This window comes from Tasmannia lanceolata, unplaced genomic scaffold, assembly GCF_043159265.1.
Source record: "Tasmannia lanceolata isolate RefF3 unplaced genomic scaffold, GAP_Taslan_0.1 ptg000005l, whole genome shotgun sequence".
NCBI classification, from domain to species: domain Eukaryota; kingdom Viridiplantae; phylum Streptophyta; class Magnoliopsida; order Canellales; family Winteraceae; genus Tasmannia; species Tasmannia lanceolata.
This window is the reverse complement of record NW_027518682.1, coordinates 11958765-12102943: the sequence shown is the minus strand read 5'-3', so window position 1 is coordinate 12102943 and position 144179 is coordinate 11958765. Positions and strand designations below refer to the sequence as shown.

Below are 144179 nucleotides of genomic sequence, written 5' to 3'. Positions count from 1 at the left end.
AAGAAACTTTGAAAAAGATTTTCCTTTACAAAGAAAATCACATGTAAACAGCTGATTTTTGTACCCAATTTTCTAACCCATGGCAATGTTCCTTCACACACAATGATCCCTCAAACTAAAAATTGCCTTTCACCATAACAATGACTTTTCAACGTAGTCATTCTCAAAATGCCAAGACTTTTCTGCTTTCACGTGGAGAGAGGGGTGAGATTTTAATTTCTTTGTGGCTTTATTAGTTTCCACATCTTCATTTCCCTCCATGCGCGTGGAATTTTCTATGCAACTTCATGACCACATCACCTCGGTCCTTCATTACCTATAAATTGAAGCCCAACAGAAAGGAGAAAGCCCACAAATTCCAACAAGCAAAAGAATCAAAGAAGAAGAGGAGGAGGAAATCATGAGCCATTTGCTACCAGGTTTTCGTTTCTATCCAACAGAACAAGAACTGGTGGAATTCTATCTGCGCAACAAGCTGGATAGAACGAGAGAGGACTTGGATCGTGTTATTCCTGAAGTAGACATTTATAATAACCTCGACCCTTGGCAACTCCCAAGTTAGAATCTCTTCCTCCTTTCTCTTCATTTTTCTTTATTGGGTTTCTAAAATGTTATGGGCTGAAAACGTTTTAAGGTTCGATTTGAAGTCTCAAACACTTCAACACTAGTTTTCACACCTTCTTTTTTCTATTTCCTTCTTATCATTGAGATTTTGGGGTCTTCTATCCTTCTTCTTCCTCCTAAAATTTCTTGTTTTAGCTCCAAAGAAAAAAGGCTAGAAAGAAAAAATAAAGAAGGTTATATATGAATGTTATGGTCCTTCGTGGAGGCCTGCCTTAGTATGGGACTAGGCGGGACCCAGCTTGGTATGGGACGGGTTTAAAGGGCCTACCCTCGACCCATGGCAGTACCCATTTTAGAATCTCTTCCTCCTTTCTCTTCATTTTTCTTGAATAGGTTTATTAAAATGTTACAAAAGGAAAACATTACCAGGTTTCATTTTAAGGGCACGCTTACCACGAAATTTTTTTCATGATAAACTGGCAACCCCCAAGTGGTGAGAGAGGGGTTGGGCGGGTGCAGTGGCTAATAGTAAGGAAACAAAATATAGGAAACTAGTGTCTCGTGATGACGAGTGGCAAAAAATCAAAACAAAAAAATTCTACTCAAAATCCGATCGACTGTTCCTCTTCTCCACTTGGAGACCCCCAGTTATCGTTAAAAGAAATTCATGGTAGCCAAACGTGCCCGAAGTCTCAAACACTTCAACATCAGTTTTTCACCTTCTTCTTTATTTTGGTAGGTACGTTGGGGTTAGGCCATACCCCTACTGGTGTATTAAGACCAAAGAAAAAGATATTACAATAGAAAAGAACAAAGCACCAGCCCTATCCCTTGGTACTATATCTAAAAGATAGGGAGAGTACAAGGATCTCATATACTTCAAATTCTTCTAACTCTCCCTATAAACAATAATAACACGATGGGGAAAACATCGAATTCCAAATAATCCATAGTCTCCAAATCTTGGCCTCGATGAATTCAACCTTGATGTGGAACATTTTGTTGTTTCCTTCTTATATATCATAGAGATTTTGGGGTTTTTGCCTTCTATCCTTCCTCCTTTCCTCACCTACTAGCTCTAAAATTTCTTACTTTTGCTCCAAAAAAAGGCGAAAAAGAAAAAAAAAAGGATATATATGAATTACAAGAAATAAAATGAAACATACCCTCTTGGGAAAATGGATAATTTATTATTCGACTGGAATTAAGTTGTGATTTCTTATCTGTTGCAGGCATTGCAGGGGAGCTGTGTGTTGAAGACTCTGAGCAATGGATTTTCTTCAGTCCAAGGCAAGAAAGAGAAGCTCATGGAGGAAGACCAAATCGAATCACACCTTCTGGGTACTGGAAAGCTACAGGCTCTCCTAGTTTCGTTTACTCGTTGAAGGATAACCGAGTGATCGGCGTGAAGAAAACCATGGTTTTCTACGAAGGAAAAGCTCCCACTGGAAAGAAAACCAAATGGAAGGTGAACGAGTATAAAGCCTGTGAAGAAGCAGCATCCACATCAAATGCAACTCCAAAGGTATAGTGCAATTGCTTGATAAAGGTTTTAATTCAAGGTTATTTTTCAATATGCGTGGTATTTAAATAAATTTTCTATTTGGGAGATGATATTTCCTCACCCCCTCGCCCTTTCCACCATTTTGGCCCCCTTTTATAGGTCCTTTCCTGAAAATGACAATTCTCAAGAAAATTAAAACAAAAGGAAGTGAAAATGAAATGTGTTTGGGATTTTAATAAGCGCATCTTTTTTTTTTCTTTTTGTGGGTGAATGGGGAGGGGGCATGGCATCACGTAAGATGGCTTCGAACTTGATTTAACTAATAGGGTGTTGCTTTGCTAGCTTGTCACCCATGCATCAATCCATATCTCCTCACAAAATGCCCTTTGGGTGAGGCAACACAGCACATGAGTAGTTCCCTTCAAGAACGTACTTATCTTTGAAAGACCCAAAAAAAAAAAAAAAATCTCAGTGATTGATGCTTATGACTTTAGTTAAGGAAAGCCCTTATTGTAAGTCACTAGGGTTCGATCTTAATGATCAACATTAGGTTCTACATGGGATGTGTGGGTACTATATGGCTGCTTAATTATGTACGTAGGTGTGCCTCTAATATATATAGGCAAATAAGATTAATTGGATATTTAACAAAGTGATTACTTAAGGTTCTCCTTGGGATACCATCAAATTTGGTTCTTATTATCAAATAAATTTTTTTTTAACTTAATTTCACTTGTAAATGGGACATTAAGGCTACATTAGAAGCCATAAACCAAGATATAAAACTATTATATATAACCATTATTTGTATAAAAGATTACATGTGGTATCAAAAGAGGCTCAAAATCTCTTAAGCATACCATTCATGCATTGCTACTTAATGACATTTGTTTTTTGTTCTTATTTCTTTTGTAGTTACGACATGAATTCAGCTTGTGTAGAGTATATGTGAACTCGGGTGGCCTGAGATCGTATGACCGGCGTCCATTAGCGGCGGCATCCACAAGTGGAACAATCAACGCGGAGAACAGTACTCAACCAATATCTGATTCTATGAATCCGGGTAGTAGCAGTTTAGATGTGTCTTCTCATGAAAATTCTTTAATGGTAGAGAGAACCAGCTCGCCGGATTCTTTGGCTGAAGGAACTGCCGACGACTGGAATATGATCGACAATATGGACCCTCTGTGGGATTCATTGAATTGGGATTATGGTAACTAAGGAGAAATGTTTAATTTTGTTTTAATTGTATGAATTTTTATTGCAATGTAGCAAAAAAATGTGGAAATAAAAAAAGATATGGAAAATCCTGTTGTTAGAATATGTGGGATCCAACGGTTAGATTGGGTTAAGATCTCACCGTTGGATCATCTTGGAGGTAGATTAGGTAAGTTGGGTAAACGAGGCAACTAGATAAATTAGGCAAGTGGATTAGAATAGGCAAGCAATAGAGATTAGGAAAGTAGATTTGATTAGGATTATTCCATTCCATGTTTATCATGTAAGTGCTCTATATAAGCACACATTGATCCTCTTGTAAATGCATCCAAGTTTAGTGAAATCTCTAGAATTTATCACCTGTCTTTTATTTTATTTTATTTTAATTTGTATGATTTTTTATTGTATTGTGGCAAAAAAAAGATGTTCTAATAAAAGAAACAAGATAAGGAAAATCCTGTCTTTTATTGTGGAATTTCTTTTCCTGAAAGTGACAAAATTGATGGCGGAATATTTTTTTTTCCGGGCTTTTTCTCGCATTTTTGTCTTCTTTTACATTTGTAATTTCCAAAATCTGTCATGGAAAATACAGCACAAGAACAGCTGGTGGTGCATGTCCTGGAAAGAGATGGACTCATCATTTCATGAAGGGTCACTTCTCATCTATTAATCAGACAATTAAGAACACTTAGGCGCTGATCGTTTAAGATTATGACAATCGATTGTGAGTGCTTAACCAATTATTTGACTTGAGTCAAATAATTGGTTAAGCACTCACAATCGATTGTCCTAATCTTAAACGAAAAGGGCCTTATTGTGAGGGCTTTATTCATAGGAGAATCCAAACTATTCATTTGTTGGGCTACAACGTAAATAGTCTATTCCACGAAAATCATTTCAAGAGGATGATCCTAACTCTCCGATCTGTAGAGGGACTGCACATTATAGAAACCTCTATAGATTGGAGGGTTATGATCTATGGGATACAACTTATTAACTCTGTGGCCCAACAAATGAATTGTTTGGATCGTCTTATGAAGTGGGCCTCACAGTGGTCATGTCCACGTGGGCATATGAACTGCGGAAATCGGTTGATGAGTCGATATGTCCCGGTATACAAAACGCCCAATTGGAGCAACTGTCCAATATATATGGATCGATATACAAGAAGAAAATCAGTCATGTAAAATATAGTAGGAACCCTTACTTTTGATATTTACACCATCCTCTTAATTTTATATCCTACACCGTACTCTGAATTTAGGTAGCATTTAGACTCTTGAAGTCTTCCGGGTGCTATAGACACAAACCTCAACTTTACGCGGTTCAAAAAACACCGAGTTTTGCTAACTATGGACTCCACCCATGGCAGCCTAAAATCAATTTCAATAGAAATTGAATTCTCTCTCATGCCTACCGCTCATCTCTATCTTCAAATATAATCCTTATATAGTACTATATATTATTATTTTATACTATATATAAAGCGTGAATCAAGGGTTACATTCTTCCTCACTTATTCTTTATTTCCTTTCATGTCTCACAGCCTAGCACGATACCTTTTTCATTGGCATTTCTGATTTTCCTTAGGGGTATTATCGGCATTCATGTTGGGCAATAAATACCCAATCATAAAGTCAAGTCAGGACGAGGCTTCCATTTTCTATGTCATATTTTGTTAATTTTTCTCCGTATATTTTGTCGTAATTTGTCTACTTTGCTTCCATTTTTTAGTAAATTTTTCAATTAAAACTTAGTTACCACATGATTATTATTTATTGCTATTATATATTGCTACCCACCTTTGCACAAATCCTACTTCTGCTAATCGTTGCAGTTTGCACCACATCACCAATAAGACAAATGTCTCAAAAAGTCAACAAACATAAATGGGCTAACATCACATGATCGCATGCAATTGCAAAGGATGGCTTGGCGAATGGGGCTAGCAAATCCCTATACAAACAAAAAAAATCTTAAAAAAATATGTCAAGCTATTATTTATTGCTACCCACCTTTGCACAAATGGTACTTTTGCCAATCTTTACAGTTTGCACCACGTCCAGGATAAGACAAATGTCTCAAAAAGTCCACAAACATAAATAGGCTAACATCACATAATCGCATGCAATTGCAAAGGATGGGTTGGCGAAGGTGGCTAGCAAATCCCTATACAAACAAAAAAATAGCTGAAAAAATATGTCAAAAATCCGGCTAACCCCGGGTCGACCAGGCCCATACAGACCGGGTGCGGGTCCAAGCTTAGTGACCCGTATAATTTCCCGGGTCAAAACCTGTTTGCCCTGGACCCGTATGGGCCGGGTCAATCCCGGCCCGGCCCGGCCTGCCCGTTTACCAGGTCTATTCCCTACTATCCAAAAGCATCTGCCCATCAGAACCATCCATTTCCGTTGACAGGCCTACAAGTAAATCTGATCCGAAATTTCTAAGTTATATTGAAATGACATTAGAACCACAATATTTTAATAATTGCACTAGGGTTATTGCACTTCCCAAAAGGTTCTGATAGGCTAATGACAAAATAAAAGACACGCTAAACTTCTGCAGCTATAAATCGGAATTACATTACAAAATTAGTTTTCTTGGTCTAACTGGGAGAAAAAAGATGGAATAATTTATTCAAGATTAGATGGGGTTCTGATCAATGAGTTTTTGTCTTAAGATTAGATAGTTCTAATCAATGTTTTTTGTCTTCAATAATATTCTCGATGATTTGTTGAGTACCTTAATCCAAGCATCACTGATCTTAAGCCTTTTAAATTATTAATGCTTTGTTGATGGGAGCCCAGCCTTTTAAATTATTATTGCTTTATTAATATACTCGATTACTAATGCTTTGTTAATATTCTCTAATGAATTTTTATTATTAATGCTTTGATGATGGGACCCAATCCTTTTAAATTGGTTTTCAGATCCTTCCGTGGTTGAAGTGATTATAACATCAGTTTTTTACTCACCAATCTATTTGATGAGATAAAAGATGGGAAATGATATTCTACCCCCTCCCCCAAAACGGTTTTTGTGAGAATGGTTCACTGCTTGAGGATAAATTCACCACTTTAACGTTTTTCTCTGCCTTTAAAACTTAACGAATAACGTTAAAGCGGGGGATTTTATCCGTCAGGAGGGGGGGTTGAATATCATTTCCCTAAAAGATATATGTCTGTTTGTTGATTATTCTTTTTCTCTCAATCCTAAAAGTTCCAACGATTTTTCAAATCGCCTAATTCGGGATCTTCTAGAGCTTACTGCTATGTGGGGCACCCTCTCTCCTCTGAAGTGTATCTCTAATCTTCTCTTATTTAATTAATGCTGACATTTCAAAAAAAAAAAAGTGATTAAATCATCTTGGAGCATCCTAGTTTTCAATGTTTCCGGTAGTTCCAAAATTCAAAAAAATCAACAGAAATACTAAGGTTTGGATCTTATCTTAGCTTAGATTCGAAGAGATTAAAATTACATGCAAATTTCTTATAGAAGAAGAAATATTGATGAAAATCATTTTTTCTAAGCAACTGCTGTAGATGAAAGTAATGGGAGTGTTTGCGAAAATGATGAAGATTGTGACTGGTAATATCATTAGCCCTATCATATCATCTTTTATAAAGAGGAAGATTGTACGTATTGGGTTCTGATGACCTTATTTACAATTTCCACTGAAACGATTTGAAGGCAACAATATGCATCAAAGTTGCCATTAACAAGACTTTTGATAGTGGTAGCCGAAGATGTCTTCCTGCTTTTATGAAGCTCTTAGGTTCTGAAGATCTTTGGCTGAATTAGATCTTCTAACCTATTGGCACTCCTCACTTTTATATTCTTCTTAATGGGATCTTACGGTCTTGTGTGGCCCTTCTATGCATGAGATTGGGCGGGACCCAACTTGGTACGGACAAGTTTAAAGGGCCTACTCTAACGTGTTCCATCTGCCCTGGAGCTTTTGGCGTATTGATTATGTACCTAATATTTGGTATCAGAGCAACTACCAAGTTACGTGTTTGAGTCACGGAATGGTGACCTATAAAAAAAAGAGGTTACCGGGAAAAAGGGCCAGAGTGAAAGCCGTCACAGAATGGACCGCTAAGGACCGCAGATGTAGAAGCATGGTGGAATCTTATGGTCCTGCTTAGGGCCTACTAGGTATGAGACTATGTAGGACCCAACTTGGTACGGGACATGTTTAAAGGGCTTAGCCTAACATGTTCCATCATCAGATAGTTACCTAATATGGAAGTCCTGGTGTACACTTGAAAAGATTGAAAGGTGTCAGACAAGGAGACCCCTTATTATAATTGAATTCATGTACATACATGAATGAATGACAGTCTGTCAGTCTCCATCAAGCTATAGCGATTTACGACCTTTACTTTGAAATATACTGGACAGCTTTCCCAAAAGAGTTCATGGTCTCTGCTTATATCCATATTTTTCCTTTATTATAACCAATTACACCACTAATTTTTGCATTTACTGCAATTAATAGAGGCATGGGACCTGCTGGCAATTATGAATAGACTGTAATCAGAAGAATCTATTAGAGATCATAGACAAAATTTCTTCAAGATTCTACATTACATATTCCTGGACTTTCCTCTGGTTATTCGAAAATTTGTACAGTAAAGATGCTGAAGTGCAAGACCACCTTTACTTATAAAATTATGTATTGCTGCATGAAATTTAGAACTTAAATAGTCTCTAGCCCGAAAATCATTTCAAGAGGATGATCCTAACCCTCCGATCTGTAGAGGGACTGCACAACATAGAAACCTCTATAGAGTGGAGGGTTAGGATCATCCTATGGAGATCATTTGGGGGATAAAGTTTAATTACGTTGTGGCCCAACAAGTGAATGGTTTGGATCGTCCTATGAAATGGGCCCAACAAAGGTCATAGGACCAACTAACGAATGTCATCCATCCCATGCACGGAGGCATATGAACTGTGGAGATCGGTCGTTGAATGGATTTGTCCTAACATACAAAACGCCCAATTGGAGCACCTGTCCAATATTGATCAATATACACCTAGAAAGTCAGCTATGCAAAATAAGGACAGTCTTATTTAACTCACTCTCTATTTTAGTTGGTTTTCTATCGAAAATTTACAATGGGTAAATATGCTCTGATTTCCTTTTGCCCCTGCTCCCTGCAGTTTTAGGATTGCACCTTTGACTGGCTCTATTGGCCCCAAGCCCACCAGCCTGAAACTATTGACTACATCAAATCACTGGACGCCGAGCAGGATATTGCCCTCTTAAAGTTTCACGGATAGGAGTTACCACTGCTACAATGTTGAGCAGGATATTGCCCTCTTAAAGTTTCACGGATAGGAGTTACCACTGCTAGAATGTTCTAGCACTCTGCGCATCTCCACCATGATTCTAAAGAAGGGTGCAGAAAGAGGGCTCACCCCATTTGCCATTGGAAGCATCATGTGCAGGGAAACTCTCAAAAAGGAATCCGTGATTGAAGAAATTGTACACGAAGCCGAGGGAATCGTGCTACCAGGCACAAGCGAAACTTCATTCCTTGAATCCATTTCTCTGATCATGGATTGTCCGCTCGACGAACTTTTCATATAAAGGTGAGGGATTTTCTATACATATGTATATATGGGTGTACTGGTGGATGGACTGAAACCTAAGGTGATGTATGTATGTTGATGACTGCTGAACTGTCCCACTCTCTATTTGTTCATGCATGGAGACTTTGGGCAACAAACAAACACACACACCCCCTCACGCCCACGCACAAGAGGGTTACATGTTTTTGGACTTGGGGCTGAAGCTCTTGCTTTGATGTTCTTTCAATTGTTTTGCAAATGTCTTGAGAAGGTTGAAGAGAAGGCGCTCAAGACCCTTGCTTTATATTTTTGGATTTAAGCCTAATATGATAGCTTCTATAATAATGTGTATAATCTTCTTTGTTTGGGAGAGGCTACTTCTTTTATATCATTGGCTTGGTTTTTTGTTGAGTTGCAGCGAGCTTTGCTAACTTCAGTTTCTTGATGAAACCCATGGCAAATTCCATTATTTACCTGTGGTTTTCCTCTTAGGTATGCATGCACTGAAATTATGCGCATTTTACAGTCTCTCTCTCTCTCTCTCTCTCTCTGGTATTTGCGACACTATTTGCTCTTTCCAAATGTGCGGGAATTTCTGGTGAAAAAAATGTCCATTATCTTAATATCAACCACTGTACCTTCTAAGGGAGAGAGAATTTTTCATTAATGATATTATGGCTAATAAAGGATCAGATTTTATCTGAAAACAGTTTCATCCCTCTCGCTCCTCATTATACCTCATATAAGCCCAATCCCATCCTTCAATGAAGCATCTTTATTTTGCTTAAAAGTATTACTTGCAGTTTGGTATATAGTAGAACTTTAAAATGGTATAAAGCCAACATAAAGCTGTAAATTTTGCTTCTTACTCAACATTGAGAATGCAATTTAAAGTGGTAAAAAGCCAATTTATAGCGATAAACAATTTAGGGAGCTAGAAAGCAGGTATAGAAGGGAAGTAGTTTGTCTTTTTTTTTTTTTTTTTTCCCATTCTTATTCTATTTTTTTCACACAATTTTGTTTAAAATTCTCTATTTTGTTTCACTTCTTTTTCTTGGTCTGTCATATTTGTAGGAATTAGTTCTTACTATTTTCTTCCATTTTTACCTTTTTAACAGTGTCCTTGGGAAAAAGAGAGAGATGACCCTCTCTAGTGTCAAAAAAGTCCTGTACAAAAAAACTCAATAGTCAAACATTTGTAAACTGAATTTGACATTTAATTTCACATCTTCTAAAAATTTTGTAGTAAAAAATTCTATGCACGACGATTGAAATTTGAGTCGCCCAGCAACTTAGCTTGAATAAGGACGGTTAAAGATGCTTTGTCATAAAACTTTTCTCTCTCTCTTTTCACTTTAATTTCATTTAATTTCACATTTAATTTCACATCTTTTCACTATTGAGAAAGCTATATGCTCTGTTTTGTTGCTTGTTTTGGGGGGATTGTAGGAGTTTCAAATGCATGAGATCTCCTAGAGATCTCCCCAAAGCATGTTTGGTTCTCATTTACACCTTTGACCACTAGACAACTTCTAGACATCATTATTGGTTTTTATCCTAGGTAGCGCCTACGTGGTGGAGATGATCCACCCCCATAATCTTCTCCCCTTTTTTCACCAAAATGGATAAATTTGTTGGGGGAATTAGGAGAAATTCTTGTCTTATTTTTTTTATCTCTTTCTCTCTCTTACTTTTCTCTCTCTTCCACCTATATTTTGATAATGACACCCTACATCTTCAGCTAAATTTTGTAACGACCCGGATTTTTAGAACTACATAACTCGGGGCATAGGAGAATATTAAATACTAAATTACATCATTCCTCTCAAAGACTTTCATTATTCTCAAGATCTCAAATACAACAACCATGTTTAGAGGGTTTATAGAAATTAGGTCTAACTTATTACATCTTAATTCAAGACATAGTTAAGACATATTTAAAACATATTTGTCCTTTGGAACAGTTCTGGATTCAACTCTAGCGTTCCTCATCTTTCATCTTTACTTCACCTGGGGGTTGGAACAATAAAACAAGAAAAAGGGTGAGCTCAAATAGCCCAGTAGGGTATAAACAGCAAGTGATGTAGAATTATCAAGCTCATAAGAAAATGATATTTTATAGATAAAACATCTCACATTATAAACATGGAAAGAAAGAATAACCACAACATACTTTCCGAACTTATAGAGAAAACTTACAGAACATGATATCAAGAAATATATATATACGGACTTCAATAAGAAAAAATGCTTTCATTCATAGCTATATCTCAGCTCATTCATAGCCATACCTCGGCTCATAATCCTCTAGATTTACACTCTCTAGAGTCGTCATTACCTACGTGCACATGGAGGACTATATCGCGTCCCCCCGTCATCATATCATAACTCAGTCCATATTCAGAATTAGGGCATCACAAGATAAACCATAAACATATCTCAAGGAAATAAGTTTTGAGGATACCAATAGAATTATAGCTTTATCAGTAAAATTATTTATCTGAAAGGAATGGAGTCTGAAAGAAAAGATCCTCCTTGGATTCTCATCAGTTGTGGATCTCAAACCGATAGAAACTCTTATCGCAATTGCGTATAAAGAGAATCAAAGAATAGAAAATACTTTCATCCAGTATAGCAAAAGAGAATCAAATGAAGAAAACCCTTACATCAAGTTTAGCAAAAAGAGAATCAAAAGATAGGGAACCCTTACATAAAAAGGGAATCAGAAGATAGGGAACCCTTACATCAAGTATAGCAAAAATGAATCAAAGGTAAGGAAACCCCTACCTGAAAATTTTTCGATCACAGGTTTTTCGAGCTTACACCTTGGAGTGGATTGAACTGCAAATATCCTGTAAAAATTTAATATATTCAAAACAGTGTCCTTATTGTCCAGATAGTGTCTTTTCTATCCAGGTAATGTCCATCTATGCCCAAAATAATGTTCCATGTGTTCAGTGTTCTTTCTGTTAAATTTTAAGATCATGGGGCCCAGCATGCACTATTCATATGGACCCCACATGTTACTATTCATGTGGACCCCACAGGTTACTATGCTCAGCAGTTCACCATTATTTGATTTAGTTTATTTCTTGGCTACTATGCTTAGTAGTTCGCCTTTATTTGATTGAAGTTTATTTTATGGCTACTATGTTAGCATTTCACCGTTCAAATATTTTGAAAACAAAATCTAACATAGGTGGTAGAACCGACCCATATTTGAGAACAAAATCTAATATAGGTGGTAGAACCGACGCATGATAAATAACTTTAAAAGGATGCATATTAAAGACTTACTTTTAACAGGAAAAAATGATTTTCCTAAGTCTTTTTCTTTCTCCTTTCTCCTTCTCTACCTCTTTCTCTTTTCCTCGCTCTCTCTACTTTTCCTTAACACTCTTTCTTTTTCTTTCTTTTCTCTTTTCTCTCTCTTTCTTTCTGTTTTTATTCTTCTTCTCTTCCTCTATTTATAGGGAAAGCTGGAGTGAATAGCGACGTGAATAGTATTTGAATAGTGACATTTGAATAGTGAATGGATAGTGACACTGAATAGGGAACAACAACTTTCGTAACTTTTGTAACTTTCGTCAACTTTTTCAACTACTGTCTTAAATGCATTTACGAAAATATATAAATAGTAAATGTATAAATAAATGAATAGTAAAGGTTGCTTGAATAGTAACCGAATGATTAATATTATTTAATTATTATTTTTGTCGGTAAAGTGCAACTACTCATTAATGATAGTGGTTGTAGAGTTCACCCGCTTAGTCAATGAGTTAATGAAAGTGGTTACGGTGTGTCCCTCTGGTAGTGGTTCCCACTAGTGATGGGTCCCGCTATTTGTGGGTCTCGCTTGTGGTGAGTCCCACTGTGAATAGTAAATATGAATAGTGATGTAAATAGTGTCAATGCATAGTAATTTAGGATAGTGACTATTGTGAATATTCAATATATGTAAGTATATCTACTCATTTCTAATTGACATCTGGGGCGGTGGCTTAGTGGTAGGAAGCCGTTCAATCCACGCTCAGCGTCGGGTTCGAATCGCGTAAGCCCCATTATGCCAGATGTCCTCATGCCCGATTAACTCGGGGAAAAATGAGTAATGGCCGATGATTACCCACCTATGAGGCCATTTTTATTATATATATATATATATATATATATATACCGGTTATTACAAATTTCCTCGCGCAACCAAACACTACTCGCAAATCTCCCTCCTAATATTCTCCCCATCTTCTATTCTCTTCCATTCTTGTCTAATTCTCTTTGACTTATTTTTCTCCTATTCTCCCAGCCATCTACAAGCAACCAAACAGAGCAATAATAGTTGTGTTCATTTGTTTTCCCGAGAAACTAAAAGGATTAGGTGGAAATTTTCAAAAATGACATGGAAAATCCCACAAATGATGTTAAAAAGAGTCTTTTCTCATGTGTGCACACTTCCTAAAGAAGCATGAACTGTTCTCCCACTTGTTTTTCACATCTACCATCAATCAAACTTCTTTTTAATGCGAAGAGGAATATGACAAATCATTCTTTTTGTCAAGGAGGTTCAAATTTGTTACCTGCAGCTTCCATGGCAGCAACAAGAGACTTCTTTTTTGGTATTCTTGGGATATCAATCTTGATATCTGTCAGTGAATTCCTCTTGAAGTTCATTTGACATCTCACCATGTCAGGGGCATCAATGAGAGCCTGTCAAATCCACATAATCATCGAATATGATATGGCAGGCACCTTTCTCCTTTATATTTAAGGTTAGCAACGGTTTGGAAATTAAAGTGGTTATATAGACACACAATGCCAGACTGGTTCAATATCATAGCCATGAATTCCAATGTTCCCGGCACCAAGGAACCAAATCAGCAGCCCATGAGTAGAATATATTGTGAGTATCAGAGTATGAAACTAATTGGCTAAATGTATGAAAGAGAAAGAGAGAGAAAGTGGATCAAAGAGAAAATGTTTTTTATTTTGTTCCTTTTTATGAAATCTTTAAAGAAAATGCCAATATATTACAAAGAAGGGTACCCACATTGGTTTCTGACTAATTTCAAGCAACTCAGAGCACTACATTCCTACATTTCTAGCACAATGGTAACTAAGGAATCCTATTGGTAAACATGAAAAGAAGGTGCTAAGAATCTGGAGCTTATTTGCTAAGCATGCCTAAGTAAAAGAGAAACCCAACAGAAATTGTTATTTCTTTTATGCAATCTAACAAGAAATGTTGAAACGTTATGGAGGATCAATCTGTTAAGGACGCCATATCATATTAACTATTAGAAAAAAAAAAAAAAACAATCATCAACAAGTCTTGGAGAAAAACTATGTTCATCAAAGGTTAACGAGGAATGCTAAACTCAGGTGCACCGAAACATACTCTTTCCCAATGCCATCTCCAGGAGACCATCTCCACAGCGACGCCATGTACTGCCATTGAAAAAAATAATATATATATATATGAGGAAAATGATTGTGAGCTTGAAGCTCATATAGCTTATATGAGCTTGAGGGACCAAACACATGTGGGCCCAAATTGTTAGGATGATCCAAAGCATTCATTTGAAAGGCCCTTACATAGATAGGGTGTGTACAAAGAATCAGCTCCATAGGATCATCCTAACCCATCCAAAAGTGGAGGGAAAAATGGACAGACACCGTTTGCCACAAATCTGCCCATTTTTGTCCTCAGGTTTTGGAGGGGTTAGGATGATCCAATGGAGCTGATTTTTGGTACACACCCTATCTATGATGGGGCCTTGCAAATGAGTGGTTTGGATCACCACAAAAAATGTGGGACCCATGTGTTTGGGCCCTCAAGCTCATATAAGCTATATGAGCTTCAAGCTCACAATCATTTTCCTCTATATATATTTATATATATGAGAAAACTCTCTCTCTCTCTCTCTCTCTCTCTCTCTCTCTCTCTCTCTCTCTCTCTCTCTCTATATATATATATATATATATATATATATATATATATATATATATATATATATATATATAAGGAAAATTTTGAAAATCCAGTCATAGAAACTAAAGCTAAGTGAAAAAGGAACTAAAGCTAAGTGAAAAAAAATGCTATGATGGAGAAAGTCAACTCTCAAAGCTCCACATCTCTCAAAGCTCCATATATCTGCAGAAAAATCATTGCCATTGTTCATCCGACTTTAGCTCTCCCCCTAATTGTTGGCGCCAACCCGCAAAGATAATTTTGGGCCTCTTGCCCTTGGCTGAGAGTCCCCTTGGCTGAGAGTCCGGTTATTCTCTCCACATTCCACCTCTCAATGAGAGACGAACTCAAATATGTCTGCATCGTCCTTGGGTGTGTAGACTCCCAACCGCTGAGCAGCGGATGAGAAGTGCTCAAATAGATGTTCATCGTGGGAAGGCATCTCTATCCTCTTTCTCATCATGTTGTAAAACGCAAGCATAGTGTCATCGGGATCAATCTCGAAAAGCTTCTCCTCGATCTTTGTGAATACAGTCTCATGAAGCTTCTCATCTGAGGCAATTGTCTCACAGATCTGTGCTAGTGTAAACTCCCCATGTTCCTCGGCATACCTAGCAAAGTTTTGGTAGGAGATAAAAGCCGCCCTCAAGGACGATGTTCTAAAAGGTGGCCTGGGCAGCCGCCTAGGCGCTGGGCGAAGAAAAAACGCACCCCCAGGCCCTCGGCGTTTAAAAAAGCGGTCTCACCGCCTGGGCGTTAAATGAGCAGATGATGCTTTAGAACCTCGGAGGAGTAGAAGAGTTGGTGGTAGTTCTTCTTCTTCCTCTCGTACCATTCCCAGGAATGTAAGAGAACTTGATGAAGATAATTTTCAATTGGACAGATTTTTAAAACTTGAATTTCTCACTTAAAATCCAAGAATCGCTCTCAGGACAGCATACAACAGCTTGATCATAAACCCTCTTTTACACTGTTTTCAAATTAAAAACCTGGATTCTAAAATCCGCGTATCCAAACGGCCCCTTCGAGATTGGATTGATTCCAATCTCTTACAAAGACGTCACTGGTTCGGATTTGAACTGAGCTCTGTTGTTGAGAAAATCCGCCGGTCGAATCCCATTCTATCGTGCACCAATAAACATGTATTAAGCTCCCACAAATGAAGCTCATCATGGATGAGATAAGTTTGGATCGAATGAAGCAGCAGGGCGAGACACCCTGCTTGGATGCATAAATGGTAAGGGGTTCAAGGTCCATCTTGAGCACGTTCTACCATTTCATGATATGCTGTTGTGGTATTAGATGGAATAGGTGGGTCAGGTCGATGGCAGGTGGATCACGAGTGGTATATGTGTGGGGCTGAGCAATATGGGTGTCAATGGACCCACTTCAGATCAGATCCACCTGTGCCTTTGTCACGGTTCATAGGGGTGGACATGGTTCGGGTCCAACCCGAGGAACTAAACCGAACTGGTCACTTTGGTTTGGTTTGGTTCGGTTCCAATTTTAAATGGTTCGGTTCCGGTTCAGATTTTTGGGGACCGATTATATATGGGTCGATTCTGGGTTTGGGCTCCTAGAACCGAGAACCGAGCGTGATGCGCCCCCTAATTATCAAGGGTTTCGGTTCCCATGAACCCTTGATAATTTGCACCCTTCAAATGTCCCAAAACATCATATGGATTCGAACTTCTCCCACGGCCAACCATGATAAATCCTGCTAAAATCATAGATTGTAGAGGCTCTTATGCCAATTTGATATTGACGCAATGGTGAATATTTGATAGAAAACCAATATAACTGTTTGTAGTTTATGGAGCAGAAAACCACACGAAAATTTTCTTTATTGAGAAGATTAGGAAAAATATAAGATTAGGCAAAATATCTCCATTTGGTCAAAGGTTGGGTAAACCGCGAACCGAACCGATCAAGTTCGATTCTGGTTCGGTTCGTTTCCAGAGATAAATGATTTGGTTCTGGTTCCAATTTATGGGAACCGATTATATATGGAAACCCAGAACCAAACCGAACCGAACCATGTCCACCCCTAACGATCCATATTCAAATCCCTTGTCATTCCGATCGAATTCAGTGTTCTTCGGATCCTACTTCACATCTCATTCATGAGCCATTTCAAATTGTAAAGTCTATCCGAGTGTCCTAGTAGGTTCAATTTACATTGTACACTAAAAATTCTCAGAAGAGGGGGAGGGAGAGCCCATTGGCGATGGTGGCGCAGTGGGTTAGGGACATAGGGTCAATGGGTATAGAAAAAGTATTGGGGTTCCACACAAAAGCAAATAGTCCTACATTGGTAAAGTGATGGGGATGGGTTGTAAAGGAATGGGCACCCTCGCTCTAACAACTAGCTTTTAGGGGTGAGTTCTACCCGGTTAAATTGCCAACAAATGGTATCAGAGCTCACAGGGTGTGGTAACCCCGGTTTGCCTCCGAGGGCGAGAATGTCCATCGGGGAAGATCTCAGAAATCCCGATGTAGTATCTCATGGTCCCATGTTCCCGCCGCGTGGAGGGGCGAGATTGTCCACGTTGCTTCCGCATGGTGGGGGAGATTGTTGGGGTTCCACGCAAAAGCAAATAGTCCCACATCGGTAAAGTGATGGGGATGAGGATGGGTTATAAGGTAATGGGCACCCTCCCTCTAACGGATAGGTTTTAGGGACGAGTTGTACCCGGTTAAATTCCCAAGAGAACGAAGAGGCTTGGAGAGATGAATGAAAAAAATACAAAATTATGAATAGTTTGAAAAAAAATGCGTGTGCCCTACTTTTACTAAAATACCCCTAAAATGATGCTTAAAGTTATAAAAAGGGTTGGGTATTTTCATAAAATAATAAAATAAATTTGAATCTAGGACTGTCCCACGAACTCTTGTTAATTAGTTGTCGGGATCGGTTCAAAAGTAATTTTGGATCCCATGATATGGATCCAAAATCTCTCCATGGATCCTGGTAATGTGTCTAGATCCTATCCATGTAAGGATGGCCCATGGGGACCGTCTGGGTCCATTGACACCCTACTCAAAGGGTAAAGAGCTATAGGCAATTGGTAAAGGTGGTGGTGATAAGAGTTACATGGTTGGGGGCGGCATAGATGAAGGGAGTAAATGAGATTTCACTATTGGATTGGGTTGAGATCTCACTGTTGAATTGCTTGGGGTGATAGATTAGATAGTTGGTTAGATTGGGCATCTTGGTTCGATTACGATTATCTCCCTAAATCTTATCTCTTTCCTTCCTTATCCCTTAAGTGCTCAATATAAGCACTGTTAGGACTGATTATAATTGATTGATTCCTTTTCCTTACAGCATGGAGTAAAGATTGGCGGTGTGGTTGATGTGAGTGTGGTGGGTTGTGATAGTACCAAAAGAATACTTGCTCCAGCTTCATGCAATCAAAGTAGGGTTGAGCTTTTGGTAAAAAATGAATTGGAATCAACCACAACCTGACCCGATTTAAGGTAAAATCTCAACCCGAATTCCCAAAAATCGACCTGTGTAGCACCCCTGCAACGAAGGTATTACTTAAGCCGGTAGAAAGTAGAAACAACATTTATGTGACCGTCCAAATGAACCAGATTCCCAGATTTTTTTTTAGGGTGAGGCCTATTGTATTGTGCAAATCAGGCTCTTCATGCAAGGCCTCCTCACATGATATGGGAAAAATTGTCAGGTGCACCAAAAAGCGCCACTAGCGCCCTACAACCCACACCGTGCGTGCGCGGACGGCACCGTCCCGCGGGTCCACCATTTGCCAAAACCCACTTGTGCTACACAAGCAAGAGAGAATAGTGGAAGGGATTATATTACCTTTTCTAGTTTCCAATGTGGAAGGGTTTCTCTCTTTGCTTTCGGTGCCTTGGGGAGCCTGTTCCCCCTTGGTTGGCCTTTAAGCCCCCTTGAATTATGTAATCCTCTTCTTTTTTATTATATATCTGGTAGGGGTCCTGCCTACCCCAGCTTACCTACTCAAAAAAAAAAATGTTGGACTTAAGTTTGGTTCCCAGTTCCCACAACACTTTCACTCCAAAACACCTTTTTCAAAATAAAAGTTTTTTTTAATTTCCAAATACATTTTAGAAGACTATTATCCAAAACGTTTTATTTTGAAAATCTCTCACCCTTAAAACTGGCTGATAAGGGGAGGGTGCCCAATTCCTTATGAGGCCATTCATATCAGTTGGTTTTTTTTTTTTTCAGACATGGGATATTTGTTTTCGCGTGCAACCTCAACAAACTCTCTCTTCACGCAGAAGCAACATGCGATTCCCATTCTCAAGGGTAGCCCCGACTCTTTACCAAGTAGCGTCTCTGATACCATTAACTCACCCTCAAAAGCTAGCCGTTAAAGGGAGGGTGCCGAAGTCCATATAATCCCATCCACATCAGCTTCTTTTTTACCTTTCATTTCGCGTGGAACCCCAACATAACTTACGACCTTAAGGTTGAACTGCCGGACCAACATGAACCCTTGTTTAGGCCCTGTTTGGATTGCAAGGAACAACATTTCTCATGGAAATTTTTTTCGTAGGAATTTTTTTTTTATTTCCACAATTTAAAGGCAAATGAAATGGTTATGGCTTATTTAAAGGGATTACATTTTAAACTAAAGGTCTCTCTCGATAAAACTTGAATAATTGTGCTTCAGGTTACTTTTTTCACGTGTAATAAAATAATGGAAAAGCAAGAAATTTTGAAAAAGAGTTTCCTTTACAAAGAAAATCACATGTAAACAGCTCATTTTTGTTCCCCATTTTCTAACCCACGGCAATGTTCCTTCACAAAGAGACACGGTCTCAATTTCACATACAATGCACCCCTCAAACTAAAAAATGCCTTTCACCATAACAATGACTTTTCAACGTAGTCATTCTCAAAATCCCAAGACCTTTCGCTTTCACGTGGAGAGAGGGGTAAGATTTTAAATTCTTTGTGGCTTTATTAGTTTCCACATCTTCATTTCCCTCCATCCGCGTGGAATTTTCTATGCAACTTCATGACCACATCACCTCGGTCCTTCATTACCATAAATTGAAGCCCAATAGAAGGGAGAAAACCCACAAAATCCAACAAGCAAAAGAATCAAAGAAGAATAGGAGGAGGAAATCATGAGCCATTTACTACCAGGTTTTCGTTTCTATCCAACAGAACAAGAACTGGTGGAATTCTATCTGCGCAACAAGCTGGATAGAACGAGAGAGGACTTGGATCGTGTTATTCCTGAAGTAGACATTTATAATAACCTCGACCCTTGGCAACTCCCAAGTTAGAATCTCTTCTCCTTTCTCTTCATTTTTATTCACTGGGTTTCTAAAACTGTTATGAGTTGAAAACTTTATAAGGTTCGATTTGAAGTCTCAAACACTTCAACATCAGCTTTCTCACATTCTTCTTCTGTTTCCTTCTTATCATAGAGATTTTCGGGTTTTCGTCATCTATCCTTCTTCTTCCTCCTTTCTGGATCTACTTTTGGTCGGTCCTAAAATTTCTTGTTTTATCTCCGAAGAAAGAAGGCTAGAAAGAAAAAATAAAGAAGGCTATATATTAATGTTACGGTCCTTAGTGGGGGCCTGCCTAAGAACGGGACTAGGCATGACCCACTTGGTGTGAGACAGGTTTAAAGGGCCTACCCTCGACCCATGGTAGCACCCATTTTAGAATCTCTTCCTCCTTTCTCTTCATTTTTCTTGAATAGGTTTATGAAAATGTTACAAACGGAAAACATTACCAGGTTTCATTTTAAGGGCACGTTTGGCTACCATGAATTTTTTTCATGATAAACTTGCACCTCCAAGTGGTGAGAGGGGTTGGGCGGGAGAATTGGCTAAAAATCAGGAAACAAATACAGGTGACTGGGTCTCCAGTGATGAGGAGTGGCAAAAAATCAAGAAACGTACAGAAATACTCTACCCAAAATCCGATCGAGCAGTGTTCCTCATCTCCACTTGGAGACCCCCAGTTATCATGAAAAGAAATTCATGGTAGCCAAACGTGCCCGAAGTCTCAAACACTTCAACATCAGTTTTTCACTTTCTTCTTTATTTTGGGAGGTAAGTTGGGGTTAGGCCATACCCCTACTGGTGTATTAAGACAAAAAAAAGATATTACAATAGAAAGGAACAAAGCACCAGCCCTATCCGTAGGTTCTATATCTAAAAGATAGGGTGAGTACAAGGATCTCATATACTTCAAATTCTTCTACTCTCCCTAGCTATAAACAATAACAACACGATGGGGAAAACATCGAATTCCAAATGATCCATATTCTCCAAATCTTGGCCTCGATGAATTCAACCTTGATGTGGAACATTTTGTTGTTTCCTTCTTATATATCATAGAGATTTTGGGGTTTTTGCCTTCTCTCCTTCCTCCTCTCCTCACCTACTAGCTCTAAAATTTCTTACTTTTGCTACAAAAAAAGGTGAAAAAGAAAAAAAAAAAGGATATATATGAATTACAAGAAATAAAATGAAACATACCCTCTTGGGAAAATGGATCATTTATTATCCGACTGGAATTAAGTTGTGATTTCTTATTTGTTGCAGGCATTGCAGGGGAGCTGTGTGTTGAAGACTCTGAGCAATGGATTTTCTTCAGTCCAAGGCAAGAAAGAGAAGCTCATGGAGGAAGACCAAATCGAATCACACCTTCTGGGTACTGGAAAGCTACGGGTTCTCCTAGTTTCGTTTACTCATTGAAGGATAACCGAGTGATCGGTGTGAAGAAAACCATGGTTTTCTACCAAGGAAAAGCTCCCACTGGAAAGAAAACCAAATGGAAGGTGAACGAGTATAAAGCCTGTGAAGAAGCAGCCTCCACATCAAATGCAACTCCAAAGGTATAGTGCAATTGCTTGATAAAGGTTTTAATTCAAGGTTTATTTTTCAATATGCGTGGTATTTAAATAAATTTTCTATTTGGGAGATGATATTTCCATACCCCCTCGCCCTTTCCACCATTTTCGCCCCCTCTTATAGGTTAATTTCCTGAAAATGACAATTCTCAAGAAAATTAAAACAAAAGGAAGTGAAAATGAAATGTGTTTGGGATTTTAATAAGCGCTTCTTCTTTTTTTCTTTTTGTGGGTGAATGGGGAGGGGGCATGGCATCACGTAAGATGGCTTCGAACTTGATTTAACTAATAGGGTGTTGCTTTGCTACCTTGTCACCCATCAATCCATATCTCCTCACAAAATGCCCTTTGGGTGAGGCAACACAGCACATGAGTAGTTCCCTCCAATTAATCTTTGAAAGACCCAAAAAAAAAAAAAAAAAAAATCTCAGTGATTGATGCTTATGACTTTAGTTAAGGAAAGCCCTTATTGTAAGTCACTAGGGTTCGATCTTAATGATCAACATTGGGTTCTACATGGGATGTGTGCGTACTATATGTCTGCTTAATTATGTACATAGGTGTGCCTCTAATATATATAGGCAAATAAGATTAATTGGATATTTAACAAAGTGATTACTTAAGGTTCTCCTTGGGATACCATCAAAATTGGTTCTTATTATCAAATAAAATTATTTTTAATTTAATTTCACTTGTAAACGGGACATTAAGGCTACATTAGAAGCCATAAAGTCATAAACCAAGATATAAAACTATTATATATAACCATTATTTGTATAAAAGATTACATGTGGTATCAAAAGAGGCTCAAAATCTCTTAAGCATACCATTCATGCGTTGCTACTTAATGACATTTGTTTTTTGTTCTTATTTCTTTTGTAGTTACGACATGAATTCAGCTTGTGTAGAGTATATGTGAACTCAGGTGGCCTGAGATCGTATGACCGGCGTCCATTAGCGGCGGCGTCCACAAGTGGAACAATCAATGCGGAGAACAGTACTCAACCAATATCCGATTCTATGAATCCGGGTAGTAGCAGTTTAGGTGTGTCTTCTCATGAAAATTCTTTAATGGTAGAGAGAACCAGCTCGCCGGATTCTTTGGCTGAAGGAACTGCCGACGACTGGAATATGATCGACAATATGGACCCTCTGTGGGATTCATTGAATTGGGATTATGGTAACTAAGGAGAAATGTTTAATTTTGTTTTAATTCGTATGATTTTTTATTGTAATGTAGCAAAAAAATGTGGAAATAAAAAAAGATATGGAAAATCTTGTTGTTAGAATATGTGGGATCCAACGGTTAGATTGGGTTAAGATCTCACCGTTGGATCATCTTGGAGGTAGATTAGGTAAGTTGGGTAAACGAGGCAACTAGATAAATTAGGCAAGTGGATTAGAATAGGCAAGCAATAGAGATTAGGAAAGTAGATTTGATTAGATAGATTTGATTAGGATTATTTCCTTTTAGAATTATCTTGATTCCATTCCATGTTTATCATGTAAGTGCTCTATATAAGCACACATTGATCCTCTTGTAAATGCATCCAAGTTTAGTGAAGTCTCTAGAATTTATCACCTGTCTTTTATTTTAGAATTTATTTTATTTTATTTTAATTTGTATGATTTTTTATTGTATTGTGGCAAAAAAAAATATGTTCTAATAAAGGAGACAAGATAAGGAAAATCCTGTCTTTTATTGTGGAATTTCTCTTCCTGAAAGTCACTAAAATTGATGGCTGGCAAATAGTGTTTCCGGGACTTTCCCTCGCATTTTTCGTCTTCTTTTACGTTTGTAATTTCCAAACTCTGCAAGTCATGGAAAATACAGCACAAGAACAGCTGGTGGTGCATGTCCATATATGAAAAAAATGGACTCATCATTTCAAGAAGGGTCACATCTCATCTATTAATCAGACAATTAAGTACACTTAGGCCCTGATCTAAATTTGAGCCCAATAATTGGTTTAGCACTCACAATCGGTTGTCATAATCTTAAACGATCAGGGCCTTTTATACATTGAGATTTTATATGATGTGTGCACTTGAAGTACAGTATTTTTTTTTAAAGTATTGTGGGCCCCACTTCATAGGACAATCCAAACTGTTCATTTGTTGGGCTACAACGTAAATAGTCTGTGCCACGAAAATCATTTCAAGAGGATGATCCTAACTCTCCGATCTGTAGAGGTACTGCACATTATGGAAACCTCTATAGATTGGAGGGTTTGATCCTGTGGAGATAATCTATGGGACACAACTTATTAACGTTGTGGCCCGACAAATGAATGGTTTGGATCGTGTTATGAAGTGGGCCCACAGTAGTCATGTGACATGTCCACGTGGGCATATGAACTGTGGAAATCGGTTGATGAGTCGATTTGTCCCGGCATACAAAACGCCCAATTGGAGCACCTGTCCAATATATATGGATCGATATACAAGAAGAAAATCAGTCATGTAAAATATAGTAGGATCCCTTACTTTTGATATATACACCATCCCCTTAATTTTATATCCTACACCGTACTCTGAATTGATTATGCCACTTTTGTGGATATTAACTGTTTGGGAAATTAGTTTTCTTAATCCAAGCATCACAGATCTTAAGCCTTTTAAATTATTAATGCTTTGTTGATGTGTCCCAAGCCTTTTAAATTATTAATCCTTTATTAGTATTCTCGATTACTAATGCTTTGTTAATATTCTCTAATGATTTTTTATTATTAAGACTTTGTTGATGGGACCCGAGCCTTTTAAATTTGTTGACAATTGGTTTTCAGATCCTTCCGTGGTTGAAGTGATTATAACATCATCTTTTACTCACCAATCTATTGGATGAGATAAAAGATGGAAAATGACAACACCCCACCCCCCGCGCGAATGGTTTTTGTGAGAATGGTCCACTGCTTGAGGACAAATTCACCCCCTTTAACGTTTTTCTCTGCCTTTAAAACTTAACAAATAACGTTATAGCGGGGGGGGGGGGGGGGGGGGGTAAAGATTTTATCCGTCATAGGGGGGAATATCATTTCCCTAAAAGATATATGTTTGTTTGTTGATTATTCTTTTTCCCTCAATCCTAAAAGTTCCAACGATTTTTCAAATCGCCTTGTGAATTCAGGAGCTTCTAGAGCGTGGGTGGGTCACCCTCTCTCCTCCGAAGGATATATGTTATAGCGGGGGATAAAGATTTTATCCGTCAGAGGGGGGAATATCATTTCCCTAAAAGATATATGTTTGTTTGTTGATTATTCTTTTTCCCTCAATCCTAAAAGTTCCAACGATTTTTCAAATCGCCTTGTGAATTCAGGAGCATCTAGAGCGTGGGTGGGTCACCCTCTGCCTTTAAAACTTAACGAATAACGTTATAGCGGGGGATAAAGATTTTATCCGTCAGAGGGGGGAATATCATTTCCCTAAAAGATATATGTTTGTTTGTTGATTATTCTTTTTCCCTCAATCCTAAAAGTTCCAACGATTTTTCAAATCGCCTTGTGAATTCAAGAGCTTCTAGAGCGTGGGTGGGTCACCCTCTGCCTTTAAAACTTAACGAACAACGTTATAGCGGGGGATAAAGATTTTATCCGTCAGAGGGGGGAATATCATTTCCCTAAAAGATATATGTTTGTTTGTTGATTATTCTTTTTCCCTCAATCCTAAAAGTTCCAACGATTTTTCAAATCGCCTTGTGAATTCAGGAGCTTCTAGAGCGTGGGTGGGTCACCCTCTCTCCTCCGAAGGATATATGTTATAGCGGGGGATAAAGATTTTATCCGTCAGAGGGGGGAATATCATTTCCCTAAAAGATATATGTTTGTTTGTTGATTATTCTTTTTCCCTCAATCCTAAAAGTTCCAACGATTTTTCAAATCGCCTTGTGAATTCAGGAGCATCTAGAGCGTGGGTGGGTCACCCTCTGCCTTTAAAACTTAACGAATAACGTTATAGCGGGGGATAAAGATTTTATCCGTCAGAGGGGGGAATATCATTTCCCTAAAAGATATATGTTTGTTTGTTGATTATTCTTTTTCCCTCAATCCTAAAAGTTCCAACGATTTTTCAAATCGCCTTGTGAATTCAAGAGCTTCTAGAGCGTGGGTGGGTCACCCTCTGCCTTTAAAACTTAACGAATAACGTTATAGCGGGGGATAAAGATTTTATCCGTCAGAGGGGGGAATATCATTTCCCTAAAAGATATATGTTTGTTTGTTGATTATTCTTTTTCCCTCAATCCTAAAAGTTCCAACGATTTTTCAAATCGCCTTGTGAATTCAGGAGCTTCTAGAGCGTGGGTGGGTCACCCTCTCTCCTCCGAAGGATATATGTTATAGCGGGGGATAAAGATTTTATCCGTCAGAGGGGGGAATATCATTTCCCTAAAAGATATATGTTTGTTTGTTGATTATTCTTTTTCCCTCAATCCTAAAAGTTCCAACGATTTTTCAAATCGCCTTGTGAATTCAGGAGCTTCTAGAGCGTGGGTGGGTCACCCTCTGCCTTTAAAACTTAACGAATAACGTTATAGCGGGGGATAAAGATTTTATCCGTCAGAGGGGGGAATATCATTTCCCTAAAAGATATATGTTTGTTTGTTGATTATTCTTTTTCCCTCAATCCTAAAAGTTCCAACGATTTTTCAAATCGCCTTGTGAATTCAGGAGCTTCTAGAGCGTGGGTGGGTCACCCTCTCTCCTCCGAAGTGTATCTGTAATCTTCTCTTATTTAATTAATGGTAACATTTCGAAAAAAAAAAGAAAAAAAGAAGTGAATAAATCATCTTGGAGCATCCTAGTTTCCAATGTTTCCGGTAGTTCCAAAGTTCAAAGAAATCAACAGAAATACTAAGGTTTAAAATGCTGAAATCTTTGGTCCAATATTGATCTTATCTTAGCTTAGATTCGAAGAGATTTGATTACATGCAAATTTCTTATAGAAGAAGAAATATTGATGAAAAACATTTTTTCCAAGCTACTGCTGTAGATGAAAGTAATGGGAGATAGAGACATATGGCTTTATTAGTTTCCACATCTTCATTTCCCTCCATCCGCGTGGAATTTTCTACGCGACCTAAAAAAAGGCTACGGGAAAAAGGGCCAGAGTGAAACCCGTCACATAATGGGCCACCAAGGACCGCAGATGTAGAAGGATGGTGGAATGTTTTGGTCCTGAGTGGGGCCTACCTAGGTATGGGACTATGTGGGACCCAACCTAGTTTGTATTATGACGGAGTTGTTATGGGTGCCGCCTTATGTGGGATTTCTTTGGGCTCATATTTCCAAAGAAGCCGACACTAAAGAGGGCCAAAATACAAGTATAATTGAATTCATGCATTCCTCCAATATGAGTAATACATGAGTGAACGACAGTCTCTATCAAGATATAGAGACCTATGACCTTGACTTTGAAATATACTGGACAGCTTTCCCAAAAGGATTCATGGTCTCTGCTTATATCCATATTTTTCCTTTATTATAACCAACTAGTTGCAGACCCGTGTCTGACTTCTTGTATTGTTATTACATCCATTTTGCTTCAATTCAATTTATATATTTATTGTTCATATATTAAATTAAAAAGGGTTTTGTTTTAGTTCGATCCATTACCAATACCTTCCTTTGTTCCGTACTTGTTTTATATTCGAGTCAATCGGTGAAATTGTTGTTCATATTGAAATGAATCGAGATTGATGAGGAGTTGGTCAATGATGCTCGAGCATGTACTTATTTTGAGTGCCTATTTATTTTCTATTGGTATTTATGGATTGATTACAAGTCGAAATATGGTTAGAGCACTTATGTGTCTTGAGCTATACTGAATGCGGTTAATATGAATCTCGTAACGTTTTCTGATTTATTTGATAGTCGGCAATTAAAAGGAGACATTCTCTCGATCTTTGTTATAGCTATTGCAGCCGCTGAAGCATCTATTGGGCCAGCTATTGTTTCGTCGATCCATCGTAACAGAAAATCAACTTGTATCAATCAATCGAACTTGTTGAATAAATAGTCATAATGATTTAAAAAAAGATAGATATATATAATATTATATTCACCAATTAAAATTAGCATATATGACTCGTATGACCATGTTTGCTGAAACGTAAGAAATCAAAGTATCTTGGTCCTCTTTCCTAAACAGATCCAGAGGTAAATTGATTCTAAAAAAAAATCAATTCTGGTAAACTACTGATTCATCTGGTGTCTACAATATATGATTCATTTACTACCGATTTTACCAGATCGAAAATTGATAACGTTCAAAAAATTGATAGACACGTGTACGAGCTTGCCCCACAAATGTATTGGAAATGATACCTTGGGACAGATGTAAAGCTAGGCAAATTGCTCCTGCTCCAAGAACAGAAGACTGTGTAGGTTGTAAGAGATGTGAATCCGCTTGTCCAACAGATTTATTGAGTGTCCGGGTTTATTTATGGCATGAGACAACTCGCAGCATGGGTCTAACTTATTGATATGTTCAGTAAAACTCTACTTGAATCCATTTGATTCTTCTTTACCGACAAAAACCCGTACTCGAGAAAATATATTATTTCGAGTGCGGGTTTTTATGGTCAAAGTCTATCTTGTCTTTACCACGAGTTATTTTCCTTAGTTAACAATAATTGTTGTTTTTCCAATATCCGCGGGTTCATCAATTTTCTTTCTCCCTCATAGAGGAAATAAGGTCGTGAGATGGTATACTATATGCATCTGCTTGTTAGAACTCCTTCCAACGACCTATGCATTCTGTTATCATTTCCAATTGGACAATCCATTAATCCAATTGGAGGAGGATTATAAATAGATAAATATTTTGGATTTTCACTGGAGACTAGGGATCGATGGACTTTCCATCGGACCCATTTTACTGACGGGATTCATCACTACTTTAGCTACTTTAGCGGCTTGGCCAGTTACTAGAGATTCGCGATTGTTCCATTTCCTGATGTTAGCAATGTACAACGGTCAAATAGGATCATTTTCCTCTCTAGACCTTTTACTTTTTTTCATCACGTGGGAGTTAGAATTAATTCCTGTTTACCTACTTTTATCCATGTGAGGAGGTCACGGGTCTGCAACTAGTTGGTTATAATAAAGGAAAAATATGGATATAAGCAGAGACCATGAATGGGCGGACCAAAAATGAAAGTTACGAAAAGAAAACCAAACATTCATAAAGTAGCATATAGAGAAAATTTCAACAAAAGGGCCATAAGAAATCCATCCAAAGGACATATATCTTGAACAAAAAATAATGAATTGCCCAAAAACAAAGGAATTCATTACATTTCTCGTAACAAATCATGAATCCGAAACAAAATTAGAAATAAATAAGTTGCAAGGAGGACATGCTCAGTGGCTGCACAAAGATTTTGTAGGTTGCTGTTAAAGAATCATAGAGCCAAGGAAATTTTAAAACATATCAAAATGGAGGACAATTGATAAAAGATTTATCATACCTTGAAATAAATGGACATTAGGAACATGCTCATTTGTTGCACAAAGATTTCGGAGTTTTCTGTTACATAATTATAAAGGCAATGGAATTAGGAAACATAGCAAAAATGCCAAATACCAAGCCCAAAGTTCCCGGAACTCAAAATAAGAGATGGTTATTTGTACCTCCGATAACCAATCTGCACTTTCTTCTCAATAAATCATATGCAGCTGCAAGCCATGTTTATCTGAACACTTTCTCAGACACTCCTGCAAACAGTGCACAACAACATTAATAACTGAACTTCAAATAAAAGCAAGATCCAACATGGAACGGTAGCCAAAATAATCAAATTTCAGCAAAGATAAAACAGAATGAGAACCAAAATGCTATACAAAATTACATGCACTCGATAACACAAAGAAGAAATATCCCTTCGGCAAAATCAATTCCCAAAATCCAAATTGAACAGGGACTTGGATTTTGAGACCTGATACTCACTCCAAACATGTTCCAAATATTGCAAGCATTCTCAAAATCTAAACATATTGCAAGCATCTAAATCCTCGAAAGGTAGCATGGGGAAGGTACTCCAAATAAAATAAAAACAAATAAAAAAGCTATGCTCCGCTAGATCGGTCTCAAAATAGAAGCACCAAGACAATAAAAATAAAAGTGAACAGAAACCCTTAAATCTCAAAATAATGCAGTGTTTTCATCAGTGAAAGGTACACTGATGTATTGACGTGTGTGCATATTTAAAAATATACTTGAATTTTTCAAAGAAAAATACACATAAGCCCATTTATGGAATAAAAGAATTAAGAAGGAAGAAGAAGAAAAAAATGAAAAATAGAATAAAAGGAGCTATATCAACAATTTGTGCCCCCACTTGCTTTTACCATCAAACCACGTTATAATCCCAGGAGAAACTTTAAGCACTGCTAAATGCCAAGGAAATGACCTTTATCGGATGCTCGTAGACCCTTGATGGTCCTTAATGCCTCATTTAGGATTCCACTAAAAAAAATTAAACTGCAATTAGAAGACCATGAACAAAAGTGAAGTTAATCAAATTCATGTGCTTGGATTCAATAATGTTTCAAAGAAAAGCCTGGTTTCTTTTATATCTTAAACCACAGGGACTCAACTTCTTAACATCCAATAACTAAAATGTAAAAAATTTTAAAATCCATCCAGATTGAACATAAGTCATAGAATAGCTGGAAGTCAATAGTTCATGGGGGAGAAAATAGTCAAAATACACACACACACACAAAATGTCAAAGTCTGATGCTAGGTTGCTGTTCTCTCCTGAAAAAGTGCGTTGTTGAATGGCTTTATGTTAAATTGCCAAGGGGCGACAAAGAAAATAATAGAATTAAAAAAGAAAGAAAAAGAAAACAATAGCAGAAAAGACATTCATATACATAAAAAAATCCCCAAGAATGAACCTTAATTAATTACCCAACAGATTAAGCCTTTTGAGTAATTAGTTGTTTTCACACAAAGCTCCCTCCGAACCCGATGTTTTCACCATCAAATGGGAAAAGATAAAACCTACCCACTTTCCGCTTAAATTTTCAACCATAAAAATAAAATACAAAGTCAAATAACCCAATTTCCTGATGATATAGAAAAACAGAATTACGTTCTTGTCCTATTACCATGGGACATATGGGCCGGGTACAATTGAATTAGGATTATCACTTGAATTCCACCAAGGGGCTGTTGGGGGTGATTGCTCATAGCAATCGGAAATGGATGGTATAAACTGGATATGAGAAAATGTTGAAAAGAGATTAAAATTTGGCCAAGAGAAACTTCGAGGCCATTTGAAGAGTATTGTGATTAAACTCTGTGATGAGAAAATGTTGCTGGGTGTGTGGAGTTTATGCCTTTCTTGAAGCAGATAATAGCCAGGAAGAAGCAGGAAAAAAAGAAGAAGATATGAATAAATATAAATGAAAAGTCTTGTTCGTTTAGAATGGAAGAGGTTATTTCATTTGTAACTGATTTTGAGGGATTTTAAGAGATGAGGGGGAAGATGCAAAGAAAAGGGTTGAGAGAGAGAGGGTCGTTGATTTTGGGAGGATTTGTGGGGTCTTTATGAGATTTAATTACTAATTTAAGGAGGTGAATCGGGAAAGGTGAAGAGACAAATATTTTAGGAAATGGAAGAGATATACGTCGAGAGGATTGAGAAATATTTAATGGGAAATCTTAAATGCTTTAAAATTGCCTTAAAAGTAGCGATGCAATATTTAATACCTCAAAAAATAGGCATTTAAATTCCTCACAAAGAAATAAATTGCGATTTTAAAAACCTTTGTTAATTGCGATTTTGGAGAGGGGCTGCCAAGTGGCACCACCACGGCTTAGAGGATTCTGCTTTACTTATATATATAGGATAGGATTACACCACTAATTTTTGTATTTACTGCAATTAATAGAGGCATGGGACATGCTGGCAATTATGAATAGACTGTAATCAGAAGAAGCTATCAGAGATCTAGACAAAATTGCATCAAGATGCTACATTACATATTCCTGGACTTTCGTCTGGCTATTCGAAAATTTGTACAGTAAAGATGCTGAAATGCAAACCCACCTTTACTTCTAAAATTATGCATTGCTTCAGGAAATTTAAAACTTAAATAGTTGAAAATCATTTCAAGAGGATAATCATAACCCTCCGATCTGTAGAGGGGTTGCACAATATAGAAACTTCTATAGAGTGGAGGGTTAGGATCATCCTACGGAGATAATTTAGGGGCTAAGTCTATTTATGTTGTGTCCCAACAAATGAATGGTTTGGATCGTCCTATGAAATGGGCCCCCCCAAAGGTCATAGGACCCACTAACGAATGTCATCCATCCCATGCACGTATGCATATGAACTGTGGAAATCGGTTGTTGAATGGATTTGTTCCGGCATACAAAACGCCCAATTGGAGCACCTGTCCAATATTGATCAATATACACCTAGAAAATCAGTTATGCAAAATATAGTAGGAACCCAATAAACAAAGCACTATTTTGGTGAGCAAGACAATGATGAGAAAGTGATTGAAGATACTTAAGTATTGGGAGATGATATTTTCACTCCCCCTGCATTACGTGCACAAACCCCTTATAACCTGATTTGACGTGAGAAGGGAGCAACTTTATGTCAAATCAGGTTATAAGCAGGGTGTGCAAGTAATGCAGGGGGGGAGGAGGATATCATCACCCTATATGTTAATTATATTACAAATTGACAGGAGAAATTACATCAAGAATCAGAGATTACAACATACACAACATAAGTCTATTTACGCCCTCTCTACATAAGCCATCGCCTATCAGTTTATATCATCACCCCCTCTAAAAGTATGAATTAAAGAAAGGAGATGATATATGGGCCCCCTCTCTGGATAAATATGCCCTTTTGGAAGGAAAATGTAGAGTTTTCCGTGAAAAGCAGGTCACCGGGTAACCTGTTTTTCACAGAAACTCAAACGTTTTCCGTGAAAAGAGGGCGCATTTATCAGGATAGGGGGGGCGTATGTATCACCTCCCTTAAAAGAAATGCTTATATCCTTACAAATAATGGGGGTGTGCACGTAATGTAGGGGGAGTGAAAATATCATCTCCCAACCTATATTATAAAATTAATTGGTATAATTTTATAATAAATGTTAATTATAATACATATATTATGATTATTAAACAATTATAAAAAAAAATATATATATATATATATATATATATATATATATATATATATAATTAACATAAACCAATTGGTATCAGAGGGTGTTTCCAACACCAACGATCCTTGCCAAGCTTCCTCCTCATCATTTTTCCTTATACCAAAATTCTACTTTCTTTTTGTCTCCTGTATTTTCTTGCACTCTAAACTTAGATCCTCACTATGGCCTCATCTGCTACTGTTTCTTCTTTCTGTACTTCCTCGAGGCTCTCTTTAAAATATAACCAATCTAGTTTCAATCAAACTAACTTGCTCAAATTATCTACTTTGGCGCAGTCAATTGCTTCCCATCCTTCGTAGTCAAGACCTCCTAAAATATGTTGATGGCTCTACTCCAGAACCTCCTTCCACCATCTCTATTTCTGGTGATGACGGTGTGTCTAAAGTCATTCCCAATCCTGATTTTGTGACATGGGTTCGCATCGATCAAATGCTACTAAGTTGGATCAACGCCACATTGACTGAGGATATCCTTGCTCAAATGGTCGGCCTCAACTCCTCTCGTCCCGTTTGGATGGCTCTTGAGGCCACCTTCTCTGCACCGTCCAATGCAAGGATCATTAATCTTCGTTATCAACTACAAACTCTTAAGAAAGGAAACTCTTCCATCACTGAATATCTCCAACAAATCAAAAGTATTGCTGATGCTCTTGCTGCAGTCCAACAACCCCTCTCTGATGCCGACCTCGTTCTTTACACTCTCTCAAGTCTCCCGTCTGAATTTGAATCTTTTTCAACTCCCATTGTTGTGCGTGAACACCCAGTTTCTTTCCATGAACTCCAATCCCTCCTTCACAGTTAAGCCCTACGTCTTGAGCAAGCTCATCTCATTCATCAATCTTCTATTCACTCAATGCTTCCAATGTTCGTGATTCTTCACACTCTCGTGGTCGCGGTCGTGGTCGAGGGAGGGGTCGTTCCTCTATTCCCCGTCATGATTCTCGGCCTATCGTCACTCCTCTCCAAACGGTTTGTTAGGTGCACCGTCATCACCCCAGTCAAACCCCCACTCCACTTCAATGCCAAATCTGTGGAAAACGTGGTCATGGTGCATTGCGGTGCTATAACCGCTTCAATCAATCCTTCCAAGCGGATGACATCCCCTCTGCTTTTGTGGCTATGTCACTAGCCTCTGGTGATCACCAATGGTACCCTGACACTGGTGCGACTAATCATATGACACCGGCTCTTCCGCACTCGGCTTCTAGGGTTGACTACCATGGATCTGACTCCGTTCTTGTCGGAAAAATGGCTCACTCCTTCCCGTTTCTCATACTGGTAATTTTAATATCTCCACATCTTCGTCTGTTATTCCATTAAAAAATGTTCTTCAAGTCCCAACTCTCAAAAGAAATCTACTTTCCGTTGCACAACTAACTCGTGACCTTGATTGTGTCTTTGTCTTCTTCTCCGATGGTTTTTTGATTAAGGAACGTTCGACGGGGAAGCTTCTTCATCGTGGAAAGAGTAAAGGTGGTCTCTATCCAATTTCGAGTTTCTCTCCTTCCTCGCACTGTCAAGCATTTCTTGGAGAAAGGCATTATTTATCTTTTATACTTTAACACCTCCCCCCCGCACGTATGGCCCACTTGGCAAACACGTGGCACATGTGGTCCCATTTTTGGCCGCCCATCGCATGTGGATTTTTTGCTATCCGAGAGGTTTGAACTCGAGACCTTTGGCTCTGATACCATGTTAACTTACCAACTTCTCCAAAAGCTTAAGCTGTTGGAGAAAAGCGTTATTTATCTTTTATACTTTAACAAAACCAACTTAAACCTGTTATTAATCAAATTCCTTACATTTCAATCAATTCCATACAATTTTTGCAAGAGGGGATTTACGTCACTAGGACCAAAATTTTGCTCACAAGTTTCTGATTCTGCATATTTGTTTCACCTTATCCACTTTTCATGGCTCTGACACCAATGTGCCAGTAAACTTGTACAAGTTATACATTTTTTTGCATTCTGTTGAATCCTCGCTAATTTTGCAACTTAAAGACTCTTCCCAATAATCATCTAAGCACCGTCTTATTTAACTCACTCTATTTTAGTTGGTTTTCTATCGAAAATTTACAATGGGTAAATATTCTCTGATTTCCTTTTGCCCCAGCTCCCTACAGTTACAGGATTGCAACTTTGACTTGTTGGGTTTTTTGCCGAAGAAAACCCACTCAAATTACAAAGCAAATAAATATGTGGATTTAAAGAACCAAACAATCAAGAGGGCAGTCACACAAAAGAACACAAAAGATTTAAGTGGAAAACCCTCCAACGAAGAGGAAAAAACCACAGGGCGAATCCGCCCTAACGAAATATCCACTAATCAAAATAAGTAATACAACGTCTTTCTCTCAAGTTTTCACCCTAAACTTGAGTAACTACAAAAAACAAGAGAGATAAAAGGTTACCTCGTTGCAAACAACGAAACCTACTTTCTCACTAAAAAACCTGCTTCGATCTTCAAGTCGAAGAAGCCCAAATCCTCGCGAAGTCTCCTTGCAACGAGAGGATCCAACGGCACGGTGAAAATCTTCAAGAAGAATGCTCCAAAACCTAGGTTTTGATCCAATCAAAACCCCCAAAAGAGCCCACAAGAAAAACCCTTGCTTTTCTTCTTCTTCTTCTTCTCTCCCTATTTCTTTCTTTCTTTCTTTTTCTCTTTCTATTATCTAATCTCGTTTTCAGGAATCAAAAGAGCCCACAATATAAAAGCCGCCCACAAGAAGCCCTTCTACGCTCCTCACAACCTCACAAGGAACTGGGTCAGGTAACCCATTGTATGCCACCTGATAAAAGTGAAGTGTTTGATTCCTTGTAAGATTGGGCAGTGACGAACATCCTTATGCACGTTGAGCCTAAAAGAAAGGGGTGGCAACCAGAGGATTTTCTTCCTGATCCTATGTTGGAGGACTTTGGTAAACAACTCCACGAGCTCTAAGGGCGGGTAAAGGAAATCCCGTATGATTATTTTGTGTGCTTGGTCGGGGGTATGATTGAAGAGGAAATTATCCCAACATACCAAAGGATGCTCAAAACTACTGATGGTATCTCCAATGAAACGAATGATGTCCTTATGCCTTGGACAGCTGTATGGACAAGGGCATGGACGGGAGAAGAACAGAAGCACATGGACCTGTTGGAACATTATCTGACCTATTCTGGGAGAACTGACATGACAGCAGTCATGAATGCAATTCATTATATAAATACTAGAAAAACTACTGATGGTATCTCTGATGAAACGAATGTTGTCCTTACGCCTTGGACGGCTGAATGGACAAGGGCATGGACGGAAGAAGAACAAAAGCACATGGACCTGTTGGAACATTATCTGACCTATTCTAGGAGAACTGACATGACAGTGGTCATGAATGCAATTCGTTATATAAATACTAGAAATGTAAAATCCTCTCTCCATATTGTACTTACTCTTTGATTTTCTTCTTTTTCACCTATTCTTTCTAGAAACATGACAAAAAATCAGCTTCGTGCTTTTTAGATACAAAACTAAGTTTTACTATGTGTTATTGAAATCAGCATATAGAGGACTATCCATATCTAGGACTGGTCTACACGTCCTTTCAGGAGAGGGCGTCTTTTATCTCCCACCAGAACATAGCTAGGTATGCCAAGGAACATGGGGAGTTTACACTAGCACAGATCTGTGAGACAATCGCCTCAGATGAGAAGCGTGATCAGATTGTATTCACGAAGATCGTGGAGAAGCTTTCCGAGATTGATCCCGAAGACACTATGCTTGCGTTTTACGACATGATGAGAAAGAGGATAAAGATGCCTTCCCAGATAATGTATGACGGGCACGATGAAAATATCTGTTTGAGCACTTCGCATCCTTTGGTCATCGGTTGGGAGTCTACACAGCCATGGACTATGCGGACATATTTGAGTTCCTGGTTGAGAGGTAGAATGTGGAGAAAATAATCGAACTCTCAACCAAGGGGCAAGAGGCCCAAATTATTCTACCGCTCGGCGCCAACAATTAGGGGGAGAGCTAAGGTCGGACGAACGATGGCATTCAAATGAATTTTCGGTAGATATGTCGAGCTTTGAGAGGTGACTTTCTCCATCATAGCATTTTTTCACTTAGCTTTAGTTTCTCTGACTGGATTTTCAAAATTTTCCTTATATTTCTTTTTTTTCAATGGCAGTAGATGGTGTTGCTATGGAGACTGTATCCTGGAGATGGCATTCGGAAATAGTCAGTTTGATTACTACTATTTTTTCACTTTATGGATTGAATATAATTGCGGCGCACCTGAGTTTAGCATTCTCGTTAACCTTCGATGAACACAGTTTTTTCTCTGGGTGTGTTCTGTTGCGCATTTTTTGTGGAAACAGAAAGGAAAATGCCTCTTTTTCCGTGGAAACGGCATTAAAGTGGATGTTTTGTTGTCCGGAGTTGGAAAATAACGGTCCCACGTGGAATCCGTCGAATCTGATGTGTCGCGGCTCTTTTCGCTTCTCAAAATCCGACTAAAAATATCGGATTTAATATGGAATCCGTGGGAATCGCGCTTCACGGGTTCTTAAAAAAAAGACGCTCTTTCAGAGCTAGAGAAGAAAGAACCCTAGAGACCTCTTCCTTTGGCAAGCCATCTTCTCTGTCTCCGGCGAGCCATCTTCTCCGGCGCGGTTTCTTCTCCGACGAGTTATCTTCTCCGTCTCCGACACCATTTTCGAGGTATGTTTCCTCCCGCTAGTCTCTTTCCCTCTCTTTTTATTTTTTTCTTCTTCTTGGATCTGGATTTAGAGCTTGGATCTATGTTTCTATGTCTTGGATCTTTATTTTTTTGGGTTATATCTCTGTTGAGGCTTGGATCTGTGCTTGGATCTCGGTAAGCACGGTTGGAGGGTTTCATGAAGGATGTGTTGTTAGGGTTTGTTGGGTTTACGGGCTTCCTTTCTTGTGTATGATTTTTTATTTCTCCCTTCAGCTTTTCAAATTTTTTTAACTTTTGAGAATTTGAAAAATACCAAGAAAAGAAGCACACGACTCCCTTCCTCTTCTCCACGCCTAGGGCATGCGTGAACCCCCTTCTCTCTCTTATCTTATCTGATCTCTCTTCTCTCATCTCATCGCTTTTCTTTTCCCTCTCACTGTTCTTTCTCTTCTCCCTCTCGCAAGTCTCTCTCGCTCTCTAATCTTTTTCTTCTTCTCATTCCCAATCTCCATGTCACTCTCTTTCTCACTCGATCCCCTCTCTTTCTTTCTTTCTCCAATCACACTCTCTCTGTCACTTTGTGCGATTTCTATCTCTCTATTTACTTCTTCTTCTCTCTTTCTGGAACCCTATTTTCGTCACATCATCGTCTCTTGATCTCTCTCTCAAATTTTCTCTTCCCAATCGTCTTTTCATACATTAGTTGGAGGCTAGTTGCTGTGTGGAGTTCGGAGACATGACCACGGGCGTTTTCATCATCCTCTTGGCCTATGTGCTAGCGAGATTTACAAGTGGAGGGACTGCTGTAACTTACCGGTAATATTTTTTCCATATTTTTAGCTCTTTTAGGACTTTTTAGCCTTTAGAAATCCTTAGGAACATCCCTAGTTAATTACCCTAGCATATTTTGAGCCATTTGCCATTTTCTCATCAATATTTTGGCCCTAGATCTATGTTTTTATTTGTAGGCAGCAACATATCAGTGAATAAAAGTGGTTATTTGAGCCTTAAATCTTCATCTTTTTATGTTATTTAGGTTCTTACATGTATTCATGTTTAGCATAGAATGTTTCTGATTCATGGGTTCCCATCAAAGGCTTTTTTTTTTTTTTTGAATCCTCAAGTCGTTATTAATCATCTTTATTGCTTGTTCATTTATTTTGGGTTTGGATACGGCAGTGTGAGTGTGAAATTTGGTTCCATTGAACTCTTAAAGTTATTCGTGAACCTCCGGGTTTGCACAACGAAGAAGAATAGAAACCTAGAAAGGATTCCTTAACAAAGAAGAATAGAAACCCAAAAAGGAAAATCTCTACATGGTCCATGGATCAATGATCCTCCAAATAAATCAATATCTAAAACATATTAAAAGGGAAAACCTAACATGCATCAACTGAATCTCACAGGGAACAGGCACATTATGAATCAAAATGCACACAAAAACAAAAAACCTAATTTGAGGAAAAAAACAACAATAAAAAACCAAATACATCGACCACCAGAAAAATAAAATAAAAGAAAACATCACATACGAATCAATCAAACTCAATTGTCGACAAATTAAAACAGCCCACAAAATAAAAACCGAAACGCATGGCATTAGAAATTAGAAAAGCGAAAAGAAGTATATCTTATATCTAATGAGGAAGTCTAATTAGAGAAACCCACCTGGAATTAGACCTAAGCGTATAAGGCATGAAAACCCTACAAGATCTGGGACTCTCTGCATTAGGAAAACCAAAAGCGAGTTTCTGAGATTGATAGGTAAGCGGAGTTTTCAGAGCGAGTGCGTTTCAAACTTTCAAATAGCGGTGGAAGAGGAGGAAGGAGATTTATACGAATCACATCGAGGAAAACTACCCTCCCATTCTCTTAAATTACGAACATACCATATTTATGATTTTTTTTTTCAGAGATGATGAATTCGCCCCATTTTTGGATAAATCCGCCCTCTTTACTCGTACTTTCCCTTCTGAAAATGGGGCGAATTTATCCAAAAATAGGGCGAATATATCACTTTCCTTCGGAAAATAACAATAGGAACTACTAAAAACGTACCATCCATTTTAAAAAATAGGGGTTGTATTCATGCATAGAAAGAGACTTAGAAAAAAAAAAAAAAAGGCCGGAGCCATTACGTAGTTGATAGTAGCAGAATCTGGGTTAGAGCCCTTAGTACATGCGGATCAAACTGACAGAAATCAGAAATTTACCCGAAATTTCGACCGAAATTTTAGAAACTCCCCCCAAAATTTAGATTTTCTTCATTATTTAATATTTTTCCAAAATTTCGTATGAGATAAAATACTATTTTAATAGATTAGGTTGCATTTCGCCCGAAAATTTGAAATTTTGGCTGAAATTTTATTTTCGGTAAAGGCTGAAACGCATTCTGAAACTGAAATTTTAAACCATGCATATTACGGCGGACATAATCCACCACTAAAGCCCTGCTCGTTTGGATTTTTAGAATTGACTAGTGCACCGGTGCTCGCGATGCACGGGCAACCAAAAAAGAATGCTTTATAAGTTATAACTACTTACAAAATATAAAAGAAAAGGATACATTCATAAGAAAGAAGGGCAGTATCTTAAATCGACAAGACATATGATTGTAAATATAATTTATAGCATGGGATCCTGTTTTAGAAGGGTTTTCCTTTATTATTAGGAGTCTTTTTGTCTAGGAAATTGCGGTAGAAGAGACCTTTGATTAGGTCGTAATTTCCAATTTTAAACCGTTTTAGCCATTTCGATTTCTCTCCCTGACAAAAAATTAGGAAATTCTAAATAGTTTTAAAGCTCATAGATTATTATTAGAATTATTAGATGATTAGAGTTCTGAGAATCCTAAGAGGAAAGGAAACAGGGAATAGAAATTTGTTAAAAGACAACTGCCCACACCATAGGATGATCCAAACCGTCCAGTTGATGGGCCACAATGTAAATAGGTTGTGCCCAAAAAATCATTACCATAGGATGATTATTACCCTCCAATCTAAAGAGGGACTCACATTATGGAAACTTCTATAGATCGGACGGTTGGGATCATCCTACGGAAATAATTTTTTGGGCACAACCTATTTATGTTGTGGCCATCAAATCGACTGTTTGGATCATCCCATCCTATGGTGTGGGCTGTACAGTCCATTCTGAAAATTAGGGGGTGAATTCATACATAGAAGGGGGTGAATTTATCACTGCCCAAAAAAATACTGTTTTGGCAAAAACTGAGGGTAACCCGTGGGTCGACCCAACCCACCCACATTGGGTGTGCGGGTCACCTAGTTGCTGACCCGAAGGAATGCGGGTCATTTTGACCCGCACCCGCGTGACCCGTGGATAACCCAACCCAATCCGCCTGTTTGCTAGGTCTAATGACCTTGACTCTGAAATATACTGGACAGCTTTCCCAAAATGATTCATGGCCTCTGTTTATACCTATATCTTTCCTTTATTATAACCAATTACACCACTAATTTTTGTAGTTACTGCAATTAATAGAGCCATGGGTCATGCTGGCAAATTATACATAGACTATAATCAGAAGAAGCTATCAGAGATCGAAAACAAAATTGCTTCAAGATGAGACACTACATATTCCTGGAGTTTCCTCGTGTTGTTCCAAAATTTGTACAGTAAGAAATTTTCAGGCGACAAATGCTGAAATGACATTCCACCTTTACTTCTAAAATTATGCATGACCGCACATTAGATCTAACATTATGAAATGACACTCCACATTAGATCTAAAATTTCATTTTTCCTGAATTACAGAGATTGTGTGTAGTAGATTTTCAATAAAATTAGATGAACTATGAACTGATCTACACAAGAACCAAGGAAAGAAGGGCAGCACCATTTCTTTTAAAGTTGGAAAAAAAAAAAAAAACAAGGAAAGAAAAACCAGATGCACTCAGACTTGGAAGAACGAGACAGTCCACCCCTTTTCTCTCCTGGGGTTTCCTCCTCTCCTTTGGAAATTGATGATGTTGGAGTTAGGGTTCTGGCCTATTTGCAAAGATATGGGGGTCTAGATTTTAAAAAAATTATTCAAAGATCCGAAAATGCAGATATACATGAATGGCCGATATTCAAATGATCTAATTTCAAGGAAACTTACTTTAAAGATGCTTATAAATGGATTTATTTGATGTTTTGGGGCACCAATAGCAAATTTGAAAAGCAGCATCAAATGCTAGAATACTTCCTGTAGTTCACCATCCTTGAATGTCTGTGATGGCATATTTGGGTACCATTTACAATTGGCAGGACCCCTGGCCTGTTGAAGAGACATGTTTTTGCCTACTGATCTCTGTTCCAATACTACATTGTACGGGCCCACCTATATTCCGTTCCCTAAAAACCTCCACAGAGCGAAGTGTCAAATAATCAAATGGAGAAGATTTTGGGAGCACGGCTTATCTAAGGCAGGGGGCAATAAATGAATGGTTTAGATCATCCAAATAGGTGGGTTCCACTGGACTTTTCTATGCATGCCTTACCATATAAAATCCCTCAATCAATAGCTTCAAAACAAACAGTCAGAACCAGAAACAGCAGAAATCATTTTTATTGTTCTCTGCGTTCTCAATTTCATTCAAACACATTGAATTTTCCCTACCCTTTTATAGAAAAGGATTCCTTTCAGAGGGGATTTTTTCTCCTTTTTTCTTTCTTTTTGTCACTGACGAACAATATTTCATACCACTGTGAGGCTTAGACATAAACTTTTATGATATACTGTATACATGCAACTATGCAAGCGCGCCAAATATATATTTCCAGCGCCCATTTACCAATCATCCTCAAGGCTAAGGCGATGAAAACACAAAACCGTGCAGACAAGAATAAAGAAGGATGTGAACTCAATAAACATGGCACCTGTTTCAATCAAATGTGCATGTCTCAAAATTGCAGGAATGGCAATGCTCCCCACAGCAGATGCCCCAGTCAAGAACTTTGCCGCATCTATCCAGCTGAAACAGGAACATGAGCTGTTAGTAAGCACTCTTAATTTTGGGCGAGGCACCCCCTGTAGGATAATTCGCACCCCTTTAAAGGTAGGTGTGTATGTGGCACGTTTTTACGTCAATTCAGGTTAAAGGGGTGCGAATTATCCTACGGGGGGTGCAAATTTATCATCACCATTATTTTTTTATGTGAGTGAAAGTTTTCTGTCAATAGCTTGGTTGTTTAATCCAAAACCTTTACTCAATACAACCATCTTCGAATAACTACAGTGATAGGGGATTTTCAAATATTAAGAAACATACCAGCACCCACATGAAGTTAGTATGGGTTTTCCTGGCTTCCATTAGGATATCGTTCGTGATAGTCTTGGATTTTTTGGTCATCTAGAGGATAACGATAGTCTCTTGATTTGATTTAGTACTGCATTGTATCAGCTTCGTTTTATCTCATTTAAATTGTGTGGCTTATCCTTTGCCAAACTTTTCTTCTATTATTTATAAATTTAATTTATAGAATCCGTGCTTATTTACCAAAGAGAGAGAGAAAATCAGCACCAAGGAGATAGGGACTCAATGAAGTGGGAGGACCTCTCTTGGTGCTTGAAGTGACTAAAAACCTAAACCAATGTAGAAATCCGCAGGGGATTGATCATTGAAGTCCAATACAGCAAACCAATGAACTCTGTTGGCACAACAAAGGAAACCAATGTGAAAGAGGTGGAATCAAGACATTACAAAATGTCTTGAGGATAAGGTTATACGGTTTGTTGCCCAATTTTTAGTACTTATAGCACTGGGGTTGACCCATGGGCTATTATTACAGATCCAGAGAAAGCTATAGAAATGAGATATGAGTTAGTTTCTAAGCTAATAGTTTAAAAAAGAAAAGAATGAAAGAACAACAGACAGAGCAATTCACCAATTCTATGTAAAATAGGTGTTTCTGGTAAGTCTTCTGAGAAAATTAAGACCAAAGTCTTAGTCGAGTCCAAGTTTCTGAACATTCGTAGGTCAGTGTTGGGAATTAAAAGAGACTGACACAAGGAAAATGAAGAAGATAAACTCACGCTCCACCATCCCTGCTGGTTAAGAAATGAGTAGAACCACCTCCAAAGAACAAACAGGGCATTGGAACCAGCACATACATGAGAGCTGTGGAAGCAATAGAAATCCTGTAAGCCTTTATAAATTACAGAATTTTCTACCAGTAGCCAAATCCCATTAAGAATGGACTTCTGTGATCATAAGTTTATAACTCACCTGATAACATTGGCCACCAGTTGCTGTATATAGCACAAGCCTGCCACATATAGAATGTGCCAATTAGTTGGTAAATAATTAAAATATTTGCATCTAAAGTAAATTTATGAATGTTTCATCCCCAGAAAAGTGAATCTATTATGGAGCAACGTGTAGGTACTATCCGAAATGGGTAAGGTAACTTGCAGAAAATGCTATCAAGACATGCTTGTGTCACGGTTGTCCAAAACAGCCGTCCTAATATTGCCAAGTGACCAAAATAGGAGTGTGTTCATCATGTTATCTAGGTGATTATATTATATTACATTATAGAGAAAAGGGTTTCTGCGCTCGAGCACAGAAACAGGGGTGGGGCCACATTTGGGGGTGGGGGGGGGGGGGGGGGGGGGGGTCTCCACCAAAAATCAGCTTCATTGGATCACCATAGGGTGTCCATTTGTGGGGGTGAAAATGGACAAATACTGTTTGTCCACTAATCTGCCCATTTTTCCACCCCACAAATGGACACCCTAAGCTGATCCAATGGAGCTGAATTTTGGTGGACACTCTATCCATGAAAGGGCCCATCAAATGAATGCTTTGGATCCCCCCGCCCCCAATGTGCCCCCACCCCTTTTTCTGTGCTCGAGCACAGAAACTCTCTCTCTCTCTCTCTCTCTCTCTCTCTCTCTCTCTCTCTCTCTATATATATATATATATATATATATATATATATATATAGAGAGAGAGAGAGAGAGAGAGTGTGTGTGTGTGTGTGTGTGTGTGGATTGCACACTTTCAAGAGACAAATAGTGAGCGCGCCACACATATATATATTTAGAGAGAGAGAGAGAGAGAGACTCAGGATGCACTTTTCTCCAGTCTAATTGACCTTGAGTTTTTTTTCCCAACACGTGCCACGCACGTGGGACCCCCACCATTACGTGGCAAAAGATCTCACCCATTGGCGAGATGCCGCATGTCCAACCAATGGTGCTGAATATGAACGAGCCATTGCTCGGGTAGATAAATGCTACCCAATAATCGTATTAACTATGGATGGCGGCTAGGATTCACATATGCTCTGGCCCTTCTATTTATGGGAATCCAGCATGCCCAAACATAGTTCAGGTGTCTGGAACTAAATGTTCCAGTACAGATTTACATTTCTTTATTGGCACATACAACTCCTTGAAAATTTTAACCAAATGGAAAAGATCTAAAAGAAAGAGGGGGTGTATAGGCTATGAGAACAAGGAAGTTTAAATATCAGCTCCACATATATAAATATATAAAATATATACATAGAGAGAGAGTTTTCTTAAAAGTAGTTCTCAACTATTCCTTTAATAACTCGCAGATACATGCAAAATAATAACAAGTATATAAATCAAGATGGATACAATTTACAAGACAATACCAGGATTTGCAATAGAATGCTAGCAGAAAACATAAAAGCGAGTCCAGCAAGCCTGCATATCAGGACAGTTGTATTAGAAAGTTCCAAATCAAACAGTCATCTGAAGAGTGAATCACAAATACAAACGTTTCAACTTACACTGTAGAGTGAAGACAAAGAATCACCCGAATGTAGACAGAGAATCACCCCGAATCCCAAGATACAAAAGCATCAAAACAAACATAACCAGTTAAAACAAAGTGTTAAGAGAGTACAAGCACTCAGATATATACCATAAAATTCAAATAATGGAAAAAAATTGCATCAAAAAGAAAGATTTCTAATAAAAATGCATCTTCAACCTTTGGATCTCCCATTGTATAACATTGTTAACTCTTTTGGAAAAAAATATTCAGTGCTTTAAAATAGAGTGTTGGTAAGTTATAAAGGTAATATTATGTGAGTAATAACTATTAATCTTCGATTTAACTATTAAAATTTATTCCAGATGGTATTGGAAACTATTGCTTCCAATTCGAGAAAATGAATAGAGAGATTTCTGTCTTCTTACTATTACAAGTTCCAATATTTTATTTCCAAATTTCTTCACACACAATGCCTCCACCAAAACCCCTTGCTTTCATATTATAAGAGCATGTCAGAGGATTAAGAAACACTCGTGTCAAAAATGTAAGAAGCGCTCCTTAGTTATCTCTCCACTAGAGGTTTTCGCATTCAATGTCTCTAAAGCTTCGGAATTATCGCATGGAAGGAGTAAAACTCATAGGAACATAGCAAAGTACCCATCATTCGGTACTTATCTTCAAGGAAGCAGGATTCTTCCCTGGGAGCCTTCGATTCCCGCTCTGGCAACCTTGAGTAGGATTCTTCCCTGGGAGCCTTCGATTCTCGCTTTCGATTCCCGCTCTGGCAACCGTGCTTATCTTAGCTCTTAATCCCAAAAATGAAAGACCAAATGAAATTTTGGCAATTCAACCCCGTTTTGGTTTGTTCCGGCTGGAACAAGGCATTCCATCCAGAATCACCTCAATATTCCAGACTTTTTCCAGAATGTCATTTTTACAGTTTTTTTTTTTCCTTTTTCCTTTTTTACCCCTCTTTAGTGTCTGTTTTCTTACTGTTTGGAGGGTAATTGATGTATCTTATCCTTCCCAAATGAATGGGAGGGTTAAAACACATCAAAACCCATACGTTTTCACACATTTGAGATTCCCATTTCTTCCCTGAAACCAGTTTGAAGACGAGGATTTCTCAGTATTTTTTCGTGATGGGCTCCAATCATCAAAGATCCAGATAGCTTCAATCGTGTCCCCGGCAACTGCAAGGAGTTGAGACATGAGTGACGAAGTTCAACCCATGATGGTTTTTTGTTTCTTATATTTTCTTTAAGCATAGTTTCTTACTTTTTTTGTAAATATTTCTCTCTTTTTTTAATGGTATTTCTAAATATTTCTCATTTTTCAAATCTTTTTTATATTTAAAAAACTGCAAGATGTGTAAAAAGAAACTCATCTCATTTGTTTTGTGTAATAAAAATTGTTCATTATCTTTACTAAACATTGGAACCATTCAGAATGTTGTACAAATGGCTTGTATTTTGACAGTGATGCAGCACCTCGAATGGACTGATGTGAGTGACGGTAACGCACATGCCATGAAACTAAGAAACGCGCACACACGGGTCAAGATAAGGAGCATGCAGTAGCAACATTTAACAAAAGAAAATCCCCGGAACAGGGAGGAAACTCACTTTCCCAATCTGAGAAATGTGCTTCCCCGGAACTGGGAAATGCGCTTTCCCAAATTGGGAAACGCGCTTCCAACATTTTGGGGAAGCAGTGCGTTCCCGCTTCTGAAACGTGCTTCCCACTTCCCCAAATTTTTTTGAAAATTGACTTTTAGTAATCCATAAAAAGCAAGAAAGGGACAAGGTGTCTCCGTCCAGATTACATAGGCTCCATCCCAATACAACTACAGTAAATGATGTAAGATAATAATCTAATACTGCCCGTCCCCTTTTCCCCTTACAGTACCCGGTATACAAAGTTGCATGCAGTATTTACAAAGTTGCATGCTCTAAGCCATATGCCTTTAGCGGTTGAGTGCGACATTGCAGGCCTCCATACCCAAAGACAAGCACCGGTCATCTACAAGGATCCCCCCCACCGCTTTGCTATATCTCCCCTCCTTATATATCTCTCCACCTTTGACTAGAAATCACCAGATCCACTTACATCAAAGTGCCTAGTTCAAAACCCTTAATGATCATATCACAATACTGCTTTCTTGTTTTTGGATAGTAGACCGCTCCCATGCCACAAGATGATAATTTTGCACTCAGTGTCATTCCACGACAAATACTACTGAAAAAAAAATCTAAGTGATCCATAATTCTAACAGGGCACATAAAGATGGACATTAAATATTTCTGTAAGTTCGAGAGAGATGATTTAAGTAGAGCAGTCCATCCATCTCATAATAACATACGTTCCTTCATGCTTCAATCTTCTTTTCAAGTCTTTCTATACTGGATCCTGATGAACCTTGGTTAATTTGCCCACAAACAACTGCAATCACAAAAAAGTGTAGGGGAGATCAAATATCCTAAACCAATCACATGGGCATTCTTACACAACAAATATTCATCCAATCTTACACCCATCTCGGTAGACTTATGGAAGCTAGTTCTTTCAATTGACAGAGCTTTGTAACACTTAAGCAACACTATTAACAAAAATATAGCTTGATCACTGGAAGGGCCACCAAAAAGAGAATGGTATGGCATCGTACTATAATGTGACTTCCAAATCTAATTCGTCTACCTTAAAACCATGTATCAATCCACCCCTATTTTTTGCTTCCACCAACTCAATTAAAGCTTCTCTAATTAGTGTGAATACGAAAGGAGGGAGAATCAGTTGTCTTAGTCCCTTGTTTGGTCCACCATTTTTCGTAGAAACCTTTAGCATGCAGAGGTAAAAGGCTATATCTTAGGGTTTTTTCTCTTCTAGAAAAGGTGTATGTCCCTAGGTCGAATGAGGATAATCATCGATTTTGGAAGAGGTTTCTAGATGTGGTCTTCTCTATTACGTTGTTTTATAGTTTTTTTATGGGGAGTGAGTCAATGGCACCCACGAGTGGTATTTCCTAGGTCCTCCCATAGTGGTTGCTTTTCTGTTGGAATGGAGGTTTACAAGATCCTAACAGACAAAAAAAAACCCAACAATGGACCACCTTATTTCACCACATCTAGTCCACTCCTAACAGATGCATCATCTATAATGGTGAGGAAAGGACCACCAACCATCTAGTTGTCTTTTGTCCGTTCACAGTCAAGCTTCACGCTTATGTTTTCTCCCTCTTTAAAATTTGTTCGCATATCCCTGCCCCATGGTTTTAGTCATGCTTTCTTTGATGTTTGGACCATGGAATCTCTTCGAATTATGGTGGAAAATAAGCGTGGTGGTTATGTTTTGGGGATTTAGAAAGAGTGCACAAGAATCTTCCACGACAAAAAATGATCTATGGTGACATCCAAGGAAAGGATAGTTGGTTAGGGCAAATGTGAGGAAGGAACTCACAGCAAAATACCTCATACAAAAGAATTGATGCGTCAACATCATCCTCCACTTGATCACGCAAACTCAACTTTGATGATTCTTTTGGTGGTAATGTTGGGCCATTCAGGATAGGAGGTGTTCTTCGAGACCAGGAGGGGATAGAAGACGATATTTTGGTCCTCTAGGGGTTGAGAGAGGCTAACATGATCATGTGGACATCAAGCGGAAGATCATTCTTCTCGGCAACATATGGGTAGGTTCCACTCTAAACTTACTCGGATAGAGGCCCTTCATTAGTCAGGTTGGGCTGGAGCAACACATCTGGTCTTGTCGGTCATTACAAATAGGATGAACAAAATGAATCCATCCGAAGGTCAGAGAGCCAACTAGAGAAGTTGTTAAGCATTATGGGTTTACAGGCGCTTACTAATAGTGGCATTCTCACTATAACGAAAAATAAAAATAAAATTAGTATAAAAAATGTTGAAATCTCATTATCGGTAGAGGTCTACACATATGTGACTCCTCTGATATACCGTTCAAAGCGTACTAGAAGAGGTCAATAAGGTAAAATACATCGCAGCTAAAATGGCATGGAGCACAAGGTTTAACAGTAACAGATTGCTCTTTTGTCTTTTCTTTCTTTTTTTGAATAGTAAGCAATCTCATTAAAAACAAACAAGACCGAGGAGGTATATACAATCATAGAGAAACAACTGAAGAAACAAAGAAATACAATTGCAAGCCCCCCACTAGACCTAGAAGGGAAGAGGGTCAAGGAGGGAGAAAATCAAATAGCTCCACTCTCTCCCTCAAAACCCCCTCTCTATCAGCAACACCACTGGCTGATTGCCTTACATGATGAAAGATATCGATGCTTCCCCGACCCTATCTTGAATTTCATCAAAATAAGGAACGAACCTCCACGGATAAGAGTGGGAGCCTTTAAGCCACCTTATCACATTGAAAGAGTCCCCTTCTAGTACCAATCTATTCATGTCTTCCTTCACAAGAAGCTTTATTCCTTGATGTATAGCACGCACTTCATCTTCGTTAGCATCTGCTACTCCTATTGGACCCGCAAATGCCCATCTCACAGCTCCGAACTCATCCCTTAGCACTCTCCCTATTCCAGATGGTATAGGGTTTCCCATACTAGACCCATCAAAGTCAAGCTTCAAAAAGCCATGAGCAGGAGGCTCCCAATCTTGAATAATCTTGGGTTCATGGGCAGAACCAAGACAAATCTCCTTCCACTCGTAACATAAATCATTGGCTGACACAATCCATAGTAATGGATTGCTTGTTGACAATACCATAAGGTGTTCTACATTGTAGTGCCACAATCAATAGATGCATGCGGTTTCAAGACCATCTCAGTTATTTATGACTTTCTTTTTTCATGAATGCATTTCTTAGTTATCATTCAAAATGAGAAAAAAATATTTCATTGTGTAGATGTTTGTGAACTACTCATATTAGAAGAGGCAAACAAGGTGGAGGCAGCCTTAGCTAAGGATGGCATACAACGCAATTTTTACTAGTGGGAGATTACTTTGTGTAATATATAGTATGATATGTCATTCTACAATGCAATGCCACAACCAATGGCTGCTTAAGGTTTCCTGACCATTTTGGTCATTCATGTACTCTTTTCCTTTTGTCGATGAATTCCTCAGTCATCATTCTAAAATAAATAAAAATGTATATCTCATCAAGTCAATGTTTGTGAACTACTCCAGTGTAAAGAATTGAACGCTCATGCATATAGATCTTAGAAGGGCACGATATCAAATAGCATCGCACCTTCCACAAACTCTTAAGTAAGCTATGGAGAAAGCGTCGGAATAGTGCAAGTCTCCCATTGGTGAAAGGCACGAGAGAGTTTTTAAGGTCCATAATTAAAGAGAGGTGCACATCTTTGTAAGATCTGTGTTGTACATTGGAGCGGCAAAATCTCTCTTTGGGTCGCCAACTAACATCTCCAAACAACTTACGTCCATTTCCATTCACTTCCTCTAACAAACAAGCAATTAACCCCTATAACTCGTTTCAATGTATGTGAATTTTACAATATTGTGTCCCATCGATCACCTGCATCAATACCACGTGCCCCCTAAGAGAAGATATTGACCATTTCCAATGATATCCAAAGCCTCTTCCCTTGACGACAATGAACCTCTGATGGGGACATCAACAAGGGGTATGGATTCAAGTATTACAAGCGCAGACGTGGACGAGAATGATGACGTAGACTCTAGCATGGGCCACGGACATTGCCGTCTTTGTTTTTATTATTATTTACTTTCTATTTTCGTCATTTTATTTGTAGCCTACTTTTTAGGCATCAAATCTCACCTGTTTGGTGTGTTTTTTTGTATTATTAGAAATGTTTTTCAATTACCTATCTAATGGGCCCAATATCACATGATTTGGATGTGATTTGAGCAAGTTATGAGTGTTTTTAGGACGGATTATAGGTCAATTACGGGATTACTATTTTTTGTAAGATTTTATCTTTATTTAGCTTTGCTTTAGATTAGATGAATGGTTGAGATTAGTTCTTAACTTTAGGTTATCTTCTAGGGTTTCATTTCTTATATTTACATCTTATGAAAGCAATGTAAGAGACTTTTGGAATATTGAATAGAATTGAAAAAAAAATTGTGAGAGCTATTGTGGCTTGGACTTCTTCTTCTCTTCTCTTCTCTTCTTGGTGGCTTGGAGCCATTCTTCTCCATCTCCTCTCATCTATTATCTTCTATTTCTTCAATCAAATGAACACAAACAAGGTTAGTAAATTAGATTTTCTATTTTCTTTGTTCTTGAACCCTAAAACCAGAAAACCCAAAATCCATAGATCTCTCTTGTTCTCCAAGATCTTGTTATGAGATTTTGAGGGATTGCTTTTATGATTAAACCTTAGCCTAAACACCCAAAAACCTGAACTTTAAACCCCTTTTGAGCCTTATTGAAAATTTGCACCATTTTCAAGCCCGAAACCATTTTAAAAGATCCCTAGCCTAAACCTACCATCAAATCAGAGCCTAAACTCTAGATTAACCTTTCTTTTACCTTCTAAACCTTAACCTAAGATTTGGACAGCAGTATTAAACCAAAATCCCATATCTGCCAAATTACCAAAATACCCCTACAACCCAAAATTAGACCGTTTTGAGCCTTTTACTGCTGCTGGACATTTTTTTTTGTTTTTCTTCATTGGATAGTATTATTTTCATACTTCTGTGACATCTATTTCATTGGTACTTTCATTAGCTTTTAGTTCTTTTAATAGGTTGCGTGCGTAGGCTTAGTTTCGGACTAATCTTTATATTATCAATTCATCTTACGAATCTTTATCCCTTTGATTGATTTGTATAAGGATTAGTTCATGCTTAATTACGATCTTTACAATTATTTATGCTATTTAAGTCTCATTATTGCTGCTGCCCATAGATTAATTAGGTGTTAATTCGACCCTAGGTTAGTTGTTAAGTACTCTTTTAATTTTCCGCGTAAGCCCTAAATTGTCCTAAAGTCTTAATCCCATTAGGAGTGTAGGATTTTCCCTATTAGAGGTATTGTCCTGCATCAACATCCTTATCAGCCATCCCACCAACAACAGCTCAAGCACATTAAAACCTATCCCTAAACCAAAATTGCTGCCATGTGTCTTCTCGAATCAAATCAAACAACCTTCTCAATCAACAGTAGAAGACTCCCTACTCTTCACAAATTTAGCTTGACACAAAATAGCCCCATTGACCCATCACCATCTGGCAATTAGAGAAGCCCACGTCAAGAAATACCAACTTTTTGAAATTTCACAAGGCAAGGCTCTCTCTAGAAACAAATACGCATCATCATGCACTTATTTTGGGCAACCCTTATAAGTTATAGCCACATCAGCCAACAGGGAACCCCACGAAGTGAACCCCTAGCCACCGCACCCATACACATTCCCATGGATACACATCATCACCATTCTCTGCCAACCCTCAACTTCATCTCTAGAGGAATAGGTACTATTTTAAGTTCTGCAAGGTGTTTGCAAAGAAAGAATGCCCTCTCCCCGTGCACAGAGCAATATTCTCAAACAAGTGCATAAGAAATTATTTTTTTGAAAGAAAATGCGTAAGACCAAACAAGTGCATAAGAAATTATGTCAATATAAAAATATAAAAGAGATCCAACAAGACCAAACAATCATCAAATCCAATTCAGCCAAAAAAGGGTCGACATTTCTATAGTAAAATTCTACTCTATTCCTTGCCAAATGAATTTGCCCATGACTTTGCCTTCATAATGAATGTGAGACACGTCTAGCCTAAAAAATAATGTGAAAATACTCCACCAAAAGAGCCCGATTATGTTTCCTACTTTTCTTGCTAATGAAGGATATAATAATTCTGAAAAGTGGACTTCCCCTAGTAATATCTACAAGCAACATACAGACATGTGAATTCAAGATTTTCCTGAGCTATATAAGCACTATAAGGATCAACAAAGGTACAGACAAATTCCTACCAGCCTACCGCTACATGGACACACACCACCCTGAACAAAACCTAGAAAACCATTACGTAAGTTAGACATTTAATCCCCCCAACAGTCAAGCTCACATATCAAGAATTATGTGGTACATTTTTATCCACTACCAGACCAACAAAATTGTTAACTAACCCTCTTAGCAGCAATTCCACCAACTCATCTTCCATATGGAAGATCCCAGACAATTATTCTACCCAAGAAGATCCATCCTATCCTTTGAAACTAACTCTCAACCATGGCTTTAAATTTCGGTTTCGGCTAAAATTTCGGACTTATCCGAAACCGAATTTTCAGCCGAAATCCCGGTTATTTAGGACGAAATTTCGGTAATTTCGTTCGAAATTCTTTAACGCAATAAAAAAATATTATTTTATTATAAGTTTCGACGAAATTACCTAAATTTACGAAATTTCGAACAATGGTAATTTTCTCGGGAATTTCGGTTTTGGTACCATTTCATTTTGTTCCTCACCGAAATCCAAAATTTCGGTTCGGTCCGGAATTTCGGTCGAAATTTAAAACCATGCTCTCAACAACACTGCCGTCCTCGTTAAGTCCACTCCAAAACTTTCAATTTCCAATCATTCTTCGGCATGTTGAACCAACACTCCCACTAATCGTGTGAAGGACGATCACAGCACTCAGCTAAGTGATAACCCTAGCTGACCCTTCTCCGATAGACAAGGATATTCACTCAAACTTAAGACTTCCACTGCTATATGAGAATACAAAACCTAACTTTAATCATGATAACTAGGCGATGTTTTTCTCAAAAATCAAGAAAACCAGACCACAAACACTAGGACCCAAATTACGAGAAATTACCAGAAGAAAAAAAATTATCACGAAAATGAGCATAGGGGTGGCAACGGGGCGGGGCCGGATGTTGCACTTCCCGACCAGTCCCCGGCTCAAAGAAAAATTCCCCGCCCCCGCTTCGGGGATGGTGGGGAAATCCCCGCCCCCGCCCAGTGGGGAAAATCTAATCCCCATCCCCACCCCCCAAGCTATTGGAAAACACGTTTAATGGATTTTTTTGTTGAACAAATCCACTAAAAATGCATTTGAGAAAGATATTAGGGAAAATTTAGGAATACCAAACATAATTTGTTCTACGATAAGTGTGACTACACAAATTAAAAGTGGCAAACCCAAAATTAATAGCGAAAAATTCAATTTTGTACGGGGATTACGGGGCGGATCCCCCTTTTTGGCGGGTTTAATTGGCAGCCCTAAATGAGCAGTACCAGTTCCGAAGCTCGGACAGGGCTTTCATGTATTGAAAATCAAGGAAACCACAAAACTCATATTACTAACTTTGCTGAGTGTCAACAAACAAGGAAAGTTAACCCATTTTCGAATAATGCGAAATCGAGCCATACAAGCATGAAATCAAATGGGAAATTAAGCAGGGAAACAAAATAACAGATAGAATCTGGAATCTAGCATCCTACGGTTGCAAGATTTCAGATTATTGAAATGAAGAATCGAAACGTATGGTGAAGGAAAACGATGGAGATTTCTTAGACGTGGAAAATTACAGGTCGACAAAAAAACATAAGAAAAAAGAATTCGTGGAAAATTTCTCTGAATAAAAGAAGAATACCTTCGATGGACATCGCCATTTTCTGCGTCTCCGGAAAGGAACGAGAAGAGGAGGGGGTTCGCTCTTCGTATCAATTCTTTGGAATAGAGCACTGACTGAATCGATGACTATGCCCCGGTTTTTTATCAAAATTACCGAATGTAGGATCTATTCCCCATAGGACGAATGATTCGAAGACACGCTTGTTTTACGATTGCCCAAAACAGTCGCCTGAATTTTGCCACGTGTACAAGTAGGTATATATATATATCTGTAATTTGCTAGGGACTTTCGCCGAAAGGCATTTCTCGGCTGGCTGTAGCACGAGAGGGAAGGCAGGTACACAGGCTCACTTTTCAGCATATTTTGTCTTATTCATTTAATTCATCTAAGGTGGCTGCTCGCTCTCTCATGCAACGACTTTTTCCTGATCTCTAGCCATACATGGCCCAAGTGTACCGTCGAAACTATCCCATTCACTTTTCATCGAGATGAAAAACATGAAAAGGATAATTTTAGGGGAGTGATAAATCGACTTCCCAAATTCATGAATCGACTCCCATGTGTCTTTTTTCTCTCCTCTAGGTTAGAGAGAGAGAGAGAGATACATGGGGAGTCGATTTATCCATTAGGGGAGTCGATTTATCACTGCCCTAATTTTATCATAGAGAGGGAAATTTTTCCTACTTTTCCAGGCCGTCTCATTCTCTCCTCACTTGGTGCCCTCTCAAATCCCTAACCCACCACTCTCTTATGGTTGGCAAACGTGCCTTGAAGTTTTTTTTCATGTAAACTACGTCCGCGCCCTCTTGTTTACCAATTATTTTTCATTCTTTATTAATACTTTTCCAATTGGCAGTGAAAGGGGTGTATAATACTCAAGAAGCTATCAACAAGTAATTAATAGTCACAACATTAAGTGAGGAGTGCCATTATCAAAGCAAGAGAATGTGAAGGTCATAACTCATAGTACTTCTGTTCCATCCTAACGAAGCAATCTTTGCGCATAAGAAGGTAGACGATTGCTTACTTTAGGGGTGTCCCAGGAAAGAAAAGGGGAGAATATATCAATTCCCAGATACACACGGTTATGTTTAAGAAAATTTGACAGAGGGGGGACAAATAAATAACATAATATCAGAGGGGTCAAGTGTTTGTTAAAAATCACAGAAGGGGGTCAAAATTTGGTTTACGAAAATTTGAATGATGAGAATGCCCCTCTAGCAGAAACAGAGTGATATGACTTTTCAAAATAAAAAAACATTTCAGTTTTCCCTCTTCTCTCTTCCCTCCTCTCTTCCCTCTTCTCTCTTCCTGTCTCTGTATTATTATTTTTTTGGTCCTCTCCTCAGGCGATCTGAGAAACATTTCAGTTTTCCCTCTTCTCTCTTCCCTCTTCTCTCTTCCCTCTTTGTTTTTATTTTTTCGGTCCTCTCCTCCGGCGATCTGTACGGCAATCTCTCCGGCGACCTCGACGAAGGTGGAGCACGTATGAAACCTCGAAAACAGTAAACCCTACCTGGTGTATGTTTATTTTTCATGATTTGTCTTCGGTGTGAGTACAAAGTAGAGATGTAGTTTGTAGTCAGTTGACAAATTTGTAGTCTCACCTGTCATAGTAGAAATGTAGATGTAGTTTGTAGTCTCACCTCTCATACTAAAAGCTTTTGAACTACATTTATGCTTTTGAACTTTCCATGAATAAAAGCTTTCTTAACATCCATTTATTTTGAGCAACAAATTCTTCAAACTAACAAATAAATATTAACATTAAGGAAATTGATGCTTTAACAATAGGAGTTGAGTGTATATTTAGAAAAAAATAAACCATTTGTGGCAAACACACCGTTCTTACAGTTGTGGTACATGTTTCCAGATGGCTTTCTTATACAATCACATATCTTTCTCTGTTGCCTTCACCCCCTTGTTATCTTTCATATTATTTTCTTTACTATCTGAAAGAAATAATTTCCAAAGATCTTATTTAAGAGAATTCTGGCAGTGTGATATGATAATGCGCAAAGGGTGGTTGTGCTCCATAAGATATTGCTATTATTAGTAATTCAAAACTCATGCTATCCCATTTAGCTTTGGTGTTAAATGTGAAAGTGCTTGCAAAAACAAGACAGACATGAGTTTGATGAGTGTAGGGATTGAATTTTTCATGTTGTGATTTGTTAGTGACATAAGAGATTCGGTCCCTGTATTTTTTATTTTTTTTTATATCCTCTCTATTGAGCATTGGCTAAAAGAAATGGCCATGATTTGATGTTGCAACTCATATTAGAAGTCTCATGTGGCGATTTGAAAAGAGGAAAAGAGGAGATTCAATGTGTAGGAGAAACATCACGATTTGAAGTATGACGGTAATTCAAGTCATTTGAGATTCAGGAAGCCAAGTCTATGGTTCGCTTCTCTCAAAATAGGCAAAGAAAATATCCAGGTGGGTCGTGGCAATGCTCTAATTGGATGAAGAATTTATTGTTGAGAGCTTAATTGTTGAGAACTCCAATTTCAGCCCCTTTGATTTCTGCACTTCATCATCAGTTGCACCTGCAATTCTATTACCTAGAGCAATTCGAGATCTTTGTCATTCAATATCAGGCTTTCATTATACTACAGTTATCACCTCTATTGGCTTTGATACAAACCTTTTAGCTCTCTAACAATGATCGGGTCTTATTTAGCTCCAATTTCATAAAACTTTAAAACCCCACTCTCTCCCTCTGTTCATTAAACATTGCCTATTTTTAGAACCTGTTAGAGGATGATGAAGGAGCTGCATTAGCAGATTTTAGAGATTAAAAAATGAAACAGATTTACAGCCATCATTCCCACCATTTTGTCCGAGCTTAAACCACGCAAGAAAAAGCAAATAGGGAAAGAGGAGTGAGCAGCCTACCTCTGTTTATGCACAAGATAAACCCATGAATCAGCTCCTGTTTTACAAAAGTTTCGATCTAGGATTCCCATTTATGCAGTTGAAAACCCCTGAGTTTGATGGGGCCTCCATGGTGACTTATTCTACCCCATTTGAGGGCTCATAATTCCCAACCTAATACCGTGAATAGCTCCCCTCTATTGCCCTTGAGAAGCCCCCCTTAGGTACTAGTAACCCCATTTTTGTAGCTGGAAACCCATGACTTTGAACCTGAGGACCATCTTCTGGATTTGATGGACCCTGGAAGGTACTTCTTCTACCTCATTTGGGGGCCCATAATCCCTTGTGTAATACCATGCGCTGCTCCCCTCTATTGCCCTTGAGAAGCCCCACTTAGGTACTAGTAACCCCTTTTTTGTAGCTGAAAACCCATGCCTTTGAACTTGAGGACCATCTTTGGATTTGATGGACCCTCCAAGGGTACTTCTTTTACCCCATTTGAGGGCCCATAATCCCTTCTCTAATACCATGCATAGGTCCCCTCTAATGCCCTTGAGAAGCCCCTCTAATGCCCTTGAGAAACCCCCTTGGGTACTAATAACCCCATTTTCTAGCTGAAAACCCATGCCTTTGAACTTGAGGACCATCTTTGGATTTGATGGACCTCCAAGGGTACTTCTTCAACCCCATTTGGGGGCCCATAATCCAATCTCTAATACCATGCATAGCTCCCCTCTATTGGCCTTGAGAAGCCCCCCTTAGGTACTAGTAACCCCTTTTTTGTAGCTGAAAATTCATGACTTCGAACTTGAGGACCATCTTCTGGATTTGATGGACCCTCCAAGGGTACTTCTTCTACCCCATTTGAGGGCCCATAATCCCTTCTCTAATACCATGCATAGCTGCTTTCTATTGCCCTTGAGAAGCCCCCCTTAAGTACCAGTAACCCCTTTTTTGTAGCTGAAAACCCATGCCTTTCAACTTGAGGACCATCTTTGGATTTGATGGACCCTCCAAGGGTACTTCTTCTATCCCATTTGGGGGCCCATAATCCCTTCTCTAATACCATGCATAGCTCCCCTCTATTGGCCTTGAGAAGCCCCCCTTAGGTACTAGTAACCCCTTTTTTGTAGCTGAAAATCCATGACTTTGAACTTGAGGACCATCTTTGGATTTGATGGACCCTCCAAGGGTACTTCTTCTATCCCATTTGAGGGCCCATAATCCCTTCTCTAATGTCATGCATAGCTCCCCTCTATTGCCCTTGAGAAGCCCCCCTTAGGTACTAGTAACCCCTTTTTGTCGCTGAAAACCCATGACTTTGAACTTCAGGACCATCTTCTAGATTTGATGGACCCTCTAAGGGTACTTCTTCTACCCCATTTGGGGGGCCATAATCCCATGTGTAATACCATGCGCTGCTCCCCTCTATTGCCCTTGAGAAGCCCTCCTTAGGTACTAGTAACCCCTTTTTTGTAGCTGAAAACCCATGACTTTGAACTTCAGGACCATCTTCTGGATTTGATGGACCCTCCAAGGGTACTTCTTCTACCCCATTTGGGGGCCATAATCCCATGTGTAATACCATGCGCTGCTCCCCTCTATTGCCCTTGAGAAGACCCCCTTAGTTACTAGTAACCCCTTTTTTGTAACTGAAAACCCATGCCTTTGAACTTGAGGACCATCTTTGAATTTGATAAACCCTCCAAGGGTACTTCTTCTACCCCATTTGGGGGCCCATAATCCCTTCTCTAATACCATGCATAGCTCTTCTCTATTGCCCTTGAGAAGCCCCCCTTAGGTACTAGTAACCCCTTTTTTGTAGCTGAAAACCCATGACTTTGAACTTGAGGACCATCTTCTGGATTTGATGGACCCTCCGAGGGTACTTCTTCTACCCCATTTGAGGGCCCATAATTCCTTCTCTAATACCATGCATAGCTCCCCTCTATTGCCCTTGAGAAGCCCCCCTTAGGTACTAATAACCCCTTTTTGTAGTTGAAAACCCATGCCTTTGAACTTGATGACCATCTTTGGATTTGATGGACCCTCCAAGGGTACTTCTTCTACCCCATTTGGGGGCCCATAATCCCTTCTCTAATACCATGCATAACTCTTCTCTATTGGCCTTGAGAAGCCCCCCTTAGGTACTAGTAACCCCTTTTTGTAGCTGAAAACCCATGACTTTGAACTTGGGGACCATCTTCTGGATTTGATGGACCCTCCAAGGGTACTTCTTCTACCCCATTTGAGGGCCCATAATCCCTTCTCTAATACCATACATAGCTCCCCTCTATTGCCCTTGAGAAGACCCCCTTAGGTACTAATAACTCATTTTTTGTAGCTGAAAACCCATGCCTTTGAACTTGAGCACCATCTTTGGATTTGATGGACCCTCCAAGGGTACTTCTTCTACCCCATTTGGGGGCCCATAATCCCTTCTCTAATACCATGCATAGCTCCCCTCTATTGCTCTTGAGAAGCCCCCCTTAGGTACTAGTAACCCCTTTTTTGTAGCTGAAAACCCATGACTTTGAACTTGAGGACCATCTTCTGGATTTGATGGACCCTCGAAGGTTACTTCTTCTACCCCATTTGAGGACCCATAATCTCTTCTCTAATGCCATGCATAGCTCCCCTCTATTGCCCTTGAGAAGCCCCCCTTAGGTACTAGTAACCCATTTTTTGTAGCTGAAAACCCATGCCTTTGAACTTGAGGACCATCTTTGGATTTGATGGACCCTCCAAGGGTACTTCTTCTACCCCATTTGGGGGCCCATAATCCCTTCTCTAATACCATGCATAGCTCCCTTCTATTGCCCTTGAGAAGCACCCCTTAGGTACTAGTAACCCCTTTTTTGTACCTGAAAACCCATGACTTTGAACTTCAGGACCATCTTCTGGATTTGATGGACTCTCCAAGGGTACTTCTTCTACCCCATCTGGGGGCCCATAATCCCTTCTCTAATACCATGCATAGCTGCCCTCTACTGCCCTTCAGAAGCCCCCCTTAGGTACTACTAACCCCTTTTTTGTAGCTGAAAACCCATGCCTTTGAAGTTCAGGACCATCTTTTGGATTTGATGGACCCTCCAATGGCACTTCTTCTACCCCATTTGAGGGCCCATAATCCCTTCTATAATACCATGCATAGCTCCCCTCTATTGCCCTTGAGAAGCCCCCCTTAGGTACTAGTAACCCCATTTTTAAAGCTGAAAATCCCTGAGTTTGAATTTGAGGAACATTGTCTGGATTTGGTGGGCCCTCCAAGGGTACTTCTTCTACCCCATTTGGGGGCCCATAATCCCTTCTCTAATACCATGCATAGCTCCCCTCTATTGCCCTTCAGAAGCTCCCCTTAGGTACTAGTAACCCCTTTTTTGTTGCTGAAAACCCATGCCTTTGAAGTTCAGGACCATCTTCTGGATTTGATGGACCCTCTAATGGCACTTCTTCTACCCCATTTAAGGGCCCATAATCCCTTCTCTAATACCATGCATAGCTCCCCTCTATTGCCCTTGAGAAGCCCCCCTTAGGTACTAGTAACCCCATTTTTAAAGCTGAAAATCCCTGAGTTTGAATTTGAGGAACATGTTCTGGATTTGGTGGGCCCTCCAAGGGTACTTCTTCTACCCCATTTGGGGGCCCATAATCCCTTCTCTAATACCATTCATAGCTCCCCTCTATTGCCCTTCAGAAGCCCCCCTTAGGTACTAGTAACCCCTTTTTTCTAGCTGAAAACCCATGCCTTTGAAGTTCAGGACCATCTTCTGAATTTGATGGACCCTCCAATGGCACTTCTTCTACCCCATTTGAGGGCTCATAATCCCTTCTCTAATACCATGCATAGTTCCCCTCTATTGCCCTTGAGAAGCCCCCCTTAGGTACTAGTAACCCCATTTTTAAAGCTGAAAATCCCTGAGTTTGAATTTGAGGAACATGTTCTGGATTTGGTGGGCCCTCCAAGCTTACTTCTTCTACCCCGTTTGAGGGCTCATAATTCCGTCTCTAATACCATGCATAGCTCTCCTTTATTGCCCTTGAAAAGCCCCCCTTAGGTACTAGTAACCCCATTTTTAAAGCTGAAAATCCCTGAGTTTGAATTTGAGGAACATGTTCTGGATTTGGTGGGCCCTCCAAGGGTACTTCTTCTACCCCATTTGGGGGCCCATAATCCCTTCTCTAATACCATGCATAGCTCCCTTCTATTGCCCTTCAGAAGCCCCCCTTAGGTACTAGTAACCCCTTTTTTGTAGCTGAAAACCCATGACTTTGAAGTTCAGGACCATCTTCTGGATTTGATGGACCCTCCAATGGCACTTCTTCTACCCCATTTGAGGGCCCATAATCCCTTCTCTAATACCATGCATAGCTCCCCTCTATTGCCCTTGAGATGCCCCCCTTAGGTACTAGTAACCCCATTTTTAAAGCTGAAAATCCCTGAGTTTGAATTTGAGGAACATGTTCTGGATTTGGTGGGCCCTCCAAGAGTACTTCTTTTACCCCATTTAAGGGCTCATAATCCCTTATGCTGTAATTTAATTAAGAAAATATTATATCCTTGCCAGATCTAACATGTTAAACTAATTTCTCGTAGATTTCGTCTTTAAACTAGATTTGGTACTGTGACCTGTATACTTGAAATGCAATGTTCACTTATGTTCAATTATTTGCATGCTTTAGTCTGGTATTAAATGTACTCTAAATAAATATGTTATCATCTTCTTGTCATGTTTAAGTCTTAACCATATCATATACTCCTTTTGCAGACAAGTTTTCAATCAGGAAGGTCATATTTTCTTCTTTCAGAACCAGAGTTGTCTGGTTCACCTCCTCAACGTGTGCCTCCGAAGGTTTTGGTTAAGCCGGCCTCTACTTATTCGCCTTGAGAAGCCCCCTTTACGTAGTGGTTCTTATGATATCTTGTCGGCCCTTTGCAGGTCTTCGTAAACTGGCACGCACAATGCTTTCTCTACTGTTACACAATGATGGCATACTGAAGGATGAATTTAATTGGGAATATGTTGGTGGGAGTAAGAAATTCTTATTGGTAAGTCCCCGAATGAATCTTAAAGAATTGGAGGCTCTAATCCACAGTCGAATTGGGAGTATTGGAGGACGGGTGTAACTATCCATCAAATGTCGATATGTTGTTGATCCATATATAAGCACTCTAATTAAAATCGATAGCGATGATATCTTCCAAACGTTGGTTAAGGTGCTTGAGAAAGATACTTTCAACTCTGTGATGCTATACATAACAAAAATTGACAATGGCCTAAATTCATCTTATTCTTCAATTCTGCCCACAAACAATGTCATACGTTCTACTTCCTTTTCACCGCGAAATCCCTCTCATAACCTGGCCATACCTTTGACTTCTGTACCACCGATTCCCTCTCAAAATCCCTCTCATAATGCATGCATACCTCCTACTTCTGTTCCACCGATTCCACACCTAAGATATCCACCAGAACGAGTAACTGTCACTCCCGACTCTCGTTTTGAAGTAGACTTACAAAGAGAATATGAAACAGAATTGGGTAATACAAGCATAGGAGGTGACTCGGCACAATTTAGTTCAAGGTATGTCTTGTAGAATTTTATTTATATTCAAGTACTCAATCTACTATCCTGATTTTATATTGTTGAACTGTGTAGGGTTCGAGTTGACCTAAATGAAAACTTCTCGGACGATATGTATGAGAACCATATCTCCGAAGATATCATTGTCCCCGGGAAGGATGCAGATGTGCCGTTGGAGCATATTAACGTTTTCGATGATGATTTTCATGTCTTCGGTTGTGATTTCGAAGAATTTAGAACTGAAGATGACAATGATGATGATCCTGCAGAGGATGATGACCAGGCTGAGGCTGAGGCTGAGGTTCAGGATGAGCAGGGTGATGAGGCTGCCATGATCCTGAAAATTATAATGGAAATCAAAATCACAACGAAGATTCTGGTGAAAACCTTAGGCCAACAGAAGTGGCTCCCCCTACCGGCAATGGTCGGCCATTTCTACCTACTGGCACAAGTCGGCCAGTCGAAGTAGACGACATGTATGTTGGGGCTGATGAAGTAGATGCAGATAATCTTGAGTTCGATGAGTTAACTGTTGGGGCTATGTATCCAAATATGAAGCAGTTCAAGAAGGCCGTTAAGGAGTATGCAATTCGGCAGCGATTCATGTTCAAGAAGTCACGGTCAACTCCCAAGAAGTATGCCGTTGTATGCAAGGAACCAGGTTGCAAGTGGCGTATATCAGGCATTAGCCGTATGACTTATGTGTTAGTGAAGAAGTTTGTGAGCGACCATACGTGTACATCTCACTTAAAGGGCAATGATAATCATCTAGCTACATCCCCATGGGTTGCCGAGGCATGCTTACCCCTATTTGACCGTCCAGAAGATGTGGGGACAAGGATCACAGTACATCAAGTCGCACTGGGGTATAACCATGACCTACCGTAGAGCACACCTTGCGATGAACATCATCCTTGAAATAAAGTGTGGAAATGTGGAGGACTCGTACCGCTTGCTCCCTGCACTGATAGTTGAGATGATGAGAAGAAACACGGGCACCTACATGCGTGTTTTTCGAGCGAGAGATCTACGTCCAGGGCGAGATGATAAATTTGCTCGCTTATTCTGGGCATTTGGTCCCAGAATACGTTCTTTCCAGCGAACACTCAGATCGAGAGTTTTGGTCGATGGGACGCATCTACGTGGAAAGTATCTTGGAATCTTACTGATCGCAGTTGGGGTAGACGGGAACAACGGATTAGTTCCATTAGCTTTTGGAGTTGTCGAGACTGCGAACGAAAATAGCTGGTGCTGGTTCCTCTATTTGGTGAAGGCACGTATTGCCGGAGGGGATAGGCGCATTGACCCTATGCTCCGATCAACAAAAGGGGTTGATGCAAGCAGTGCCTAAAGTAATGCCTATTGCAAACCATAGCTACTGCATGCGTCACCTCGCCGCCAATTTGTACACCGACTTCAAAGACCCTTTACTTAAGAAATTGTTCTGGAGAGCTGCTAGGGCTTTGAGAGAGAGTGTTTTCATAGACACAATGGAAAAAATTAAGGCGAGGAATGAAAATGCACACAACTGGATAGCCGCTATTCCCAAGGAAAATTGGGCTAGTTTCTACTTCAAGGGGGAAAGATATGATGTGTTGACCACCAATAGATCGGAGTGTTACAATGCAGTGCTAAAGGATGCCAGAAAATTGCCGATTGCAGCTGCGGTGGAGCTGACTTGTTTTAAGAGCTCCGAATACATACAGAAACGTCAAGCGATGGGCCTTGAATGGGAAACAAAGTGCACGCATTATGCAGAAAAACATTTGGGACTGGCCAGGGAACAGGGTCGCGGATATGATGCTTATCGAGTAGGTGTGCACGAATTTGAAGTAAGGTCCCGTGATCATCATGATGTCGTAAATTTGCTGCAACAAACCTGTACATGTCGTGAGTTCCAAACGCTTGGGCTTCCGTACGGACATGCCATGGCAGCCATTGCCATCACTGATTTTGATGAGTACGATTATTGCCATAAATGGTTTCGTATAGAGATGTATCGGGAAACGTACTGTGAGGTGCTTCACCCTACAGTAGATCACACTCAATGAGAAGTGCCTCAAGAACCTCTCAAGACTGTGTTACCTCCAATAGTGAAAAGACCACCTGGACGGCCGCGAACGAGAAGATCTGACCGCGAATTGCAGAGTGGAGTGCATCGCAAATGTACGATCTGTGGAAAACTTGGCCACAACAAAAGGACTTGCAGAGAACCTCCCATGGAGAGACAACTGCCTGATGAATCTGCCATTGGACCCTCTGCCCCCGTTTTCAATAGGTACATGATACGTAATATATGGAGGTCAATAAGTAGTATAAAACATGCCCGATTCCATACTTATTCGGTGTGGTGGTGGTGTTGTAGGTCGGGTGTAACTTGTGCAGCTCCTTTTTTCACGTAATTACTCCGCGGACAATGCATTGGAGGCTCCACTTGGATGAAAGAGGAGAAGTGGAATTTTTTCATTGTGCATAGTAATTACTTGCTGTATTTAATTTTTTTTTAGGGAAACCCTTTTTTGGTATACTGTAATTAGTGGTGTGCATATATTTATCTTTTTTTGTGTACTGTAATTCAAAAAATGTACTTGAATCCTAGTTTATATTGGGTTTTAGTTTATTTCGCAGGGAAGAATCATAAAACAAAATATTCGATGTCTTCAAACATAGTATATACCGAGGATACCCCGTCGCTAACATATGCTTCAAGGTTTATGGGTATATCAGTATGTCACAGGCTGTCACATTTCTGCAAGCCTTCAATCTTGGTCATTACCAAATATGTCATCCTAACAATATTATTTTTGGTTCTAAATAATGACAATGAAGATGAATGGAATGAAAATTTTAGGTGATGGGTACCCTGATAGCAGCACTGGTGTACTTGGGAACTGCATGGTGGCTCTTGGATAATTTTAGCCTCAACCGGTGGGGAAATGACTTGGATGGGTGCCCCTTCGCTTCTTGTCCTACTGCGAAAGGCACCGTAGTTGAAGGCTGCCCAGTTTTATGAAGGTGGAATGAGTTGTCAAAGTTGAAGGTTACCCAGTTTTCTGAAGGTGGAATGGGTTGTCATAGTTGAAGGCTGCCCAGTTTTCTGAAGCTGGAATGAGTTCTACCTTGCAAGCATTGTTAAAATAAGTTTTTCCCTGCTGCTAAGAAAATTCAAGAACTGAAAAAGAAATTTGGTTATATATATATATATATATATATATATATATATATATATATATATATATAATCAATTTCAACTGAATCAATTCAAATGCTCTAAATTGTAGTTATGAATTTGATTTCATTTTTCATTTTGGAGAATGGAACAAATCACGAAACAGAACTTTCTGCCAAAAATCTGGACGAATACAGAGAGAATAGGCCAAAAAAAGTTTTTCATTTTGCAAAATATTTTTGGGGTTTTTCTTTTCCTTCTACCATATTTACTGACCTTTTTTTGTTCGTTTGAAGGGCATTGATGTCCCAAATAAATGGAGCATTAGAAAGTATAAAATCAAAATCCTTCATTTTTACAACTGTAGAAAACCTATTTCTTTCCTAAAATACGAACTGAAATACAAAAAATCAATAATCATAGTGTCTCCGAGAAACCTTTATTTTATAACAAATTGAGTTTGTTAATCATCAAAACATTTCAATAGGAGTACTTGTTGAACCCTTGGGCTAACAATCTCCTCCTTTTTTATGATGACAAACATAATTTGTTTTAGGGTAGGAGCTCCCTCTTTAGGGATGAATAAAACAATTTGGGCTCCCCCTAAGAGTTTGATTTAATTGAACATTTAAGGCAATACTTTTAATGATGGAAATTTTATTGCAAAATTATATGCATAGAGCTTTGCTCCCCCTTAATATATGCATATTATTATGACTTGGGAGCTCAAATATTCTCCCCCTTTTGTCATCACCAAAAAGGTGGAACAAAAGGAAAGATGGTAGGTGTGAGCCAATGAAAGTGCATACAACCAGTCAAAGGACATAGCATCCACGACACATCATAACAGTGACAGAATTATATAAAACGGAATACATCCCAAAAAGATCCAACTGACTGTAGAAGCATCTACCTAAATAGGATCTATACAACCAACTGATAATCCAAAGACTATAGAAACATATAGATAAGCCTAATATAAAGAGAAATCTGAGCAAGACAGGATCCATCATCAGAGAACTAGAGCCATCTACTGCTCCGGAGGAGGCGGTGGCTGATGAGAAGAACTGTCCGGCGCCTGGCCCCACTGACCACTGGAGATGTAGCGATAATAGGCGGCCCATTGGCCATCAAAGTGGGAAGTCATGGTGTGGAAGCGAGTCGAAATCGCAGAGTCGACATGGGTAGACAACTGCTAAAACTGAGAGGCCATGGATCGCTCAATGGCCTCCTGCATGTGAGCCAAATCCTGGCGAGTGCAGAACTGAGATGTATCTTGTGACGGCTGAGGTGCCGGTGCAGCTTGGTCCTCGGCTTCGTAGCCTCCTCCATTGTGACAATCGATGTCAATCGCTGCTTCATTAAGAGCCATGCGGTTAAAGGTCGGAACATCAAACGGGGCAGTAGGAGTCATGGTCATCTCTCCATCCAAGATGATGCCGAAGTGGCAGAAGACACGGGTGAGAATCATGCCATATGGCAAGGAAGAGCGGTAGCGTTCAGGGGTCTGAAACATGTAGCGAAACATGATATATGGCAGACAAAGCTGGCGGCCCTCTAGGATGCTGTAGATAATATATGCCTCTAAGGGTCTTAGGGCTTCACGCATCCCACCACGAGGTATGAAGATGTGGTACATGAAGTTATGGAGCATGCGCGCAACCGGAATGAGGTCGGCAGATTGTACGGGCATATTAAGGTGGTAGCGCCGTGTTATCCGACCATAGACAGTGTCATGATTAATATCATCAAGTGAATGCGTCCCATCTTTCGGCCAAAAATAGTGTAAGAGGCCCTCATGGCTAATCCCAAATACTGTGGCAAAAGTCTGATAGTTGAGTTTGATGACAGTTTTCTTGATCTTAGATTCGATTTTGAAGAAGGAAGGGGAAATGGTGAGATTGGCATAGAAGAGACGCACCAATCGAGGGTAAACGGGTTCGTTGATGTGAAGGATGGGTGTCCAATGAAGAGCATCAAATTTGGCCTTTAAATCAAAATTTTCAAGGACAGGGGGATCAATGTACCTACCGGTGAGGATGCCCCTAGTGCCGACGTCGGCCCAGAGTTTCTTGGCCTTATCCCCAGTGAAATAGGAGTTGGGCACAACCTCGGCAGCCACAGCCTTCGCCTTCGCCTTCTTCCGTGAAGGCCCTTCTTCTTCGGGAACTACTTCAGGAACGTATTCGGGGTCTTTAACTTGGGAGGAGCCTCCGATGTTGAGATTTTTGGTTTTAGGAGGCATGGTGATAGGAAATGTGGGTGGAGAGAAAAGTAATGTGTAAAAAAAAGAGGAATACCCCTAAAATGGAGGAAAAAAGGAGAATTAGAGAAGGGAAGAAAGAAAAAACGAAAAATGGGTGAAATGCTAGGGTTTTAGGAAGAAGAGAGGGATTTGGAAGGGAGATGAGGGTTTTGGAGGAAGATGTAGGGAGAAAATGACGGAAAAAAAGAAAAATGGAGTTAGGGTTTGAAGAGAAGTGGAAGGAAGAGGGAAAGAGGAGAAGAAAAGTAAAAAAAAAGAACCGGGTCCAGGGTTATAACGTTCCTGGGCCGAGTCTCGGAGCTCCGAGAAAAATTCTCGGAGTTCCGAGAATAGAAGGATTTTTTAAATTTTCTACTGGCCCCATTCTCGGAGTTCCGAGAAATGTTCTCGGAGCTCCAAGAACAGAGGAATTAATTTACTTTCTACTGGCCCGAATCTCGGAGTTCCGAGAAAGTTTCTCGGAGCTCCGAGGTTAACCTGGACCATATCTCGGAGGTCAGAGAAATTGTCTCGGAGTTCCGAGAAGAGACGGATTTTTTGTATTCCTACTGGCCCGAATCTTGGAGTTCCGAGACATTTGCTCGGAGCTCCGAGGATCACGTGGACGAAATCTCGGAGTTCCGAGAAATTGTCTCGGAATTCCGATAATCTTTCCAGGTTCCATCTGCCCATATTCTCGGAGATCCGAGACAAAATCTCGGAGCTCCGAAAATTTAATTTATTTATTTTTATTTATTGTCAGGAGGACATAGCAAGTACAAAACATGATCTAAATGCATGAATTGTCTTTTGCCATACAACCTATTTAAATTGTGGCCCATCAAATGGACGTTATGGATCTTCCTATGGTGTGGGGTGGACAGTCCATTTGGAGAGAAGGGGGTGGTTGTTGTCATAAATGGTGTTCAATTTATGAACAAGTTTGAGGAAGAATTTTTTTCTTCCCAACACTTCAAGCAACCAAACAAAACCGGAATTATTTTTTTAATAGGGATAACTTATTTTCCCACCAATCTCCCAGGGAGATTTTTGTTCCACAAAAGTCCCAAGAACGGGCAATTTGGGGCTCTATCAGACAATGTCCTAACATTTTCACCTACAATTAAAAATATAAATACCCGGAAAAGCACAAAAAACAGGGGTCCCACTGCCAACTATGACGATGAAAATAAATTAAAACTACAGAAAATAACCACAATTCAATACAAATAAATCATATTTCCATCCAATAGAAATATAAATTCTCCCAAAACTTTATGAAGAAATGTTTGATAATTTTCAAAGTCCTTTACCATATTTCGCAATGAACCCAATGCCACAACCACCATCACTTGACAGAACTTGATTTTTAATTACAAATACATAGTTGTCAGTATGCTGAGATACAAACAAACCCTCCCTCTGTGTCTCTACAGCCTGCTTTCTGTCCTACACATATGCGCCCAACAATTACAAATAAATTTACCCCATTTTGCTTGCAAATAGACACAAAACTTCACTGCAAAGACCATCAATGTCCATCCTGTTTACAACATCCATCAAAACTTCAAGAGCTCTTCTTCATTTTTCACTGATATATCCCCCTTAAGAAAATCGCCACAGTCCCCCCGCGCAAGAATCTTTCGCACAGCTGCAGCCGATAAGCGGGAATGTCACACTTGCTGAAAGTAAATGGATCCTTTGCATACAGATGGTCGATCGCTTTAAGCACGAACAAACCACAGTCGAACCTGCATAACAACGGTTGTATTGAGCGAATCAAAATCATAGCCTAGAAAAATAAACATTTAAATATACTGACCCATTGGCCTGTTGTGGGAAATTGTTCATCTGAGCATATTGAAAATGGTCTATATCACAGCCCCTTTCCTTGAAGTACTCCTTCAACAATGCAACCTGGAAGTGGTTAACATTGACAGGTTTAGGAAACATAAGTGTTATACGTATAGATTTATAAGTAGGAAAATATTGAAGATGCTAACCCACTTACGGTCAATCCTGCTCGTTCCTGGAACTCCATTCCTTTACACGAATTGCATTCGTGGAAGATTTTGGTGACCATATCGACAATGAGAAGAACCCAGTGGTTGTCTTCACATGATGGTAATAGTACCATTTTTACTGCTTCGAGCTGGTGGTTTATAAGTCTACTGTGCAGAGCGTCCTTCGCCGTCTTCCACTTTTCTACCTTCAGCTCCTCAGTCACTTCGCTCCTCACTGCAGTCAGAGTTCCCTATAAAAAAAAAGGAATTCAATGGGATACTACAGATAAAATCTTATGTAAACTGAAATGTGGGATGATAGAAATTACACTTACATGTACCAGCGAAGGAACGAAGACAATTCCCCCCATTTTAGGATCTGCTAACCCATCCTCGTTGGAGGACTGTAAGTGCTTCCCATATATATTGACAATCTTCAAGGAAGAGAAGTAAATGTCAGATGTACATTATTACCTATGGTAATGTAGAATTTATTGATAAAAAATGACACTTATAGTGCCAGTGAGGTATTGTCTGACATTCCAAAGCTGTTGTAGGTCTTCAGCTATTAGGTGTACATCATCCTTTTCCATGAGGATATCACTGCAAAATTGTATTAAATTGTTAGTTAATAATTTTCAATTCTGATAACCTTAAATCAAGGTATGATATAATTCACATCTACTTGCCTTTTTTCATGCTTTAGAAGTCTCTCTATCAGAGCTGTTCTCCTTCCCTTAAGCAACTTCCCGTCATCCCCTTTCTTCTTGGGGGGTGGTTTAGGTATGTTGGGGTCCTCCCCCTGTTTCTTCCCTTCCTTCTGCCTCCTCTTTCGGGTCTTCCCTGAATAGTAGGGGCTTTTTCTGGCTCTCCCAGGTTTCCTACTCCTTCCATCCATCTTCACACCCCTTACAATGCTCCATAATTCGGAATCCACCATCTCATCCCTTCGACCCCTCACTTTCAGCTCAACTTCAGTAGATGGTGCCACTTCCTTGCTCACCTCCATTTCGAACAATCGTTGCAAAGGTTTAAGGATCACCCCGTGTGTGGTGCCGAATCTTTCTTGATGTGACTTAGGGTTCTGAGACGATACATCTATTAGAGTGACGGCTGCATCCATGTCACATCCAATGTCAGCTAAATCCGTCCAATCCTCGCAGAGCTGTGAAGATAATCATGCACCTTGAGATGCATTTTCGCCCTTCCTCTCCTCCTCAACCCCCTCCATTCTTCCCCCTCTCCCTTCATTTGTTCTCCGCATACGCTCCCATCCTTTTTTCAAATCCTCCTCTATCTTTCCGACATCTTCCTCTCTTTTTCCAACATCTTCCTCTCTTTTTCTTATTTCTTCCCATGCTGCTCTATTCATCTGCCACTGTCTATCCACTACATCTCTCTCTCTCTCTCTCTCGCCAAAATTTTTATATGCTTCCACTCATCTTCACTACTTCTTTTCTTCAATTCACTTTCTACTCCCAAAACTATCCCCTCGGATTCCAACTGTTCCTTATCGGCTTCCATTGTCTCCTCAACATCCTAATGTTTAAACATGACAGTCAATGATCAAATTTAAAATATCAAAAAGTAAAATAAAATAACGTAGGCAACATAGTCCTGCTCGACTGCATTACCTCATCCTTTAGGTACTGTGACTTCTTTAACAGAGATACTTTCAATGTCATCAGCACCTGAATTTTTGGAAAACATAGTCAGTTATCAAGATAGTAGTATTGATATATACGTTAACAAATTTTGAATATCTCACCTCCGATTTCTTTATCTGCTTCTGCTCCACTAATCGATATGTCTTTGATTCGTTTGCTTTCCAGTCCCATTTAAGCACACATGGACGAGCAGTTGGATTGGTGGGAATCCAAAATGTGGTATGCTCGTATAACCATACCTGCATACATATGAAACACCATGTTAATCATACTATAAACAGTGCAGTTAGAATATTAAACGTCATGAGTCCAAATTACTTGAATTACCAACGAGCAGCCACCAAGGTACCTGCCACCCTTGCTGACTCTGTCTAGGTAATCTACGAGCCAGCCATACACTGCCATCGCCCAATTATACTTGCCAATGTTTCCTATGTCGTCGATGTAGGGCCAGAACAGCTCGTCAACTCGATGTGCGCTTTTTGTGAAAAGGACAGAGGCAAAAAGATGCAGGAGAACATATTTGAGGGTCTTCTCTATCGAATCTTGATTGCGTTCTCTAACTATTGCTGTAATCTCATTCTCGATAACCGATGCCTTCACGTTGGCCTCTGGAAATGGCCAGCCAGGCACTTTAGGTTGGGGTTTTGTCCTGTCGAATGAAAGAACCCTCACCACGTCCATTCTCTCTCCACTAAGTGGCAGTCCTAATGCCAATGCAACATCTCTTGGAAGGAAGAGGACATTTATACTCCCTAACGTGAACGTGTTAGTGCCAGGAGTTCACTTATCGTGGATAGCTCTTATGAGAGGCTTGTGCATGATAATGTCCTCCATGCCGATTTGAAAGAAGCTGGAGAACATCGTGCTGGGACGTATGGAGCCTGCAAAACAAATTACATCGCCAAAATATATGTGGTAAATGAATTAACTTACTATGATTGATACAATTAACAACATACACACTTACATCTGTTCGTCTCTTCTTCACAGCTCCAGTTTTCGTCTCCTCCCCTTCTAAACTCCTTTCTGACCTTCTTGGAGGCTTTGTTACTTTCAGTCTATCACTCTTTCGCATCAACATCTTTCAAGGCTTTGCAATGGCTCCTGACCGGATAAAAACTGTATAACAATGAACAACCAAATCAAAATCACCGAGATCAATTCATAACCCAAAAACTCAGTTATATTGACCATCATTAAAATTTTGATCATCATCATCTCTAAAAGAAATTACCAAGAAAATCAATAAAATCCAACCCATAGCATAAACTCATATTCCCAATCAGTACTATTATGAAGAAAAGCTAGCAAGCAAACCAACAATTATTACAATTCTCATACTAAGCTGAAAATATGTATCGTGTCTGTAACCTCTAAGGTCTGGCTTCTTAGATATCAAGCAAAGCAAACAAGAAACAAAAGAGCTGACCAATAAGTGCAAAGATCAGTGTTCTATATGAATTTTCTCAAAGCACAACAACAAGGACAAACCCCCAAAACAGATTAGGAGGTCTGTTAAAATTCTGATCCACATGGGCATCAGGCGAGTATTAGCTCACATGCATTTAAAAAAAAACTCATAGCATCAGACCTTTTGAGAAAGAAAGCAGATAAGCACTAGCTATTGGAATTCAATGACCACCGTTGGACCAATAATTTAATAAATGAAATCGAAGATAAAACAAGTGAACCATGACTGCTTCAACAATGAACATGGGTCTCCACATGGTATTAAAGAAGGCCCATCAACTAGAAATTGTGCTCTTGAAATTCACACTCAAGGGTTCCCAGCTACCTATATTGGGTTACTGGTAGGTAAAGGGGAACTCTGTAGGGCAATATAGGGGAGCTGTACATGGTATTGCAGAAGGTGTTATGGGTCCTTAAATGGGGTAGAAGAAGTCTCCATAGAGGGCCATCAACTGCCCACCATGGTCCCCAAGTGCACAGAAAAGGGTTTTCAGCTACCCACGTGGGGTTATTAGTACCTAAAGAGGGTTTTGAAGGGCAATATAGGGGAGCTCCACATGGTATTGAAGAAGGTGTTATGGGTCCTTAAATGGGGTACAAGAATTCCCCATAGAGGGCCATCAACTGCCCACCATGGTCCCTAAGTTCACAGAAAAGGGTTTTCAGCTACCGAGGTGGGGTTGCTAGTACCTAAAGAGGATTTTGAAGGGCAATATAGGGGAGCTCCACATGGTATTGAAGAAGGTGTTATGGGTCCTTAAATGAGGTAGAAGAAGTCCCCATAGAGGGGCCATCAACTGCCCACCATGGTCCCCAAGTTCACAGAAAAGGGTTTAGATCTACTTCACGCCATTTATATAAATTACCATTCCTTCCGGGCACAGAAAAACATACAAAACAAAAATAATAGCAACATTTCTTCTGTCCACATCCTATATGAAATGAAATCTCATTTCTCCACTCCACAAATTGTAAAAATAAAAGCCGAGCATTTGCATTTATTTTACTCTGTAGGTGGAAATGCGGTAAGTGATATGTACATGAAATGAAATCGCATTTCTCCATTCCACAAATTAACATAAAAAATATAACCCTAGCATAAATCCAGAAGATGGTCCTGAAGTTTAAAGTCATGGGTTTTCAGCTACAAAAATGGGGTTACTAGTACCTAAGGGGGGCTTCTCATGGGCAATATAGGGGAGCTGTGCATGGTATTGCAGAAGGGATTATGGGCCCTCAAATGGGGTAGAAGAAGAATCCATGGAGGGTCCATCGAATCCAGAAGGTGGTCCTCAAATTCAAACTCAGGGGTTTTCAACTACATAAATGGGGTTACTAGTACCTAAGGGGGGCTTCTCATGGGTTTTCAGCTACCGAGGTGGGGTTACTAGTACCTAAAGAGGGTTTTGAAGGGCAATATAGGGGATCTCCACATGGTACTGAAGGTGTTATGGGTCCTTAAATGGGGTAGAAGAAGTCCCCATAGAGGGCCCATCAACTGCCCACCATGGTTGCCAATTTCACAGAAAAGGGTTTTCAGCTACCTAGGTGGGGTTACTAGTACCTAAAGAGGGTTTTGAAGGGCAATATAGGGGAGCTCTACATGGTATTGAAGAAGGTGTTTTTGAAATCCCATTTCTCCACTCCACAAATTGTAAAAATAAAAGCCTAGCATAAACAAATAGCAGACGAGCATTTGCATTTATTTTACTCTGTAGGTGGAAATACGGTAAGTGATATGTACTTGAAATGAAATCGCATTTCTCCATTCCACAAATTAACGTAAAAAATAAAACCCTACCATCAACAAATACCATGCAACTCTATTTTAATCTGTAGGTGGATTTCCAGTAACATAAGCATATATGAAATGAAATCCCATCTCTCCATTTCACAAATTAATGTACAAAATAAAACCCTAGAATAAAAAAACAGCATAACAGTTCTCCATTTCACAAATTAATGTAAAACATAAAACCCTAGCAGCAACAAACAACATTTACAAGCATTTACAACTATTTTACTCTGTAGGAGGAAATGCAGTAAATGACATGTATATGAACTGAAAAGAATAAAAAACAGATTGCATCAAAAAGGATTCCCCCCCCCCTTTTGCATCTCTGTCAACCTGATTTTCCTTTTCAAAAATTTAAAAAAAAAGAGATTGAATAAAGGAAGGGAAGGAAACGAAGTACCAGGTAGGGTTTCCTTCAAATGCGAGGTTTGATACGTGCTTCACCTTCGTCGAGATCGCCGGAGAGATTGCCGTAGAGATCGCCGGAGGAGAGGACGAAAATAAAAAAACAGAGACGGGAGGAGAGAAGAGAGAAGAGGGAAAACTGAAATGATTTTTTATTTCTCAAAGTCATATCACTCTGTTTCTGCCAGAGGGGCATTCTCGTCATTCATATTTTCGTAAACCGGGTTTTGACCCCCTTCTGTGATTTTCAACAAACACTTGACCCCTCTGATATTATGTCATTTATTTGTCCTCCCTGTGTCAAATTTCCTATGTTTAAAAATTAGGGATTCGCTAGGGACCATGGCAGAAGGTATTTCGTGGCTGGGCTGTTGCATGTGACAGCACCCACCTCACATGACTTAAATATCATTGAACCATTGAAAAGACAGAGTTAGCCCTGTAAGTATCTCTAGCCCATCTTCACAGGTCACAACTGTCCTCACAAATATTCCATGGAATATTTTTTCATGATGTCCAAGCATGGCAAGTAGAACCATCCGGATCAATGGTCACGATCAGCTCTAGGGTCCCACATGTAACTTTTATGTTCCTTCCAAAAAGACACTTATTGGGCCTCACTTCTGCCTTATTTACATAATCAGATCCATTGATCCCAACAATAACCATACGTTCAGACAAATGTTGTTGAGAACACCTAGGTCGGTGAATCATGGGCCTTTGATCAATCAAGACTCATTTATGGTTCCACCAAGAAAAAGCTAAACCGTTGATTTTTGTAGTCTATAATCTCATGGGTGGAATATCCATTTAGAATGTTTACAAAAAAAGTGACGTTGTTCCGTTCTCAAATCCTTACTATTCTAAAAGCCTAAACCTCGAAATTTCGTCAACCATCTTCCCCTAAATTCCCGCTATATCCTGTTCTTATGGCCTTTGATTCCCTTTTTCATTTCTTAGAAAACAATCTCACGCGTCCGTACCATATACTATTTTTGTCTTTTCGTCTCCCCAGTTACCTCTGCAGAAGTATCCAAACAATTACCGCAGTCTCAACCAATCACCATGGCCTCTTCTCTCGACTTCATCACCCGTCCCACGAGGTGTCTGGCCATCTTATGCATGCTTTTGCAAAGTGTGGTTTCCCTGCATACCGTCTTCTGCTTTTTAGAGAACATGCAAGGAGAAGTTCTGAAGCTTTTCGGAAATATGATTTTTTGTGATTTTTTATTCTACCGAACTGCTCAAGTACTCTCTCTCTCTCTCTCTCTCTCTCTCTCTCTCTCTTTATGGGTGAGATTTCGTTGCAAGTTCTCCTTATGTGGAAACCCAAACAGGGTGGCTCTTAAAAATCCATTGATTGAAGGTGCAACTGCTCCATATATCTCAGTTTAGTATTTTTTTTTACTCTCTCATTATCTGAAGGCGTGGATTTTGGCTTCAAAAGCAAGATCCATGGGTTGTATCCTTAATTTCACCAAGTATTTGGATTTAACCAAGAGTTTCCATTTAGTTTTTTCAATATTCTGATGGGTTGGACTACTTCTCTGTTGCGCATATTATAAATTTGTTTGGATCTTATTTGCTTGCTCAAATAAATTTGTAAATCCAATGAAGAGCCCTTTTTTGGCTCTTTATGCAACGGCTCCCTTGTGTCTATCATTCCTCTTATAAAGATTATCAATAGATTTTTTTCCTCACAATTAAGTTCCTGTAAAATTTCTTATTTGTTCATTTAAAGTCATTTCCATCAATTTATGAAGTTTATATTTTCGAATTAAATTTTTTTATTCAAGTGTCTATCTTTTTAATAAAACTTCAAATGCAATATCTAGATATGTTAAAAATTTTGGTTTACAAGAAGAGATTATGTATCATTGAAGTGCCGAGAAGAGCAATATTCATTACATGAAAATAAATGCCTATGGTAAGTGGGTATTAAATGTAAACTCTTGGAAAATTGTGTTGCATTTCATTTTTTCTGACAAACCATTATTTACTAAGAAAATTTCTTATGATTTTTTTCGTATGAAAGTATTAAAAGTACGGTCATTTTCCTTATCACTTTCGATTGAGAGAATTGACTTTCAATTGACAATGGTTTGTGGAAACTTCTATTCCTTTTTCCCCTTTTCTGTTGAAATTTTCACAAAGTTCATCTAAAAAAATGGGAAATGCCTATGGTTAGTGGGTATTAAATATAATCTCTAGGAAAGTTGTGTTGCATCACTCAACTTGATGGAGAGTCGTATTAAATTAATAGAGTTCCGGAAACATTTGATTGATTGAGCAGTTGTAAAGTCAAATGATTAGACTGTAGAAGCTTTTAAACTTGAAATATTTATGGACTGCTACACAAAATTTATAACCAACTGGGATCCTAGCCTCATCAAGGCAATGTTGAGTTTTAAGATTTTAAAGCTTGACCACAAAGTTACAAGTCCAAGGCCTCTGATTCCAAATTTTAGAAATCGTCACTGAGACATCATATTTGCTAAAGCGAATTTATTTAGCGAATTACCTTAGGTTAGAATCATTTCTTACCTTTGGGCAATCTGATAATCACAATATTTAATTTCGCTTTGAATGATGCTCTGTTCATTTTGGAATTTGTTGTTAAAGTATAACAGATTAAAAACGCCTTTAGCTTTTGGAGTGATTGGTAGTTTCACATTTGTGAATTGATCTGAGTGTGAAACTTATTATGGATTCAAAATTGTCTTTAGGCTGATTGAGTGTAAAACCGATTATTGAATCAAAATTGCCTTTAGGCCCTGTTTGCTAGGCTTTCTAATTATGCATTATATGGGTGTATTTTTTTATTCTAGGGTTTGGATGGTAAATGGTTTATGGGAAAAATGATTTCATTTCCTTCTTCCTTTGTTCTTTCTCTTTTTTTTTCTTTGAACTTTGGTGTTGAAATTTTTTCAGATGTAAATGGAATTATGGTTCTCTTTTCTATGTTTTGGAATGTATGTGGTTGTGCCCCCAAATGGCAATTGTTCGTACATCAAAAAACAAACCCGTCCCCAGTAAGAAATCTAGCAATACAAGCAAGTTCTTTCAGTTTTCTGGGTGTATTAGACAAAGAAAAGAGATATGTTTCACTTGAAATGATCATATTACTTCTCTCTTTTTACATAAGATTGATCTGGTTCTGTCTAGCCATCTTCGTCTTCGGTTGTTGGGATTGAAGCTCAGTTTTCAGTTGAAGTTGGGTGTCATCCTTTGAGGGTTGTTAATATTTTTATTCAATTATTGGTGTGGGGTTGTTAAATTATGTATCGTCTTCACAGTGATATCCTTCCATAGATCCTTCCATTGAATTTGTGAGGTGAAATTACAGTCCAACGAATGGGCTTTCGTGACCTTACCTCTTGCATCTGTGTCTTTATTGTTATAGTATTTGTGTATGTCACTTGGACAATGACATTGGCAGAAGATTTTGATTTCTAATTTGGTCAACAGGTGAGTCTCTCCCAACCCTCAATCCTCTCGACACGAGATGTAAATTGTTGCTTTGAAAGTTTAAGCCTGCATGATTTATATTTGGGATTGAAGCTCAATTGAGAACGATGTTCCTGTGGTTGATGCTTTTGACAGGCCATTTGGTGAGGCAGCAAAAGTGATGGTTGAAGAGAAAGGCATTAACTGTTAGAAATAAATTCCTTTGGAGATGCACTTTAGAAAATTCTGTTTGGAATTCTGGGGATGAGGTATGCCCTTATCTCTGCCAGTTGTTGTTGTTGGTTATATCTTGCTAACTTAGAGTGAATGAAAAGAAATGCTTTCTTAATAGCAGTTGGAACTGAACGTCTCTAATGTTACATTGTGTATTCTCCTTCATGTGTTTCTTTTTTCATTATGCAGAGTGTTGGGTAATTCATTTAGGAGTTGTTATATGGTGCGTGAGCATAGGTACAAGTGGCCCCACATGTTCAATTATCCGAACCATGTATTTGCAAGGTCTTGCTATGCAAATAAATAGTTTGGATCATTGAACAAGTGGCCCAACTTGTAATGGAATGCTATCAATTATTTCGACATTGATAGGGAAAAGGCTCGAATGATAGTCCAGTCAAATGAAAAAATAGATCTATGCTCAAAGCAAAGAAATTTACAACAACTTTTAAGATGTGAACTGTTGAATTGATCGAAAAAAGGTGTCACATACAATTAGGTTCAATGGGAGGCTTCATAGCTTGGTAGGAGATGCATATAGAAGTAGGTATAGAAGTAGGTTGTTGCAAAGAAGATCCCCTCTTTGTAACTCTTTTTGTTTAGAGGGGCTTCTTGATTTTCATTTTTCAACTTTTTAGATGAAGATATCTTTAATTTCACAATGAGTACATCTCCCACTAAAGTTTACTGGACCTTTTTGAGTTTTCGGCATCAGGTCAGAGAACCTGATTTGATACATTCTTCCTTTTCTATCCTTGATCCTTATTCAACTTGTATATGTTTGTCTATAAATTGACATGGACACAATTGAAGTAACTTAAATATACAGTTTTCCTATTCAGATTTTGCTTCTTTCATTCCCGAGGTGAGTGGTATAGTTTATGTGAGTTGTATATTTGAAGTTGATTCTTCGGTGACTATGGTTCTATGAGTAGCTATTCTTAGATGCATGTTTTCATGAGTCATTTACCTTTTTCCATTTGATCTTTGCTCTGTTCTGGATGATCTTTTTTGAAGACATGGCCTTTTTTTTCCATTTTAGATCTTCGTGTACTTCAGCAAAGCTCCCTATTTTCCTCTTAGTATCCTAGGCTTTCTTCCTTTTTACCATTAGAATCGTGTCTTTCTTTTGTTTCATTTGAAACTGCTATTTTCTTGAGTCGGTCTTCCTTTCACCTACATATTTTTCCCTTGCATAAGATCTGGTGGTTTGTAAGGTGTAGTCCTTGGGTAGATGCATAATACTATTAAAGCATTGGATTTGGAGGATTCGAACATACTTTATTTTATCTCTTTTCTGTATTTCAAGGGTGTGAAGGGGGCTACTGGTCTGTTATTACTCGAGATTTTCAAGAAAAGCTCCTTTTTTCAGGTAAAATCTGTGAATAAATTATCTTTCATTCTTTTCTTCTTGGGTTTAGAATTTCCATTTTCTTTGTAATGGTGAAGTTATAAGACTGGATTTGACTTGAGAAATGGAGAAATGGGCAGTTGGCATACAAGAATGTGCTTTATTAGGAAGTTAATTTCTAAAGGATTCTTCCTAAGCAATACTATAAGATTAGACTGGATGAAACCAGTAGTGGCTAGGATAATAGGAAATAATCCCAAAGCAGCAGTTGTAGATGATCTTTCTACTGTTTCTTGCATTTTGGCACACTTTTCTTCATTTGCTACGCATGCTTTCGCCATAATCTTTTTATACTTCTTGGTCTTTCTTCGTCAGATTAGCAGTGGCACAGGTTGTTAAAATTGGGTTGCATTCAAATTTTTGTATTGTTTTCCATTTAAATTCCAAAGACTATCTTCTATTTTTGTTTCAGTAACAAGTTTACCTAGCAAGAATATGGGATTTGGATTTGTTGATGAATATGTTTGGTGGCCTCACCATCCCCAACACTTCCCATGGTTAACTTTATCTTATTCCCATTCATATATTTCTGCATCTCTTTTCTTTTTTCAGTCATGTATTTGTGGTATGTACGGTAATCCAGTGTATCATTAGTTATTAGAGTTATTTCATACAATATAGATTCCAAAGAAAGGAAAAAATTATTCAGTGAACATAAACTGAGATGAACAGCAAAGTACATACAAATCAGTTTTCTGAACTTTCTTATAATTTTATTAGTTTCTTAGCTGTTCTTGCTTAACAATATCTTAGCTATTTGGAGAAATGCAAGCTCCATAAGGATGGTTCATCTGCAAAGTCTTTGAGATACATTGGAAGGTATTTGGACATTGCTAATATATGTGCGAGTTGATTTTTTTTCTAAAAGTGACTTGATTGATATGATTATCTTTTTTTTAACAGTAATAGATATGAATTAGATTTTTCATGCATGTTCAGTATGAATAAGAACCAAATTCTTCCTGGGTCTGATGTTTTGCAGCAAAGGTTTTTTGAGAAAAATTCTGTTTTGCAAGAATAACTGATACGAATTATGAATGGCTTCAGCCCTGAAAGACCAAAGTCATGGAGTGTATACAACAGATCATCACATCCAGTAGCAGATGAGGCATCATAGATGCATTTGAGGACATTTGTGAAATCGTGGCAATCTTTGAACATTTGTTGAGGCCAACATCCTCTTTCCTTTAACCTAGAAACAAAGCTGAAGGATCCCTAAAATCATATCAATCAAGTCAATTCTATGAAAAGTGAGCCTTGTTTTATAATGCATATTGAGCATTAAAAGTTGACACTGTATAAAGTGCTCTTGTATTTTTCCATATTGATATTCACTTTACTTATTCAGGCCATTCTGTTATTTATATCTTTGTCAAATGCACGTGCAAGTGCGTTTTACTAGTAATAGGAAATGCCAAACAAAAGTGTCTTTTTAGGGTCCTTTATAAGACATACCTCACACCTGCCACATACACATGTGATAAGCATTTTTTTTTAATTACCTGGGCAGTAAGCCTTGAGAAATTTGCAATTACACATTTTCATCATTTTGTAAGAAATTTCGTTCCATTGTCAAATCGAGAGGATCTCGACACTCTTTCAAAACTCAATTCCAAATCCAAATACAATATATGAGGTATCCAAACAGGCCCTATATGTGGTTTTAAATCTAAACGTATATTATGGTTTTATTTTTCCGGCAGAACAGCTTTCAGTGGCCGGAGTCTAATTCCACACCGTATTTTCTGTGCAAAGACTCCGCTCGCCATTGGTCACATTCGGTTGCCATATGGGGCTTTAGTGATGGGGATATTTTTCTAAAAATTCAACCCTTAGAAGGGTGTTTTGTCACTATTGGTGCCATTTTATTCACTAAAAGGGAGCTCCTTTTTAGAAGTGTTTTACAAAGTGGAATATGAGGAAAATGAAGTCAGGCATTTTTGTCTCATTTGGAATCTTTTCGAGTCTGGTCAGTTGCTTTCCTTGACTGGAAAAGAAAATGGAACTGGCAGGGCAAATGAAAAGATGGAAAAGAAATGTTAAAAAAAAAACCAGGCGTAAGTTGCCGTAAAGCTTTAGAGAAAATGAACAAAAAATAAGGAAAATTGAAATGGTGGAAGGGAATAAACGAAAGCAGATGAAAAGAAAATTGAAATATAGAACGAAAATGGTTACTGATATCTGCACTACCATGTTTTAATAATTGCACAAAGTGAGCTTGTCTTTCCTTTTTTAATGGGCTTCTAAGAGTTTTTGGTAACTGTAATAACTTTTCATAGCCGTTTAAATAAGAAAAGACAAGTGAGTTAGTGCAACTAGCAAAACATGGTAGTGCCAATATCAATAGAAAAAATAATAAGTAAACAAATAAAGAGAAGAACCCAGATTCCAAATGAAGACATTCCTATTCCTTTTTGTTTTGCTTGTATCTTCCAAAATATTGAGTGATTGAATCACCATTCAGGATCAAAGCCAATAACCATGATCCTTCTCTGCCTGTGGCATATCGACTTCTCATAATCCAATAATTCACCCACAATTCTCTCCCTCAATATGCAGAAGAAAGCAAATAGGAGAAGAGTGGAAAAATCAAAAGTTATACTGAAATCGAAAATAAAAAACGCTTACATTGGGTGTTAGAGGCTGGAGGCCATTGATCTGGTGGCCCAGAATGTTTTCATGCTAAGGCCTCAAAATGGGGCCAATCAAAACAGTATCTTCGACATATATTTTGCAAGTTCATGCTGTCAAAACACTCAAAACCAAATGCCTTTTGCTAAAACAAACAAAAAATATAATTAAGAGATTTCATATTCAAGACCAATGTCACATCAATATTTGGCTTTGTATATTCAAAGGTCCATCCTAGATCGGGTCACAGGCTCACAACTTCAGGATTCGGAATTGGATGGGCCCTTCATGAGAACATGGCAGAATTAAATCTTAATATGCACTCTGGGTTTACATGAGTTAGAAACTGGCATCAGCAAGATGAGTAAGAGGTTACAAGTTTCCTATGTATTGACTACATCAGCTACTAGCTGATACTGAAAATCTGATATAATGGGTTCTTATTGGCCGTGATATTGGATACTTTTGACTGTTTTCTTTTTAAAAGGAAAATTTTGACTGGCAAAACTGATATCCAAGACGTTTATACATTGGAATTTTTTTTTCAAAAAAATTATGGGCTGATGGTTTGAGATAAGCCCAACTCCTTTCATAGGACACAAGTGTTTTCATCGGATTGCCCAATCCTATCTTTCCTTGAAGTAAGTCCAGAGCGAGCCGGAGGCCCCGAAATGAGAGCCCTTAGGCGGTTCTATTAATTAGTTTTTATTCTTTCTATCGGTAAGTTTGCCAGTGGCACTTTTTCAAGGAAGGTCATTCATTCATTTGCCTGCTTTTCAACTGATGACAGTTGGAATGTTCTCTAACTATGGAAAGAAGAATTCTAGCCCCATCATCATACACTAATTATCCACTTTATTCGCTTCTGTCACTCCAGGGAATCCCCATGCACACTTCTCATCCTCAATAACGGGAAGGAATAGAGACAAAATGCTTGGCGAATCAGTCAATACGGTCAAAAACCCTTACCTTAGCTTTCTGAGCTTTAGATTCGTGTGCTTCCACCGGAAAACGAACGATAAGAGCCGTTTGTGAATCGTAATGTTATTTTATTTAACAAAATCCGTTTCAACCGCAAGCACTTCTATTCTGGGAGGGACATGAGCATCTTTATGGTATTTCAGAAACACAGATCAATATGTACTTGACACTTCGAGATAACATGGGGACGGTTGCTCCATCAGGGTAAACGAGTGGAAAAGTGGAACCGAGGGGAACTTTCAAGAAAACCCTTTACCGACATAGGCATGCTATCAAATGGAGAATTCATACACCTTCACTCTGAAGGGCTGAAATATACGGAGTCTTAACCTATGCTATAGGATTTTTTAATAGAAAAACTACATTAAACAAAGCAACTGCAAGAGCTATGTGGATAACATCTAAATTTTACTTGCTCCATCCACCACCTCGCGACATATTTCAGACCATTGTCAATTGTTGCTACAAACATTAAACCCATTTCTTTTCTAAGACAAAAATATTTCAGTTTGAGTAACTTTGCACAAAGATGACCAGGAATCTCGATGTCATTACAGATATTGAAGATGTAACATCACCAGAACCACAAATGAAGTTGGAAAACTAAAAAAAATTAAGGGGCATTGAAGAAAAGAAACAAAATAAAATACCAGAGGAAAAGATTTTAGATGAAATAGAAAAACGAGGTGAGATGCAGCCTAAAGAAAAATTGACTAAAGATGGTACAAAAAACTAAAGAAACCAAGAGATGAAAGCATATGAAGCCAGAACATTTATTGAAAACAGAAGAGGGCAACAGAGATCAATGTCCAGAATCCAATAGATTGAAGGAGATACATGCATTCATTTTAATAACCACCCCTAAGCATAGAGCCCCAAATAATATAAATCAACTACATGCTGATGGTGGATTATTGAAACAATGCTGGACATTAACTCAAAAGTCAAGACGGTACTGGGAAATGCATAATAAGTTTGAAGAACAAAAGGGTGCAAGAACTAAAAGGTGATGAAAATATTGATATTATTCAAGTCCAGAGAATCATTGCCGAATCAATCAATTGGAACCCTTATATGAGCCATCATTATAAGTGTTTGAAAGCATAGTCTTCTAAATGTCATCATACCGTACACTGATTATTGACTTATTTACCTCCAACCGTCAAATTAAAAAAATTGTGAAGAGCTGATCAACATTGAGGAAAATTGTGGCCGTGAAAAGCCGTGGGGTGCTAGACCTGGAGCCATGGAAGGCCGGCTATAGGCGGTGCGAGGCCGTGGATTATTGGATCCAGGTGTCATGGAAAGCCGGGGGCCATATATAGGGCGGAATGGCAGGAGCTGGGCCCAAGAAGGCCGGATTTAATGGTGAAAGGGCCGGATCTAGTTAGGGTTGATGGAGAAAATGGATGGGGGAGTTGTTGGAGGCTATGGAAGGGGCTGATGTAAGGAAAAGGGTGTTCGGATTCAAAGGAAAAGAAGGAGGTTGGATATGGAGCTTAGGGAGGTTGTGGATAGTGGCAATCTATGTTGCATGGATTCTTTGCCCCCCTATGCCGAATCCGTGTCGACACGTCTCCACAGGCGAATCGGACATGGATTCACGTGGGACACACCCGGATTCTTGCCGTAGCTGTGTCCCGCACGAATCCTGTTTTTTTCGAGCGAATCCGATTCATCGTTGTCTCTTTTCCACACGAATCCTGTTTTTTCGGGTGAATCTGATTCTTCGTTTTGTCTCTTTAAATGTGTTTTCTTAACTTTTTTTTATATTAAAGCACAACACTTAACCTTTTAATAAAAACCCCGGTGCCTCGACCCGCGAACATCGACCCCCTTCCTCCTTTGACTCTCTTAATACAAAACTCGCAACAACCCTCTACCCTCATATTTTTCATGAATATACACACACAAACACACACACACACACACACACACACACACACACACACACACACATATACATACATATTTAAATTTTGATAATTTAATTTTATTTAAAAATTACCGAATCTGAATCTTACTTTCGGGGTCTTGCCGAATCCAAGACCTCGAATCCGTATCGGATCCCGACACGCGAATCCGAATCCATGCAACATAGGCGGCAATGAACCATGTAGGGTTAAGGTTTGAAGGAGGATGAAGATGAGGGGAATTTTAGGGTTGTTAGGGTTAGGGTTAGGGTTCATTGGGGAAGGAAGTGAGGGAGTCGTATAGCGTTTAGGGTTACGGTTTAGGGTTAGGGCTAGGAGTATACTTTTGGATGGAATGATTTTGGGTTAGTGAAAGTAGGTTTTGGAGAAGATGGTAGAAGAATTTGATGTATTTTTAATGGGGAGTAGTCGGTGTTGGTGGTGGTTAGAGGTGGAGGCCGCCGGAGATCGGATGATGATGTTGGGTGGTTGGCTATCGTGCACGATTAGGGGCTCACAATAGCTCTGGGCCTTCGGCGGAATTTTTGAAAATCGAATTTGCCAGCAGATTGCAGTGGAGAAATCGGTGTGACGTGGCAGGTCACGATCTTGACTTGGAGGTTCCACAAATATGGCACTTTTTGCTTTATTCGATTCAATTGAGGCTATTGGGTAATGTAAGGGGTAATGGGTTTTTCTTTTGGGCCAAGGAGAATGCTCCTAGGCAATTCATACTATGTAAATCTAGTGGGACTACTGGTCCCCATTGTAATTTTGCTGGTATGAATATATTAGTCAATTTTCAAAAAAATAACATTGAGGATGTAAATCTAACTGGTGGATTACTCTGGTACACAGTAAATTCAAATAACTAAATGTGGTAAAATTATTTTTTGACATATGTCTGATAAGTGATAAGTAAGATGACGCTAAAGGTTTTGACTCGATTAGCTGGGAAATCTTAAACCGCCCTGAACTTCTCATTATAGAAGAGGACATTTCTTTAATGGTGATAGAGATAGACCTTTTCCATCATAAGCATTGACATCATTTAAACTACTCTTCCCAGGATTGGTAGGCTCGTAGCCTGGTACAAGTTCACCTCATAGCATTTCATCATACCATTAATAGGCCTACCATTTACAAGAAGCTCAAAGAAGGAAGTAGATTCATCCATCACATACAAAAGAGTAAAGACAAAAGATAATGGAAGAAAAGCGGGGAAGGAGTCTTCTTGGGTTAATTTCAATTTCTAAAGAAACCATGTAGAGATTCGATGACCAAACATAAAGGAATGCCAAAGATTTTCATTTGGACCTCTGAATTTTTTCTATTGAATGGCTTTTCAAAGCTAATTGCTTGTGCATACCAGATACTTACCTACGGCTGAAAGTGATCCAAGAATTGCACAACCGAGGTCGTTGGGAAGGACAAAAGTGTGTGGCTGGTGAAAGAGAGCTTTTATTGGCTGAAAATCGGCAGGGATGTGCAGAAATTTGTCCAAAGGTACCAAGTTTGTCAAACTCCGAAGGGAAGCAGCAGCAACAGGCGTTTGTACACCCCACTGCCAGATCCAAAGGCTCCCTGGGTTGATGTTTCTATGGATTTTGTACTAGGCCTACTGAGAACACCAAGAGGTTGGGACAGTATCATGGTTGTCGTGGACCGGTTTAGCAAAATGGCGCATTTCATCCCATGTAAGACAACCATGGACACTAGCCGCATAGCAGATTTGTATTTCTACCCTGTGGTGTGATATCACGGCCTACCTAAAGCCATTAGGTCAGGTAGGGACTCCAAATTCACGAGTCACTTATGGAGGGCCATTTGGAAGAAATTAGGGACTAGTTTGCAATTAAGCAGCCCATAGCATCCTCAGTCCGATGGGCAAACCGTTGTCGTCAACCGGACAATTGGAAGCATGTTGGGCCCTCTCACGTAAAGGTTATGAAGTGCTTCAAAAAAAGGCGTCCACGTACGAAGGTTTGTATGAACTTGCGTACGAACATGAATGAATTTGAATTTAATTGCATCCAAAACCGAACAACCAGCCTCTCTCCTTTTCAGATCCTCCATGGAAAGAACCCAAAGAGGGACCCCTAGACTTACTGCCTCTACAAAGCATGGAAACTAGAATGAAGAAAGTACCGGATCATGAAATTGCAAGAAATGCATGATCAAGTTAGGGCCAACATTACCATTCAAAAAAAAGTTAGGGCCAACATTGAGAAGGCTAATCTGGAACAAGCTGATAAACAAAACAGGCAGCTCATCTTTGAAGGAGATCTGGTTTGCGTTTATCTTCCGGAAGAGCAGTAACACGTCGGAGAATACCATAAGCTTCATCCAAAAAAATTCGGGCCGTGCCAAGTGCTGGAAAAACTTAATGACAATATATTGAGCTACCCGATGGAATGAATATCACCAATGTGTTCAACGTTCAACACCTAACCCCTTACCATGGAGAAGAGCCAAACTAGTAGACAAATTCAAGTCAAGGGGGGAGTTTGATGCAGAGCTAGATGTAATTGAGGACACTGCCGTGGAATTGGAATCAGATTACTAGCGAAAAAACAAACACCCAAAGCAACTGTGGCGGTCTGAACGGCTCAAGGCGCACCACTCGGTGGCTGCCCAGGAAGAGTAGTTCTTGCTCAAATGAAATAGTGAAATACAAAGGAGGTCTTGGACGTTTCTGTCCAGGAATTCCCCTCAAAAAACTGAAGTTAAGCAAGGGCAAAACGGTCCTGTAGATTTGCCTAATACAGCAATAAAACCTAATGACCTTTGAGATGGAGGGGGCATTTTTTGGGGGGAGAATTGACCAGAACCAAAGAGGGAGATCTGCTGAGAGCAGCCCACCTATTGAAGACAAACAGGCACTGGTATGGTATCATGAGTGTCTTTCTCCTGTTGTCCAGAAGTTTTATTTCTGAATTCAACAATTTTCTGCTATCTCCCAATAGAAAACCTCTCTGAGTTCAATTGAATTGGCCGATTTTCTTCTATTTCTATGGCTTTCGGTTCATCTGTGATGTTGTGATTGGTTTGATTGAAAACCTCCATTGAATGAAAATTTTAATTCTTTTATGAATGGAATACCATTGTTACTGAACTAATTACAGAGTTTACTTCATAAGAAGAGTCTCAGAACTATCGTGGGTATGTAGGGTCTTATCCTATGACAGATATGGAATAAAATGACTCGACCACTACCGTTAAAAAAAATGACTCCGCGATGGGAAGGAACCACTTTTTTTTCTAATATGCAACGGCCATTGAGGGAGTAATGGTTTAGCATCAAAAGAAGAAGCTAAAAAACCTGGATCTAGGGCTCCACTGTAGTGACCTGCTGCCACTCTCCATCGACCGCTTCTTTCCACAGCGTCACATTATTCTTCCCGTCGGCAACGGCCAGTAAATTCCCTGTGAGCGACCACGAAACCCTCCACACCGGAGTCTGAAAATCCTTCAAAACCTTCTCATCCCATTGATCACCTTCCTTGCCCACCGTCCATATAACCACGGTCCCATCCTGGGACGCACTCGCGATCGTTGATTTCGGAAGCCCTAGATTCGGGGCCCACGCCACATCCCTCACCCAATCGGAGTGCATCAGAAGTGCTGGAAAGCAATCCAATTTCCAGCTCCCGTTATAAAGCTTCCAGATCTTGACAGTGTTGTCACATCCCCCTGAGGCGAGCTTCTGGACCGGGGGATCGGATCCGGATCGGACGAGGGATCCGGGAGCAGTGGATGGGGCCCATGAGACGGACGTGACACCGACGGGATGGGCCTGATCGATCCGTGTAGTGTCCCAGGATCCATCTGGCCGAGCGGTGAAGATAGAGATGTTACCGTCGGAGGAGGCGGCGGCGAGGCAGAGTCCGATCTCGTGTGGGGCCCAGGAGATGGAATTGACGGAGGATTTGTGATCCGAGAATACGTGGGCTTGGATCCACTCTTCGTTTGGGTTTTGGCCTTCTTTCCAGATGATTACGCGGCCATCGTAAGAGCAGGAAGCGAGGATGGATCCGAATTTGGGGTGGGCCCAGGCGACTTGCCAGACTGGACCGAGGTGGCCCGTAAGGGTGGCGAGGTGCTGCTGGGAGGAATTGGTGACGCCGATGATCTTGATCGTGGCATCGGAGGAGGCCGTGGCGAGACGCTTCCCGTAGTAGTCCATGGCCACGTCGTGAACTGTGTCTTGGTGGCCTGTTTCAATCTTCTGAGAAGGCACTCTCTCTCTCTCTCTCTCTCTCTCTCTCTCTCTCTCTCTCTCAGTTTCTCTCTGAATCGTCTGCCCCTTCTTCTCTTATTTCCTGTTAGGGTTTTTTGGGTGAAATTTCGGAAAAATCGAGATTTCGACCGAAATTCAGAAATTTTTCAGAAATTTCGGACGAACTAAATTACCGTTTCGGGTTTATGCAATTTCGGTGAGGGTCTCGAAATTTAAAGCCATGGTCTCTAGAACGAAATAAGATGGAGTTTTTAGGATTGAATGAACTTCGCTTTGCTATCATGTTGGTTTATAAATAGGTTTTATAAGGCATTCCTCTGTTTCTTAATTGGGATTTGCTAGGGACTTTCAGACTAAGGCATTTCACGGCTAATTGTTGCATGTGAGAGCAGCCCTAGAGGCTCACTTTTAAGCAGATTTTGTCTTATCCACAATTCATCTGATGTGGCTGCTATCACATGCAACAGCCAGCCACGAGATGCCTTTTTCTGCAAAAGTCCCTAGCAAAGCCCTATTTAATTAGCCTGAAATCGTGTTTTTGAGAGGGGAAATGATATGTTCACCGCCTTTTCTTCCTTGGGCTACCCCGTGTAGTGTGGAAGCGTAGTCATAAATACACAGGAGGGGGCTGGGCCCAGGAAGAAAGGGGATGAATATATCGCTTCCCTTTTGAGAGAAATAGTGGTTAGTATATCTTAGGAGATTCTAAGGAGATTCAGTTCCACCTAGTAGATTTATATATGCTCTGTTTGTTTGCTTGAAGTTGGCTGGGAGATTTGGAGGATGGGAAGGAATAAGACAAGCATAGAAGATGGGGTGAAGATTAGAGAGTGGAAACCATGAGATACTACACCGGGGTTTCCGAGATCTTCTCCAAGGGACATTCCCGCACTCAGACGAAAACCGGGGTTACCATGCCCTGGGCTCTTATACCATTTGTAGGGAATTTAACCGGGCATAACTCACCCCTAAAAATCATTTCTATAGGATGATCACATCCCTCCGATCCATGGATGAACGGCATATTATGAAAACCTCTATAGGTTGGATGGCTAGGATCATCCTATGGAAATTATTTTTTGGGCACAACCTATTTACATTATGGCCCATCACATGGACGGTTTTGATCATCCTATATTGTGGTCCGTACGGTCCATTTTGAAAAATAAGGGACTATAAGGGCTGACCCTGTAGCAAATCTCACTAAATCCAATGGAATTTCTTTATGTTATGGTATGAGCCGCGCGAGTACGCCATCTGACACAAAATATGACGTGCACTGTTTCTACAGGTTGAGGAAATGCTAAGCAGGCAGCCCTCCAGAGTGCAATGGAGGCTGATAATTAACCTAGGCCATGGGCCTTCTTGATCGCCCAAAGGCCCCATCCAGGTAAGTATGCCTGATATCCCCATTATGATAATTTGATATTGGCACTACTCAGATTGTTTTATCCTTTTTTTAAGGGAATTGCTAGTGTCCCTCGCAAATGGCATTTCCCAGAGATGGTCTGTTGCATGACCGACGAGCAACCTTGTGAATGAAGACAAAAGCTGCAGAAGAGTGAGCCTGTGTGACTGGTCTGACATGCAACACACCATCTGCCCGATGGATCTTGGCAAATCCCTTTTTTTAATTAGCTTTAATAGGGTCTTATGATGCTCAAGTGCTATCAACAACCAATCACAATAGTGTAAAACAAAGTGAGTAGTGCCAATATAAAAAAATGTGGTAGTGCAGATATCAGTCTCCTATATTTATTATGTCCCGCTTCTTTTTCATTTACTTAATTAGAGCCGTTGATTCACCTCATGATGTTCTATACAATCAACTACCGTGATCTCGCATATATATGCCCCTAGTTGGGAACCACCAGATGAAGTCGAAATCATATGGATGGTCCAGGTCAAGTTTCCCTTGTGCTTCTCACAATTTAGATATCCAGCAGAGGAAATTATCTCCTCAAAATATAAGCAAGTCTCCTGTCTCCTCCCCGAAGCAGATCTAGTGAGCATGGTTGTAAAATGTCGCACTCTTCAGTGCCCGAAACAGTTTGATAACACATGCATACATACAGAAGGTTACATCTACATGGCTGCCCACTCGATATTCCCTTTCCAAGTAGGAAATGCTTATTTAGATTTGAAATAACGGGTATGACAGTATCATTTCTCTTTTCCAAATCTAAGTGTTAGCTGAGAATTCCTACAAATATATTCATTCAAAGTACAGGAGAGGTGAAGAAGAATTTGAATTGGCCTGCAATCCCTATATCTGAACACATCCTTCGTTATGGAGGAGGCAGGTATTGATTGTAGAGATTACAGTGGAATAAGCAAGGTCGGAAACAATTACTTTCAGTGGTTGTCAGTTATTTAATCGGTTGATGGGCTGGAATCAAACTTTGGAACTATTGCATAATAATCCTTTGGAACTATTGCAGGAGTTTGCCTTTGAACAGAACATAATAATCCTTTTTGAGAGAAATGGAGGAAAAATCTGCAGAGAATGATGTGAAAACAGAAAGGAATTCATGAACAGACTGTTCTTCGTTTTCTTTTTTCATGTTTTGTGTGTGGGTGGGTAGGTCTGAAAAGTTCCTTCAGCAGTAAAATGAATCAAAATTTACCAATAAGTAAAAAAAACCCCAAAATGTGAGACCGATTTTGACATGATAGTCTCTGGCCAATGACAAACATGCTCAAGCATACACTTAACTTGAATGAAAACTTCCAAACGTCGGGTGATGAATCACCCAATTTCATAGTTAGAGAATCCAAACTAAGCTAACTATTTCAGGCTACTGTATAAGCAAGTTAGCATTTTGTATGTTGATTATGTAACTGATTGGGGTTGATCTGAGCCACAGCCCCTGACTAAATACCTTTGCAGATATTCAAAATAAGACAGAAATACACTGTTCACAAGCTAGAGTTTTTCATTTGAGAGAGCTCTCTCCATGGTGGAAGGCGTCCACCAAGGACAGGTACAAAATGCTAACAAACAGATGAAGCCACAATCAACTGAAGCCACCCTTTGCAAATACTGTTTTGTATTGAAAGCTCAAATGAATATTCCTTTTCTATGTGTGGCTTTTGTATGGAAATCACTGATCAGCTAAAGCTTCCGTTAGAACTGGACCCCACTAACGGGAATTGGGCCCATTTAGAACTCTTTGAATGATGGTCCCCATCACCCAATCGTTCCTTCGTTTGCATCTTTTTTCTGTAACATGTATTGATGTCAATTTTGCATTATCCGTTGTTTTTGGATGTTTCTTTACCTTTTATTTTTTAATGTATACCTAAACTACTAACTTGTGCTTCGTGGCTTGTGTTATTTTGTTACATAATTATATTGCTCATTTTTTTATGTTCACTTCTTTCTACACTTCTAGTTTACGTAATATAATGGAAAATCTTTTGCGAGAGTAGTACTAGGATGGGTGACCTCCCGGGAAGTCCTCATGTTGCACCACTGTCACTTTTTCCATTTCAAAAAAAAAAAATGGAAAATCTTTTAAGAAAAAGTATTTCACAAAAGAATCCACATACAAGCAAACAAAAGAAGCCTAACAAACTTTTTTTTTTTTTTTTTTTGATGGGTAAGCCTGACAAACTTCCCAACATGCTAGAAGCATTGTAAATCACGTCAAACTTGTCAAAATGTAGATTTTTGTTAAACTAAATAAAAAAAAATCATGGATAATAGAAGTCAGCACGAATTTATGGTGGAAACAATATGTATTATTGCAAAACTTGGGCTATGAGACAAACAAAATTATCCAAAGGCATATTGGTCAATCTTCATATTAGTGCGGGCACTGGCCAATGTACCTACCAATATTGCTATTTTGAACCTTCAACCTTTGCTATGACATAAAAAGCTCCGAATTATTTTTTGAGCTAATGATGCTTGCTCTTGTTTGGCTTGCTTGCTCATGTATTGTTGTTCTTTTCATCTTCTCATCTAAGGTCATAGTTGGCAATTGCGTCCTCTGATTTGCAATGACTATATGTAGAGCATGCAAAAACTCTTCGATTGCCATCTCCAAGGGTACTTCTTCATTGTCGCCTTCAATTTCACATTTGTTTATCACTGTGAGCAAAGTCATCATTGAACATGTCATGAACATGTTATTCAAATTAAGTTGGTATCGTATTTGGAAATATTTCAGCCTGGTTGGATTATCTGAATTTGTGTATTCACTAATCCATTGCTATTTCTAATATCTATTAGAGCAACTGTTCTATTGCCATTTCGGCAGTCATCTTCAACTTCAAAATATCATTCTGCTGGTTTCTTTGTTTACGAAAAAATATATCTTTATTATATATCCTGAATTCCCGACTTCAAAACTGTTTAGTTTCAGATTGAACCTGTAATTACTGATCCTGACTCAGATTCTCATTTTCATCCTATTTAACCTCACCAAATATTATTGGCACAAACACCCATCCTGGATTCATGGACTGAATTATCACAAATATTTGAGTTTTTGAATGTTTCACATTATGTAACTGAGCTGAGCTCTTTCGTGCAACCAGACTTCACATCTATTAGCTTATTTTGTTTAAGTTTTATTTCCTCTATAGAATAGTTATAATGTGGACTGTTACAGACCTCGAAACTGGTTTTGGTTCCTTGATTACATACTGCTTCTGACCTTGATTGTCTCCAGTAGATTTCATACCATTGATTCATGCACAATGCTGAGTTTAATTAGCGCTTGCTGTTTCAACCTTGTATTCGTTTTACACTAGTTAGAGTGTGCAATTATTAAAACATGGTAGTGCAGATATCAGTAACCATTTTCGTTCTATATTTCAATTTTCTTTTCATCTGCTTTCGTTTATTCCCTTCCACCATTTCAATTTTCCTTATTTTCTGTTCATTTTCTCTAAAGCTTTACGGCAACTAACGCCTGGTTTTTTTTTCCATTTCTTTTCCATCTTCTTTTCATTTGCCCTGCCAGTTCCATTTTCTTTTCCAGTCAAGGAAAGCAACTGACCAGACTCGAAAAGATTCCAAATGAGACAAAAATGCCTGACTTCATTTTCCTCATATTCCACTTTGTAAAACACTTCTAAAAAGGAGCTCCCTTTTAGTGAATAAAATGGCGCCAATAGTGACAAAACACCCTTCTAAGGGTTGAATTTTTAGAAAAATGTCCCCATCACTAAAGCCCCATATGGCAACCGAATGTCACCAATGGCGAGCGGAGTCTTTGCACAGAAAATACGGTGTGGAATTAGACTCCGGCCACTGAAAGCTGTTCTGCCGGAAAAATAAAACCATAATATACGTTTAGATTTAAAACCACATATAGGGCCTGTTTGGATACCTCATATATTGTATTTGGATTTGGAATTGAGTTTTGAATACAAAATGAATAGATCCGGAAGCTCATGTTGAGGTATAGAGAGACGGAAGAGGTTCTTCCTATTGGAGGGGAGAGATTGAGGAGCAAAGAGGGTGAAGGAAACAGCAAGATCTGTGGATTTCCAATTTCTTATTTGCACAGCATATTTGAAAATCTGATTTTTTTCAGTGTCAGATGCTGAATTGGTTGGAAATATCCAAATCGAAGTAAGGACCTACAATGGCCTGTCATTGTTGCTTTATTTTTTATTTTTTTCTGGAAAGAGTGTGTCGAGATCCTCTCGATTTGACAATGGAACCAAATTTCTTACAAAATGATGAAAATGTGTAATTGCAAATTTCTCAAGGCTTACTGCTCAGGTAATTTTAAAAAAAATGCTTATCACATGTGTATGTGGCAGGTGTGAGGTATGATCAATGAAAAAGTGAGGGAGTCGTATAGCGTTTAGGGTTACGGTTTAGGGTTAGGGCTAGGAGTATACTTTTGGATGGAATGATTTTGGGTTAGTGGAAGTAGGTTTTGGAGAAGATGGTAGAAGAATTTGATATATTTTTAATGGGGAGCAGTCGGTGTTTGGTGGTGGTTCGAGGTGGAGGCCGCCGGAGATCGGATGATGATGTTGGGTGGTTGGCTATCGTGCACGGTTAGGGGCCCACAATAGCTCTGGGCCTTCGGCGGGATTTTTGAAAATCGAATTTGCCAGCAGATTGCAGTGGAGAAATCGGTGTGACGTGGCAGGTCACGATCTTGACTTGGAGGTTCCACAAATATGGCACTTTTTGCTTTATTCGATTCAATTGAGGCTATTGGGTAATGTAAGGGGTAATGGGTTTTTCTTTTGGGCCAAGGAGAATGCTCCTGGGCAATTCATACTATGTAAATCTAGTGGGACTACTGGTCCCCATTGTAATTTTGCTGGTATGAATATATTTGTCAATTTTCAAAAAAAAAAAACATTGAGGATGTAAATCTAACTGGTGGATTACTCTGGTACACAAAAAGTAAATTCAAATAACTAAATGTGGTAAAATTGTTTTTTGACAAATGTCTGATAAGTGATAAGATGACGCTAAAGGTTTTGACTCGATTAGCTGGGAAATCTTAAACCGCCCTGAACTTCTCATTATAGAAGAGGACATTTCCTTAATGGTGATAGAGATAGACCTTTTCCACCATAAGCATTGACATCATTTAAACTGCTCTTCCCAGGATTGAAAGGCTGGTAGTCTGGTACAAGTTCACCTCATAGCATTTCATCAAACCATTAATAGGCCTACCATTTACAAGAAGCTCAAAGAAGGAAGTAAATTCATCCATCACATACAAAAGAGTAAAGACAAAAGATAATGGAAGAAAAGCGGGGAAGGAGTCTTCTTGGGTTAATTTCAATTTCTACAAAAACCATGTAGAGATTCGATGACCAAACATAAAGGAATGCCAAAGATTTTCATTTGGACCTCTGAATTTTTGCTATTGAATGGCTTTTCAAAGCTAATTGCTTGTGCATACCAGATACTTACCTACGGCTGAAAGTGATCCAAGAATTGTACAACTGAGGTCTTTGGGAAGGACAAAAGTGTGTGGCTGGTGAAAGAGAGCTTTTATTGGCTGAAAATCGGCAGAGATGTGCAGAAATTTGTCCAAAGGTACCAAGTTTGTCAAACTCCAAAGGGAAGCAGCAGCAACACGCGTTTGTACACCCCACTGCCAGATCCAGAGGCTCCCTGGGTTGATGTTTCTGTGGATTTTGTACTAGGGTTACTGAGAACACCAAGAGGTTGGGACAATATCATGGTTGTCGTGGACCGGTTTAGCAAAATGGCGCATTCATCCCATGTAAGACAATCATGGACACTAGCCGCATAGCAGATTTGTATTTCTGCCCTGTGGTGTGATATCACGGCCTACCTAAAACCATTAGGTCAGGTAGGGACTCCAAATTCACGAGTCACTTATCGAGGGCCATTTGGAAGAAATTAGGGACTAGTTTGCAATTAAGCAGCCCATATCATCCTCAATCCGATGGGCAAACCGTTGTCGTCAACCGGACAATTGGAAGCATGTTGGACCCTCTCACGTAAAGGTTATGAAGTGCTTCAAAAAAAGGCGTCCTCGTACGAAGGTTTGTATGAACTTGCGTACGAACATGAATAAATTTGAATTTAATTGCATCCAAAACCGAACAACCGGCCTCTCTCCTTTTCAGATCCTCCATGGAAAGAACCCAAAGAGGGACCCCTAGACTTACTGCCTCTACAAAGCATGGAAACTAGAATGAAGAAAGTACCGGATCATGAAATTGCAAGAAATGCATGATCAAGTTAGGGCCAACATTACCATTCAAAAAAAAAGTTAGGCCCAAAATTGAGAAGGCTAATCTGGAACAAGCTGATAAACAAAACAGGCAGCTCATCTTTGAAGGAGATCTGGTTTGCGTTTATCTTCCGGAGGAACAGTAACCCGTCGGAAAATACCATAAGCTTCATCCAAAAAAAAATTTGGGCCGTGCCAAGTGCTGGAAAAACTTAATGGCAATGTATTGAGCTACCTGATGGAATGAATATCACCAATGTGTTCAGCGTTAAACACCTAACCCCTTACCATGCAGAAGAGCCGAACTAGTAGAGAAATTCAAGTCAAGGGGGGAGTTTGATGCAGAGCTAGATGTAATTGAGGACACCGCCGTGGAATTGGAATCAGATTACTAGCGAAAAAACAAACACCCAAAGCAACTATGGCGGTCTGAACGGCTCAAGGCACACCACTCGGTGGCTGCCCAGGAAGAGTAGCTCTTGCTCAGATGAAATACAAAGGAGGTCTTGGACGTTTCTGTCCAGGAATTCCCCTCAAAAAACTGAAGTTAAGCAAGGGCAAAACGATCCTGTAGATTTTCCTAATACAGCAATAAAACGTAATGACCTTTGAGATGGAGGGGGCATTTTTTGGGGGGAGAATTGAACAGAACCAAAGAGGGAGATCTGCTGAGAGCAGCCCACCTATTGAAGACAAACAGGCACTGGTATGGTATCATGAGTGCCTTTCTCCTGTTGTCAAGAAGTTTTATTTCTGAATTCAACAATTTTCCGCTGTCTCCCAATAAAAAACCTCTCTGAGTTCAATTGAATTGGCCGATTTTCTTCTATTTCCATGGCTTTCGGTTCATCTATAATGTTGTGATTGGTTTGATTGAAAACCTCCATTGAATGAAAGGATTTAATTCTGTTATGAATGGAATACCATTGTTACTGAACTAATTACAGAGTTTAAGCAATAGGAAGGTAACAATGGTCATTTAATCGTATCCAGGAGGTAAAAAAGGCGGAAGAAGATGGAGATGCTAGGGTAGAAGAGGTAGAGGAGATGGGCCACCTCAAAGAAGAATAGAACCGTATCATCTTTCAAGAAGAAATCCCCTGGCAACAAAGATCTAGAGCGAGGTGGCTAAAGGAAGCTGACAAAAATACTGCTTATTTTCATAGGATCGCTAGTGCAAGGAAAACTGGCCAACGGGATTACAGCATTATGTGTAGGGGATGAAGTACGAGAGGTCGCGCTATACTTAATGGGTTTAGGTTAATTATTTAGATGGGTATATTCTACGCAGCTAGAGAAACCATTTGAAGAGGAAGGACATGCCGCTTTTCTGTGAGTAAGAATCGAGGGCCTAGGTCATTAAAAAAAGAGTGTGTGTGTGTGGGGGGGGGGGGCGTGGGGGGGAGGGGTGGTGTGTGCCTAGGCTCGACGGTTTCTGCTTAGCTTTCTTTCATTTAGTCTTGCTAGGAGTCCGTGAAACATATGATTCTAACATTCTTTGAGGCCTTTTATGAGGGTTTAGCGTTGGACAAGAGCAATAGTACGACTTTTGTAGCTCTTGTACGCAAAAAAACAAGGGGCAGTCAATGTAGCATATTTTCATCCTATTAGCTTGGCGTGCTGTGTATACAAATTGCTAGCAAAAGTCCCAGCATAACTACCGAAAAAGCCTCTCCCAAAGAACATATCGCCCAATCAATCAGCATTCATACCAAATAGACAAATCTTGGACAACACTCTGATAGCGAATGAGATGATAGAATATTTTTCTGTTTTTTAATGGCATGAGATTGTATAATACTATTTTAAGAATGAGAAGGAATTGTCTGTAAAACTATACATGGAAAAAGTATACGACAACGTGGAGTGGGGCATTTGAGATTATCTAATGGGGAGAATGGGCTTTGGTGTTAGATGACGCACCTAGATCATGAGATGTGTATCATCGGCTTGGTTCTCTCTCTCTCTCTCTCTCTCTCTCTCTCTCTCTCTCATTGTAGCAAATTTCATTAAAAACATAGGAAAGACCGAGGTGGTCAAACCAATCAGTACAAATGGGGACAGATTACCGGCTTGGTTCTCAATCCTAATAAATGGGTCCCCAGAAGGTTTTTTAAAATCAGTTTGCAGATGACACATTGGTTTTTAGCAGAGTGGATGAAGTAAAGGTCAAAAACTAAAGGATATACTTCGGTGTTATGAAATGGTGACGGGGCAATGATCAAACTTCAGCAGGTCCAGGTTGATTGACATTAATACTTCAGAAGAGGAGAGCAATCGCCCGGCACGCTTGCTAGGGTGCTCGATGGATCACTCCTACAACTTATCTGCGTCTCCCCCTATGTAAAGGTAAATCACGCAAGAACATATGGGATCCGATTGTTGAAAGAGTGGAAACAAGGCTTGACACCTAGAAGCACCACCTAATTTTACTAGGAGGGAAAATTACCGTAATAAAAGCAATGTTGGCAAACATTCTGATATATTATCCATCCACTTTCAAATGTCCAATGAGTGTAAATAATCGGATCGAGAAAATACAAAGGAGATTCCTTTGGGGAGAGTCCTAGGAGAAGAGAAACTACATCTTGTTAGCTTGAAATTAGTATAAATGAATCAAAGCTAGGGGCCTTGGAATCCATAAATTGAAAGAAGTCAACAAAGCCTTACTTGGGAAGTGGTTATGGAGGTATTGGGAAGAAAGTAGTCAATTGTAGACTAAAGTCATTGATAGCAAATATGGCATGACGTAAGGAAACTGGATATCTGACGATAGGTACGGATTCAGTGGGTTGACAATATGGAGAGAAATCCTGAGACAGAAGTTCAGATTCAATAGGAGGATCAAATATAGAATTTAAAAGGGTGATAGAATAAGCTTCTAGAACGATAAATGGTGTGGGGCTTCGCAGAATTGTACAAAGTGGTTGTCGAAAAAACTGTGGTTGTTTTAGATTGTTATAAATGGGTAGATAATATCATGGAAAATGCAATTTAGATGCAACTTCTTTGAAAGTGAGATAGGAAGGGTAACCCAGAGGCATTGGAGTCTTGCTATATAAGTATGATGAGAGATGAAAAAACGGTTTGGATATGGAGCTCACCTAGCACTTTCAGCGTTAAATCATATTTTTACCACCACACCGTGCCTTGTGTCACGGGCCTATTGTTTTAGCAACGGAATAGCCCGTGCGGCGCCTCAACATGTGCGTATGCAGGGGCAAACCTTCAACCGAATCAACGTGCAACGCTCTGAAGGCCCTGCATGACGAACACCTCTCGATCCTTCACATGTGCACCCAATCTCTGAGTTGTTCAACAGACTACTAGGCCAAGATCTTGACATACACCTCTAGATACTTTGTTCACGACCATCAAACCTTACATCAAGCTACTGTCTACTGAGCTTAGACGTGCCGAGACCAACTATGAACCCACTCTCACAGAAGAGGAACTAGAAAGCTTTAAAGAAGCTATGACACATGAGCATAAGAAACAGTGGCAGAAGGCTAGAGTTTTTCATTTGAGAGAGCTCTCTCCATGGTGGAAGGCGTCCACCAAGGACAGGTACAAAATGCTAACAAACAGATGAAGCCACAATCAACTGAAGCCACCCTTTGCAAATATTGTTTTGTATTGAAAGCTCAAATGAATATTCCTTTTCTATGTGTGTGGCTTTTGTATGGAAATCAGTGATCAGCTAAAGCTTCCATTAGAACTGGACCCCACAAACGGGCATTGGGCCCATTTAGACCTCTTTGAATGATGGTCCCCATCACCCAATCGTTCCTTCGTTTGCATCTTTTTTCTGTAACATGTATTGATGTCAATTTTGCATTATCCGTTGTTTTTGGATGTTTCTTTACCTTTTATTTTTTTATGTATACCTAAACTACTAACTTGTGCTTCGTGGCTTGTGTTATTTTGTGACATAATTATATTGCTCATTTTTTTATGTTCACTTCTTTCTACACTTCTAGTTTACGTAATAGAATGGAAAATCTTTTGCGAGAGTAGTACTAGGATGGCTGACCTCCCGGGAAGTCCTCATGTTGCACCACTGTCACTTTTTCCATTTCAAAAAAAAGAATGGAAAATCTTTTAAGAAAAAGTATTTCACAAAACAATCCACATACAAGCAAACAAAACAAGCCTAACAAACTTTTTTTTTTTTTTTGATGGGTAAGCCTACAAACTTGCCAACATGCTAGAAGCATTATAAATCACGTCAAACTTGTCAAAATGTAGATTTTTGTTAAACTAAATAAAAAAAAATCATGGATAATAGAAGTCAGCACGAATTTATGGTGGAAACAATATGTATTATTGCAAAACTTGGGCTATGAGACAAACAAAAATTATCCAAAGGCATATTGGTCAATCTTCATATTAGTGCGGGCACTGGCCAATGAACCTACCAATATTGCTATTTTGAACCTTCAACCTTCGCTATGACATAAAAAGCTCCTAATTATTTTTTGAGCTAATGATGCTTGCTCTTGTTTGGCTTGCTTGCTCATGTATTGTTGTTCTTTTCATCTTCTCATCTAAGGTCATAGTTGGCAATTGCGTCCTCTGATTTGCAATGACTATATGTAGAGCATGCAAAAACTCTTCGATTGCCATCTCCAAGGGTACTTCTTCATTGTCGCCTTCAATTTCACATTTGTTTATCACTGTGAGACAAGTCATCATTGAACATGTCATGAACATGTTATTCAAATTAAGTTGGTATCGTATTTGGAAATATTTCACCCTGGTTGGATTATCTGAATTTGTATATTCACTAATCCATTGCTATTTCTAATATCTATTAGAGCAACTGTTCTATTGCCATTTCCGCAGTCATCTTCAACTTCAAAATATCATTCTGCTGGTTTCTTTGTTTACGAAAAAATATATCTTTATTATATATCCTGAATTCCCGACTTCAAAACTGTTTAGTTTCAGATTGAACCTGTAATTACTGATCCACAGATCCTGACTCAGATTCTCATTTTCATCCTATTTAACCTCACCAAATATTACATGGACTGAATTATCACAAATATTTGAGTTTTTGAATGTTTCACATTATGTAACTGAGCTGAGCTCTTTCGTGCAACCAGACTTCACATCTATTAGCTTATTTTGTTTAAGTTCTATTTCCTCTATAGAATAGTTATAATGTGGACTGTTACAGACCTCGAAACTGGTTTTGATTCCTTGATTACATACTGCTTCTGACCTTGATTGTCTCCAGTAGATTTCGTACCATTGATTCATGCACAATGCTGAGTTTAATTAGCGCTTGCTGTTTCAACCTTGTATTCGTTTTACACTAGTTAGAGTGTGCAATTATTAAAACATGGTAGTGCAGATATCAGTAACCATTTTCGTTCTATATTTCAATTTTCTTTTCATCTGCTTTCGTTTATTCCCTTCCACCATTTCAATTTTCCTTATTTTCTGTTCATTTTCTCTAAAGCTTTACGGCAACTAACGCCTGGTTTTTTTTTCCATTTCTTTTCCATCTTCTTTTCATTTGCCCTGCCAGTTCCATTTTCTTTTCCAGTCAAGCAAAGCAACTGACCAGACTCGAAAAGATTCCAAATGAGACAAAAATGCCTGACTTCATTTTCCTCATATTCCACTTTGTAAAACACTTCTAAAAAGGAGCTCCCTTTTAGTGAATAAAATGGCGCCAATAGTGACAAAACACCCTTCTAAGGGTTGAATTTTTAGAAAAATGTCCCCATCACTAAAGCCCCATATGGCAACCGAATGTGACCAATGGCGAGCGGAGTCTTTGCACAGAAAATACGGTGTGGAATTAGACTCCGGCCACTGAAAGCTGTTCTGCCGGAAAAATAAAACCATAATATACGTTTAGATTTAAAACCACATATAGGGCCTGTTTGGATACCTCATATATTGTATTTGGATTTGGAATGGAGTTTTGAATACAAAATGAATAGATCCGGAAGCTCATGTTGAGGTATAGAGAGACGGAAGAGGTTCTTCCTATTGGAGGGGAGAGATTGAGGAGCAAAGAGGGTGAAGGAAACAGCAAGATCTGTGGATTTCCAATTTCTTATTTGCACAGCATATTTGAAAATCTGATTTTTTTCAGTGTCAGATGCTGAATTGGTTGGAAATATCCAAATCGAAGTAAGGACCTACAATGGCCTGTCATTGTTGCTTTATTTTTTATTTTTTTCTGGAAAGAGTGTGTCGAGATCCTCTCGATTTGACAATGGAACCAAATTTCTTACAAAATGATGAAAATGTGTAATTGCAAATTTCTCAAGGCTTACTGCTCAGGTAATTTTAAAAAAATGCTTATCACATGTGTATGTGGCAGGTGTGAGGTATGTCTTATAAAGGACCCTAAAAAGACACTTTTGTTTGGCATTTCCTATTATTTGAGAACGGAACAACGTCACTTTTATGATCAATGAAAAGGACAAATGTGAAATCAATAGTGTTGATCTTGTAAACATTCTAAATAGATATTCCACCCGTGAGATTATAGACTACAAAAATCAACGGTGGTGGAACCATAAATGAGTCTTGATTGATCAAAGGCCCATGATTCGCCGACCTAGGTGTTCTCAAGAACATTTGTCTGAACTTATGGTTATTGTTGGGATCAATGGATCTGATTATGTAAATAAGGCAGAAGTGAGGCCCAATAAGTGTCTTTTTGGAAGGAACATAAAAGTTACATGTGGGACCCTAGAGCTGATCGTGACCATTGATCCGGATGGTTCTACTTGCCATGCTTGGACATCATGAAAAAATATTCCATGGAATATTTGTGAGGACAGTTGTGGCCTGTGAAAGATGGGCTAGAGATACTTACAGGGCTAACTCCGTCTTTTCACTGGTTCAATGATATTTAAGTCATGTGAGGTGGGTGCTGTCACATGCAACAGCCCAGCCACGAAATACCTTCTGCCATGGTCCCTAGCGAATCCCTAATTTTTAAACATAACCGTGTGTATCTGGGAATTGATATATTCTCCCCTTTTCTTTCCTGGGACACCCCTAAAGTAAGCAATCGTCTACCTTCTTATGCGCAAAGATTGCTGCGTTAGGGTGGACCAGAAGTACTATGAGTTATGACCTTCACATTCTCTTGCTTTGATAATGGCACTCCTCACTTAATGTCGTGACTATTAATTACTTGTTGATAGCTACTTGAGTATTATACACCCCTTTCACTGCCAATTGGAAAAGTATTAATAAAGAATGAAAAATAATTGGTAAACAAGAGAGAGCGGACGTAGTTTACATGAAAAAAAACTTCAAGGCACGTTTGCCAACCATGAGAGAGTGGTGGGTTAGGGATTTGAGAGGGCACCAAGTGAGGAGAGGATGAGACGGCCTGGAAAAGTAGGAAAAATTTCCCTCATCCTTTTCATGTTTTTCATCTCAATGAAAATTGAATGGCATAGTTTCGACGGAACACTTGGGCCATGTATGGCTCAAAGAAAATTCCCAGCCCCGCTTCGGGGATAGTTTCATCGTTGTCTCTTTTCCACACGAATCCTGTTTTTTCGGGTGAATCTGATTCTTCGTTTTGTCTCTTTAAATGTGTTTCTTAACTTATTTTTATATTAAAGCCCAACACTTAATCTTTTAATACAAACCCCGGTGCCTCGACCCTCGAACATCGACCCCCTTCCTCCTTAGACTCTCTTAATACAAAACTCGCAACAACCCTCTACCCTCATATTTTTCATGAATACACACACACACACACACACACACACACACACACATACCTATTTAAATTTTGATAATTTTATTTTATTTAAAAATTACCGAATCTGAATCTTACTTTCGGGGTCTTGCCGAATCCAAGACCTCGAATCCGTATCGGATCCCGACACGCGAATCCGAATCCATGCAACATAGGCAGCAATGAACCATGTAAGGTTAAGGTTTGAAGGAGGATGAAGATGAGGGGAATTTTAGGGTTGTTAGGGTTAGGGCTCATTGGGGAAGGAAATGAGGGAGTCGTATAGCGTTTAGGGTTACGGTTTAGGGTTAGGGCTAGGAGTATACTTTTGGATGGAATGATTTTGGGTTAGTGGAAGTAGGTTTTGGAGAAGATGGTAGAAGAATTTGATATATTTTTAATGGGGAGCAGTCGGTGTTTGGTGGTCGTTCGAGGTGGAGGCCGCCGGAGATCGGATGATGATGTTGGGTGGTTGGCTATCGTGCACGGTTAGGGGCCCACAATAGCTCTGGGCCTTCGGCGGGATTTTTGAAAATCGAATTTGCCAGCAGATTGCAGTGGAGAAATCGGTGTGACGTGGCAGGTCACGATCTTGACTTGGAGGTTCCACAAATATGGCACTTTTTGCTTTATTCGATTCAATTGAGGCTATTGGGTAATGTAAGGGGTAATGGGTTTTTCTTTTGGGCCAAGGAGAATGCTCCTGGGCAATTCATACTATGTAAATCTAGTGGGACTACTGGTCCCCATTGTAATTTTGCTGGCATGAATATATTTGTCAATTTTCAAAAAAAAAAAACATTGAGGATGTAAATCTAACTGGTGGATTACTCTGGTACACAAAAAGTAAATTCAAATAACTAAATGTGGTAAAATTGTTTTTTGACAAATGTCTGAGAAGTGATAAGATGACGCTAAAGGTTTTGACTCGATTAGCTGGGAAATCTTAAACCGCCCTGAACTTCTCATTATAGAAGAGGACATTTCCTTAATGGTGATAGAGATAGACCTTTTCCACCAGAAGCATTGACATCATTTAAACTGCTCTTCCCAGGATTGGAAGGCTGGTAGTCTGGTACAAGTTCACCTCATAGCATTTCATCAAACCATTAATAGGCCTACATTTACAAGAAGCTCAAAGAAGGAAGTAGATTCATCCATCACATACAAAAGAGTAAAGACAAAAGATAATGGAAGAAAAGCGGGGAAGGAGTCTTCTTGGGTTAATTTCAATTTCTACAGAAACCATGTAGAGATTCGATGACCAAACATAAAGGAATGCCAAAGATTTTCATTTGGACCTCTGAATTTTTGCTATTGAATGGCTTTTCAAAGCTAATTGCTTGTGCATACCAGATTATTACCTACGGCTGAAAGTGATCCAAGAATTGTACAACCGAGGTCGTTGGGAAGGACAAAAGTGTGTGGTTGGTGAAAGAGAGCTTTTATTGGCTGAAAATCGGCAAAGATGTGCAGAAATTTGTCCTAAGGTACCAAGTTTGTCAAACTCTGAAGGGAAGCAGCAGCAACACGCGTTTCTACACCCCACTGCCAGATCCAGAGGCTCCCTGGGTTGATGTTTCTGTGGATTTTGTACTAGGCTTACTGAGAACACCAAGAGGTTGGGACAATATCATGGTTGTCGTGGACCGGTTTAGCAAAATGGCGCATTTCATCTCATGTAAGACAATCATGGACACTAGCCGCATAGCAGATTTGTATTTCTGCCCTGTGGTGTGATATCACGGCCTACCTAAAACCATTAGGTCAGGTAGGGACTCCAAATTCACGAGTCACTTATGGAGGGCCATTTGGAAGAAATTAGGGACTAGTTTGCAATTAAGCAGCCCATATCATCCTCACTCCGATGGGCAAACCGTTGTCGTCAACCGGACAATTGGAAGCATGTTGGGCCCTCTCACGTAAAGGTTATGAAGTGCTTCAAAAAAAGGCGTCCCCGTACGAAGGTTTGTATGAACTTGCGTACGAACATGAATAAATTTGAATTTAATTGCATCCAAAACCGAACAACCGGCCTCTCTCCTTTTCAGATCCTCCATGGAAAGAACCCAAAGAGGGACCCCTAGACTTACTGCCTCTACAAAGCATGGAAACTAGAATGAAGAAAGTACCGGATCATGAAATTGCAAGAAATGCATGATCAAGTTAGGGCCAACATTACCATTCAAAAAAAAAGTTAGGGCCAAAATTGAGAAGGCTAATCTGGAACAAGCTGATAAACAAAACAGGCAGCTCATCTTTGAAGGAGATCTGGTTTGCGTTTATCTTCCGGAGGAACAGTAACCCGTCGGAGAATACCATAAGCTTCATCCAAAAAAAATTTGGGCCGTGCCAAGTGCTGGAAAAACTTAATGGCAATGTATTGAGCTACCTGATGGAATGAATATCACCAATGTGTTCAGCGTTAAACACCTAACCCCTTACCATGCAGAAGAGCCGAACTAGTAGAGAAATTCAAGTCAAGGGGGGAGTTTGATGCAGAGCTAGATGTAATTGAGGACACCGCCGTGGAATTGGAATCAGATTACTAGCGAGAAAACAAACACCCAAAGCAACTATGGCGGTCTGAACGGCTCAAGGCACACCACTCGGTGGCTGCCCAAGAAGAGTAGCTCTTGCTCAGATGAAATACAAAGGAGGTCTTGGACGTTTCTGTCGAGGAATTCCCCTCAAAAAACTGAAGTTAAGCAAGGGCAAAACGGTCCTGTAGATTTTCCTAATACAGCAATAAAACGTAATGACCTTTGAGATGGAGGGGGCATTTTTTGGGGGGAGAATTGAACAGAACCAAAGAGGGAGATCTGCTGAGAGCAGCCCACCTATTGAAGACAAACAGGCACTGGTATGGTATCATGAGTGCCTTTCTCCTGTTGTCAAGAAGTTTTATTTCTGAATTTAACAATTTTCCGCTGTCTCCCAATAAAAAACCTCTCTGAGTTCAATTGAATTGGCCGATTTTCTTCTATTTCCATGGCTTTCGGTTCATCTGTAATGTTGTGATTGGTTTGATTGAAAACCTCTATTGAATGAAAGGATTTAATTCTGTTATGAATGGAATACCATTGTTACTGAACTAATTACAGAGTTTAAGCAATAGGAAGGTAACAATGGTCATTCAATCGTATCCAGGAGGTAAAAAAGGCGGAAGAAGATGGAGATGCTAGGGTAGAAGAGGTGGAGGAGATGGGCCACCTCAAAGAAGAATAGAACCGTATCATCTTTCAAGAAGAAATCCCCTGGCAACAAAGATCTAGAGCGAGGTGGCTAAAGGAAGCTGACAAAAATACTGCTTATTTTCATAGGATCGCTAGTGCAAGGAAAACAGGCCAACGGGATTACAGCATTATGTGTAGGGGATGAAGTACGAGAGGTCGCACTGTACTTAATGGGTTTAGGTTAATTATTTAGATGGGTATATTCTACGCAGCTAGAGAAACCATTTGAAGAGGAAGGACATGCCGCTTTTCTGTGAGTAAGAATAGAGGGCCTAGGTCATTAAAAAAAGAGTGTGTGTGTGTGGGGGGGGGGGGGGGGGGAGGGGTGGTGTGTGCCTAGGCTCGACGGTTTCTGCTTAGCTTTCTTTCATTTAGTCTTGCTAGGAGTCCGTGAAACATATGATTCTAACATTCTTTGAGGCCTTCTATGAGGGTTTAGCGTTGGACAGGAGCAATAGTACGACTTTTGTAGCTCTTGTACGCAAAAAAACAAGGGGCAGTCAATGTAGCATATTTTCATCCTATTAGCTTGGCGTGCTGTGTATACAAATTGCTAGCAAAAGTCCCAGCATAACTACCGAAAAAGCCTCCCCCAAAGAACATATCGCCCAATCAATCAGCATTCATACCAAATAGACAAATCTTGGACAACACTCTGATAGCGAATGAGATGATAGAATATTTTTCTGTTTTTTAATGGCATGAGATTGTATAATACTATTTCAAGAATGAGAAGGAATTGTCTGTAAAACTATACATGGAAAAAGTATATGACAACGTGGAGTGGGGCATTTGAGATTATCTAATGGGGAGAATGGGCTTTGGTGTTAGATGACGCACCTAGATCATGAGATGTGTATCATCGGCTTGGTTCTCTCTCTCTCTCTCTCTCTCCTTGTAGCAAATTTCATTAAAAACATAGGAAAGACCGAGGTGGTCAAACCAATTAGTACAAATGGGGACAGATTACCGGCTTGGTTCTCAATCCTAATAAATGGGTCCCCAGAAGGTTTTTTAAAATCAGTTTGCAGATGACACATTGGTTTTTAGCAGAGTGGATGAAGTAAAGGTCAAAAACTAAAGGATATACTTCGGTGTTATGAAATGGTGACGGGGCAATGATCAAACTTCAGCATGTCCAGGTTGATTGACATTAATACTTCAGAAGAGGAGAGCAATCGCCCGGCACGCTTGCTAGGGTGCTCGATGGATCACTCCTACAACTTATCTGCGTCTCCCCCTATGTAAAGGTAAATCACGCAAGAACATATGGGATCCGATTGTTGAAAGAGTGGAAAGAAGGCTTGACACCTGGAAGCAGAACCTAATTTTACTATGAGGGAAAATTACCGTAATAAAAGCAATGTTGGCAAACATTCTGATATATTATCCATCCACTTTCAAATGTCCAATGAGTGTAAATAATCGGATCGAGAAAATACAAAGGAGATTCCTTTGGGGAGAGTCCCAGGAGAAGAGAAACTACATCTTGTTAGCTTGAAATTAGTATAAATGAATCAAAGCTAGGGGCCTTGGAATCCATAAATTGAAAGAAGTCAACAAAGCCTTACTTGGGAAGTGGTTATGGAGGTATTGGGAAGAAAGTAGTCAATTGTAGACTAAAGTCATTGATAGCAAATATGGCATGACACAAGGAAACTGGATATCTGAAGATAGGTACGGATTCAGTGGGATGACAATATGGAGAGAAATCCTGAGACAGAAGTTCAGATTCAATAGGAGGATCAAATATAGAGTTTAAAAGGGTGATAGAATAAGCTTCTAGAACGATAAATGGTGTGGGGCTTCGCAGAATTGTACAAAGTGGTTGTCGAAAAAACTGTGGTTGTTTTAGATTGTTATAAATGGGTAGATAATATCATGGAAAATACAATTTAGATGCAACTTCTTTGAAAGTGAGATAGGAAGGGTAACCCAGAGGCATTGGAGTCTTGCTATATAAGTATGATGAGAGATGAAAAAACGGTTTGGATATGGAGCTCACCTAGCACTTTCAGCGTTAAATCATTTTTTTACCACCACACCGTGCCTTGTGTCACGGGCCTATTGTTTTAGCAACGGAATAGCCCGTGCGGCGCCTCAACATGTGCGTATGCAGGGGCAAACCTTCAACCGAATCAACGTGCAACGCTCTGAAGGCCCTGCATGACGAACACCTCTCGATCCTTCACATGTGCACCCAATCTCTGAGTTGTTCAACAGGCTACTAGGCCAAGATCTTGACATACACCTCTAGATACTTTGTTCACGGCCATCAAACCTTTCATCAAGCTACTGTCTACTGAGCTTAGACGTGCCGAGACCAACTATGAACCCACTCTCGTGATCAACCAGCATCACGAGTACATCGAACATCAGGCCTTGAAAGCCCAATGCAAAGTCCATCGAGTACGAGGCATGACGGTGCCACGCACAAATCCGCCAAGCACAGGGGCTTGGTCATCCAAGAAGTAAGCATGCTCCATGGACTGATCCGCAAGGTATACACCTCGCGAGGGCAATCGAGGTCGCCCCCGCACGTACTCATGGAAGACCTAGATATTGGCTTATCCACAAGGTGTACCGCGATGAAGAAGGCCAATAGTATAATTAGCCCCCCTGCAGCGGTCCGTACCAGCAATGCATGTGGAAACGCAACCCAACATGCACTGTCTTTGGCCTCCGTCCTCGACCAAAGAAACCGAAGCATCCATGTGGATAACTCGCAGTCCGCACCCAAAGCTCCCTTAGGGCACGGCGACACGTACACGAGCTGTAGTATGATTTCCTACTGTGTGCCTCACATGCACAAGCAAGTCCTCATACAACCCATAAGCAAACCACCAAGGTTCCGGCTTACACCTGCTAGGCCTATCGGGGGAGGAGTCAGCATGTCACAGGGGCAACTCCTCCTTAAAGAGTTTTGCCTACCCACCTTCTCAACCAGGAGTGCCCACCAAAAGTTTATATCAGTGACTACGCCTGGGAAATTCACTAGACATTGATGGCCCAAAATGCCAACTGCGTCCCTCTGACACGGAGTGCACTGCGACGACTCGGTTGGCCTCAATTGTTTCCCCGTGAAACTTGTCCACCGACTTTGCATATAGTTATGGTTTAAATTTTCCCGAAATGACTATCATTCAAAAAAAAAAATTTGAAATGACTGAAATGTTTTTGTTTCCATACCTACTGAAACGAAATCTACATGAATTCCTTTCATCACATTATTTCTGTCGAAATTCTTAAAATTTTGACCGAAATTCCTGAAATTCGACCGAAATGGTCGAAACGACAAAAAATGAAAGATATTATGATTTGCATTTCATTTCATTAATGTAGATAATGATAGTTGGTAGGCAACATCATTGAACTGCACAACAAAGTAACTTATCTTATGCCTGGGATGTCAGATCAGCATGTGACCAACACATGTCACTAGGTGTTCGATGAGACTAAGCCATTATGAATGGCTTCCTTCCTCATATGTTGGTTTCTAAGTATGTATTAGTCCCCTTTTTTAATGAGGAGAAATTTCATTAAAAGTAAACAAAGACCGAGGAGGTCTGTACCAACAAAGTGGGAAGAAATGAAAGACCTGAAGGAATACAATTGCATGCCCCTCCCCAAGGGGCAAAGAAGAATAAAAGTCAAGGAAGGAGAAAATCAAATAATAGCGCACTCTCCCTCGAGACGCCCTCTCTAGCTAACCTATCAGCCACGCCATTGGCCGACCGCCTGACATGATGGAAAGATATATTTGCTCCACCCACCCTCTCTTGGATCTCGTAGGAAAAAAGAAGCAAATCTCCATGGATAAGAGTGGGAGCCTCTAAGCCATCTTATCACATTGAGAGAGTCCTCTTCTATCACCACTGGTTTCAAGTCTTCATTCTCAAGAAACTTTATTCATTGATGGATTGCATGCACTTCGGCTTCATTTGCATCAGCGACTCTTATGGGACCCACAACTGCCCATTTCACTGCGCCATACTCATCCCTTAGTACTTCCCCAGTTCTAGAAGGTCCAGGGTTGCCCATACTAGACCCATCAAAATACAACTTCAAGTAGCCTTGAGCATGAGGCTCCCAATCTTGGACAATCTTGGGTTCTTACTCTGAACCATGGAAAATCTCCTTCTACACATACCATAAATCATAGAATAACACAAATCTAAAGCATAGTAGGGTCTTCAGCCATGAAATAATAGTGGTTATCACCTTATTGTAGAGGAAATGCGATCTCTTTGTGTATACTTTAAAGACAAGTGCATTTCTCTGTTTCCAAAAAACCCATATTGCTGCTAAAAGTGAGACCATCCATGGATGTTCCCTTTTTTTTCTCCAACGGACCATGGGCCAACTTTCCAATAAATCTATGAGCTTGGCTGGGAAAACCCATGATATTTCAAATCTCTTCAATACATTGCTCCACTCCTCTCTTGCCACCTTACCATGCATGAATATGTGATCCACAATTTCCCCGGCATCTATGCAAAGTGCACAATGGTCGATGATCAACATCTCCCGAGCTCTTAAGAAGTCAACCGTTAGTTTTCTTCTGAGAAAAGTGGCCCAGCCAAAGGCCACACTAGCAGGCACCGAAAGCCCTCTGGAAAGGTAAAACAAGAAAGCAACCTAGTAGGTGCTTGGATGTTCCAAACTTTGCCTACTTTGGAAGGCACGGGACAAGATACAAGTTGATGGTAGAAGGACTTGATGGTAGAAGTATGTATTTGTCCTTATCCTAGCATTTCCCAGAGTTTCTTCTTAAAATTTCATCATTTGCTTATGTTTCTATACGCTTCTGTGATTTTAAAAGATTTACAACGAAATTTCCACTGAAACCGAAACGTTTACATTTCCATGCCAACTGAAACTGAATAAATCTTGCATATAGCCAAAAGGGGAGTACACATGCTCCTCCAAGGGTATATACGTTTAGCTGGACAGCCCTCCGCGATAAGATTCTCAAGGTAGACCATAGGGCTAATAGGGCTAGGAGTATACTTTTGAGTGGAATGATTTTGGGTTAGTGGAAGTAGGTTTTGGAGAAGATGGAAGATGTTGGAAGAATTTGATATATTTTTAATGGGGAGCCGTCGGTGTTTGGTGGTGGTTCGAGGTGGAGGCCGCCGGAGATCGGATGATGATGTTGGGTGGTTGGCTATCGTCCACGGTTAGGGGCACACAATAGCTCTGGGCCTTCGGCGGGATTTTTGAAAATCGAATTTGCCAGCGGATTGCAGTGGAGAAATCGGTGTGACGTGGCAGGTCACGATCTTGACTTGGAGGTTCCACAAATATGGCACTTTTTGCTTTATTCGATTCAATTGAGGCTATTGGGTAATGTAAGAGGTAATGGGTTTTTCTTTTGCGCCAAGGAGAATGCTCCTGGGCAATTCATACTATGTAAATCTAGTGGGACTACTGGTACCCATTGTAATTTTGCTGGTATGAATATATTTGTCAATTTTGTAAAAAAAAAATTGAGGATGTAAATCTAACTGGTGGATTACTCTGGTACACAAAAAGTAAATTCAAATAACTAAATGTGGTAAAATTGTTTTTTGACAAATGTCTGATAAGTGATAAGTAAGATGACGCTAAAGGTATTGACTCGATTAGCTGGGAAATCTTAAACCGCTCTGAACTTCTCATTGTAGAAGAGGACATTTCCTTAATGGTGATAGAGATAGACCTTTTCCATCATAAGCATTGACATCATTTAAACCGCTCTTCCCAGGATTGGTAGGCTGGTAGTCTGGTACAAGTTCACCTCATAGCATTTCATCAAACCATTAATAGGCCTACCATTTACAAGAAGCTCAAAGAAGGAAGTAGATTCATCCATCACATACAAAAGAGTAAAGACAAAAGATAATGGAAGAAAAGCGGGGAAGGAGTCTTCTTGGGTTAATTTCAATTTCTAAAGAAACCATGTAGAGATTCGATGACCAAACATAAAGGAATGCCAAAGATTTTCATTTGGACCTCTGAATTTTTGCTATTGAATGGCTTTTCAAAGCTAATTGCTTGTGCATACCAGATACTTACCTACGGCTGAAAGTGATCCAAGAATTGCACAACTGAGGTCGTTGGGAAGGACAAAAGTGTGTGGCTGGTGAAAGATAGCTTTTATTGGCTGAAAATCGGCAGGGATGTGCAGAAATTTGTCCAAAGGTACCCAAGTTTGTCAAACTCCGAAGAGAAGCAGCAGCAACACGCGTTTGTACACCCCACTGCCAGATCCAGAGGCTCCCTGGGTTGATGTTTCTATGGATTTTGTACTAGGCTTACTGAGAACACCAAGAGGTTGGGACAGTATCATGGTTGTCGTGGACCGGTTTAGCAAAATGGCGCATTTCATCCGCTGTAAGACAACCATGGACACTAGCCGCATAGCAGATTTGTATTTCTACCCTGTGGTGTGATATCACGGCCTACCTAAAACCATTAGGTCAGGTAGGGACTCCAAATTCATGAGTCACTTACGGAGGGCCATTTGGAAGAAATTAGGGACTAGTTTGCAATTAAGCAGCCCATATCATCCTCAATCCGATGGGCAAACCGATGTCGACAACCGGACAATTGGAAGCATGTCGGGCCCTCTTACGTAAAGGTTATGAAGTGCTTCAACAAAAGGAGTCCCCGTACGAAGGTGTGTATGAACTTGCGTACGAACATGATTGAATTTGAATTTAATTGCATCCAAAACCGAACAACCGGCCTCTCTCCTTTTCAGATCCTTCATGGAAAGACCCAAAGAGGGACCCCTAGACTTACTGCCTCTACAAAGCATGGGAACTAGAATGAAGAAAGTTCCGGATCATGAAATTGCAAGAAATGCATGATCAAGTTAGGGCCAACATTACCATTCAAAAAAAAAGTTAGGGCCAAAATTGAGAAGGCTAATCTGGAACAAGCTGATAAACAAAACAGGCAGCTCATCTTTGAAGGAGATCTGGTTTGCGTTTATCTTCCGGGAGGAACAGTAACCCCTCGGAGAATACCATAAGCTTCATCCAAAAAAAAATTGGGCCGTGCCAAGTGCTGGAAAAACTTAATGGCAATGTATTGAGCTACCCGATGGAATGAATATCACCAATGTGTTCAGCGTTAAACACCTAACCCCTTACCATGGAGAAGAGCCGAACTAGTAGACAAATTCAAGTCAAGGGGGGAGTTTGATGCAGAGCTAGATGTAATTGAGGACAGCGCCGTGGAATTGGAATCAGATTACTAGCGAAAAAACAAACACCCAAAGCTACTCTGGCGGTGTGAACGGCTCAAGGCGCACCACTCCGTGGCTGCCCAGGAAGAGTAGTTCTTGCTCAGATGAAATACAAAGGAGGTCTTGGACGTTTCTGTCCAGGAATTCCCCTCAAAAAACTGAAGTTAAGCAAGGGCAAAACGGTCTTGTAGATTTGCCTAATACAGCAATAAAACCTAATGACCTTTGAGATAGAGGGTGGGGGGAGAATTGAACAGAACCAAAGAGGGAGATCTGCTGAGAGCAGCCCGCCTATTGAAGACAAACAGGCACTGGTATGGTATCATGAATGCCTTTCTCCTGTTGTCCAGAAGTTTTATTTCTGAATTCAACAATTTTCTGTTGTCTCCCAATAGAAAACCTCTCTGAGTTCAATTTAATTGGCCGATTTTCTTCTATTTCTATGGCTTTCGGTTCATCTGTAATGTTGTGATTGGTTTGATTGAAAACCTCCATTGAATGAAAGGATTTAATTCTGTTATGAATGGAATACCATTGTTACTGAACTAATTACAGAGTTTACTTCATAAGAAGAGTCTCAGAACTATCGTGGGTATGTAGGGTGTTATCCTATGACAGATATGGAATAAAATGACTCGACCACTACAGTTCAAAAAAATGAGTCCGCGATGGGAAGGAACCACTTGAATAAAGAAGGGAACACAACTAATGTCACTCTAGAAGCCAATGCACTAGTTGTGATTGGATGAGCTGGCCAGAATCGTGTGGTTGGTAGATTGAAGAGCATGGCCAGCAGCCCTTCCTGGTGCTTGTGGATTATGCCAAGAAAGCCAAGGATCAATAGATCTCAGCAGACCCAAGCACCAAGGATCGCAGATCATCGATCTCTCGCAGTCTCACTCCCTAATCACATTATAACTGATAGGGGAATGTTAGTCGAGTCTTGTTAAGCTCTATTTTCTGAGGAGCTTCTTAGTGTTGGGTGGAATTGTGGAATTCAAAGAGAGGAAGTGGATCACCTGAGCCGGTAATCTCAAAAGGTTTTGAAACCATAGGACTCCAGCTTTAAGCTTGGGAAGTGCCTCATGGAATAGTTGGTCTAAGTTGTGGTGGCAGATTATTGAAGCCCCAGTACTACTGCCCAGTCGTCATTAGCAGGTCATGAACCCCACGACTTATGTTCAGCAGTCAAGCAAGGCCATATGGTACAGGGACAAACCACTTGAAGGATAACGATTGAAGTTTCTTTTTTTTAAATGGAAAATTTTGCGCAGAATAACCTTTTTTTCTTGTGTTATCGGTTGAAGTTCCATTACCTCAAGACTATCACAAGTAGGTAGGTAGGTAGGGTGGGGAAAGGGAAGTGCACGGTCACTGGATTCAGTTTCGAATTGGCAAAACCAGTGTAAAATTCTTCACTTCTAGAGTGTGTCCCAAGAACCTGAAACTAAAATTTAATAAGTTGAACAGTCCACCCGAGTAGTTCCTGTTAGAGCTGACCGAGACGTAGACCCAGCACAATACAGTAACTGGCAGTCACCGGGGAGAGGAATGTTGCACAGTAAACTTCCCATGTCCACGAGAACTCGACATCAGCCGAGGGGATGAACACTACCCTCTGATAAAATTTCTGTCATCAATATATCTGTTATAATTACTATTTGAATACTGCTCGCTGGTCGTCTGATTGTTCACACGTTTGACACACGCCGCCATCCAATATTGTCAGAATTTCACTCCTAGTCCGATTGTGTCAGCGTCTAATGTACTCTTAAGCCAGAAACTGTGGCTTTTTAAAGAAAAACTCAAAGAGTGGAAAAAGGAATCCCAAAGAGAAGCAATAAGAAGGTAACAATGGTCATTTAATCGTATCCAGGAGGTAAAAAGGGCGGAAGAAGATGGAGATGCTAGGGTAGAAGAGGTAGAGGAGATGGGGCATCTCAAAGAAGAATAGAACCGTATCATCTTTCAAGAAGAAATCTCTTGGCAACAAAGATCTAGAGCGAGGTGGCTAAAGGAAGCTGACAAAAATACTGTTTATTTTCATGGGATCGCTAGTGCAAGGAAAACAGGCCAACGGGATTACAGCATTACGTGTCGGGGATGAAGTACGAGAGGTCGCCCTATACTTAATGGGGTTGAGTTTAATTATTTAGATGGGCATGTTGTACACAGCTAGAGAAACCATTTGAAGAGGAAGGACATGCCTCTTTTCTGTGAGTAAGAATCGAGCACCTAGGTCATTAAAAAAAGAGTGTGTGTGTGTGTGGGCGTGGGGGGGAGGGGTGGGGTGTGCCTAGGCTCGACGGTTTCTGCTTTAGCATTGTTTCATTTAGTCTTGCTAAGAGTCCGTGAAACATATGATTCTAACATTCTTTGAGGCCTTCTATGAGGATTTAGCATTGGACAGGAGCACTAGTACGACTTTTGTAGCTCTTGTATGCAAAAAAACTCAATTTAGCATATTTTCATCCTATTAGCTTGGCGTGATGTGTATACAAATTGCTAGCAAAAGTCCCAGCAAAACTACCGAAAAAGCCTCTCCCAAAGAACATATCGCCCAATCAATCAGCATTCATACCAGATAGACAAATCTTGGACATCACTTTGATAGCGAAGGAGATGATAGAATATTTTTTGTTTTTGAATGGCATGAGATTGTAGAATACTATTTCAAGAATGAGAAGGAATCGTCTGTAAAACTATACATGGAAAAAGTATACGACAAAGTGGAGTGGGGCATCTGAGATTATCTAATGGGGAGAATGGGCTTTGGTGTTAGATGACGCACCTAGATCATGAGATGTGTATCATCGGCTTGGTTCTCTCTCTCTCTCTCTCTCTCTCTCTCTCTCTCTCTCTCTCTCTCTCTCTCTCTCATGGTAGAAAATTTCATTAAAAACATAGGAAAGACCGAGGTGGTCAAACCAATAGTACAAATGGGGACAGATTACTATTTGCATGTAGTTGTTCCATAAAAAAAATTTCTTAAGCTTCAATCATCCATCATTAGATTCATACTTGTTCAATTTTTAATTTTTATTGTTTTCGACAGTGAAATAGTTTTCAACAAGAAAGCCATGACAATGCATCATAAAAAAAGCATAGTTACAAGATGTGATTTTAATAAAGCTAAAATAACAGATCTTGAATGAGATTAACTAGTTGCAAACCAATTAACATTACCAGGCAAACCAATAGTTGCAAACCAATTTATAGTCCCAGGAAAAGTTATTCAAAGCACGACAAAAAACACAAGTAAAAAAGAAAAAAGTGAGCAAAACTAATATGCAACGGCCATTGAGGAAGTAATGGTTTAGTATCAAAAGAAGAAGCTAAAAAACCTGGATCTAGGGCTCCACTGTAGTGACCTGCTGCCACTCACCATCGACCGCTTCTTTCCACAGCGTCACATTATTCTTCCCGTCGGCAACCGCCAGTAAATTCCCTGTGAGCGACCACGAAACCCTCCACACCGGCGTCTGAAAATCCTTCAAAACCTTCCCTTCCCATTGATCACCTTCCTTGCCCACCGTCCATATAACCACGGTCCCATCCTGGGACGCACTCGCGATCGTTGATTTCGGAAGCCCTAGATTCGGGGCCCACGCCACATCCCTCACCCAATCGGAGTGCATCAGAAGTGCTGGAAAGCAATCCAATTTCCAGCTCCCGTTATAAAGCTTCCAGATCTTGACAGTGTTGTCACATCCCCCTGAGGCGAGCTTCTGGACCGGGGGATCGGATCCGGATCCGACGAGGGATCCGGGAGCAGTGGATGGGGCCCATGAGACGGACGTGACACCGACGGGATGGGCCTGATCAATCCGTGTAGTGTCCCAGGATCCATCTGGCCGAGCGGTGAAGATAGAGATGTTACCGTCGGAGGAGGCGGCGGCGAGGCAGAGTCCGATCTCGTGTGGGGCCCAGGAGATGGAATTGACGGAGGATTTGTGATCCGAGAATACGTGGGCTTGGATCCACTCTTCGTTTGGGTTTTGGCCTTCTTTCCAGATGATTACGCGGCCATCGTAAGAGCAGGAAGCGAGGATGGATCCGAATTTGGGGTGGGCCCAGGCGACTTGCCAGACTGGGCCAAGGTGGCCCGTAAGGGTGGCGAGGTGCTGCTGGGAGGAATTGGTGACGCCGATGATCTTGATCGTGGCATCGGAGGAGGCCGTGGCGAGACGCTTCCCGTAGTAGTCCATGGCCACGTCGTGGACTGTGTCTTGGTGGCCTGTTTCAATCTTCTGAGAAGGCATTTTCTCTCTCTCTCTCTCTCTCTCTCTGAGTTTTTCTCTGAATCGTCTGCCCCTTCTTCTCTTATTTCCTGTTAGGGTTTTTTGGGTGAAATTTCGGAAAAATCGAGATTTCGACCGAAATTCAGAAATTTTTCAGAAATTTCGGACGAACTAAATTACCGTTTCGGGTTTATGCAATTTCGGTGAGGGTCTCGAAATTTAAAACCATGGTCTCTAGAACGAAATAAGATGGAGTTTTTAGGATTGAATGAACTTCGCTTTGCTATCATGTTGGTTTATAAATAGGTTTTATAAGGCATTCCTCTGTTTCTTAATTGGGATTTGCTAGGGACTTTCAGACTAAGGCATTTCACGGCTAACTGTTGCATGTGAGAGCAGCCCTAGAGGCTCACTTTTAAGCAGATTTTGCCTTATCCACAATTCATCCGATGTGGCTGCTATCACATGCAACAGCCAGCCACGAGATGCCTTTTTCTGCGAAAGTCCCTAGCAAAGCCCTGTTTAATTAGCCTGAAATCGTGTTTTTGAGAGGGGAAATGATATATTCACCGCCTTTTCTTCCTTGGGCTACCCCTTGTAGCGTGGAAGCGTAATCCTAAATACACAGGAGGGGGCTGGGCCAAGGAAGAAAGGGGGTGAATATATCGCTTTCTTTTTAAGATAAATAGTGGTTAGTATATCTTAGACAGCGAAATTTATGAAAAATTTCTGAATTTCGGTCGAAATCTCGATTTTTCCGAAATTTCACCCAAAAAAACCCTAACAAGAAATAAGAGAAGAAGGGGCAGACGATTCAGAGAAAAACTAAGAGAGAGAGAGAGAGAAAAAATGCCTTCTCAGAAGATTGAAACAGGCCACCAAGACACAGTCCACGACGTGGCCATGGACTACTACGGGAAGCGTCTCGCCACGGCCTCCTCCGATGCCACGATCAAGATCATCGGCGTCACCAATTCCTCCCAGCAGCACCTCGCAACCCTTACGGGCCACCTCGGCCCAGTCTGGCAAGTCGCCTGGGCCCACCCCAAATTCGGATCCATCCTCGCTTCCTGCTCTTACGATGGCCGCGTAATCATCTGGAAAGAAGGCCAAAACCCAAACGAAGAGTGGAACCAAGCCCACGTATTCTCGGATCACAAATCCTCCGTCAATTCCGTCTCCTGGGCCCCACACGAGATCGGCCTCTGCCTCGCCGCCGCCTCCTCCGACGGTAACATCTCTATCTTCACCGCTCGGCCAGATGGATCCTGGGACACTACACGGATCGATCAGGCCCATCCCGTCGGTGTCACGTCTGTCTCGTGGGCCCCATCCACTGCTCCCGGATCCCTTGTTGGAACCGGATCCGATCCCCCGGTCCAGAAGCTCACCTCAGGGGGATGTGACAACACTGTCAAGATCTGGAAGCTTTATAACGGGAGTTGGAAATTGGATTGCTTTCCAGCACTTCTGATGCACTCCGATTGGGTGAGGGATGTGGCGTGGGCCCCGAATCTAGGGCTTCCGAAATCAACGATCGCGAGTGCGTCCCAGGATGGGACCGTGGTTATATGGACGGTGGGCAAAGAAGGTGATCAATGGGAAGGGAAGGTTTTGAAGGATTGTCAGACGCCGGTGTGGAGGGTTTCGTGGTCGCTCACAGGGAATTTACTGGCGGTTGCCGACGGGAAGAATAATGTGACGCTGTGGAAAGAAACGGTCGATGGTGAGTGGCAGCAGGTCACTACAATGGAGCCCTAGATCCAGGTTTTTTAGCTTTTTCTTTTGATACTAAACCATTACTCCCTCAATGGCCGTTGCACATTAGTTTTGCTTACTTTTTTCTTTTTTACTTGTCTTTTTTGTTGTGCTTTGAATAACTTTTCCTGTGACTATAAATTGGTTTGCAACTATTGGTTTGCCTGGTAATGTTAATTGGTTTGCAACTAGTTAATCTCATTCAAGATCTGTTATTTTAGCTTTATTAAATCACATCTTGTAACCATGCTTTTTTTATGATGCATTGTCATGGCTCTCTTGTTGAAAACTATTTCACTGTCGAAAACAATAAAAATTAAAAATTGATCAAGTATGAATCTAATGATGGATGATTGAAGCTTAAGAAAAAAATTATATGGAACAACTACATGCAAATAAAGATCTATAATGTGGATAAATAGGTAAATGAAGGGAGTTTTAGTGCTTCTCCAATCCTTGTGATTTGCCGTTTCAATGATTAAGAATAATTTTCGTATTGATTATTTTCTCGTTAAAGAGTATTCCCCCCCTTTTTTTTTCTTTAAAGAGTATTTTCTCCTTTTGATATTGCTGAAATAGTGTATTTAAAACTAAAAATCTCAAGTTTCAAATAAAGCTTTTGTGGTTCATTTTTCCAAAACTTGCGTTAAATCTACAAGAATAAAACTATAAATCCCTAAAACTTGTTATTCTAATTAGATGAAGACCTCTTTATTACTTGTAACCCTAACCTACATTAACCCTTCGCCTCTATCCTAGTGTAGCCCGATCTCTTTCTATATGCATCTTATACGCTTCCAACAAGGCTTATTACATTCACAATCAATTAAGCTTCCCACACATTTCTTCTTTACTTTCTTTAGAGCTTTTCACTTCCCACATTTTTTTTATTTTTTTGTTTCTCATCTCCCTCTTTTGCTTCCTGCATTTCTTTTTTTTTTTTTCTATATCCCTCGCTTCCCGCACGTCCGTTTCACACTCTGACAACAATGGTTTGAAAAGCCATATACCCTTCCCCCTTTGATCTAGACTTGCTGATTATTTTAAATAATACTTGTGTTATATGTCTTGATGCTTATGCATTCGTGCATGGCACTTGAAACGAGAACGGGATCCTAAAGGATATGTATTCTATGTTTACTTGCTTGTTCTCAAAATGGGTTTTAGCTCCCAAGCATATACAAGTAAAAAAATCCTAGCAAACTTGTTTTAAGTCACATATTTTCCAAATTATAGGTGTTTTTTTTCTCTTCCTTTTTAACGGTCATATCACAAATAATAGTTGTTTCCAGTGCATATAACGAATTATATTTGTAAAAGAAGCCAAATATTGGAAGGACCTTTCCTTGCTCAGAGGGTAACAAATTTGAGGGTCATGAACTCCCTATTTTTTTTTAAAATGGCGAATCAATTTATTAAAAATAAGTTGATATTGAATATTCGAACATGCTGGTATGATACTGAAGTACCTTCCACTCTATTGAAGATCTCATCAAACATGTGCGTAAATCTCCATGGAGGCGACTGGCTCCCACTTGACCACGTAATAATGTCGAGGGAGTCCTCTTTGACTATCAATCTACCAAGGTCTGAGCTCTCAACGATTCTTATCTTATATTATAATGCTCTGACCTCAGCTTCATTTGATTCCGTTATTCTCACTGGACTCGAGAAAGCCTATATGGTGCCACCCCTCTCGACCCTGAGGACTCCACTAACCCCAACTGGCACTGGGCTACCAATACTAGATCCGTCAAAATTATGTTTCAGCTTTGATTGGCCTAGGGGTTCCCATGTGCTTGCTCTCTACTAATGCATATCTCTCTCCATCCCCTCCATAAGTCATAACAAGAAGCGAAAGAAAAGCTGGGGAGGGTTTTAACCCCAATATATGGTGAGGGTATGAGCCCCCTAAACATCCCAGAATCTCTCTCCATCCATATCACCCGGCTCGAAGCCAAGAGGATCACACGTCATAGTATCTTAGGCCCTGCTCGTTTTAGATTGTGAAAACCGATTGTAATTTTGGGTCTAATTACGTTAATTTTGGGTCTAGTAATCAATTTGGGGCTTACAATCTGTTGTCACATCTAAAACTGAACAGGGCCTAAGAAAGCACAAATCCAGTCAAATCGTTGGTCATTTTCACTTTGGTGTTTGTTTTCTCAATGGAATTCCGTTTTGGAAGTGTTTTAGAGCAATGCCTTCTAAACCAATGAGTGAAGCTCACCAGTCCTAAAAACTTCGGTCTCATTTCCTTCACATGTTGCTTATCTGCACCATACAACTTAAAGAAAGCCCTTTACAATAAAAGATTAAAACCACTGCTCGTGCTTCTTTTTTCTTTCCTTTGGCCATCTAAGTCTGAAATAGTTTCGATTATAAAACAAGTGGGACCTACGCCTGAAAATAAAATTGAAAATAAAATTATAAAGTGTCTACCGAGGACATCTAGTGTGTGAGACTAGCGTGATAACCAACTACACCACCCAGACTTAGTTGTTAGATCAAGAAACTTTTAATATTTACTTGAATTATAATGGAGTTCACTAGATCAACGGCCCCAATTACAAACTATTTTCACATGTGAGATGATGCATTGTCGATCATTATCACTTGGCTTAATACTAGGACTCGAAAGGTAAAAAGGAAAATTGAGTTTTGCCCATAGATTAGATTGAAGAGAGAAAGGGAGAGAGAGAGAAGAAAGAAAGGGATATGAACAGTGAGAAAAAGCCCTAGTCGTCGTCTCCATGAAGGGGCAAACAATTTTAGAGAAAAACTCCGAGGAAAAAAAAAACTTCTCATAAGATCGAAACGGGTAACCAAGACACAGTCCACGACTTGGCCATGGACTACTACGGGAAGCGTCTCGCCACGGCTTCCTCCGACGCAACGATCAAGATCATCGGGCGTCACATCCTCCTCTCAACAGCACCTCGCCACCCTCACGGGCCACCTTGGCCCGGTTTGGCAAGTCGCTTAGGCCCACCCCAAATTCGGATCCATCCTCGCTTCCTGCTCTTACAAAGGTTGCGTAATCATCTGGAAGGAAGGCCAAAACCCTAACGAGTGGATCCAAGCCCACGTATTCTCCGATCACAAATCCTTCGGCAATGCAATCTCATGGGCCCCACACGAGATCAGACTCTGCCTCGCCACGGCTTACATTAATCCTTCTCCTCTATCCTAGTGTAGCCCGATCTCTTTCTATCTGCATCTTATACGCTTCCAACAAGGCTTATTACATTGACGTTCAATTAAGCTTCCCACACATTTCTTCTTTACTTTCTTTAGAGCTTTTCGCTTCCCACATTTTTTTTCTTTTTTTGGTCTCTCATCTCCCGCTTTTGCTTCCCGCATTACTTTGCTTTTTTTCCTAGATCCCTCGCTTCCCGCTTTTGCTTCCCGTATGGCTTGTCACATTCGTTTCCCACTCTGGCAACAATGGTTTGAAAAGCCATATACCCTTCCCCCTTCGCTCTAGGCTTGCTGATTATTTTAAATAATACTTGTGTTATATGTCTTGATGTTTGTGCATTCGTGCGTGGCACTTGAAACGACAATGGGATCCTAAAGGATATGTATTCTATGTTTACTTGATCCCAAAAGTTCCACTACTTGTTCTCAAAATGAGTTTTAGCTCCCAAGCATATACAACTCAAAAAATCCTAGCAAAATTTGTTTTAAGTCACATATTTTCCAAATTATAGGTGTTTTTTTCTTCTTCTTTTTTAGTGGTCATATCACAAATAATAGTTGTTTCTAGTGCATATAACCAATTATATTTGTAAAAGAAGCCAAATATTGGAAGGATTTTTCTTTGTTAAGAGGGTAACAAATTTGAGGGTCACGAACTCTCTATTTTTTTAAAAAAAATGGTGAATCAATTTATTAAAAATAAGTTGAGATTGAATATTCGAACATGCTGGTATGATACAGAAGTACCTTTCACTATTGAAGATCTCATCAAACATGTGCGTAAATCTCCATGGAGGCGGCTGGCTCCCACTTGACCACCTAATAATGTAGAGGGAGTCCCTTCAACTATCAATCTACCAAGGTCTGAGCTCTCAACAATTCTTATCCCATGTAATAATGCTCTGACCTCAGCTTCATTTGAGTCCCGTTATTCTGACTGGACTCTAGAAAGCCTATATGGTGTCACCCCTCTCGTTCCTGAGGATTTCACCAACCCTAGCTGGCTCTGGGCTACCAATACTGGATCCGTCAAAATTATATTTCAGCTTTGATTGGCCTAGGGGTTCCCATGTGCTTACTCTACTAATGCAAATCTCTCTCCATCCCCTCCATAAGTCATAACAAGAAGCAAACCCAAGATAAGGTTAGGGCTATCACTTTTTTGTACAAGGAAAGTGAGCTCTTTATGTGTCCCCTAAAGATCCCAGCATTTCTTTCCTTCCATATCACCCAGTTCATAGCCAAGAGGATCACACATCATAGTATCTTTCATTTTTTTGGCCATGGAGCAGCATGCCAAAACTCTAATAGGTCGGTTAGGCGAAGTGGAAATACCCTGGTCATCCCGAATCTCCTTAGAATCAGACTCTAGATCTCTCTAGCCATCTTGCAATAGATAAAAATGTGGTTCCCCATCTCCCCTGCTTCCACGTATAATGCACAGTTGTCAATAATGATCATCTTCATGGTTTCTGACGTGGTCTACCTTGAGAATCTTATCGTAGAGGGCTGTCCAGCTAAACGTATAGATTATTGGAGGAGCAGGTATACTCCCTTTTTGGCTATATGCAAGATTTATTCAGTTTCAGTTGGCACGGAAATGGAAACGGTTTCGGTTTCAGTGGAAATTTCGTTGTAAATCTTTTAAAATCACGGAAGCATATAGAAACATATGCAAATGATAAAATTTTAAGAAGAAACTCTGGGAAATGCTAGGATAAGGACAAATACATACCTCTATGGTCAAGTCCTTCTACCATCAACTTGTATATTGTCCCGTGCCTTCCAAAGTAGCCAAAGTTTGGAACATCCAAGCACCTACTAGTTGCTTTCTTGTTTACCTTTCCAGAGGGCTTTCGGTGCCTGCTAGTGAAGCCTTTGGCTGGGCCACTTTTCTCATAAGAAACTAATGGTTGACTTCTTAAGAGCTCGGGAGATGTTGGTCATCGACCATTGTGCACTTTGCATAGATGCCGGGGAAATGGTGGATCACATATTCATGCATGGTAACGTGGCAAGAGAGGAGTGGAGCAATGTATTGTAGAGATTTGAAATATCATGGGTTTTCCCAACCAAGTTCATAGATTTATTGGAAAGTTGGCCCATGGTCCCTTGGAGAAAAAAAAGGGAAGATCCTATGGATGGTCTCACTTTTAGCAGCAATATGGGTTTTGTGGAAACAGAGAAATGCACCTGTCTTTAAAGTATACACAAAGAGATCACATTTCCTCTACAGTAAGGTGATAACCACTACCATTTCATAGCTGAAGACCCTACTATGCTTTAGATTTGTGTTAGTCTATGATTTATGGTATGGGTAGAAGGAGATTTTCCATGGTTCAGTGTAAGAACCCAAGATTGTCCAAGATTGGGAGCCTCATGCTCAAGGTTACTTGAAGCTGTATTTTGATGGGTCTAGTATGGGCAACCCTGGACCTTCTAGAACTTGGGAAGTACTAAGGGATGAGTATGGGGCAGTGAGATGGGCAGTTGTGGGTCCTATAGGAGTCGCTGATGCAAATGAAGCCGAAGTGCATGCAATCCATCAATGAATAAAGTTTATTGAGAATGAAGACTTGAAACCAGTGGTGATAGAAGGGGACTCTCTCAATGTGATAAGATGGCTTAGAGGCTCCCACTCTTATCCATGGAGATTTGCTTCTTTTTTCCGACGAGATCCAAGATAGGGTGGGTGGAGCAAATATATCTTTACATCATGTCAGGCGGTCGGCCAATGACGTGGCTGATAGGTTAGCCAGAGAGGGCGTCTCGAGGGAGAGTGTGCTATTATTTGATTTTCTCCTTGCTTGACTTTTATTCTTCTTTGACCTTTGGGGAGGAGCATGCAATTGTATTCCTTCAATTCTTTCATTTCTTTCCACTTTGTTGGTATAGACCTCCTCGGTCTTTGTTTTCTTTTAATGAAATTTCTCGCCATTAAAAAAAAGGACAAATACATACTTAGAAACCAACATATGAGGAAGGAAGCCATTCATAATGGCTTAGTCTCATCGAACACCTAGTGACTTGTGTTGGTCCCATGTTGATCTGACATCCCAGGCCTAAGATACGGTTACTTTGTTGTGCAGCTCAATGATGTTGCCTACCAACTATCATTATCTACATTAATGAAATGCAAATCATAATATCTTTCATTTTTTGTCGTTTCGACCATTTCGGTCGAATTCAGGAATTTTGGTCAAATTTCAGGATTTTCGGTCGAATTTCAAGAATTTCTGTCAAAATTTTGAGAATTTCGACAGAAACAATGTCATGAAAGGAATTCATGTAGATTTCGTTTCAGTAGGTATGGAAACAGAAACATTTCAGTCATTTTGGGTTTTTTTTTTGAATGAGTCATTTCGGGAAAATTTAAACCATAGCTATATGCAAAGTCGGTGGACAAGTGTCACGGGGAAACAATTGAGGCCAACCGAATCGTCGCAGTGCGCTCCGTGTCACGGGGACGCAGTTGGCATTTTAGGCCATCAATGTCTAGTGAATTTCCCAGGGGTAGTCACTAATATAAACTTTTGGTGGGCACTCCTTGTTGAGAGGGTTGGTTGGCAAAACTCTTTAAGGAGGAGTTGGCCCTGTGACAGGCTGACTCGTCCCCCGATAGGCCTAGCAAGTGTAGGCCGGAACCTTGGTGGTTTGCTTATGGGTTGTATGAGGACTTGCTTGTGCATGTGAGGCACACAGTAGGAAATCATACTACAGCTCGTGTGTGTGTCGGCGTGCCCTAAGGGAGCTTTGGGTGCGGACTGCGAGTTATCCACATGGATGCTCCAGTTTCTTTGGCGAGGACGGAGGCAAAAGACGGTGCATGTCGGGTTGGGTTTCCACATGCATTGCGTGCATGAACCCCTGCAAGGGGCTAATTATACTATTGGCCTTACTTAGAAACCAACATATGAGGAAGGAAGCCATTCATAATGGCTTAGTCTCATCGAACACCTAGTGACATGTGTTGGTCACATGCTGATCTGACATCCCAGGCATAAGATACAGTTACTTTGTTGTGCAGTTCAATGATGTTGCCTACCAACTATCATTATCTACATTAATGAAATGAAATGCAAATCATAATATCTTTCATTTTTTGTCGTTTCGACCATTTCGGTCGAATTTCAGAAATTTCTTTCGGTCGAATTTCAGGAATTTCGATCAAAATTTTAAGAATTTTGACAGAAATAATGTGATGAAAGGAATTCATGTTGATTTCGTTTCAGTAGGTATGGAAACAGAAACATTTCAGTCATTTCAGGTTTTTTTTTTTTGAATGATAGTCATTTCGGGAAAATTTAAACCATAACTATATGCAAAGTCGGTGGACAAGTTTCACGGGGAAACAATTGAGGCCAACCGAGTCGTCGCAGTACACTCCGTGTCAGAGGGACGCAGTTGGCATTTTGGGCCATCAATGTCTAGTGAATTTCCCAGGCGTAGTCACTAATATAAACTTTTGGTGGGCACTCCTGGTTGAGAAGGTGGGTAGGCAAAACTCTTTAAGGAGGAGTTGCCCCTGTGACATGCTGACTCCTCCCCCGATAGGCCTAGCAGGTGTAAGCCGGAACCTTGGTGGTTTGCTTATGGGTTGTATGAGGACTTGCTTGTGCATGTGAGGCACACAGTAGGAAATCATACTACAACTCGTGTCCGTGTCGCCGTGCCCTAAGGGAGCTTTGGGTGCGGACTGCGAGTTATCCACATGGATGCTTCGGTTTTTTTGGTCGAGGACGGAAGCCAAAGACAGTGCATGTTGGGTTGCGTTTCCACATGCATTGGTGGTACGGACCGTTGCAGGGGGGCTAATTATACTATTGGCCTTCTTCATCGCGGTACACCTTGTGGATAAGCCAATATCTAGGTCTTCCATGAGTACGTGCGGGGGTGACCTCGATTGCCCTCGCGAGGTGTATACCTTGCGGATCAGTCCATGGAGCATGCTTACTTCTTGGATGACCAAGCTCCTGTGCTTGGCGGATTTGTGCGTGGCACCGTCATGCCTCGTACTCGATGGACTTTGCATTGGGCTTTCAAGGCCTGATGTTCGATGTACTCGTGATGCTGGTTGATCACGAGAGTGGGTTCATAGTTGGTCTCGGCACGTCTAAGCTCAGTAGACAGTAGCTTGATGAAAGGTTTGATGGCTGTGAACAAAGTATCTAGAGGTGTATGTCAAGATCTTAGCCTAGTAGCCTATTGAAAAACTCAGAGATTGGGTGCACATGTGAAGGATCGAGAGGTGTTCGTCATGCAGGGCCTTCAGAGCGTTGCACGTTGATTCGGTTGAAGGTTTGCCCCTGCATACACACATGTTGAGGCGCCGCACGGGCTATTCCGTTGCTAAAACAATAGGCCCGTGACACAAGGCACGGTGTGGTGGTAAAAAATGATTTAACGCTGAAAGTGCTAGGTGAGCTCCATATCCAAACCGTTTTTTCATCTCTCATCATACTTATATAGCAAGACTCCAATGCCTCTGGGTTACCCTTCCTATCTCACTTTCAAAGAAGTTGCATCTAAATTGTATTTTCCATGATATTATCTACCCATTTATAACAATATAAAACAACCACATTTTTTTCGACAACCACTTTGTACAATTCTACGAAGCCCCACACCATTTATCATTCTAGAAGCTTATTCTATCACCCTTTTAAACTCTATATTTAATCCTCTCATTGAATCTGAACTTCTGTCTCAAGATTTCTCTCCATAGTGTGAACCCACTGAATCCGTACCTATCGTCAGATATTCAGTTTCCTTGCGCCATGCCATATTTGCTATCAATGACTTTAGTCTACAATTGACTACTTTCTTCCCAATACCTCCATAACCACATCCCAAGTAAGGCTTTGTTGACTTCTTTCAATTTATGGATTCCAAGGCCCCTAGCTTTGATTGCCATTTATACTAATTTCAAGCTAACAAGATGGAGTTTCTCTTCTCCTCGGACTCTCCCCAAAGGAATCTCCTTTGTATTTTCTCGATCCGATTATTTACACTCATTGGACATTTGAAAGTGGATGGATAATATATCAGAATGTTTGCCAACATTGCTTTTATTAGGGTAATTTTCCCTCCTAATAAAATTAGGTTCCGCTTCTAGGTTTCAAGCCTTCTTTCCACTCTTTCAACAATCGGATCCCATAAGTTCTTGCGTGATTTACCTTTACCTAAGGGTTGACGCAGATAAGTTGTAGGAGTGATCCATCGAGCGCCCTAGCAAGCGTGCCGAGCGATTGCTCTCCTCTTATGAAGTATTAATGTCAATCAACCTGGACTTGCTGAAGTATGATCATTGCCCCGTCACCATTTCATAACACCAAAGTATATCCTTTACTTTTTGACCTTTACTTCATCCACTCTCCTAAAAACCAATGTGTCATCTACAAACTCATTTGAAAAAACCTTATGGGGACCCATCTAATAAGATTGAGAACCAAGCCGGTAATCTATCCCCATTTGTACCGATTGGTTTGACCACCTTGCTAGGATTTTTTTACTTTTATATGCTTGGGAGCTAAAACTCATTTTGAGAACAAGCAGTGGAACTTTTGGGATCAAGTAAACATAGAATACATATCCTTTAGGATCCCGTTCTCGTTTCAAGTGCCATGCACGAATGCATAAGCATCAAGACATATAACACAAGTATTATTTAAAATAATCAGCAAGTCTAGATCAAAGGGGGAAGGGTATATGGCTTTTCAAACCATTGTTGTCAGAGTGTGAAACGGACGTGCGGGAAGCGAGGGATATAGAAAAAAAAAGAAAGAAATGCAGGAAGCAAAAGAGGGAGATGAGAAACCAAAAAATAAAAAAAATGTGGGAAGTGAAAAGCTCTAAAGAAAGTAAAGAAGAAATGTGTGGGAAGCTTAATTGATTGTGAATGTAATAAGCCTTGTTGGAAGCGTATAAGATGCATATAGAAAGAGATCGGGCTACACTAGGATAGAGGCGAAGGGTTAATGTAGGTTAGGGTTACAAGTAATAAAGAGGTCTTCATCTAATTAGAATAACAAGTTTTAGGGATTTATAGTTTTATTCTTGTAGATTTAACGCAAGTTTTGGAAAAATGAACCACAAAAGCTTTATTTGAAACTTGAGATTTTTAGTTTTAAATACACTATTTCAGCAATATCAAAAGGAGAAAATACTCTTTAAAGAAAAAAAAAGGGGGGGAATACTCTTTAACGAGAAAATAATCAATACGAAAATTATTCTTAATCATTGAAACGGCAAATCACAAGGATTGGAGAAGCACTAAAACTCCCTTCATTTCCCTATTTATCCACATTATAGATCTTTATTTGCATGTAGTTGTTCCATATAATTTTTTTCTTAAGCTTCAATCATCCATCATTAGATTCATACTTGAACAATTTTTAATTTTTATTGTTTTCGACAGTGAAATAGTTTTCAACAAGAGAGCCATGACAATGCATCATAAAAAAAGCATGGTTACAACATGTGATTTAATAAAGCTAAAATAACAGATCTTGAATGAGATTAACTAGTTGCAAACCAATTAACATTACCAGGCAAACCAATAGTTGCAAACCAATTTATAGTCACAGGAAAAGTTATTCAAAGCACAACAAAAAAGACAAGTAAAAAAGAAAAAAGTAAGCAAAACTAATGTGCAACGGCCATTGAGGGAGTAATGGTTTAGTGTCAAAAGAAGAAGCTAAAAAACCTGGATCTAGGGCTCCACTGTAGTGACCTGCTGCCACTCACCATCGACCGTTTCTTTCCACAGCGTCACATTATTCTTCCCGTCGGCAACCGCCAGTAAATTCCCTGTGAGCGACCACGAAACCCTCCACACCGGCGTCTGACAATCCTTCAAAACCTTCCCTTCCCATTGATCACCTTCTTTGCCCACCGTCCATATAACCACGGTCCCATCCTGGGACGCACTCGCGATCGTTGATTTCGGAAGCCCTAGATTCGGGGCCCACGCCACATCCCTCACCCAATCGGAGTGCATCAGAAGTGCTGGAAAGCAATCCAATTTCCAACTCCCGTTATAAAGCTTCCAGATCTTGGCAGTGTTGTCACATCCCCCTGAGGCGAGCTTCTGGACCGGGGGATCGGATCCGGATCCGGTTCCAACGAGGGATCCGGGAGCAGTGGATGGGGCCCACGAGACGGACGTGACACCGATGGGATGGGCCAGATCGATCCGTGTAGTGTCCCAGGATCCATCTGGCCGAGCGGTGAAGATAGAGATGTTACCGTCGGAGGAGGCGGCGGCGAGGCAGAGGCCGATCTCGTGTGGGGCCCAGGAGATGGAATTGACGGAGGATTTGTGATCCGAGAATACGTGGGCTTGGTTCCACTCTTCGTTTGGGTTTTGGCCTTCTTTCCAGATGATTACGCGGCCATCGTAAGAGCAGGAAGCGAGGATGGATCCGAATTTGGGGTGGGCCCAGGCGACTTGCCAGACTGGGCCGAGGTGGCCCGTAAGGGTTGCGAGGTGCTGCTGGGAGGAATTGGTGACGCCGATGATCTTGATCGTGGCATCGGAGGAGGCCGTGGCGAGACGCTTCCCGTAGTAGTCCATGGCCACGTCGTGGACTGTGTCTTGGTGGCCTGTTTCAATCTTCTGAGAAGGCATTTTTTCTCTCTCTCTCTCTCTTAGTTTTTCTCTGAATCGTCTGCCCCTTCTTCTCTTATTTCTTGTTAGGGTTTTTTTGGGTGAAATTTCGGAAAAATCGAGATTTCGACCGAAATTCAGAAATTTTTCATAAATTTCGCTGTCTAAGATATACTAACCACTATTTATCTTAAAAAGAAAGCGATATATTCACCCCCTTTCTTCCTTGGCCCAGCCCCCTCCTGTGTATTTAGGATTACGCTTCCACGCTACAAGGGGTAGCCCAAGGAAGAAAAGGCGGTGAATATATCATTTCCCCTCCCAAAAACACGATTTCAGGCTAATTAAATAGGGCTTTGCTAGGGACTTTCGCAGAAAAAGGCATCTCGTGGCTGGCTGTTGCATGTGATAGCAGCCACATCGGATGAATTGTGGATACGACAAAATCGGCTTAAAAGTGAGCCTCTAGGGCTGCTCTCACATGCAACAGTTAGCCGTGAAATGCCTTAGTCTGAAAGTTCCTAGCAAATCCCAATTAAGAAACAGAGGAATGCCTTATAAAACCTATTTATAAACCAACATGATAGCAAAGCGAAGTTCATTCAATCCTAAAAACTCCATCTTATTTCGTTCCAGAGACCATGGTTTTAAATTTCGAGACCCTCACCGAAATTGCATAAACCCTAAACGGTAATTTAGTTCGTCCGAAATTTCTGAAAAATTTCTGAATTTCGGTCGAAACCTCGATTTTTCCGAAATTTCACCCAAAAACCCTAACAGGAAATAAGAGAAGAAGGGGCAGACGATTCAGAGAAAAACTCACAGAGAGAGAGAGAGAAAAAATGCCTTCTCAGAAGATTGAAACAGGCCACCAAGACACAGTCCACGACGTGGCCATGGACTACTACGGGAAGCGTCTCGCCACGGCCTCCTCCGATGCCACGATCAAGATCATCGGCGTCACCAATTCCTCCCAGCAGCACCTCGCCACCCTTACGGGCCACCTTGGCCCAGTCTGGCAAGTCGCCTGGGCCCACCCCAAATTCGGATCCATCCTCGCTTCCTGCTCTTACGATGGCCGCGTAATCATCTGGAAAGAAGGCCAAAACCCAAACGAAGAGTGGATCCAAGCCCACGTATTCTCGGATCACAAATCCTCCGTCAATTCCATCTCCTGGGCCCCACACGAGATCGGACTCTGCCTCGCCGCCGCCTCCTCCGACGGTAACATCTCTATCTTCACCGCTCGGCCAGATGGATCCTGGGACACTACACGGATTGATCAGGCCCATCCCGTCGGTGTCACGTCCGTCTCATGGGCCCCATCCACTGCTCCCGGATCCCTCGTCGGATCCGGATCCGATCCCCCGGTCCAGAAGCTCGCCTCAGGGGGATGTGACAACACTGTCAAGATCTGGAAGCTTTATAACGGGAGCTGGAAATTGGATTGCTTTCCAGCACTTCTGATGCACTCCGATTGGGTGAGGGATGTGGCGTGGGCCCCGAATCTAGGGCTTCCGAAATCAACGATCGCGAGTGCGTCCCAGGATGGGACCGTGGTTATATGGACGGTGGGCAAGGAAGGTGATCAATGGGAAGGGAAGGTTTTGAAGGATTTTCAGACGCCGGTGTGGAGGGTTTCGTGGTCGCTCACAGGGAATTTACTGGCGGTTGCCGACGGGAAGAATAATGTGACGCTGTGGAAAGAAGCGGTCGATGGTGAGTGGCAGCAGGTCACTACAGTGGAGCCCTAGATCCAGGTTTTTTAGCTTCTTCTTTTGATACTAAACCATTACTCCCTCAATGGCCGTTGCATATTAGTTTTGCTCACTTTTTTCTTTTTTACTTGTGTTTTTTGTCGTGCTTTGAATAACTTTTCCTGGGACTATAAATTGGTTTGCAACTATTGGTTTGCCTGGTAATGTTAATTGGTTTGCAACTAGTTAATCTCATTCAAGATCTGTTATTTTAGCTTTATTAAAATCACATCTTGTAACTATGCTTTTTTTATGATGCATTGTCATGGCTTTCTTGTTGAAAACTATTTCACTGTCGAAAACAATAAAAATTAAAAATTGATCAAGTATGAATCTAATGATGGATGATTGAAGCTTAAGAAATTTTTTTTATGGAACAACTACATGCAAATAGTAATCTGTCCCCATTTGTCCTATTGGTTTGACCACCTCGGTCTTTCCTATGTTTTTAATGAAATTTTCTACCATGAGAGAGAGAGAGAGAGAGAGAGAGAGAGAGAGAGAGAGAGAGAGAGAGAGAGAGAGAGAGAGAACCAAGCCGATGATACACATCTCATGATCTAGGTGCGTCATCTAACACCAAAGCCCATTCTCCCCATTAGATAATCTCAGATGCCCCACTCCACTTTGTCGTATACTTTTTCCATGTATAGTTTTACAGACGATTCCTTCTCATTCTTGAAATAGTATTCTACAATCTCATGCCATTCAAAAAAAAAAAATATTCTATCATCTCCTTCGCAGTATTTTTGTCAGCTTCCTTTAGCCACCTCGCTCTAGATCTTTGTCGCCAAGAGATTTCTTCTTGAAAGATGATACGGTTCTATTCTTCTTTGAGATACCCCATCTCCTCTACCTCTTCTACCCTAGCATCTCCATCTTCTTCCGCCCTTTTTACCTCCTGGATACGATTAAATGACCATTGTTACCTTCTTATTGCTTCTCTTTGGGATTCCTTTTTCCACTCTTTGAGTTTTTCTTTAAAAAGCCACAGTTTCTGGCTTAAGAGTACATTAGACGCTGACACAATCGGACTAGGAGTGAAATTCTGACAATATTGGATGGCGGCGTGTGTGAAACGTGTGAACAATCAGACGACCAGCGAGCAGTATTCAAATAGTAATTATAACAGATATATTGATGACAGAAATTTTATCAGAGGGTAGTGTTCATCCCCTCGGCTGATGTCGAGTTCTCGTGGACATGGGAAGTTTACTGTGCAACATTCCTCTCCCCGGTGACTGCCAGTTACTGTATTGTGCTGGGTCTACGTCTCGGTCAGCTCTAACAGGAACTACTCGGGTGGACTGTTCAACTTATTAAATTTTAGTTCAAGGTTCTTGGGACACACTCTAGAAGTGAAGAATTTTACACTGGTTTTGCCAATTCGAAATTGAATCCAGTGACCGTGCACTTCCCTTTCCCCACCCTACCTACCTACCTACTTGTGATAGTCTTGAGGTAATGGAACTTCAACCGATAACACAAGAAAAAAAGGTTATTCTGCGCAAAATTTTCCATTTAAAAAAAAGAAACTTCAATCGTTATCCTTCAAGTGGTTTGTCCCTGTACCATATGGCCTTGCCTGAATGCTGAACATAAGTCGTGGGGTTCATGACCTGCTAATGACGACTGGGCAGTAGTACTGGGGCTTCAATAATCTGCCACCACAACTTAGACCAACTATTCCATGAGGCACTTCCCAAGCTTAAAGCTGGAGTCCTATGGTTTCAAAACCTTTTGAGATTACCGGCTCAGGTGATCCACTTCCTCTCTTTGAATTCCAAAATTCCACCCAACACTAAGAAGCTCCTCAGAAAATAGAGCTTAACAAGACTCGACTAACATTCCCCTATCAGTTATAATGTGATTAGGGAGTGAGACTGCGAGAGATCGATGATCTGCGATCCTTGGTGCTTGGGTCTGCTGAGATCTATTGATCCTTGGCTTTCTTGGCATAATCCACAAGCACCAGGAAGGGCTGCTGGCCATGCTCTTCAATCTACCAACCACACGATTCTGGCCAGCTCATCCAATCAGAACTAGTGCATTGGCTTCTAGAGTGACATTAGTTGTGTTCCCTTCTTTATTCAAGTGGTTCCTTCCCATCGCGGACTCATTTTTTTGAACCGTAGTGGTCGAGTCATTTTATTCCATATCTGTCATAGGATAACACCCTACATACCCACGATAGTTCTGAGACTCTTCTTATGAAGTAAACTCTGTAATTAGTTCAGTAACAATGGTATTCCATTCATAACAGAATTAAATCCTTTCATTCAATGGAGGTTTTCAATCAAACCAATCACAACATTACAGATGAACCGAAAGCCATAGAAATAGAAGAAAATCGGCCAATTAAATTGAACTCAGAGAGGTTTTCTATTGGGAGACAGCAGAAAATTGTTGAATTCAGAAATAAAACTTCTGGACAACAGGAGAAAGGCATTCATGATACCATACCAGTGCCTGTTTGTCTTCAATAGGCAGGCTACTCTCAGCAGATCTCCCTCTTTGGTTCTGTTCAATTCTCCCCCCAAAAAATGCCCCCTCTATCTCAAAGGTCATTAGGTTTTAGTGCCGTATTAGGCAAATCTACAAGACCGTTTTGCCCTTGCTTAACTTAAGTTTTTTGAGGGGAATTCCTGGACAGAAACGTCCAAGACCTCCTTTGTATTTCATCTGAGCAAGAACTACTCTTCCTGGGCAGCCACAGAGTGGTGCGCCTTGAGCCGTTCACACCGCCAGAGTAGCTTTGGGTGTTTGTTTTTTCGCTAGTAATCTGATTCCAATTCCACGGCGCTGTCCTCAATTACATCTAGCTCTGCATCAAACTCCCCCCTTCACTTGAATTTGTCTACTAGTTCGGCTCTTCTCCATGGTAAGGGGTTAGGTGTTTAATGCTGAACACATTGGTGATATTCATTCCATCGGGTAGCTCAATACATTGCCATTAAGTTTTTCCAGCACTTGGCACGGCCCAAATTTTTTTTGGATGAAGCTTATGGTATTCTCCGACGGGTTACTGTTCCTCCGGAAGATAAACGCAAACCAGATCTCCTTCAAAGATGAGCTGCCTGTTTTGTTTATCAGCTTGTTCCAGATTAGCCTTCTCAATTTTGTCCCTGACTTTTTTTTTGAATGGTAATGTTGGCCCTAACTTGATCATGCATTTCTTGCAATTTCATGATCCGGTACTTTCTTCATTCTAGTTCCCATGCTTTGTAGAGGCAGTAAGTCTAGGGGTCCCTCTTTGGGTCTTTCCATGGAGGATCTGAAAAGGAGAGAGGCCGGTTGTTCGGTTTTGGATGCAATTAGTTCATACACACCTTCGTACGGGGACTCCTTTTTTTGAAGCACTTCATAACCTTTACGTGAGAGGGTCCGACATGCTTCCAATTGTCCGGTTGACGACATCGGTTTGCCCATCGGATTGAGGATGATATGGGCTGCTTAATTGCAAACTAGTCCCTAATTTCTTCCAAATGGCCCTCCGTAAGTGACTCATGAATTTGGAGTCCCTACCTGACCTAATGGTTTTAGGTAGGCCGTGATATCACACCACAGGGTAGAAATACAAATCTGCTATGCGGCTAGTGTCCATGGTTGTCTTACAGCGGATGAAATGCGCCATTTTGCTAAACCGGTCCACGACAACCATGATACTGTCTCAACCTCTTGGTGTTCTCAGTAAGCCTAGTACAAAATCCATAGAAACATCAACCCAGGGAGCCTCTGGATCTGGCAGTGGGGTGTACAAACGCGTGTTGCTGCTGCTTCCCTTCGGAGTTTGACAAACTTGGGTACCTTTGGACAAATTTCTGCACATCCCTGCCGATTTTCAGCCAATAAAAGCTCTCTTTCACCAGCCACACACTTTTATCCTTCCCAACGACCTCAGTTGTGCAATTCTTGGATCACTTTCAGCCGTAGGTAAGTATCTGGTATGCACAAGCAATTAGCTTTGAAAAGCCATTCAATAGCAAAAATTCAGAGGTCCAAATGAAAATCTTTGGCATTCCTTTATGTTTGGTCATCGAATCTCTACATGGTTTCTTTAGAAATTGAAATTAACCCAAGAAGACTCCTTCCCCGCTTTTCTTCCATTATCTTTTGTCTTTACTCTTTTGTATGTGATGGATGAATCTACTTCCTTCTTTGAGCTTCTTGTAAATGGTAGGCCTATTAATGGTTTGATGAAATGCTATGAGGTGAACTTGTACCAGAGTACCAGCCTACCAATCCTGGGAAGAGCAGTTTAAATGATGTCAATGCTTATGATGGAAAAGGTCTATCTCTATCACCATTAAGGAAATGTCCTCTTCTATAATGAGAAGTTCAGGGCGGTTTAAGATTTCCCAGCTAATCGAGTCAATTCCTTTAGCGTCATCTTACTTATCACTTATCAGACATTTGTCAAAAAACAATTTTACCACATTTAGTTATTTGAATTTACTTTTTGTGTACCAGAGTAATCCACCAGTTAGATTTACATCCTCAATGTTTTTTTTTACAAAATTGACAAATATGTTCATACCAGCAAAATTACAATGGGTACCAGTAGTCCCACTAGATTTACATAGTATGAATTGCCCAGGAGCATTCTCCTTGGCGCAAAAGAAAAACCCATTACCTCTTACATTATCCAATAGCCTCAATTGAATCGAATAAAGCAAAAAGTGCCATATTTGTGGAACCTCCAAGTCAAGATCGTGACCTGCCACGTCACACCGATTTCTCCACTGCAATCCGCTGGCAAATTCGAGTTTCAAAAATCCCGCCGAAGGCCCAGAGCTATTGTGTGCCCCTAACCGTGGACGATAGCCAACCATCCAACATCATCATCCGATCTCCGGCGGCCTCCACCTCGAACCACCACCAAACACCGACGGCTCCCCATTAAAAATATATCAAATTCTTCCAACATCTTCCATCTTCTCCAAAACCTACTTCCACTAACCCAAAATCATTCCACTCAAAAGTATACTCCTAGCCCTATTAGCCCTATGGTCTACCTTGAGAATCTTATCGCTGAGGGCTGTCCAGCTAAACGTATATACCCTTGGAGGAGCATGTATACTCCCCTTTTGGCTATATGCAAGATTTATTCAGTTTCAGTTGGCATGGAAATGTAAACGTTTCGGTTTCAGTGGAAATTTCGTTGTAAATCTTTTAAAATCACAGAAGCGTATAGAAACATAAGCAAATGATGAAATTTTAAGAAGAAACTCTGGGAAATGCTAGGATAAGGACAAATACATACTTCTACCATCAAGTCCTTCTACCATCAACTTGTATCTTGTCCCGTGCCTTCCAAAGTAGGCAAAGTTTGGAACATCCAAGCACCTACTAGGTTGCTTTCTTGTTTTACCTTTCCAGAGGGCTTTCGGTGCCTGCTAGTGTGGCCTTTGGCTGGGCCACTTTTCTCAGAAGTAAACTAACGGTTGACTTCTTAAGAGCTCGGGAGATGTTGATCATCGACCATTGTGCACTTTGCATAGATGCCGGGGAAATTGTGGATCACATATTCATGCATGGTAAGGTGGCAAGAGAGGAGTGGAGCAATGTATTGAAGAGATTTGAAATATCATGGGTTTTCCCAGCCAAGCTCATAGATTTATTGGAAAGTTGGCCCATGGTCCGTTGGAGAAAAAAAAGGGAACATCCTATGGATGGTCTCACTTTTAGCAGCAATATGGGTTTTTTGGAAACAGAGAAATGCACTTGTCTTTAAAGTATACACAAAGAGATCGCATTTCCTCTACAATAAGGTGATAACCACTATTATTTCATGGCTGAAGACCCTACTATGCTTTAGATTTGTGTTATTCTATGATTTATGGTATGTGTAGAAGGAGATTTTCCATGGTTCAGAGTAAGAACCCAAGATTGTCCAAGATTGGGAGCCTCATGCTCAAGGCAACTTGAAGTTGTATTTTGATGGGTCTAGTATGGGCAACCCTGGACCTTCTAGAACTGGGGAAGTACTAAGGGATGAGTATGGCGCAGTGAAATGGGCAGTTGTGGGTCCCATAGGAGTCGCTGATGCAAATGAAGCCGAAGTGCATGCAATCCATCAATGAATAAAGTTTCTTGAGAATGAAGACTTGAAACCAGTGGTGATAGAAGAGGACTCTCTCAATGTGATAAGATGGCTTAGAGGCTCCCACTCTTATCCATGGAGATTTGCTTCTTTTTTCCTACGAGATCCAAGAGAGGGTGGGTGGAGCAAATATATCTTTCCATCATGTTAGGCGGTCGGCCAATGGCGTGGCTGATAGGTTAGCTAGAGAGGGCGTCTCGAGGGAGAGTGTGCTATTATTTGATTTTCTCCTTCCTTGACTTTTATTCTTCTTTGCCCCTTGGGGAGGGGCATGCAATTGTATTCCTTCAGTTCTTTCATTTCTTTCCACTTTGTTGGTACAGAACTCCTCGGTCTTTGTTTACTTTTAATGAAATTTCTCCTCATTAAAAAAGGGGACTAATACATACTTAGAAACCAACATATGAGGAAGGAAGCCATTCATAATGGCTTAGTCTCATCGAACACCTAGTGACATGTGTTGGTCACATGCTGATCTGACATCCCAGGCATAAGATACAGTTACTTTGTTGTGCAGTTCAATGATGTTGCCTAACAACTATCATTATCTACATTAATGAAATGAAATGCAAATCATAATATCTTTCATTTTTTGTCGTTTCGACCATTTCGGTCGAATTTCAGAAATTTCGAGAATTTCGGTCGAATTTCAGGAATTTCGGTCGAATTTTAGGAATTTCGGTCAAAATTTTAAGAATTTCGACAGAAATAATGTGATGAAAGGAATTCATGTAGATTTCGTTTCAGTAGGTATGGAAATAGAAACATTTCAGTCATTTCAAATTTTTTTTTTGAATGATAGTCATTTCGGGAAAATTTAAACCATAACTATATGCAAAGTCGGTGGACAAGTTTCACGGGGAAACAATAGAGGCCAACCGAGTCGTCGCAGTGCACTCCGTGTCAGAGGGACGCAATTGGCATTTTGGGCCATCAATGTCTAGTGAATTTCCCAGGCGTAGTCACTAATATAAACTTTTGGTGGGCACTCCTGGTTGAGAAGGTGGGTAGGCAAAACTCTTTAAGGAGGAGTTGCCCCTGTGACATGCTGACTCCTCCCCCGATAGGCCTAGCAGGTGTAAGCCGGAACCTTGGTGGTTTGCTTATGGGTTGTATGAGGACTTGCTTGTGCATGTGAGGCACACAGTAGGAAATCATACTACAGCTCGTGTACGTGTCGCCGTGCCCTAAGGGAGCTTTGGGTACGGACTGCGAGTTATCCACATGGATGCTTCGGTTTCTTTGGTCGAGGACGGAGGCCAAAGACAGTGCATGTTGGGTTGCGTTTCCACATGCATTGCTGGTACGGACCGCTGCAGGGGGGCTAATTATACTATTGGCCTTCTTCATCGTGGTACACCTTGTGGATAAGCCAATATCTAGGTCTTCCATGAGTACGTGCGGGGGCGACCTCGATTGCCCTCGCGAGGTGTATACCTTGCGGATCAGTCCATGGAGCATGCTTACTTCTTGGATGACCAAGCCCCTGTGCTTGGCGGATTTGTGCGTGGCACCGTCATGCCTCGTACTCGATGGACTTTGCATTGGGCTTTCAAGGCCTGATGTTCGATGTACTCGTGATGCTGGTTGATCACGAGAGTGGGTTCATAGTTGGTCTCGGC

General features: G+C 40.2%; 6 protein-coding genes, 2 long non-coding RNA genes, 1 other non-coding gene and 5 pseudogenes across 15 annotated transcripts; 6 read left to right on the top strand and 8 right to left on the bottom strand.

The window, feature by feature from the left end:
- The first annotated feature begins 365 nt into the window (after window positions 1–365).
- Window positions 366–3562, top strand: LOC143876643 (NAC domain-containing protein 90-like). Its single transcript, XM_077378331.1, has 3 exons — window positions 366–557; window positions 1797–2089; window positions 2984–3562. The coding sequence occupies exons 1-3, from the start codon at window positions 401–403 to the stop codon at window positions 3287–3289; spliced, it is 756 nt and encodes a 251-aa protein (XP_077234446.1). The 5' UTR covers window positions 366–400; the 3' UTR covers window positions 3290–3562.
- Window positions 3563–15165: 11603 nt separating this feature from the next.
- On the bottom strand, window positions 15166–15669 carry LOC143876360 (stearoyl-[acyl-carrier-protein] 9-desaturase, chloroplastic pseudogene; annotated as a pseudogene).
- Window positions 15670–19930: 4261 nt separating this feature from the next.
- LOC143876642 (NAC domain-containing protein 90-like) lies at window positions 19931–23170 on the top strand. Its single transcript, XM_077378330.1, has 3 exons — window positions 19931–20118; window positions 21399–21691; window positions 22589–23170. The coding sequence occupies exons 1-3, from the start codon at window positions 19962–19964 to the stop codon at window positions 22892–22894; spliced, it is 756 nt and encodes a 251-aa protein (XP_077234445.1). The 5' UTR covers window positions 19931–19961; the 3' UTR covers window positions 22895–23170.
- A 5691-nt stretch (window positions 23171–28861) lies between these two features.
- Window positions 28862–39385, bottom strand: LOC143876641 (uncharacterized). The gene is made up of 3 exons (XR_013250447.1): window positions 39259–39385; window positions 29335–29418; window positions 28862–29230 (listed from the first exon to the last, which is right to left on the bottom strand). It is a non-coding gene; the product is annotated as an uncharacterized LOC143876641 (long non-coding RNA).
- LOC143876872 (stearoyl-[acyl-carrier-protein] 9-desaturase, chloroplastic-like) lies at window positions 34023–36912 on the top strand (annotated as a pseudogene).
- A 2706-nt stretch (window positions 39386–42091) lies between the features above and the next one.
- LOC143876640 (vacuolar protein sorting-associated protein 55 homolog) lies at window positions 42092–45268 on the bottom strand. Its single transcript, XM_077378328.1, has 4 exons — window positions 45223–45268; window positions 43824–43863; window positions 43631–43715; window positions 42092–42569 (listed from the first exon to the last, which is right to left on the bottom strand). The coding sequence occupies exons 1-4, from the start codon at window positions 45253–45255 to the stop codon at window positions 42386–42388; spliced, it is 342 nt and encodes a 113-aa protein (XP_077234443.1). The 5' UTR covers window positions 45256–45268; the 3' UTR covers window positions 42092–42385.
- A 4368-nt stretch (window positions 45269–49636) lies between these two features.
- On the bottom strand, window positions 49637–50101 carry LOC143876359 (uncharacterized). The gene has a single exon (XM_077378072.1). It carries the CDS (start codon window positions 50099–50101, stop codon window positions 49637–49639), a length of 465 nt encoding a protein of 154 aa, XP_077234187.1.
- A 27078-nt stretch (window positions 50102–77179) lies between these two features.
- Window positions 77180–82678, top strand: LOC143876638 (uncharacterized). Of its 6 annotated transcripts, none has more exons than XR_013250445.1 (4): window positions 77400–77531; window positions 79746–79858; window positions 81133–81195; window positions 82217–82678. It is a non-coding gene; the product is annotated as an uncharacterized LOC143876638 (long non-coding RNA). The 6 variants fall into 6 exon arrangements; XR_013250444.1 differs by having other exon boundaries at window positions 77404–77508; XR_013250446.1 differs by lacking the exons at window positions 77400–77531; window positions 81133–81195 and adding an exon at window positions 77180–77390 and having other exon boundaries at window positions 82217–82639.
- Window positions 82679–89887: 7209 nt separating this feature from the next.
- LOC143877506 (protein transport protein SEC13 homolog A pseudogene) lies at window positions 89888–91280 on the bottom strand (annotated as a pseudogene).
- Window positions 91281–92232: 952 nt separating this feature from the next.
- Window positions 92233–92397, bottom strand: LOC143878018 (U1 spliceosomal RNA). The gene has a single exon (XR_013250849.1). It is a non-coding gene; the product is annotated as a U1 spliceosomal RNA (small nuclear RNA).
- A 722-nt stretch (window positions 92398–93119) lies between these two features.
- Window positions 93120–121425, bottom strand: LOC143877504 (protein transport protein SEC13 homolog A-like). 2 transcript variants are annotated; one of them, XM_077379588.1, is made up of 2 exons: window positions 120234–121425; window positions 93120–93496 (listed from the first exon to the last, which is right to left on the bottom strand). In XM_077379588.1, exon 1 carries the CDS (start codon window positions 121149–121151, stop codon window positions 120240–120242), a length of 912 nt encoding a protein of 303 aa, XP_077235703.1. In that variant the 5' UTR covers window positions 121152–121425; the 3' UTR covers window positions 93120–93496; window positions 120234–120239. The 2 variants fall into 2 exon arrangements, with proteins under 2 accessions (XP_077235703.1, XP_077235704.1); XM_077379589.1 differs by lacking the exon at window positions 93120–93496 and adding an exon at window positions 93916–94222.
- A 397-nt stretch (window positions 121426–121822) lies between these two features.
- Window positions 121823–123153, top strand: LOC143877505 (protein transport protein SEC13 homolog A pseudogene; annotated as a pseudogene).
- Window positions 123154–133545: 10392 nt separating this feature from the next.
- Window positions 133546–134851, bottom strand: LOC143876637 (protein transport protein SEC13 homolog A pseudogene; annotated as a pseudogene).
- A 440-nt stretch (window positions 134852–135291) lies between these two features.
- LOC143877503 (protein transport protein SEC13 homolog A-like) lies at window positions 135292–136649 on the top strand. The gene has a single exon (XM_077379586.1). It carries the CDS (start codon window positions 135540–135542, stop codon window positions 136449–136451), a length of 912 nt encoding a protein of 303 aa, XP_077235701.1. The 5' UTR covers window positions 135292–135539; the 3' UTR covers window positions 136452–136649.
- Window positions 136650–144179: the final 7530 nt, after the last annotated feature.

Bases quoted from the DNA above. Each gene is read 5' to 3' on its own strand.
- LOC143876643 (XM_077378331.1), top strand. From the start codon at position 401: ATGAGCCATTTGCTACCAGGTTTTCGTTTCTATCCAACAGAACAAGAA. The intron at 558-1,796 runs GTTAGAATCTCT...TATCTGTTGCAG, and splicing joins CGACCCTTGGCAACTCCCAA to GCATTGCAGGGGAGCTGTGT. The intron at 2,090-2,983 runs GTATAGTGCAAT...TTTCTTTTGTAG, and splicing joins CATCAAATGCAACTCCAAAG to TTACGACATGAATTCAGCTT.
- LOC143876642 (XM_077378330.1), top strand. From the start codon at position 19,962: ATGAGCCATTTACTACCAGGTTTTCGTTTCTATCCAACAGAACAAGAA. The intron at 20,119-21,398 runs GTTAGAATCTCT...TATTTGTTGCAG, and splicing joins CGACCCTTGGCAACTCCCAA to GCATTGCAGGGGAGCTGTGT. The intron at 21,692-22,588 runs GTATAGTGCAAT...TTTCTTTTGTAG, and splicing joins CATCAAATGCAACTCCAAAG to TTACGACATGAATTCAGCTT.
- LOC143876640 (XM_077378328.1), bottom strand. From the start codon at position 45,255: ATGTTTTCTGCTAGCATTCTATTGCAAATCCTG. The intron at 43,864-45,222 runs GTATTGTCTTGT...TATATGTGGCAG, and splicing joins GCATTCTATTGCAAATCCTG to GCTTGTGCTATATACAGCAA. The intron at 42,570-43,630 runs GTGAGTTTATCT...TTCCTGTTTCAG, and splicing joins ACCAGCAGGGATGGTGGAGC to CTGGATAGATGCGGCAAAGT.
- LOC143876359 (XM_077378072.1), bottom strand. From the start codon at position 50,101: ATGGTATTGTCAACAAGCAATCCATTACTATGGATTGTGTCAGCCAAT.
- LOC143877504 (XM_077379588.1), bottom strand. From the start codon at position 121,151: ATGCCTTCTCAGAAGATTGAAACAGGCCACCAAGACACAGTCCACGAC.
- LOC143877503 (XM_077379586.1), top strand. From the start codon at position 135,540: ATGCCTTCTCAGAAGATTGAAACAGGCCACCAAGACACAGTCCACGAC.